The sequence below is a fragment of the Leucopleurus acutus genome (assembly GCF_964270905.1).
Source record: "Leucopleurus acutus genome assembly, chromosome: 2".
Classification (NCBI taxonomy): Eukaryota; Metazoa; Chordata; class Mammalia; order Artiodactyla; family Delphinidae; genus Leucopleurus; species Leucopleurus acutus.
Genome location: NC_139143.1, coordinates 41,601,795 through 41,744,864, shown reverse-complemented (window position 1 = coordinate 41,744,864; position 143,070 = coordinate 41,601,795). Strand labels below are relative to the sequence as shown.

Genomic DNA, 143,070 nt, shown 5'->3' with positions numbered 1-143,070 from the left:
CAGAGTCATTGGAAAGGAGGTTGCCCTACTTCCTCATGGCACATCTTCCTGGTGAGGAAGTGTCTCCTGCAGTCTAGCTTCAATCCCTCCTGCTTCACTGGCATATCTTTTGCTCTAGTTCTTCTTTCCCTGTGTATCAGTCCTCAGCCCTGTGGTTCCAACCTCAGGCATAAATGTGTGTAGATAAGCTTTCTCACAAACATTTGGCTGAAGATGTTTCCGGGAGGTGGGGCACAGTGCATTCTCCAAACCACCCCAAAGGTATTGCTTCCCTGATGGCCTTAAAGTCAGAGAGGATACCTTGGGGGCACCTCCTTCTTTGTACTTACTCCTGAGGAGCAAGTGTGGTCAGTTGGTCAGAGACAATGTGTGCAACCATCCCGTTGAGCACACTTCAGAGGCCCATCCCACACGTGTCTCTATTTGAACAACTGCTGGCAGAGAAGGTGCTGGAATGGAGTTGCATAAGGAGCGAAATCTGGCAGGGGGAACGGTGCGGGGTAGGTGGAGGAGTGCATTCGACCAGGAAGGGAATGCGAGGAGAGAGCTTTGCCGGGTGGGGCATAGAAGACGCGTGGGGAATAAGAGAGAGCGAGAGCAGGGGACACCTTTCCTAGGGCAGTGCACCCCTGCTTCCCTCACTGCTCATGGTGAGCCCCAGAAGGACAGGTGGATCTTGGGTGACTTTGATGCCGTGGGCTCTGCGGCCCCTCCCTGTCTGTCTCACCTCCCCCCTCCCTCTTGCCGGCTGGCAACTCCTGATAGATCTCATGGGAAATTAGGAAGAACTTTGACCTTGTGGTCAAAGCCTTCCTTGAGTGGTCCTGCAGCCTGGCTAGAAGGGGTTAACTTGGGGCACCCTGGGGAAGGGCATGGATGCTGTTGTGTCTAAGGGAAGAACTCCCTCCCCCCCGAGGACAGGAGTCAGGGCACCATCTCCCTGCTCCACCTCCAGCCTCTCCCACAGGTTCCGGTGGCTCCGTCTGGTTCCCTCTGAGTGCAACTGGGAGGCGGGGACTCAGAAGCAAAGTGGAGGTAGGGGCTCTCCAGGCAGGAGGTTGGGAGAGGAGCCTGAGACTGCTGCCCAGAGTGATGTCAGATCACCGACCTCCTGGGTTATTTGGGCTCTTCCTCCTACTGCTTCCCTTTGAGCAGAAGAGAAAGGATGCCAGCTGGAATGGGAAGGGAGTTTGGGGCCTTGGGGAGTCAGGCTGAAAGGAAAGGGTGATAAGAGTCTGACCAGTTGCAGGCTGGACATGAAGTGGGGGAAGTTAAGGGCAGGAAACCTGGGGGCTAAAAAACCTGCCCTTCTCCAGGGCAGGGGCCATGGGTACTCACAGTTCACTCCATCCTGGTCTGTCTAGATTCCCAAACCTCCAAACAACCTTGACTGACAACTTTTCCTCCTGGGATACAGGCTCAGCCCCCAGTGCTCTGTGGCTGAAGGGTCCCTGGCTTTTTCCCTGTGTAGGGTCAGGACCCTCCTTCCACAGGCACTGTCTTAGCTCACCCCACTCCTCGCCTCCCAGACCTGGGAATCCCTCCTGGAGAAGGTGATGGGATTCATCTCTGGGCACTGGCTGGGGCTGCTTCCCCCACCACTGGCTATTACGTAAGCCCTACAGTGCTGGACAGAAGGATTGCCCTCTCTTTCTAGACCCCCTAAATGGTACCCCTCCCCCTTCTAGCCTAGCCCCTTTCCCCACTGGAAAGCCAAACTTCTGCAAATCCTTTCTTCCCACCGGTGAGGCTGAGGGGGAGGGATCCGAGGAGAAGATAAGGTTGGGGAGGGGGAAGGGATGTGGCTTGCCTCAGTTTCTCCTCCCTATGTCCCCGCTCCAGGACAGGGCTTTGCCCAGACTTGTGCTCCAGTCTCTCCTTGTCTCCCACAGCCTTCCCCTCTGCCGAACAGAAGCAAGACTTTGCAAAGAGGTCACCCTGCACAGGCAGACCCAGGGGGGCCTCAAGTCTGGGCAGTCAGGCTCAATTCCATCTAGGGATATCTGGGCGCAGGTCAGGGTCTGGGACTCGTCCTCATGGAGAGTCAAGCCCTGGACCAGGGGTGTGGGACAGGCCCATAGCCTCTGCCCTCTCCGGAGGCAGTTGTTGCTACCAGCCTGTGGCTTGAATTCCTGGACACACTGCTGGGGTCCAGGTTCCGGGCCAGGCGTGGCCTGCTAGGGCCCTGAAGGATGCCACCCACATAGGGCGGAGGGCATCTCCAGTCCTGGTGGCCCCTGTGGGGCTGGGGTGAGAAGTCAGACTGGCCCCTGCCAGCCAGCTGGGGTTCCTGCCCTGTCCCTGCCCCCTCCCAAGTTGCCAGGAAACTGAACGCGGAGCCCCTGCCCACAGCAGCGCCCTGGGAAGCCCCAGGACTGGAGGAGACAAAAGCGGTTGGCACCTACCTGGGCTGAAAGAAGGGTGTTGGCTGGGGTAGGTGGACGCTGCTCATAGCCCCCCGGGCCGCCCTCCTCTCCTCCCGGCTCGCCTCAGCCTCAGCTGATCCCTGCTGTCCTGGCGCGGCAGCGGCGGCAGTGGCGGTGGCGGGTGAGGGCGCGCGCGCGCGCGTGTATGTGTGTGTGTGTGCGCGCGCGCGCGCGCGCGCGCGCGCGCTGGAGCCACTGCAGCATCTCTGCATCAAGATGTGCTCCTCCCTCTCCCAGGCTCCGCTCACTGGCTGGCTCCCGACGCTCGCTCGGGGCCCTGGAGACCGCTTCCTTCTGCCCCCCTCCCACCCCCTTCCCGTCCCCACCCTCCCGGCTTTACCTCATTTGCTGTCATTTAAGGGCTAGGGAGCGAGCCAGGCGCCCGCGTCTTCCATAATGCATGGGCAGCTCAGCTCCTGGCGCTGTCTGGCCTGCCTGCCCCCACCTTCCCTGCCCAGCCCAGAACGGAAGGGCTGGAGAGGGGTGCGGTGAGGAGGCAAAAGAAAGTGGCTCCTATCCTCAAACCCTAGAGACCTATGGAGGCAAACTCCTTGTTTCCTCCAGAAATCCCCTATTAGAGGAAGGGCTGCGAATCAGAAATCCCCAGTTAGTGGCGCAAAGCAAGTGGGGTGGAGGGCTGCCTCCGTTGCCCACCTTACGTGTTTATTTTTATTGTTTCCCTTGCTTATAAAAGTAACACGGGCTCTTGGTCAAAATATCCGAACATTAGAGGAAATTTAAAAATAGATAGTGAAAGTACCTTAACAAATTTAAATCACATGCCTCCAGGTTTACTATTTTCATGTATATAATTTCATGGGTTATAAGTATTATTTTATGCAAATGGATCACACAGTACATCATGATTTGCAAAATATTTTAAAATTATATAATAGATCTCGGGCACCTTTTCACATCAGTGCTTATGGATCCAAGCCCATTTTCAATCAGCCAGCTGTGTATTGTCACGAAAAGCTCACTAGATTGGGGGTCTGAATGTCTGAAAGGTAGTCTGGGCTCTGCTAGTCACTGGCTGTGTGTTCTAGGGTAAGTGCTCCGCCCTCTCTGAGCCTCACTGGTAACCCGAAGGGGTTAAAGATGGCCAAGGCCCCTGCCAGCTCTGAGATTCTAGGTGCTCAGCCAGGTGAGTGACACATCTCTCCTGCTCTGCTCCTGTCATGTGGCAGGTGTGCCCAGGAAGGCTGGGGCCTGGAGGAGGAGGGACAAGCCATCTGTGGTGGCAGTGGGCCCCGTCAGGCTGTCACTGTTCTCTCACCCCCCGCTGGTCCACCTGCTGTCCAGCTCGCACAGACAAGACTGGTGAGTGGTCCAGATGCTAGAAACAGCTGGCAGGGCCAGGCCAGCATCAGAGTTTTCAATAAGCATACCTGTCAAGCCTGGGACATGGCTCCATGTCTTCCTGAGTGGAGGGGGTCACAGGGGCTTGGGACAGACCTGGAACCACAGAGAAGGGCCTGGAAAGGGAGAAGGAGGTGTGGTGTGGAAGAGGGTCTCTGCTGCGCAGCCTCCAAGGCCTGAATGCCTGCCCAGGTCCCATATGCTCTCCCCTCCGGTCCTTCTGCCGGCCCTCCATAGAGCTTTCCCAACTCGGGAGATAGTCTTCATTGTTCCTGATGGAGACTGTGTGAGCCACGTCTCTTGGATAACTTGGACTGCTGCTGTGCAAGTTCCTTCCAGGATGTCCTTCCTTTTTCTGCCTCTGCCCACATTGTCCTTGTCTGTCTGTCTGTCTTCCTGGGGCTGGCACGTGGACCCCGAGCTCCTGAGGTGAGCCCTGCCCTCTGACCCCGCCCAGGTCAGCCCAGGCTCTGAGGAGAGGGCTTCAGAGTTCTCTCCAACCAGAGATGGCTGCCAAGAGGGGATGGCTCAGCTGCTGCCCTGGGACTGACGGACCAGCCATTGGCTGGCTCAGGGGCCAAGGGTCTGGAAATGCACGCAAGGAGGATTGCTTTAGATTGACACTGCTGTCTTTGTGACTCTGTTTTAGGACAGCTGCTGCCCTTGTGGTGGGAGCTGGGTCCTTGGGGAGGCCACAGTTCCCGTCCCAATGACACAGGTGGCTGGGGTCTTTAAGATGCTCTCAGATCCCTCTGCAACCTGCCTGCCTTGCCCTGCCCTGCCCAGGTGGGCTCCAGCAGCCACAGTAAGTGAAAACAAGAGTGAAACTAAGTGGAGTAAAACTAAGTGAAACTAAGCCTAGGACTGGATTTGGGAAACATTTCCCAGTTTCATCTCGGATGGATCTGGGTGGTTTGGGAGGCTCCTCATTGCTGGCCTCTACGGTGCTTCTGTTTCTGACAAGAGAGTGGGCTGAGCATTTGGGGGTCCAGGCTGAGTTTTGCTTGTGGGTCCATTAGTTCGATAATGACAAAAATATTTTATAATGGTATTATTAATTATTGTGTAAATTATTAATAATAACTTGAGTGTCTCCAACGTGCCAGGAACTGTACTAAGTGCTTTACCTGAATTATCCACCCAAGGGGGTGTGTGTTGTTATTATTATGCTCACTTTACAGATGAGGCTCAGAGAGATTAAGGAACCTGCTCAAAGTAAACAAGTGGAGAAGCAGAGACTGCTGGTCTGGCTCCAGCCCCGCATCACCTGCACTTCTCAGGTGGGCAAAGCAGGGGACAGGACAGTTCACTCTTTTTTGGTGCCTGTCAGATCCCAGAATCCTCAGCACGGTTGACTGTAAGGGCCCCTCTCCTTTCTGTAGCTAATCAGTGTGTCTCCCTGTTGTCTAGAGCGGGACACCTCATCTCCAAGCTGAGTTTCCACAGATGTCCAGATGGGGCAGAGAAGGGCCACCCGAAGATGATCAGGCAGCTAATCTAATGCATCACTGGTCTGCCTGTAAGCATGTGGTGATCCCAGAGTGGGGGGTCCCAGAAGGCATCCTGAGGGCCACCCAACCCTGCCCAGACCATCTGCTCCTTCCTCCGGAGGCCCTACCAGTGGATCTCCAGTGGTCAAGGAGGGGCCTCGGGCCAGCCCCAGGGGACCAGTGGAGAGGAGCTGAGACCTTGCCAGGCCCCAGGGCCCTGAAGGTGTTGATCTCCTCCCTCCTCAGTGCCAAGCCCCACATAGCCTTTCCTGCCCCCTCCCCTCCCCCCCCCCCCCCCCCCCCCCGCCAGCCTCTTTACCTCTGGTTTCAGGCTTCAGACCTTTTCTAGAGCTCCCAGGAATGTTTATGTGTTTATGGAGCCGTGCCTCTGCCTAGAACAGTGGGGGATTCAAGAGCCACAGGATGTGGTCTGCCTTCAGTGTGCCTGTAACCTTTCTGGAAGCAGTCTGACGGTGGTAACAGGACTGTCCATCCACAGCTTTGGGGAAGAGTGACAGGCAGGTTGGGCAAAGCTCTGAAACAGGACCAGCTTGACACATAGTCCTGCTACTTCTGGGCTGCGTGGCCCTGGGCAAGCCACTTACCTCCCCAGAGCCCCAGGTTCCCCATTTGGAAAATGGGGATTAAGACACAAACCTCGCTGAGTTGGTGTGAGCTTTGAATTAAGCACATAGTAGGTGCTCAATAAACGTCACTACTTCCCTTTGGACGCTTTTAGGATTCAGCTTCCCCATCTGTAACGAGGGTGGGCACCTACGAGGCTGAGCCCTTCTCCACTTCGAGGGTTGGGTGGCTCTGGATTCACATTCAAGAGAGCTGGACTCTGCTCTGTCACTCCCAGCTGGATGACGATGGCAGGTCACTGAAGGACACTTAATCGCTCTGAGAATCCAGTTCCTCATCAGTAAAATGGAAATAATCCTATTCCTACTTAGAATAGTTGTAAGGACATGTGGATAAAACATGATTTTAAAAGCAGTTTTTGTAGGAACAAGTGCCATGCAAAATACTGGTTACAATTCCCTCCACTGCAGTCTCTGAAGGCAGAGCTTATCTCATTAATGTCTCTTCCCCCCGCCCCCGCCCCTGGCTTAACATAGTGACTGGTGCCTAGTAGAGACTCACATAACTATTTGTTGACTGGTGAATGAATGGTGGAGAATAACCGCTGTGACAGTTCAGGTGCGGGGAGAGAGGGAGCTAGGAGGTGGGTGAAGGTTTCCATCAGTGGGGGTGGGGTGGGGTGCATCTTGAATTGGGCCTGGATGGACAGAGCGGAGGTGGGGAATGCATTCCTGGCATGAGGGTGTTGGGGGCTGGAAAGAGCATGATTTGCGCAGGTCCAGGAGGAGCCAAGTTGAACTGAGCCCCCTGGGGGCTGGAAATCTCGCTACTCCATCCACATTTGCCTTCCTAATTTTGCTTGAGGGCCTGCAGGGGTCTGCGGCCTGGAGGGGCCTAATTATTCTCTTAGCTGTTTCAACCCAGGGCTTCTCGGAGCTTCTTTTCAGGCTTATAATAGACAATGCTAATGTCATTATTAATATTTAATAGTAATAGTGCTAATAATGCCCTGCATTTATGTGGTCTCTCCGAAGAGCTCAGAGAACCTGAGATCTTTTTTTATGAACAATTTGGCCAGTGTGGGAAGTGGGAGGGTGGGAGGGCAGGGGCAGCAGAGGAAGGATTGAGTCATAGGGAAACTGAAGCCCAGAAAGGTTGGGCCCAGGTCACAGAGTGGTGGAGGTGCAGCTGGGACTAGGATTGGGTGCTTGGGTTCCCTGCCTCTCCAGGACGTCTGGGTCTGAGGAGGACATGCTTGGTGGGGGAATCTTCTGGCAAAGCCAAATTGTGACCCTGGATGTGGCAGGGCTGCCGAGCAGGGGCCTCTGAGTGTTCTTGTCATAAGCCTGCCCTGGGTGGCTAATGTGCAGCCTGGGAACACGGGAGCCAGAAGGGACAGGTGAGGACACTAGGAGTCTTTGGCCAGATTCTGCAGGCCTCCCTGAGCCTCAGGCCAGGCCCCTGTTTTCTAGCATCCCCAGCCCACGTCAGGGCACAGACCCTCTCTCTACTCAGCCTTCTTTTTTTTTTTTTTAATTAATTTATTTTTATTTATTTGTTTTTGGCTGCGTTGGGTCTTCGTTGCTGTGCGCAGGCTTCTCAACGTCGTGGCTTCTCTTGTTGCAGAGCACAGGCTCTAGGCGCGCGGACTTCAGTAGTTGTGGCGCACGGGCTTAGCTGCTCCGCGGCATGTGAGATCTTCCCAGACCAGGGCTCAAACCCGTGTCCCCTGCATTGGCAGGCGGATTCTTAACCACTGCGCCACCAGGGAAGTCCTACTCAGCCTTCTTGCGCTGACGTTGTCAGGGCCAAAAACATACCCCACATATATAGTTACAAAAAAGCTAGCACACTGGAATTTCAGGGCTGCTGTGTAGCACTGTCCAGGGAACTGGATTTATATAAGAACGGTGCGTGGTGCTCCTTGAAGGAGACAGTGCAGAGCGGAGTGGACGGCAATGGGCTTTGGCATCTGACAGCTATTGATTCCAACCCCATCCACTCTGTTGATTGGCTGGTGACCTTAGGCTTCTCTAAGTCTCAGTTTCCTCGTCTGTAAAATGGAGGTGAGATTACCTGCCTCAAAGGGCTGTGTGGATCATACGAGGTGAGGTACACATGTTGGACAGCAGCGGAGGGGGCAGTGGGAATCTCAAGCTTCCGGCACCCTTGGAGGGAGTGTCCAGTGTGGGCGACGCCAGCGGTGGCATCCTGATCAGGCTGTTTCTGAGATGTGACCTGCATGTGTCTCTGCTGGCTAGCCTCCCTCAGTTTCTGCCCGTTTCTGCATTGGCTTCTGTAGCCTCCTCTGATTCTGTGATCCATCTGATAACCTTCTGGTGAATTTCCTTTTTGCTTATGATGGCCAAAGTCTGATTCTGCTTCCTGCAACCAAGAACCTGGACTGATTCTGGACTTAAAGTTCCTAGCACAGTGCCTGGAACAAGAGAAGTGCCCAGTCAGTGATAGCCAGAAGTTGTTAGAAAACTGTTGTATCCACGCACCCAGCCACATCCGTCCTTTCATCCATCCATCCGTTTAACAAGCAAATATCGAGTACCTCTTGTACCAAGCACCGTACTGAGTGCTGGGGACACTGAGGAGAATAAGACATAGTACGAACCCTTGAGCTCACAGTGTAATGGTGAGATGACACGAAAAATAATCAAAATACATTCGGGTGAGTGCTGTAATCCAGGCTTGCACAAGCCTCACCTGCCTTGGCCTAGTGAGGCTTAGGAACAGAGAAAACATTTTAATTGAGTCCTGAAGGAAGGCTCTGAGCTCACCAGATAGGTCAGCTGTATGAGGCATGCGCTGGGAGGGGCAAGGAGGGCATGGTTCCCGGCGGTAGCACCGCAGAGCAGTGAGTGAGTTTGGGGCGGGAGTTGGTCAGCATGTCTGGAGTTAAAGGAACAAGGAACAAGTGAGGCCGGAGGAGTAGGCTGCGGTCAGTCCTCGAGGAGCCTTATGAGCCCTGTAGGGGCTTTATCTGAGAACAGTGGGGGCGGTCAGAGGGGTCTGAGCCGGCAAGAGACAGGCTGAGATGTATGCTTTGGGAAGTTCACTTTGGGGTGGCAGGGAGGGTGGAAGGCCTAGAGCAGACACAGACCTGGAGGTGGGGATCCGGGCTAGTCAGGCACTGTCAGAGGAGAAGTGACAGGGACCTGGAAGGATCCTTGGGCTCAGACCTGCGTCGGCCAGCCAGAAGTCTTCACTTGGGTGCCCATGGGCCTCTCACATCTCTAGATGGGATGAACCCCCTGTCCCCACCCCCGTGATGTTCAGTTTTGTGTGTCAACTTGGCTAGGCTACAGTACCCAGTTATCTAATCAAACACTGATCTAGGTGTTGCTGAGAAGGTATTTTGTAGATGTGGTTAACATCCACCATCAGTTGACTTTAAGTAAAGAGGTTACCCTCCATAATGTGCGAGGGCTTCATCCAGTCAGTTGAAGGGCCTGAAAAGCACAACTGAGGTTTTCCTGAGGAAGAAGAGATTCTGCCCTCAAACTGCAGCATCAGCTCTTACCAGAGTTTCCAGCCTGCCAGCTTGCCTACAGAAAACAGACTTGCCAGCCCCCGCAATTATGTAAGTCAGTCCCTTGAAATAAGTCATATGTGTGTGTGTGTGTGTGTGTGTGTGCGTGTATGTGTGTATATATGTACATACACATGCACCTGTGCACACACATCTTACTTGTTTTGTTTCTTGGGAGAACCCTGGTTGATACATCCCTCTTTGCCCTGTCCACCTGCTTCTCCTCCTGGGTTCCCTGTCCCGTGAATGACACCCCCCAGACCTTCACATCCTCTGTGACTTCTCCCTCCCTCACCCTCACTCCTGTGTCTTGCCAACCACTCAGTCCTCCCACTTTGCCTCCCAAGGGCCGCTCCTATACATGTCCCGCCAACCCCCCAGCCTCCCTCCCACAGTCTTAGCTCTGACCCTCACCCGTTTTCACCTGAATTCTTACCATCTGTCCTCCCAGGGTTTCTGTTTCCAGTCTTGCCCCCTCCCATTCACCCTCCAGACTGCAGTCAGAGAGAGCTTCCTAAAATGCAAATCAGATCATGCCACTTTCCTACTAAAAATTCTTCAGCTTCTCTTGTCTCCAGGTTGATGGCAGGCTCCTTCCTGTGACACACGGGCTATTGTCATCTGGCCCCTCTTTAGCTCAGCCCTTGTCTTGCATATTCCCAGCTCATTCAAGGCATATTGACCTGCCTGCCCTTTTTGGAAGTGGCTGGACTCTCTCATTTCACTCTTTTAGTGTTGTTCCTTGTTTGAAATGGTTATCTTTCTCCCTTAGGTATACCTGGCTAAGTCCTCCTTGCTCTCAAGGATTGGCCCTGAGGTCCCACCTCCAGGAAGCCTAATCTGCCCCCACTCTCTCGGGCACTAGGTGGCCCTCTTCAGTGTCCTTGTCATCTCATAGGCAATGCTCTCACTAATCTGTATGGGGATGGGGTGTCTCACCCTGTGTCTTATACCTTTGCATCCTCATCATAGTATCTGGTGCTCAATATATATTTGTTAAATGGCTTGATTAGTGGGTCATCCATTCTACTCTGGGGTTCACGATGGGGCAGAGGAGACCATGCTGGGCCACATTTGGCTACCTCCCTCCCCAACCTGGATGTCCTGGTGTTGTGATCCCTCTGAGATGCTTGGGTCCAAGTGCTAAGTGTGTGTTTCAAAGTTTCAAATAGTTGGAAAAAAAAAGAAAAAAGTTTTGTGACATTTGACAAAAGAATATGAAATTCAAATTTCAACGTTCATAAATAAAGATTTATTGGAACACAGTCACACTTGTTCATCTGTGTATTTCTGGCCGCTTTCATGCTGCACTGGCAGTGGAATAGTTGCCACAGAGGCTATGTGGTCTGCAAAGCTGAAATTATTTACTATCTGGCCCTTAACAGAAAATGTTCACCAGTGCCTAGTTTGAGCCATCCCTTTGTCAGCTGGAGCCTGGGAATCAGAAACGTGGGGGGCGTCAGTCACTGATGTTCAGGTGTCAGTTTTCTTTCTTGCCTTAGCTCAGTGGTTCTCAACCAGGGGACATTTGGTGATGTCTGGAGATAGTTTTCATTATCACGACGGGTGTGTGTGTGTGTGGGGTGCAATGTGTGTTAGGCATCTAGGGGGTAGAGGTCAGGCATGCTGCTCAGTGGCCTATTAAGTATTGGGCAGCCACACAACTAAGAATTACCTAGCCCCAAACGTCAGCAGTGCCGAGGTGGGGAACCCTGTGCAGAAGCTCAGGACAGGGCAGGCCAGAGTCCTGGTAGGTCTTCTGGATTGAGGGCCCAGCCAGAACTTCCACTGCCCTGGAACTGAGCAGTCCAAGGACTGTGTGTATAGGGAAGGGGGCAGTGGGCAGGCCAGTTTTCTTCTTGGCCCCCTGAGTCTCCTGTACCTGTTAGGGGCCTGGGTGGGCCTCCAATGAAAGAATCGCCTCTTCCCCTATAGCCCCCAAAGGAACAGGACAGGTGCCTACCTGCTTGGGCAAGTGAACTTGGTTTCAGAAGGGGAGATAGTTATCGAGGCTGCCAGCTGAGGTCATAGGGAGGGGTGCCAGGGCCAGGGATGTAGAGGAACTGGAGGTGCTCCCAGGGGACCAGGTGATCAGGGTGTCCAAACTGGCAGAAGGAACGTGAGGCAGGGGGAGCCCCAGGGAAGGGGCTGGCACTGCTCCCACCCAACCTTCTGGAGAGTGAGAAGAACAGATGCTGTGACTGTCAGATGAGATGCTCCTGGCACTTTGGGAAATTGCAAAATTAACAAAAGGACAGTTGCTTTCAGGGAACACAAGCAGCAGCGCAGTGTGTACAGCTGGGCTGGGCTCTGGGGACTCCCTTTCCTTGGAAGGGCACAGAGCAGGGGTCCTCCTGCCTGGCTTCTGGGCTGCTTGTGGATTGGGATTAGGGAGAGGGAGGGCTGAGCCCGAGCGTCGGGCCTGGGGGCAGAACAGGGTCAGGTCAGATTCAGGGCCAGGGTACATGGAGCTTGGAGTCTGGTAAGTGGCAGGGCTGTTTGGAGGTCATCCCATCTATCCTCCTGTCTCTGGGTCCAGCCTCAGCAGACGGTGTCTTGCCGGCTGAGGATCCAAACAGAGGGGCCCTCAGCAGGAATGAGAATTCACCAGCTGTTACTTGCAAAGCCCCCAGAAGCAGCAGTCAGCGCTCTCTGGAAGCCTCATGGACAAAGAGGCATGTGCCTGAGGGTCTGCAGGGAGCCTGCACTTTCTCCTGGTAGAGAGTGGGGGCAGCAGGAGTGGCCGGAGCTGGTGTGGCCTCATCCTGGATGCTTACCTGGGACAGGGAGGGGACTGTGACTAAAACCATGTGGCTGGGAGTAACTGAGGAAGGGTCAGACTAGAGCAGGTTCACTGGGTCCAGCTTAGAGGCAGGAGGATTAGACGCTATGCTTCTAAACCTATCAAAAGAACAGGAAAAGAGAAGGACGATAAGCAATTTCCTAAGTGGGGATGGTTTGAATTGCAATGTGGAGCTAATTTAGACCCAGAGAAAACGCCTTCTTTTTTTTTTTTTTGTTCTTTTTTAAAACATTGAAGTATAGCTGATTTACAATATTGAGTCAGTTTCAGGTGTACAATGTTGTGTTAGTTTCAGGTATATATATATATACATACATACATATATTCCAGAGTATTTTCCATTATAGGTTATTATAAGATATTGAATATAGTTCCCTGCGCTATACAGTAAATCCTTGTTGTTTATCTATTTTATATATAGCAGGGTGTATCTGTTAATCCCATACTCCTGATTTTATCCCTCCCCACCCTTCCCCTTTGGTAACCATAGGTTTGTTTTCTATGTCTATGAGTTTGTTTCTGTTTTGTAAATAGCTTCATTTGTATTATTTTTTAGCTTCCACATATAAGTGATATCACGTCATATTTGTCTTTCTCTGACTTTGTGACTTCACTTAGTATGATATTCTCTAGGTCCATCCATCCCCAAAAAACTTTCTAACACTGGGATGTCAGACAAGTGACAGGGGAGCGGTGGAATCCATCTCAGGTGTCAGGGACCTGCCTGCCTGCTCCGGTGGCCAGACCTGGATAAAGGTCCCCGGACAGATGGTCCTGGGGCACAGCTTTGTCCTTGCCTGGGAGACCCTCTGCTTCCTTGTTCCTGGAGCTGCAGCAGCTGAAGTATAGACGGGAGACTGGGAGTGGGGGGTCTGGGGACTCCGAGTCTCTGGAGGCCCTGGGCATCGGCCAGGGAGCCCCCGAGAGGAGGCAGTTGCCCGTCTGTCCATCGGAGAAGTAAACTGGCCATCAACCGATGGCCAGTCATGACTGGGAGGCGAGCAGGGCCAGAGGGCAAGGGGCAGCAGACAGATGCAAGGGGTCATGCTCCTCATTTGCTGGAGTGCCATCCCTTTCCTTGTCAAAAATCTCTCCGGGGGGCCAGCCAGCTGACAGATGCGCCCCGGACGACGGGGGGCTGCCGGCCTCCTCCCCGTTGGCCAGCCGTCCCTGGCTTCTTCCCCCTTCCCTGTTTCCCTGGAGCCTGCTACATTGTTAGCTGGCACCCCAGGGGACGGACTTCAGATGCAGGGAAGCGGGTGTGTATTTTGTTCTGTGGTGGTGGGGTCTCTGAACCAAGAACCTATTTGGCTAATGAAGTCGTAATTACTCCCGGCCTCACTAATAGGATGAAAGCCAGAGGCTCCCTTAAAAGCCACTGATGGACCCGCGAGAGTGTGCCTGACAGCTCTGAAGAGGGGCTGGACAATCAGAAATGGAAAGGGGTGGATGTTGTGGGGGGACTGGGGGTAGGAGGAAAGGACTGAAGAGGCTCTGCCCTGGTCTGGGGCCTACCTGCTCCTGGGAATGAAAGTTATACCTACATATTCCTCAGTTTAGGATAAGACGAGTTTCCTGAGAATTATCATATTGTCTCTTCTGCCCCCAACTTTCCCAAACTCAGCACAGCTTCCAGCTGTCTGCTTTGGTGGGAGATAGAGGGCCAGGGGGAGTCTAGGGCAGCTGAAAATCCCAAACTATTTCTACCTGTCTTTAGAATGAGTCTATTTATGTTTGTGTGTGTGTATATATATATATATATATATATATATATATGTATATATATATTTTTTCTTTTTTTCCCCTCGAAAAACCTTCAGCCTTTTCAAATGCAGTCTGGTTGGCCATAATTTGAAATGTGAGCCTGCTTTCCCCAAGGAGGCCTCAGCTAATGTGGAAGGCAAGGGCGGGGCATTCAGGGGGGGTGTGGCAGAGCCAATTTGGATTTAGCGTTTGATGTGGGGAATCCTTGGGATGAGGGGATGGACCAGGACTCACACCAGCCCTCACATCCTGTGGGTCCAAGCCGCATGCACATAACTGAGCGGGGCTGGGGTGACTCCAAGGACCCTGCCAACTAAAGACTGCCCCAATGGCCCCTGTGCACACCCAGTCCGGCCCATATTCTCTCCCCTGCAGTTAGCCTGTGGCCTTGACTATCTCAGCCACACCAGGGCACAGCCCTGAGGAAAACTTGGGAAGGACGCCCATGTGGTTCAGGAAGAAGGACCTTTTGTTTTTTGTTTCCCATGGAGGTTGTTGCTGGGCCTTGGGAGGGAGAAGGATGGCAGATTTTAGCTCCTCTGGACCTAAGAGCTGATTGCATCAATGATGATCTTTGCCAAACTCCCCTTCCTTGGGGAGAGGCGTGTCAGTGTTGAGCAGGAAGGAGCCCTGAGTCTTATACCTGTGGCCTAGAAGAGGTGGTTTCTCCTGTGCTGAGCTTGGGCATTGGGCTCCTAAATCTCAGGGGAAATGACCCCAGGGAGGTAACTATATCCAACTGCATCTGGACCAGGGCTGTGAGAGCTCATGGAGGGGACACTGGCTGAGTTCTGTCCTGTGGTCATTCTCCCTTGGGACAAACCCAGGCCTTCCAGACATCTAGCCTCATCCTCTTTTGCCACGTGGGTTATCTGGTGGGTAGAGGGTTGTGCTGTGTCCTAACATCCAGGCTGGAGCTAGAAGGGGCAGGAGGGAGGGAGGTGAAAGATGGACAGTCCTTTCCAATAAATGAGAGTGGGTTCCTAGGCATTCAAGGGAGACAAGAGCACTTAGGGGACTCTGGGAAAATTAATTAATGGGGCTATAGAATGAACCTCTAGCTCTCAATACTCATCACTGGCCCTTACATGCAACCACTTGGAACGTGGTAAACTTGCTTTTAGGAAGACAAAAACTGCCTGCTCCCATCCCTTTCACCCCACCCTCCCCACCCCCTCACCCCCAGCCCAGTTGATGCCCCACAATCTAAACCACTAGCTGGGCAGTAAATACAGTAATGCAGACAGCTTGAATACAAGGAGGGCCTGCTTACCCTGCAGGGACCATTGGGTCCTAAAGATCAGTGGATCACCCACTGTGCATGAGGTACCACAAAGGTCATGAGTTGCTGTCGTGCCCTCCAGAGGCCTGTAGACTGGCCAGGCATAGGGGGGACAAGTTGGGCACTTATGCTGAAGGCCAAGGGGAAGGGGAGGCAGGAAGTTCAAGAGAAGCTCCTTGGAGAGAGACAGACCTGTGGGCCAAGGTACTAATGAAAGGAGGGGTTTGAGCCTGGCTGGAAGGATGGGAAGGACTTTTGAAGGAAGGAGTCAAGGTCAGGGTGAACATTCTAGAAGGCAGAAGACGGGGATTCATTCATTTATCTAAATTTAACAAATTATTATATAGTGCTTACTATGCTTCAGGCATTTTTCATATTTTAACTAATTTGACCCTTACAACAACCTAAAAGGTAGCTACAATTATAACCCCTGTTTTATAGACGAAGAAACTGAGGAAAGCAAGGTTAGGTGACTTGCCCAAGGTCACACAACTAGGACCTTACTGCCCTGTCTGCCGAGCCCTGGCTCCTTCTCGGTACTCAAGGCCGACTTTCAGAAGGATGAGCGCCTATGGCTTCCCTGCCCCTCATCACATGACCAGCAGCTGCATGGCACCCCAACCCTCTCCTGAGCTCTCCTGGGCTCTCTTGGGGTGGAGTCAGGAGCCCACATGTCCTGCTACAGCAGCGCAGAGCAGGAAGGGATAAACCGTTGCCGGGTCCTGTGAAGAGCTGGCAGGGGCTGCTCTGGCATGAAGCCTTTGAAGCACGTCGCCAGGGCTAATTCTCCACAATGATGCCCAGTCATGCCCAAGTGTGGCAGTGAAAGCTGAGGTTTCAGAGTCAGACGGACCTGACAGCTGGTTCTGGCTTTGTCACCTACCTGGGGCAAGTTATTCAGCCCTGTGGAGCCACAGTTTCCTCATGAGTGACAGGATAGAAAGCTACCTGCCTCAGACGGCTGGCGTGAGGTTAAGAGAACATTTGCATAAAGTGCGCAGCCCTCTGCTTTGCACAGCTGGCCGGCGTCAACATTATTAGTTACTCTTCTCCTAAGTCACTTAATGTAAATGCACGGTGACCCAAATACCAGCTGCTGCCCTCTTACCTCTTTGACATCTACATATAAATGGCTTAGTTGCCTGCCAATTCCATGGTCTGTGGAAGTCAAAGCCGCTCCCGTAATTTTTGCTAATTCCTGAGGTCTTGTGCTCTGACCTCTACATTCTCCTGTGGTCTCTGCTTCATCCTGCATCAATTTGGATGTAGAATTCGCCAACTTTGCTAGTTTTTATAAAACGTCTACTCACACGAAGCTAATTCATCAATTGGGTAGATTTGACTGACAATGTGGGGGCGCCAGGTAGGGCCACATCCCAGAGTGCCCAGCCTTCTCCTTGTGGCCCTCTAGTCTAGGGGTCCTCAAACTTCAGTCTGCCTCAGCATCACCTAGAGGGTTTGTCAAAACACAGATTTCAGAGTTTCTGAGATGGTAGATCAGGGCGGGGCCCGATAATCTGCATTTTAATAAATTCCCTGGTGATTCTGATGCTGCTGGTCTAGGGACCATACTTGGAAACCACCACTCTAACCTTCCTTCTGCCTGTCTCTGCGCCTCAGCTGCCTTTTGCCCTGGATTGCTGCAGAGTTCTCAAATCTCTCCCCTCTGTCATGCGGGATTCTCTTGCTGCTATCTGCAAACTCCCTACCCAGACTCATCCTGGACCCTCCATTTAATAGGATTCAGCCCTGTTAGAGGGCAACTGTGATTTTAAATATATACTAAGTAATTTTGTTTGTCTGTTTCAGAGTGAACTACTCCTCTGCCCTCCAGACACAGCTCGCCCTCTGCTGTGGTCTCTTACTTGAGCCTGAGGGGTCAGAGTTCCTGTTTGGGGTGGGTAAAATGAGTTCCTGCGGAGCCTGAGCCAGGACTGAGAGTCTGTTTGTGGACCCTGCCAGACTGTTCCCTGTCTGCACAAAGCTGTGCTTCTCTATCGTGGGGTCTGGGGCTAATCAGCAGCAAGTTCTGGGGAGGGGGGTGGGAGTGGGGGTGGGGAGCTGGGCCGCTGAGCCGCAGCTGTGGCTCCAAATTGCTCTGAGGCCCACTGCCTGGTCCGTGTTCCAGCAGGAACCAGCATCAAACAAATGGGCTCTGATGCATTAAGTGGGGAGAGGGTGGCTGAAATGGGCCCTCCCCCATCCGCATCCATCTAATACGGTGTTGAGCGGTCGAGGCTGACTTGATGAGAGGAGCCATGACGAATCCTCAGCTTCCATCCCTTTGGGGGCAGCTGGGCAAGAGCGGGTATAGCCTTCACTCTTAATAAAGACTGGAAGATGACTTGTCCCCTCCCACTGGGTCAGTTAATCCAACTGCACGCTGGAGATTAGCATTTCTAATGGGCTGGGAGGCGCAGCCTTCAGAAGACAGGGATGAGGGATGACAGATATTCTGGGGTTTCCCGGGGCTCTGAAGGGAGGCGGGCCTCTCTTTGTTTGGCCTCAGTTAAATTGAGGTCGATGTTCTTCGAATAAGGTGGTCGCTTCATCTCTCCACTTCTGTCCCCTTGAGAGGGGGATCCTGCTCTAAAAATGGGCCAGTGGACCCCCCAAATGTCATATCCAAGTCCAAAATCCAAATATCCAAAGAGGCTGACACAAAAGTCTCGAATTCACCTGGCCACTTCTTTCCTTCAAAGCCACAAGCTGTCTCTGTCATACATTCATCCACTTATTCACTCATATTCTTTCATTTTGTCCTTGCTCTGTACCAGACTGGCCTGTGGATACAGAGGTGAAAAAATGGTCTCTTACACTTAGGATGGTCACAATTTAGTGAAAGAAACAGACAATAAATGTCATATGACAAGCCCCAGTGAGAGATATAAAATAGGTGTTCTGGGGGCATAGCGAGGGGATCTCAACCAGACCATGCTGGGGTGTGTGTGTGTGTGTGTGTGTGTGTGTGTGTGTGTGTGTGTGTGTGTACGTGTGTACTTGTGCGGTCATATCAGGATCAGGGAGGACTTCCTGAGACAGAGTCACCTGCACTTCCTGTTAAAGATGTGTGACCCAGCACGGAGGTCACAGCCTGCCTTCCAGGAGCCCAGAGAGATGATCTGTAAGGAAAAGGTGATTAGAGAGGTATGAGAGCCTGGAATCAGGACTTACAAGGCTTGGTTGTGAGCATCAACTCCAGGGATTATGAATTATCCAGAGGGAGGGGGGTCTGGAAGGTTGAGAGGAGAATATTCCAAGCGGACTCACCTTTGGGCCATAATTCATTTGTTGAACCCACAGTGTTGAGCCCGCTGTCCTGGACACTATCACATTGCTTTTGTTACCTGACTGTCGCCCATGACAGTCTGAATTTCCTGAGGACTGGAACTCTATCCTACTTACTTTATGTCATTAATTGGCCCAGAGTAGGTTATTAATAGGTGCTTTTTGAGCTCAGTTGAATTTCCGAAGTTGAGGAGTCTGAGAAATCATTGCATGTCAGGGGAGCTGGAAATAGCTTGAAATGGCTAGAATTTAGGGTATATGTGAGGAGTAGTAAAAAAAAAAAAAAAAAAAAAAAAATGAGGCTGCAGATGTAAGGTCTAACATGTCAAACCACGGAGTTTAGATTTTATCCTATTATAGCAAACAAGGTTATTATAGCAAACAAGGTTATTGTAGCAAACTTGAAGTTTTCCAGTAAAGGAGTGACATGATCAGATTTGTATTTTAGAAGACCCTTTTGGCTACAGTTTCAAGGGGGAGTATGCAACACAGGAGGCAAGGACACTGTCAATTCAGGATGAGGCCTTGGACTAATGGAGGGACAGTGCAAGTGGACACAAGGAGCAAATTTCTGAGACAATCTGTGAACTTGAGAATGATAAGGTCTTTCTCATATTCCAATAAGTGAATAGGGAGGTTCAGAGGTGGTGTGTGATAAACCCAACGAGTTATTCAGAAGGAGCCAGACCTGGAAATAAGGTCTTGTTTTAATCTAATGAAGCAATAACCCCTCAAGTCAACGATCTTTTCTGAAGGAAGAATAAACACAGGTGGCTGGGATAGTTACTTTGCGGTTCTTTGTCCGAGAGATTTGGGTCTACGTTTGCAGGGGGATCTTTTTGCCCTTATTTCCCATGACTGCCTACAAACCACTAGTTATCTTTCTACACAAGCAGAACCACTCTACTCCCCACACTAACCTGAGGAAAGGGAGGGGGCTTGCAGTGTCTGGGTGCATCCTCACGCTGCCTGGGTGACGGTCTTCAGCCACTCCTCAGGGGGAATGTGCACAACTACAGGCCAAGGTATCAAGAAAGGCGGCGTGGTGAAACTTGAGCGGTGTCCCTCACCAACACAGCCCTCTCTGTTTCCTTCCCTTCTCTACTCGCTTGTTGATTGAGATTCCTTTGAGTCTATTAAGAGGGGGGTTTGGTTTGTTGTAAGCAGTTTTATTCATCCTTTCAACGATATGACATGTCTGTTCTGTGTCAGGCACAAGGCAGGGCATATGCCAGTGTTCTCACATCTCAGGGCAGGCAGGGCTGCAAAGGAGGAGCGGCTAGGAGGCAGAGCTTCACCGCACATTCCTTTCCTTCTCCCAACATCCCAACACGGCACTTTTAACAGGTGGTTGTGCACAAGCACATGTCACTTGCATTGAATCAGGGGTGTCTGCATGGCTGAGCACATTCCTATACCACTCGTTCTACCTTGAAAACACTAACTGTGCCAACGAGTTTTCCAAGATAAGACCAACCTCAAGATGGGGGCTGGTATCGCAGAATTTCTGGGTATGCTGTCTGGTGCCCATGAAAAACCCCATGATTCATTTCTGTCATTAATCCCCAGACATCCCTCTTCTACTCATTGAGGAAAATGAACAAATTACATGGCCAGAGTCCATTTGAACAACTTTTATTATACGTTTAGTGTTCTCTATACAAAAGAAATCAGTTTTTTTTTTACAGTGATTCAAAAAAATTCTGAATAATTTGGCCTTTTCATTGCTCATGCAGTCGTTTATAAGTCCACATATTAGATGGTCCTCACGACCCAGAAGCCTTCCCTGCTGAAGGTCGAGCGTGACACCCTCAGATATGCATCTGTCACTGACAACGTTGGTTAATGCAAAACAACTCGCAAAAAGGAAAGAACACGATGTGAGAGGGGTTAAAACAAGGTGTGCCATGGTGAGTTAAATATTTAACCAATGGAAGAAAAGATCAGACCAATTTGTGGGTGTGTGGGTAGGTGGGAAGGGATGGAGACATTCGGAAAAGATTTCCCCACTGAAAGGAACAAACTGGAAAATGTGTGTGTTGAAGGGAGGTGAAGGGCAAGAGGTCCTCCAGGGCCCAGCATGGGTGAGGGTGGGACCAGGACAGAAGGTGGCCACGCCACAGACAACTGATGCTCAGTGCAGGAGGATGTGAGGTTGGCAAAGAGCTGGGAGCTGGGCAGAGGAACAACACTGACTGAGGATGTCGAATTTGGGAATCAGAAAGGAGAGCAGGGCAGGGTCACCTGATCTGCATCCTTTTTGAAAAAGAAACAGAGAAGTGCACAAAATTCTGGATTTCTTCTCCCAGATTTTTGTATTTATTGCTTCACTGAAGTCTTTACACGTGCTGACCTCCAGCCCAGCGAATCCCGGGGGGGAGGGAGCTTCCATGGGCCCCGCTGCCCCTCGGCACCCTGCGGCTGTCGCTCTTCCGAGGGACACAGTATGCTGGGGGCGCGATGCATTACGAAGCGAGAGACACCACCCTAGGGGATACTCTAGGCTTCATGGTGACAAACACCAATCAGCTCGTCACTCTCTTCTCCTGGCTTGGGTCTCCCCTTAACAGCACGGCTGGGTCACCACAGGCTGGCACAGACTGGCTGATCTGGGACTCAGAAAAATCCGCTGATTTCATCTGTGGAGGTGTATGGGGATGTGGGAGACGTGGAAAGAGACGTGGGAGACAGTGAACCAGCAGGCCAGATCTTAAGTAACACCACTGCTCCCAAGGCGGCAGCTGCAGTGAGATGAAAGAACACTGAACAAGGAGTCAGAAGGCCTGAGCTCAAGCCCTACCTCACCTTGATTTACTAGCTGTGTGACCTTGGGCAAGTCCCTTTACCTCCCTGGATTTTAGCTTACGATGAGTACTTTCAATCAGATCAGCTCTGTGATCCTTCTGCATGCTGAGATCTGATCCTGTCTTAAGCTAGACAGCTTTGTACCTATTTCACTTCCATCCTTATCATTACAAAACATCCATTTAATACTAATGTACTGCTAGAGGGGCACTGGTTTTGGGTGTGGCTTGAGATATTGGGTGGTGGGGTCTGGTGGCTTCCCTGGACAGCTGTCCTCCTTTCCCTCTGTTCCTTCTCAGAACCCGTTCTTAGTAGGGGAGGGAAGGAAAGGGCACTGCCCTGGCTTGGGCTGGGCAGGCTGGGGACAGCCACAAGGTTGGCTTGAACTCCCATGGGGTGGCCCCTGCCTGGTTTCAAGGAGGGGCTGCCCAGGATTTGGGCTCTGCCCGGGGCACTGAGTGTCCTCCTGACATTTCAAGCTCTTTGTTTTGTTCGTTTGACTCCTCTGATTTTCTATTTTAATCAGGGATCTCCCTATATGCTACTCTTAAGCCACCATGTAAAGATCAACTAGGATCCACAGCGTGATTTCTTTCCAGTGGACCTAGCAGGGTGGAACGAACTACAACACGGGCTTGTGTGTGTGTGTGGCAGGGGCTGGTGCAGTGGTGACCGAGGTATCACGGGCGGGGAGTGTGCTCTGTGCCCTCCCTCTGAGAAGTGATTCCTGACACCTGCCCCACCAGCTGAGAGCCCAGGAAGCCTCGCCTTTTCAGCGTGTTAGTGGAGCAGCCTTGCAAAGCCTGAGGCAAGAGTGTGTGACATCCCCACGGCTCTCGTCACACGGGCTGTTTGGGATGCTCTGTGACTTGGCTCTGATACGGCAAAGAGCCCCAGGAGCCTTAAAAAGCTGCTGCCTGTGCTGTTCCTGGGGAAAATTCGCTCTCCTTCAGATCAGACTGTCTCTCTTGGTTTTGCCGCCAAGAATTGCCCAAGTGGGGCCCAGCGTGGGCAGCCTCCTTCCCCTGCCCTGAGTTGTGCACGGCACCCCACACAGCCCTTCACATTTCATCTCCAGCGGGCCTGGCTATGGACTCATCCTCTTCAAGACAAGGTCGTAATCTGGATTGCTCCCCCGAAAGTGCCGCCCTGCAAAGGCGCCTGCCACTAGGTCTGCCGTGAGTGTGCGGTGTGGCTGCCGGCTGTGTGCAGGGAGGCAGTCCAGCAGCTGGAAAAGCCACAGATATCTGTGGGTCTGTTCCCACCCCTTTTCCAGGGCTAACTGCGTGCACGGAGACCATGAAAGCACTGTCTGGGCCCAGGTAGCGTTCCCCTTGCAGGGTGATTAGTACTGGCACCAGCAGCCTCTCGGACCTTGGGACTGAGACCTTGGGACCTGCCAGGAAGGGGGTAGACCAAATGCCTCTGACTCCTCAGGGCGAAGGCAACGGACGAGGGAAGTGGCTACTTTTCAGCTGAAACTCAACCATCTCCCCAAAAGCAAGGTAAGGAAAGAAGGGTCCCATTCACAACGACCCAGGCAAGGTGAGAGGCAGCTGTCCCCCGGCCCTGCAGTGGTGCTCTCCCCAGACACTGGCCTCCCCGCTCCTTTAGCTGGGCCCATGCCCCCACATGGGGACAGGTTTTCAAAGGAGGGACTGACTAGGGGAGACAGAGGCACCGAAATACAGACAAGTTCAGCAACTTGGCCCAAGGGGCAGAGAAGAGAGGCTCAGGCAGCAGGACTGCCCCTGTCTTGACCAGTCTTCAGGACCAAGTTCCCGCTCCAAAGCTCTTCCCTTTGAGCCTGGAGCCACTGGCGGCTTAAGCACTCAGTGCCAACCAATGCCAACCAATGCCACTCTGTCCCAAGACTCAGTTCCACGACTGTCAGCCCTTCCCCCATCATCAGTTGTGTGGAGGACTTTCCTGAGGCAGAGGGACGGGTGTGACATCTTACGGTCCATCCTGCCCAAAGAGCTTACTTCCGGTGCAATGAGTTTACTAGCGCGTCCTGTGCAGTATGGAATGAGGGCCTGACAGACTGACTGCTCTGCTCAGATCCAGAGTGTTTTCTGGAAAGGCCGGTCCTTTAATTCAGCTCACAGGCACACTTCCCTGACATTCCCTAGGCTACAGGAATGCCCAGCAGTACCCAGGCAGGTGGAGGAGGAAAGGCAGGGGAGGGGACCCCTGAGCTGGCTCCCTAGTCCCCTACTATTCGCCCTGTCCCCCATCATCACGAGAGAGCTTCCCCCCAGGCTTCCGGGCAGCACACCTGGCTACGGCTTGGACCAAAGGACAGTTACTCGCTCAGGTTCAGACAACATAACTGGCTCAGCTCTGGGCTACATTTTCTCACCTGCAGACAGAGTAGGTGTGCCTATGGGCTTGACCTTCAACTGACTGATTATTAAGTGATGCAAGCATTGCTAATACCTTTGCGGCTTAAACATGTGGCAAACGATGCTTTAATAAGGTCTCTGAAGGACACAGCCTTGCTCCTGCCCAGGTCGCCTGGCAAGAAGCTGGAGGCTCCAATCAGAGGCTGTGTCTGTGGCAGGTGGTCCACTCCTGGGGGTCAGCTTCACCCTCCTGAAACCGACTTTAGCTGCAGCAACAGCTGAAGGGTTACTCTTAGGCTCTAGATCTCTCTCTTTCTCTCTCTGAGGCTAGGTACCTTTGGTTTCAAAATGGAATAGGTAGGGAGCGTGAAGGCAGTGCCTTGGGTCTCAGAGAACTGCAGGTCTGCGAGTGTCTCCATCTGGGGCAACGGGCTGCGGGGCACACTTTGAGTGGCTGCTTCTGGTTCTGCTGTGATGCTTGCATAGGCCGCCCCATTCTCCTTGAGACTGACGTCACTGGAGGCTTCAAGGCTTGCAGGGAGGGGCTGGGAACCTGGGAACTGCAGGGACAGGTCAGAGCTGCATAAGGCATACGAAGAGCACTCCCAGGCCAGGCTTTACAGCACTGTTGGTGGGGGGTGGGGGGTCTCCTGATAGGTAAATACCCTAAGGAAAGGACACACCGGCTCAGTCTTGGGGGCAGCAGGGCCCCATCCACATGCCATAAAACACCAGTTTCAACATCGTACAGGAGCTGCTATCTGCTAGAGACGAAAGGGGGAGCAGTGCTTTCCACCCCCAAGCACACCAGCACAGCCTTCACATCGCAGGGGTCCATCTCCTGGAGGGCAGCAGCACAGACCCTGACCAGGTGGGAGGCACCCTCTACTCTGGATGCAGTGGGTGTGGTCCTCTCTCCCACATCCTGAGTTTCACTGATGGGGAGGCAGGAAGTCCAAACCTAGCCCTTTCCTTCTCTCTCGAGGTGGGCACAGCTCCCTAGGGACAGACGCCTGGTTTTCCTCTGCTTGAGGTACACAGTCACTGGAGCTGAAGTCCTTCCCGCTCCTGTTCCTTAAACTCCTTCAGTCATTGCAGCTTTCGTCTCAGACACTCCAGAGGCAGGGGCAGGGTAAGAGCCAGGAGCAAGAGGTAAGCCCACCTCCCAACTGCACCAGAGCAAGGCAAGGAGGCCTGCTTACCCTCTCCCTGCCAAAAATACTGTCATTTTCCAGAAAGGAGCCAAGCCCAGCTCAGCAACTGACAAGGCTGAGGTGGGTGGGTTGGGGGCCAGGGGAGGCATCTGGCGAGAAAGGCATCCTTCGGAAATACGTTGGCCCAGCTGCGGTTTGAATACTATAGCTTTTCTGTATGTTCGTTTACGGATCAATCCTTTTTTTGCCTATCTCTGAAGTTTCCTGGGGGAGAATCCACCTATTCTTTCTTTTTTTCCAGGGACATTTCTTCAAAAGGAAAAGAAAATGGAGATGTTGGGTCTGGAGGAGAAGACCCACAAAGCAAAAATAAAGACAATGAGTAAGTACCGTAACCAACAGAAACTGGTGAGTGTGTGTGTTGAGGTCAAGGGCAGGCAGTGTGGGTAGAGGCTGGGGGTGGCTGTGAGGCTGAGCAAGGGACCTGGGCTCCCTCCAGCTGAGCTTAGCCATGGCTCCAGCTCGCCCACCGGTGGCACCCCGGGGGGGTCATCGGGAGGGGGCTTGCGGTTGGCTGGGTGGTCACTGGTCCTCACAGCTTGGCAGACTCCCATGTTGTACCCTCGTCCCTGAAGGTGGTGGCGGCTTCGTGGTAGGTCTGCAGTGGCTCGTCTCCCCCTCTCCTCTCCTTCTACTTGCAAGGTAGTGGCTGTGCCTGGGGGGCTCTGTTAGGCCAGAGAATAGATGGCGTTGACAGGAGATGTGGCCTCTGAGCTTTCGTTGCCCTCTGTCTCTTCCTTGTCCTTTTTGACTGTGTACTGGCCGATGAAGGAGCCGTCCTCATTGAACTGTCCCTCGCCGCCCTCGCCGTAGTCTACCAGGCTGTCGTCACTCTCCTGCTGCTTGATGGTACCATCCAGGGACGTCTGGCTGCCCTGCAAGGGCTTGTTGTCCTCGTCACTGGATGGAGAGACGACAGAGAGTCAGGGCTGGCCCGCCCAGCGCAGCCCAAACCCAGGCCGGGCGGAGGAAGGCCTCCAGCCTCTTGCCAGGCACGCGTACCACACAGCTCAGAGAGGACGGGACCTCAGGGATGGCCCAGACCAGCCCTCACTCCCCTCCCCGTCCGGCCAGTTCTGCAGAAGGGAAGCTGAGGCCTAGAGAGGACAGCATCGTCTCCCAGGCGAGGGGCAAGCTGGTGCGGAGCTGGGATGGACCCACACTCCTGGACGCCGGGTCTGGGGTCCTCTCTGGGAAGCTGGGTCGCTCTCCGGGATGGAAGCAGACAGAGGACGCCACCCCATGGTGAGGCAGAGCCAGCCGCTTGTAGACCAGGGGGACAGGAAGGGTCAAAGAAGGGGAGTCAAGGACTTGGAGTTCTGGTCCCATGTGTGTCACTGTGTGGTTCTGCAGCCTTGGGAAAGCCCTTCCTTCTTACTGGGCCTTAGTTCCTCCATCAAGAGGGTTCAACTAGCTTTGACTCTCTGTGATCTGTGACTGGCTCTGGAAAGACTCTGCTCTTGACAAAAAGCAAGGGTCTGGGCCTTAAAGGGACAAACCTCTCCCTGCCTTTCCCCTTCTTTGTCTTGGTGGTGTTCCTCTCAGTTCTGGTTTATCCACAAACAGATGCTGTTGTTTCAGGGCTAGCAAGTGATGGAGGGAGGAGGGAGGGACATGCAAATGAGATAGGAGGGGCCAGCAACTTGAGACAAAACCAGCAAGGCTCAGAGGATCCAGCTTAGCCCCCCTCTGAGGCCCCAGGTCCTGCCCTTAAGCTCCTCTCATGCAAGGAGAGCTGGTAGTTAAAGTGGCATCTACCCACTGGGGTGCCTGCTGTGCCCCCAGGAAGTGAGATACCCCGAGTGGGCCGGCATCTGCTCAGGCACCACATCCCTTCCCCTGGCTCTTCTAGGCTCAGAGGCGGGGACCAGGTGCTGCTGGCTGCACTTCAGAGGAGACGAGGTCCCGGCAGGGGGCAGCCGGACCAGCAGTGGGCATCTGGGTCCCGGCAGGCAGGACCACAGCGGTCCCAGGCAGTCTGAGCAGACACCCCCCACCCCCACTCCCCTGCCCCAGGCCACACTTAGCCCTTCCCGGGCTTGTGGCAAACCACCGGCTGAGTTGCCGTTAGAGTGGGCCGTGAGTTCTCACTTCTAACCGCAGTGCTGGTCAAAGACAGCTGTCGGGGGAGGGCCGGGAGCCAGAGGACCTAGGCGTCAGGAGATGGAAGGCTATTAGCCCACTGCCCCCATGAGCTGAGTGAATGCAGCCCGTTACCCTGCTTAACTGTGTTCTCTGACGGCAGTGCTGTGGGAGAGGCAGCTGAGTGAGGGAAGTGGGTGTCTGCGGTTATGCTGTATTTGTTCAGGGGGTGGAATTCACGTTTTGAGAACCAGCAGATTCTAATGACCAGGCTCCTTACCCTACTTGCCAGTGTTTTTCACAGGCACCCTCTCCCCAGCGCCCTCCATTCCCCCTGCAAGGGAGTGACAATTGTGTCTATGTGGTTCTCGGGAACTCCAGGCCCCCAAGCTAAATGCAATCACTGAACAGGGTGGCCCAGTGGGGGTGGGAGGGGTCCTTAGTGTGTCAGGTTCTTGTGGGGAAAGAGGATCTAGGTCTGGAAAGAACAGACCTCTCCTAAGGGAAGCCTGAAAGAAACCCAATGACTGTGGCCCCCTGGTCCAGCCACCTGTTAGCCTACCTTCCAGGAGACCTTCGAGGACCAGGTGGACAGACAAGGGAGAGAGAAGCAGAGAGAGGCACACCAGAGAGGTGCTCGGGCAGCGAGGCCCCAGACGAGCAGGGTGAGCCCGACCCCCAGCCTGTCCCGCCCAGAAACTTGGTTTTTCCTCTAATGTATTAATTTCTCCCCTTTCCCAGTTTCGGACTCTTGGACTCATCCAAGTGGGGGCTCTAGGATGGATGCCGCAGGCCTCCCCAGAGCCGAAGCCAAGGGGTGTGTATGTGCGTGCGCGTGTGTGTGCGTGGTGTGGAAGCCCGTGCGTGCGTGCACCAGTACATGTGTCTCCAGCCTCAGTGTCGGTGGGTCAGGGGGTTGGGGTGGTGAGGCAGGTGTTTTCGCCCAACAGCTTTGGTGTCTGGTGGAGGAGAGGTACCTGAGGAAGTGGCTTCTCATAGCGCAGGTTACCTGGCCCTGTATTTGAGGAGGTCCTCACCCTTCCTCACGCTGCATTGAGGGCCTGGGGAGAGAAGGCCCAGGGCCTTTGGAACTGATGGCCAGAGGATAGCTCCTGGCCCATGGGGAAGCTGGGCCCCACCAAGGGTGCTGAGGACAGCCTGGGGAGGGGTCTCTCGTGCTTGTTCTCTGGGAGGCTCCTGAGGATGCATGAACTGGATGGATAGACAGCGTCTATAAGCCGCCAGACGGGCTCCTGTGTGGGCAGAGGCTCTGCCGCCCATTGATCTGATCCTGTTTGAGAGGCTGCAGATGGGCAGAGTGGCGGCGGCCCAAGATAGGATAAGGAGAGGTCAGAGGAGGATGGGGTGACCTGGCCCCAGAGAGTGACTTGGTGGGGGTGGGGAAGGAGGGCTCCAATCAGAACATTTCCTCCCTTTGCACTTGGCCTGGGAACGAGACCTCCATGACTCACCCTGCACCATTCCTTTACTCAAAGCATACTTGCCAATAAAATGGACAGATTACAACTTTTGTTAAGCCAGATACAAAGGCCCGCCCAGATCTGAGAGGGAGCATGGGCATAGGACAGTGGCAGTAGCTGGACGCCGGTAGCTGGACGTTGGGCCCCTGGGCTCTCCAGTTCTGCACGAGCTCACTGAGTGGAGAGCACAGGAATCTTCCAGGTTACTTCCCAGCCTGGGCCTTGGTCTTCTCATTTGGGACACAGGCACTGGACCAAATGCCTCTCCAAGGCCTATTCCAAGCTGCAGCCCAGAGAAGTCATTCTAGTTCCTGAGGAAAAGTTCTAGAACACCTCCCCACGCCCCCTTCATCCCTCACCTAGTTGAGTTTTAAAGACATTACAACTTCCCCAGGTCATCATCTTCGGAGTGAAGGTGGGGTGTAGGCAGAGAGCAAGCTGAGAGCAGAGCTCATTTCACAGCAAGGGGGGCCTGGGTGCGCTTTCAGAGCAAGAAGGTGGAAACACACATACAAAGATGCAATAAATCGGAGTCGTGCAGCTGAACGAATGAAATGCTGTTCATCGAATGAGTGTAAGTGTGTTGGGCAGTGCGCGCCATCCCCGGGGTATGGGGGGTGCTGTCACAGAGGCGGAGGTGACAGCCTGATGGGAGAGGACATCCGTGCAGTAGCGTCTCAGCCCAGCTGAGCAGCTCTGAGGGAAGGGGGCTGCCTCAGGGGGGGTGAGGAGAACCCACCTGACAAGGGGTGCTCTGTGTGAACAGGAGTCAAGGAGATCGCGCACCTGTAATCAAAGGAGCCATCCTCTTCTTTGGGGTCCTCAGGGCCAAGGGGAACATCCTTCTTTTCTCGCACTTGGTCAGTAAGGGAAGCAAAGACACAGACGTCATGATTGAGCGTGCTTGAGCTCTGCGGGGCCCCAAAGTACAGCCAAAAAAGCCGCCTCTGGGTTCCGTGACTCTCCCTCTTAACAAGGCCCCATCCATGCCCCCCTTGTTCTTGCCTCCCACGGTTGCTCGGGTGCCAAGTGAATTCTGCTTCCTCCTCCCCGCCACTGGGGCTTTTCTTACATCCCCACTGACAACTGAAATCTCCCCCTACCCGGCTCCCCACCACCGCTCTGTGAGGTCTTCTCCAAACACCAAATGGATGCGATCCTTGGCACCTTTCTTTTTTTCTTTTTTCTTTTGGCTGCGGCACTCGTCATACTAGATCTTAGTTCCCTGACCAGGGATCGAACCCATGCCCCCTGCAGTGGAAGCGCCGAGTCCTAACCACTGGACCGCCAGGGAATTCTTCGGCACCTTTCTTAATCTGGTTCCCTGTTATAATTATGTGTGCACATTTATTTTGCCTGTAACAGAATGCCAGTTCTTTTCTCGAGGGTGGGGACTGTGTTTCTTCAACGCTCCTAAGAGAGTGCCCTGGGCAGACAGGACACGCCACACACACCTCTGGAATGGAAGGTGCTCTCTTAACTGTGACCTCACTTGTTTGTGCGACTCCCTCTTCCCACACCTCCTCTGTGATGTGTCAGCGTCCCTCCCAGGCCCTGTCTTGTGCTGTGATCCTCCTACTATGCCAGCGGCACTGTCCTTGAGGGAGGGGTCACCTCTCCTTCTAGTATCCTTAGCACCCACCACAGAGCCTGGCACACAGCAGACACTGAGGTGAGTGACTTCGTTTCTTCCTGAGGTACGAGGCAGGATAATCACCCCTATTTTAGGGGAGGGAAGCTGAGGCCTTGAAGATGTCACGTAACTAATTAGCAACTAAAGTTTAAGGTGGAGACTGGAGCCCTGGCCTCAAGGCTCCTGGTTCACTCATCTTCCTAATGGATGGGGGGCTTCCCTTGGAGCTGGAGGAAAGGAGATTAGCTGTAAGAAGAACTTTCTGGAACGGGCAGAGGAAGGCTGAGTTTATCTGATCAGTTCTCAGGTGCATCAGTTCCACCTGGAATAGAGGGTAAGCTCAGAAAGGCTGCCCTTCTCCTAACTCTGCCTTTCTGTCTTACAGAAGAAAACCAGCCCCAACACAGCACAACAAAGTGAAAGAAAACATCATTCACCAATAAAGAAGTATAATTTCCTGCCCTCCCTGACTTGAAGGAGAGGCATAACTCTTTAGAATCCTAGGGTCTGAGGGCACACGGGCCAGGGGAAGAAAATAAAACAGAATCTCCTCTCTCTTTGAGTTGAGTTATAGGGGATCGTGGAGGAGGATGTGTTCACAGAGATGCGCAGAAGCTGGCACTTGGGGAGCATGGGGTGTGTCTGGCGATGGCTTTGGGGGCAGGGAGCAATTTCATTGTGCAATCCAGCTGGATTTTCACTCTCAGGGTCATCCATTATCCTGTCTCCTGTCACCCTACCCACTCCATCACAGACAGATGGCTTTCTCATCCCTGTTTGAAAAACAGTCAATATTTCCAGAAACAAAAAAGCCAGAGGTCCTTGTCCTTGACCTTGGTTTGTCTGGGCTGGAGGATCTTCAGGCCACAGAAGAGAAATACTGCTCTGGGACTCAAGAAAAGCTCAAAGCCCTTTAAGGACTGGGGGTCCCTCTCAGTGCAACCCACCCCTCAGCCTCTGCCAGCTCCTCATGTAGGAGCATCTGACCCTCTATTGGTATATCTGATTTCAACCCAGCCATGCTGAGAGCCCAGCTCTGCGGCCTCTCTCATGCATGTGCTTCTTCCATCCAGACCTCTCTTCACTCCGGCCTCTCTCTTACAGTTCCAGAAAATGCATCTCTCCTTCCCACTTCACTGGGACATAGGATCCTAATGAGATTCAGGCTGAAAAAAGCCAATTACTGAGCAGATGGGTGGTGAGTCAAGGGGAGGGAAGGTCATTCTTAATGGGAGCCAGGGTTCTTTCCATCTCCTCTCTGGCTGCCTGGACTGTTCCATCCCCCCACCTCAGGCGAACTTAATTAACTCAAGTGCTTTCTGGCAACTCTGAGATGCACAGAACAGGCAAGAGGACTGTACGTCCAAGCTTGGCAAGGACTGTGCTCCCTGAGAGGGCGGAGCCTCCTGGAGCTGGCAGGGGACCTGGTGACTCACAGGAAAGCCCGCTGGCCCTGTCCCCCAAGCCCACTCCTCTGACACCTCTTACCTGGGTACTTGCCGCCTCGACTCCTCTTGATGAAACAGACGATGAGCAGGGTCAGCACCAGGAGGGCGACGGCACACATGAGTCCAATGAACCAGCCCTGGGTGGCGATGTCCGCCTGGTTGTTGGTGTAGGCTGGCGGGGGAGGGCCAGAAGCAAACACGTGGTGAATGATTCACGTGGGAGAAGGTGAGGAGGGGAGGGAAGAACTTCAGTTATTTCATGTCCAGGTTGCTCCTGCAGCCTAACGGTACCACCCAGCAGCTCTCTGGCCCAAACTACCCTACCCTACTACAGGGACAAAGAGAAAATAATGTAAAAGTCAAGGTCAAAAGGTCAGAAAAGAGGCACAGGACGGGGTACAGGAAGCAGAATAAGCAGCAGGAGGCTGAACAGGCCCTTTAGGAAGGGAAGTTTCCTAAGCATGAGGCGTGGCATTCTTGCAAAGCCGAAGGCTGGGCACAGCCTGGCGGGGAATGAGGGAAGGCCAGGGGTTGACTATGATTTCCCACGAATGAGCCACAGGGGTGAGCCGGCACGCTACCCGTCAGGGAACAAGGTCAGCAGTCACATGGCAAAACCCCTGGAAGAACGAACGCCTTCGCAGGCCTGCACAGGCACAGAGCGGCGGCCTGTCCCACCAGTACGGCCCTGAAGCCAATCGGCCTTCCCGGCAGTGGGTCGCAGGTGGGGTACAGTTCCAGGATGCCCCGTGCTTCCCTGTGTCTCCCCAGCTGCACTGTGGGCTCCCTGACAGCAAAGACAGCCCCTGTGTGGGTAGCCCAGACGGGCCGGTGGCGAGGTTAGGGCCAGGGCTGTGCATTCAGCACACCCCATGCTGCCTCTCCCAGACCACTTCCGTACGTGGAGACCCCTGTGACAGCGGGTCCCTCGCTGTCCCTGCCTGGACATGTGGAGACCTGTCTCAAAGTGGGCAGACACCTTCATGATGCGAGGGGCAGATGGGCGGGCCTGGAGACCAGAAGCAGATCTGATGGTGTCCTGGAGGACCAATGGCTAAGGTTAGAGATCAGAAGGGGTGGGGTGGGTAGGAGTCACTTGCCCTCTTCCTTTCTATGGACTGGAGAACAAAAGAAGCAGCCTTCCACGGAAACCACGACGTGGAGGACAGGAAGGATCACAGGGGCAGAACAGACCCTGGGTAACCCTGGGGCCAGCAGAGCGAGCGGAGTGGCCTCTGGGAGAGCCAGACAACATCGGGAGTGCTGAGAGCCACGCAGCCAGAACCGAAGCTCAGGGCCTCCTCGGGGGAGAAGCACAGGCACAGAGGATGGACCCTGGGCCCGTGCCGTACTCTAGGGTCTGCATCACACACCATTTTGTGGGGCACGTATCTGGGTGCAGTCTACCCTTTGCTCTTCTTGGGCAGAGAAACTGTCTTTACAGCGTTCTCAGCATCTAGCCAAGGGTACTGCACCAAGATGGGTCTCAATAAACAATGAAGACTGATGAACAAGACCTTCCACGCTCTCTGTGCTCTGGCTGCCCAGGCAGCCCAGGATGGAAAGCAGCTGAGTCCCATGGGAACATGGCTGTGACTACCCTGATCCAGGTACGCTGTGGGGCAAATCCCATCCCTGCTTCCACTCCCACTTCCGAAGGCCATTTCCTGCACAGGGTCAGAGAGGTCTTCCTAAACCCCATGCAGGATCAGATCACTTCCTCGCTTCAACCTCCAATGCTTCTCATTACTGTTAGGAAAAACCGTCCATTCCTTATCCTGATCTGCTGGGCTCCATCACTCCCATCTCCCACCACCCTGGACACTCCAGCCACACTGGCCACTCCCACTCCTGCCCCAGGGCCTTTCCATCTGCTGCTCTTTTTTTCAGATGGCTGCCTCAGCAAATGTCATCTCTTCGGAAAGGCCTTCCTGGAACTTCCCAGCTAAGGCAAAAGCCCTCTCCCCCACCCAGCCACTCTCTATCCGAGGGCTCGAATTTGTCCTCTTCATAGCACTTATAACCATTTGCTATCTTACTAACAGTTTATACCCATAAGCACTTCCTATGGGCTGGCACGACTCCAAGTGCTTTCCCACGATTATCTAATTTAATCCTCACAACAACCCCATAAGGTGGATTTTTACTATTACCCCTATTTCACAGGTGGGGAAACTGAGGCACTGAGGTTAGTGATTTGCTTAGGGGCCCAGAGCTGATAAGTGGTAGAGCTGAGCTGTGACCCCTGGCCGTCACAGCTCGAGTCTGTGCTCTTCACTACTCCGCTCTCATCTCACCACGCAGAAGTAAGCTCCTTGAAGGAGGGACTGTCAGGGTTACTGTCATCCCCCCAGTGCTGGGACACAGCCTGGAACATAGAGGCACTTGATCTGCTTCCTGACTTCCTTCCCTTCGCTCAGTCCACTCATCCTCTTGGCCTGATGGGGTCTCTGCTTCCCTCAAACTCCACGATGCCCTCCCTTCTGCATCAGTCGCCTGCTGTGGGTCCCCTTGGCAGTTATGGCATCTTTTTGTGCTTGCTTTGAGCTTTGCTGGAGGAAGATGAAGACCCAGGCCCCTCACAGATTCACTAAGTCATACTTCAACTGGACCTTCTCTGCAGCCTGACCACCCTTCCACTCCTTTCTCACTGCCCCTCCCAACTGCTCCCCCTCCCCCTCTCGCTGCCCCTATGTGACCCTCTCTCTGAGTCAGTGTCTCGGTGTCGAGCTCACCTGCCCCACTCTGGAGACCACTGAAACCTCACAGCCTCCACGACTGTCCCTTCCTTCTGTGTCCAATGCCTCACCTCCTTGGTGGCTCAATCCTGTAAGGATCTCTGAAAACGCTAGCATTTTCAATTTCTTCCTCTGTGCTATCTCCTCCCTTCTGCTGTTAAGCACGTTGAAGCTCCTTGTATCTTAAAACAAAAAACCCTTGAGGAACCTGGCAGACTTTTTGGCTCTAGTGCATGCACTGTCCTCTTATAGGTAAACTCTTTGATCTTCCATCATCTCCAGTTCCTGCCAACTCCTTTCTCTGCCCCCAAGACGCTAACCTCGAGCCCCTCTGTACTCAGCGCTCATCCACCATCACTGAGGGCATCTTTCCCAGACTTACCTCGACACCCTTGACTCTTACTCTCACCTGCCCTCCAGTCCTGCCCTTCCAACTGGTGATCCTTTTTTCATCTCTCATTGTCCTTCCAGCCTGTCCTACACTGTAAGCCCAGGGCTTGCTCCTGACATCTCCTTGGAAGGTCCCTCTGCCCCCATGCTTCTGCCAGTGGCTTCACGACTCACCTCTAAGGGCTATCATTTTACTCCTTCCAAAATGTCTCTCATATTCACGTCACTGCACCATTCTAAAGGAGTCCCCTCACCCCAGTGTCCATCAGATCCCAAGGATACAATGACACATCATGTTATCATGTTCCCAGAACACTTCCATCACGCCAGGTGCTCTGGTCTTCCCCTCCCTGCATCCTTCCCATCCTGCCCCAGGGAGCCTGGACTGCCACCCTTCTTGCCCTCCACCTTTCCACATTGTACCCCCTCCTTCCTGAATCTCCCATTCCTCCAGCTCACACCAATCTCTGAACCCCCACTTCACCCCTATTTACTCTGCACAATGTAACATTTAATTGCTCTGTTTCCTGCGTTCTGATGTCCAATGATACTATTAAGGCTTGAGAAAAGGGGATTCCTTGGGCCCCCTCGTACTTAGCATGATGTTGGTCACCTAACAAGCAGTCATTGACTACTTATTGATTAATGACCAATTTAATCCTAATATGCTATGGTTAACCTGGGGTGTCTCTTGCAATTTTTCCTGATACCAGCTGGAGGGTCACATGGATATTGGCTTGACCACGTGCCACCTGGGCACTGGGATGAAGGAGCCACTTCAACTTGTGTGTGGATGGTGGTCACCACCTTTTGCAGAGAAGTTGGTCTGAATGTCTGCAGCGACCTGTTTGCTCCACCATCTTGCTGATAGCCGTCTCCCACGAGACTCCTTTCTCTTGGGAGAGAAAGTCACAATACCAGGGAAAGTGGCCATATGGGCAAATTAGAAATTAAATGTAGCTTTCCATTCCTGACAGCACCACGTAAAGTTCAAATGTTACCTTCAGTCCTCACTGAAAAGATCAAAGAAATTTCTGTGAAGTTTGGACACAGAAGGCTGTTCAAAACCAAGTAGATTTTCTAACTATGTTTGGTGATAGATGTCAACTAAACCTATAGTGATAATCATTTTGCAGTATATACATAGATCAAATCATTATGTTGTACGCCTAAAACTAATCAGTGTCAATGATACACAAAAACAAACAGAGAGACCAAAAACCCAGTGGGACCTGGGGTAAGGTGGGCTCAACCAGACCCCATCAAAATGACTCAGTTTCTCAAGAACCAAAAGAAATTTAGGACATGATCTCACTCACAATGTGACCCCACACACAGACTCTGAGAGGAATGAGGCGTTTTTGCATGGCAGTTACATTTGTCTGCTAACACCACTCTTAATCGATCCGTTCAACATGTTTCCAGATTCCTAACGGACACAGTAATAGCAACATCCCAAGACCAGGGTATATTTACACTCACCACCTTTGCTGTAGCTAACGGAAGCCAGAACAGCAGCCGTCCACTGGGGACACACAGGTCCTAATAACTCTTACTCTGGCCTAGAGGCCATATTTTGTGTGCCTTCCACACCGCACCCTACAATCCTGCTCAGAAACGGGCAATTCACCTGCAAGGCAGACAGCTCCCATAACTCCAAACTCTAATCAGGAGGAAATTGGTTTGGCCATTGGAGAGAGGCCAGTCACTCAAAGTCAGCAAAAAAATTATATTTCAGAAATAGGGCAGATGAACAAGTATGACAGGGATGGGCTTTTTTGTTTGTTTGGTTTTTTTGCAGTACGCGGGCCTCTCACTGTTGTGGCCTCTCCCGCTGCGGAGCACAGGCTCCGGACACGCAGGCTCAGTGGCCATGGCTCACGGGCCCAGCCGCTACGTGGCATGTGGGATCTTCCCAGACTGGGGCACAAACCCGTGTCCCCTGCATCGGCAGGCCGACTCTCAACCACTGTGCCACCAGGGAAGCCCCTGGGCTTCTTCAAATGCAGTTTAGCTTGGCTGCTCTCACTTAAGCATCATTTTACACCTTTCCATCTTCACCTCGCTCCATCCTGGGTTTCTCCCAAACACAGCAGAAAGAGGCCAAATACAAGTAGGTCCCCTAATGTCCCTCCTCCCGGAGTCCCTGAGGTCTAAGGCAGTTTGCTGTCTGTCTCGCTGGCCCCCGTCAGCCCCCCATCCCACCTGCCCCAGGATGTAAGAGCTGGCAGGCCTCCTGGAGTCCAGGGTTATGTGTTTGTGGTCCCTCGGGTCTCTTTGGCTTCAAAAGCTTCAAGAATTGGTGATTAACTTCCCATGTGAGATCTTTCTGGTGAGACTCAGGGAGCTTGTTAGCATTCCTTGTGGTTTTCTTCCATTTCCTTCCTGAATCACTGTAGCATGTTTGAGTCTACAGACTACAGTGATGGCCTGTGGTTGCCCTGGGCCCAGAGATGCTCACTTACGTTGATGAGACACAGGGACCTGGGACATTGTGTGAACTTGACTCTGGAGTCCAGCCACCCCTTTGTGTGTTTTCAAAGGATCTGAACACACACTCACAGACACACATGAACTTCAGAAAGTGGAAATATTTTCCTTCTCTATGTAGTTTGCACATAGTCATTTCCAGCCAGCCAGGGAGGTAAGTGAGCTGTATGTACTCAGGGCGAGGGTCATACCTGCCCTCTCCAGCTTGCACTGGGAGGAACTGGGGAAACATGCAAGTGCTGAAGGCCTCAATCACTCTGAAAGCAAGTTATGGGATCAGTTTCCCCATAGCAACCACAGGAAAAGAGAGATGAACACCTGAGTCAATATTCAGAAGTGTATTACCAATCATTATTATTAGTTTTCTGTAGTGCATGTTTCATATCTCAAAGCAGATTGGGACATACCCCAGGGCAGGGGCTGGTCCTTTTTGCTCTGGCTCTTCCTCCCCAACCCTCATCCACAGTCCCAGGGCTCAGCTCTGGGAGAAGTCGAAGTCTGAAAGCAGGCTGAGCTGGCTTTTGCTGCAATCCCTAGGATGGAACGCTAGCCTCAAATCTCATCTTTGCTTTCTGCCCCTGTGCTGGACTCAAGTTTGTAATGAGCAAAATCAAATGCACGCACTGGTGAGCAACAGCTTGGGACCTCGACTGGGTCAGACAGAATCCAGCCACCAGCTCTGCTTGGTCAACTGTCCAGTCCCCTGGCCTGGCTCCCAGGATGACCTGGCTGCTCACGGACATCCTGCCTGAGTTGGCCACGTTAGCCTCAAGCAGGCAGCCGGACTCTCAGACTCCCCGAGTCTTGATGGCATGGGCATGCACAGGACAGGCAGAGACACAGGGAGGAGGCCGGGACACCCAGACCGGGAGGCACCAGGCTAGCAGGGGTGGAGTGAGGCCCTCATACACATGGGCAGTGACTCTCAAGATGCAAGCTACCAAGATCAGCCTCGTCAAGCCAGGCGCAGGGACAGTAATACGTACTTAAGTCCACATTCAGAAGTTCATATAAATCGTTGTATTTTTTCCTTTATCCTGTGTCTAGTAACCTGCATCTGATTAGGATGTGCCTTGAGGCAGGGACTGGTGCTTCCCGCTCTCAGTCTCTTTCCCCACACTCATCCTTACCCCAGGGCTCAGCAAACTGGCCACTTGGCTAGCTTGCCTGGATGATTTTAAAGAGACACACAGACAGAGAAGCAAGTGTCCTCACGGTCTCCAGACTGCCAGCCACCCTGATCAACAGAGAGATTTCTGAACCTTGTACCTTTTACTGAGCCCCAGTTGGTACAAGTGAAGAAGCTTCTCCATCCACAGCCCTGATAGATCCAGAGCTCTTTTAGGATTAGAAAGCTTCTTCCCCTCCCCAGAACGACCAAAGGTCAACTACATTTAAGCCACGACAAACTTGGGGCAAAATTAAACCAAAACAACTTGTGTAACACACTTTCGAATTTTTAAACAACAGATGACAGTGGCAAGGCAGTGACATACATGCTGATCCTTGGTTTGGTTCCTGGGAGGATTTGGGGGTCAAGACCCTTGGATGGCCTATCCCCTAACCCCACGTGCGAGAAGCAAGCCCCTGTGCCTCCGGGACACACTGCCCCCAGACCTACACGCGGGGACCATGTCTGCATATACACCAAGCCCTGGTGGCTCAAGCACAGTGGAGGCCAGGTGGTCTCCCCTGCCCTCATTCTACAACGCCTCCGTTCCCCCCTGCCATCCCACTCATCCCCACAGGGTCAGAAGCATGGCTTCCTATCTACTGGCATGCACTTTTGGCTCGTTTTGTCTTCTGGGGAGCTGCAGACTGACACATAAGAAGAGCCGAGCCACGTCATGCAAGGTGAGGAAATGGGAGGATGAGTCTTCTTTCCGAGGAGAAGAGACAAGCAGGAAGCTGACAATGAGAACAACATGCCCCATGCTTGTAGGGGACGGCCAGGCCAGGCCAGATCCCCTCTCACCTGTACTGGTCATAAAGGTGATGACGGTACTGCTGATGCCCTCGTTGTCCCGGGAATAAACTCGCAACGTGTATGTCATACCGGGATAGAGGTCTGTCAGCTGTATGGGCTGGGCCTGGGCCTTAACAGGGACAGTTTTTTTCGTATGGTTGCCTGGGGAACAGAAACCTCAGTCAGCCTAAGGCTGGGCATGATGAGCTGGAGAGGCAGTGCTTAGGCTCCTGGGCACCTGTCAAAGGTAGAAGCATGGAGGATGGGGGAAGGGGCCAGGCTGTCTTGCAGACCTGGAGGTCACCGGGCAGCTCCACCAGCTTTCTCACATGCTGACTCTCCTACACGATGGCCCTGCAGCCTAGGACACTGTTCCCTCTCCTAAAGTTTTCTGTCCTCACCCCAGTCTTAAGCACTTAGCACATCATGACCTGCTTCCTTAAGCTCTCAGGGTGTCAGCCAGCGCTCCGTTACCCTGGAGAGGGTCAGAGAGCCAGTCAGCATCCCTCACGGTAACCGGAGGTGAGACGGCCTCTGCTTCTCAGCTCTCACTCCTGGTTTCCCCTCTCATTTCGCACTGTGCGGTGAATTCACACATCAGGAGAAGCGAGTGCCTGGGTGTCTGAAAAAGTGCGGACCAAACTAGGAATTCTGTATTCTGTGGATGTGAATCTCTCTCCAACCGCAGAGAACTAAGAGTTGGCTTTGTTCTCCCTCAAAGAGCTTTGGGTGGATTTCCAGCACAAGCCAAATAGGCCAGCGTGGTGGGTCTGAGCCCCCAGGAACAGGGGCCTTCACTCCGAGAAGGCAGATAGCCTGACCACACTTCACAGCCTCACACATCTCGACGTTTGCTCCCCAGTTCCAGTAAAGAATGAACAGCTCAGGTCAAGCCACCAGCTGAGACGAGTGACCCTGGACGGTGTCTCTGACCTGTGAGCAGCTAGTGTCCCTCTGTGAGCAAAGCACAGTTGAACCCCAAGTCTGGACTGGCCTAGCCTGTCTCGGGGACACAGCTGAGAATCTGGATCCTGAATTAAGGAGATCCAAGCAAAGGTGAGATCCGGCTCATCTGGGGGCCACCAGGACCGTCATCCTGGGCAGGAAATGGACGAAGGGCCCCTCACCCAGGCCGCCCCCACCGCAAGGCACCCCTGGACCTTCACTAACGGCCGCAGAAACCCCTTCCTCCTCCTCGAGTCTGCTCTTCCAACCTCGCTGCTGCCTGAGCACATGTCGACTTCATTAAGCCACAACGAAGCGGCTGGAAGGCCTCCCTGAGCCTGGGGGAGCGCATGGGATCTTTTTAATGGCATCTCCGCCACCCGCACAGAATGCTTACTGTCGATGTACTCAACCACAAAGTCAGTTCCGGGCCCGAAATTGTGCTTCCAGGTGATGTTGGCCCATTTACTGTTGGGGAGCACTGTGACGTTCCAGATGGATTGCTCATCGGGGGCTGGTAGGGGGGTTAGAAGAGGAGTTAGTGGTGAGGAGGGAGGCAGCACTGTAGACACACACACACACACACACGCGCGGGCAGCTAGGAAAGGGTAGAGTAGGAAGTGGCTGTGCACAGGGCCCGACAGAGCTCCAAGCTGCAGCCTTGGTAGCCAGGCTAGGTATGAGCAAGTACAGTCAGGAGGACCCGTATGTGAGGGAGAGCCGGAAACTGTCCACATAGGTGGGAGTAGGAATGAAAGAGTGGGTTTGATCCAGGCCATTGGAGGCTCTAACCTGGGTTTATTCCCTCTTTAGGTCCCTTGTCGTGGATGTGAACAGTGCAGCGAAAGGGGCCAGTGAGAAGCGCCATTAGCTAGGATGCAGACGGGGCGGGAGAGGTGTGCCAGCCTCTTTCCCCTCAACTATAGACATTCTACAGGAAGGAGAGAGGGTATCTTGAAAAGCCACTCGAGAGTCATGTTGAGATTTGCAGAAAGGACAGGACCAAACAGGGGAAAGCCTTAATGGGATCCTGAAACGGGAAGTGGAGAATGGCAACCTACAAGGGTGACTCTGGTCTGAGGAGCCCCTGGGGTCATTCTTGGTCAACAAGATGCTGAATTATTGAAAAATGGCCTCAGATTCTCTAAGGGGACTTGGGGCCTAAAACCCCAGGGCCCCAAGCAGAGACAGTACGAATCCTTCCTCTCCCTTTCATGGGCTAGAGGGGACCAGAGAAGATAACTCCTTCTTGACACCCAACGTTCAGTGGTCCAGATACCAGAAGAATCCTGCTCTGTTGCCTTCTCAGCACTGTATCTTTGAGGCCTGATCTCTATGTAACACAGAAGACATTAATTATCTAGTTCCTATGAGCTGGGAGCTACTTTATCAAAGCCATCGCCCTGTCTGAAACTACAGCCTGTGGACAGGAGAATGGCACTAATCTTCAAACGTAATCATTTTTCAAGCATCCCAGCGGTCTGATTACCCCATTTCCCAGCAAAGATTTAATAGCGGAATACTAGCACGAAGGCTTATATTTCAAAGACTTTACAAGTGTGGCTCCTCTATAGTTTATTAGCATGCAAGGGGGCACTGTCACCGACTCACCTGTCAAAAATAAATGAATAGAGTACATTGGTGATGCATTTATTCATTATCTATTTGACATGTGACTGAGTCTGCAGGGCTGGGGAAGTGATAAAAGATCTCCTGGTCTCCACTTCAAAGAAGCACCTTCTCTACTACAACCTTGTCAGTTGTCAGTCGCCCCAGGTGAATATGATTCATTTTAGAAAGAGATTCCATTGATGGCATGAGGCATTCTCCGTGGGGAGGGCAGAAGGCAGCCTTCTTTACTGATCTGCCAAAGGTTTCCGCTGTACTGGCTGCTTTAACTCAGCCCAAATCCCAGCTCCTTAGAAACTCATGGCTCTTTCTAGTGGGAATGAATTATGATCAGTTATGATTTGGGGACTTGAGATTTTTCCTCCTCAGCCCTGGGCCCTGGAAATAGCCAAAGAATTTGCGTTTAGACAGTCTGACCACCAATACAACCCTGGCCCAAATCTGACTGTCTTAAAGGTAATGGAGATTGGGGCACTATTAGATAAGGTCAAGCAATGGGAAACCAAAATGATTTAGAGGTGGGAGCTGGAAGAAGGCACTGGCATCTAGAGAGACCAAGATGACGATCACTAAAGAACGGAAAAGCTCAAAGAAAGGCGCCGAGAAGGAAAGCTATCAATTACTATAAAAACAAGAGGAAGAAGTGAGGGGAAGCAGGGATTGTCCTGTCAGCTCCTGGGATGTGAGACTTAAGGCGTATCCCTTGAAATCTGAAAAAGACAAGTTAAGGACAAAGAAAAAGTCCCATTTCACCACCCAAAAGAGTCAACTTAGGAAACATTTTGTCCTAAGTTGTAAGACAAGATAAAGATGAACTTTCATTTTGAAAATCCTGGACAACAGAGCCACTCTGCTGCGTTGAGGGAGATGAGAATGTTGAGGGGAGCCCCCGAGCTCTAAGGATAAGGTCAGAGTGTGGCCGGGCCCCGCAGCATCTCAGGCTCAGCTAGCAGTTGGCATGTGAGAGTCCAGAGGCTACTCCTCTGTGACAGCGAGGCCAATCCTTCCAGAACGAGCAAGACCCACTCCCTGTCTTCATTCTTGGTACACCTCTTCTGTGAACTCGGAGCATTAAAGTGGGGCACGGAGGCCCACCTGAATGCAAAAGAAGCCTCACTGTGGCCCCAAAGAACACCCGTCAGTCACCAAACTGCCAATGGCAGCTTCTCATAGCCTAGCAGGTTTCTCTCAGCCAACTCTTCCCTACAGAGCACACTGTTTAAATTCTCGTTATTGCAGCTTTAAGGCAAATCAGTGTTTTCAAGGTCTGAGGAGCATAATGTCAGCTACGTATCACGTGTCTCCCCTTACGGCTCACACAACTCCATGTACTTGGATTGAAGATACTCGCACATGCATTAAGCCTCTATCCTCATTCAAGTGCTGAGAGAAGAGGGGTGGGGTGGGTGACAGCGAGGCCTCGGAAGGCGAAGGGACTTGCCCAGGAAACAGAGGGGGCCTACAGTTCTACGGCTGCTGGAGGAGGGTTCCGGGTGCTTCCTGCCAGCCCTGCCGGCTGCACCGTGCTTTACAGCTGGCCCGTGGCTCCACAAGCTAGAGGCCCTCCCCTCCGTGGTAATAAGAGTGTTTGATGTCAGTTCTTAGAAGTACTGCTGGATTCCCGAGGGGGTCTCCTCATGCTGGAAGAACAGAGCTTCCTGGCCTGGCTGCGCGATGCAAGAACAGCACACTCTCTGGGCTCAGTAGGCCAGCCCTGGGATCGATTCCTATTTACCACGGGCCCCTAGAAAGGCTGCGATTTTCCCTCCGTGTGTATATCTGGGGGTGTGGGGAATATGAGTGGGGAGAGCCACAGAGCACTCTGTGGCATTACAGGACTCCTTGGTAATGCCATTTCCTGCAAGCTCTGACTAGAAAAGTCTGTAAGTGCGCCTTTTGGGGAGAGGTGCAAGGGAGGCACAGGGTTCTGGGGACAGAACCTGGCATGGCTGGCCACTCCCCACTCCTCAGCCCTCTGCTGCACGCCTGGGGCATCATGGCGGAGACAGGAAGCCTTCTCAGGCTGGTTGGCCAGTGTCAGGCCCTTTCCCTCCCCACTCGCCGCCTTCTGGAGTGCTCAGCCCTAAGCTGCTCCCTCAGCATGTGGCTGGAGGCAGCCCTACAGTCTGGGGCCTGGGGGCCCTCTGTTAAAGAACAGGGACCCGAGGTTAGGACAGGGGCTCTGAGCAGTGGAGGCCACCATAGGGGTGGGTGCTCTGTGCCTCTAGGCCACCAGAGAATCTAATCTCCTGTGCTTTCAAAGCAGAAACAAAGGGAGGTGTTGACCAGCACCATCTCAGACCCCACCCCCACCCCCCACCCCCCATCTGAGGAAGCCTGTGGTTGGAGGGACAGGAGCACGGATGATGGGCAGTACCGGATTCTTGAATCTCAGTCCTGGTGGTGGTGGGAGGACTCTCCGTGGTGGTGGCGGCGGCAGTGGTTGTAGTAGTTGTGGCGACGGTGGTGGTGGCGACGGTGGAGGGTGCGACAGTTGGGATGGTGGGGACTGTTGTGGCTTCGGTGGTGGCAGCAGTGGCATCAGTACTGCCCACCGTGCCCGTCACACCCACCGTGGTCGGGGGCGACGTGGGAGGAGCTAAGGGGGAAATGTAAAACAGCCAAGTCTGGTCGGTGTGGCCGTCCCCAGCCTGGACACACGGCCCCACGTGCAAGGCAGGCAGCCCCAGAAGAGACGGAGCTTAGGGACCAGAAGCCTCACCGAGCAGGATGGACTGGGTCAGACGGGTCGCCGTGAAAGAGAACAGGACCATGGCGAGGAAAGAGAATGAAGCCTGTGTGTTTCATTTTCTTCTCATGGTCTGTGTGGCTCAGAGCGCCAGCATGCACACAGCCAAGGGCGGTGATGAAGACGGGACACACACCAGATCACTCAGACCCCAGGGATGACATGGAGTCCCAGGTCAAGCAGCACCCAGCACAGGCCAAGCAGCGCCACGTGGGTCCAGGCCTGGAACCCCGGCCTCGGAGGTGGGCAGGCTGCGGGGCCCTGCCCTGCAGGAGCACCGGGAAGCCTGCCATTCCCACCCATTCACGCCAAAATCACCCCCTCTCCTGCCTGCTTGAGCTCTACCACCACCCAAACCCAGTGACAGAGAGAGAGAACGATCCCCACTCTGTGGGCAAGACTTGCACCTTGGTTCGTCTTTCCTACCTCCACCGCCAGCCCCTCCCCAGGCTCTCAGCTCTTGTTCATTCCCTGGCCTCTCCTCCCTTCTTCTCTGTCCAGCGACGGTCCCAGATTACCCCATCCACCCTGACTTGTAGTAACTGCCTTTCTCTCTAGGGCATCTGGGGTCTGGGCACCGGAAGCCCTTTCCCTTTGATTAGAATGTGGGAAAAGGGCACTGATGGACTCACAGTGTGGCCTGCGCTCAGTAGCACCATCTTCCCAGCCCACAGTAGAGTAGAAATCCCCAAAAGAGCATAAATGCAAAAGAGCATAAATCTTCAGAGAAGTTCAAATCTGCACTACCTCTTACTTCCTCATCTCCCATCCAAAGATGGGAGATGTCAGCCCTAAGGGGCTAAGTCTATCATGACAACATTTCCATAGACCGTCTTTCCTTCTACAGAAGGGTTGTGGACACTAACAAAGGGCTGGCCTATTACTCTTTAGTTCCAGTATTGCTAAAGCTTAGGGTATGAGAAGAATGATGGGCAAATCAGAGAGAGACAGAGCTGCCTCTCCTCCTTGCCCACTATCTCCTGTGATCTGACCACAGTCTACTTTCTAGTGTCACTGCTGACGGGGCAGAAGGCAGTGATGTTAAGACATAAGTAGGTAACTCTAACTTTCAAGGAAGAGTGATATCCTACCTTATCCCAAATCTGCAGAAGATCAGGAAAATACTATCCCCGCTCTCCAGAAGGGAGCCAAGGCAGCGAGGGAACCAGAGAGAAAATTGCCAGAAAGCCTTTCTCAAGAAAGAATCAAGAGATCCTAAGTCTTCTCAACAAGGGAAGCCCTTTCATTCCCCCGGGGACTCCAATATTACAAGTCCTCCATAGAGAAGAAGGGACTGTTCCCGGGATCCCAGTCGCTTCCCTATTTGTAAGATCAGAGGCGTTATTGGGCCTGAGGGTGCTGACCACAGAAGTCCCACTGGGCAGCTGACTGTGCCCCATGCATTCCAGAGATTCCTGGGCAAGGTGAAGGCAGACTGCGCTATATTCCCCAAAGCCCAGTCAACTGGCAGACATCAAGAAGGGGTGCGGGGAGGGGAACGTGCGGTGGGAAAAACTCTCCCTCTCACAGTGAGTATTCAAGGATGTATTTCAGTCCAAGGTGGCCCCAGGCCTGGAATGCAAGCTCAGCGCTGTAAGAGCTCAGCCTGCGGGAATTCGCCTATCCCACCCACCAAGACACACACACACACACACACACACACACACACACACACACACACACACATAAGGGCCTGAGAGATCACAAGGCAAAGGTGAGCTCCCTCTCAGGCCTGATGCCTGGCAGCTCCCGTGGCCACGGAACACACACGGGCCTTTCCTGCTGTTCTGAGCTGCCGGAAGGAACCCTGAGAAGCTCTTTTGTCCATCTGGATAGGACTGCTCTGCTCTGGCTCCTTATCAATAGTGTATTTTCTAATAATTTCTGGCAACTGCAATGTTCACAAGGTTCCCCTTTGCTATGACTATTTAAAAGGCGTCATCAAAAAACTGAAAATGCCTTTAAAGTTAAATCATCCCACTCTGTGCAGTGCAGAGACGTGGGCTTCCCTTCTTATGTGCACAGTGGTGCTGCATTTCCCGGCCCCCGGAAGCTATTCACACTCTCATGTGGGCCCTGGTCCTCATACAAGCAGGTACACACACTCATGCTCACACACGGCCTACAGCCAGGCCCACATGCTTCCCCGGGCGCTCCAGCGAGCAGCCCTAGAAACAGAGATGCTGAGAGAGGCTAGGCTAGAGCGAGTTTCTTCCTGGGCCCTGCTGGGCAGAGACAAGAATGAGCAATGACTGAGGATGCTTCCACACTCTCCCCCCCTCCCTCTGCCAAGTGTGACAGGAGGAAGGGTTTCCTTTGATGATGGCTACCTAGATGCTTAGCCTTCAGCTCAGCAGCAACAATCAGGTATTAGCGAGAGGGGACCAGAAGGGGGTGGGAGGAAAGGAGGTGCTTCCCAGGCGTCCTCCCAGAGGGTCCCCGGCACTGGAGGCACAGCGGAGAAGACACCTTCTGGGCTGGCTGAGGTCCCAGCTGGTAAATCAGCATCCTCTCTGGCCTACTCATTAGCTGTGTCTATTGTCCCAGGGTTGGACAGGGCCAGAGAGACTGGGAGGGCAGAGGTAAGAAGGCAAGGCTCTGAGGGAAGGGACAGAAAGGTCAGGTGAGTGAGTTGTTATAGGTGGGAGGGGAGGGCAGGTTTTCCATGGGAAACTGTCCAGCGCTCAGGTCTAAGGGGATTCAGATGATTTCAACCCCTGGGGCGGGGTGGGGGTAGCAGACAAACGGGGAATAAGGACCAGAAGCGGGGCTTACAGTCAGAGTGGCCCACAGGCTGGACAGACTCGTTGCTGGGCTAGGGGGTCATCTTCAGCCACAGCAGGAACTATGGGCTGGAGAACCACCCTGGTCACTGCCCAGTGGAGACCACCAGCCTGGCGACCGAGTAATGGGGCGCCACAGTGGGCCTGGAGCTGGAAGCGCAGGACCCCTACCTGAAGGCAGTGTCAACCTAATGGCTTACCTAATGCACACTGGAAGGCACCCCAGCTACGGCCAAGGGTTTTCCACCAGAGTTTAGGGCAACACCACGCAGGAGATGGAGAAAATTAAGACAACACGTCTCTTATTCATTTTTCGTTGCCCAGAACCTGCCCTGGAGCTGCCCACGAAACACTGGCAGATCTGAGCCAAGTCAAAGACAAGGACAGCAGTTTCCAGACATTCCAAGGTGGAGGGTTCAGTCCAAACATGTCCACCTGGTGCACGGACCACCCTGGCCAAATCACAGATGGCCAGGACAGATGGGCAGCAACCCTAAGAGACTGCAGATAGGGGTGCATGACAGGGATTACCTTTACCGGCTGAGATAGGAACAGATCAGTCTGCAGGGGAGAATGCCCATGTTTGGAGAAGATGAGAGGGAAGGGAGCAGCGGGCTGGACTCCAGGCCCGCGTCACCAGTATAGAACCTGAGCGCCATCACCTCGCACCTGCAGACTGTGCAGGAGGTTCTTATGCATTTAAGGCTGGGAACGGCTGATGTTACCAGCACAGCTCATTTACCAAGATGCGCGTTGTGCCTCTACCACCATGTCACATGGAAGCTGGAGCCTAGGAAACACATCTGGCCGATGGACAGAGGCCCTGGCAGCCTCTGCACACCAGGGTGAGCTTGGATCTTTCCTAAGCGAGAAGTAGGAAGTGGGGTGTTTGGAATTAATTACATCCATCCCCCTCATACCTGCCACACACGAGAGGGGCAGCACAGACTGGCACGGATGCCCACTGAGCAAAGCATACTCCCCGCGACCAGATCCACTTGCTTTGGGTCCTAGGTGCCAGAATGGGGAAGGTGGACTGCAAGCTGCTTGACCAAAGAGCGTCTAGGTGATTCATGTGGTACCCTCCCTGCATCTCCCCTTCCATCTCCACTAAGTCGCTTCGGCTGCCCTGAGCACCTGCTATAATAGTCCCAGGGGAAACCCTTATGCAAACCTGAATCAGAAAGTTAGGGCCACTCCCAGACTGCAAGGATGGCTTTCTCCCGGTCTCCAGGCCCAGGACACCTCTCTGCCTCACATCCCAGCAGAGGTGGGGAGGCACTGGCCCCTGCAGGCCTGGGTTATTTGGGGGCGGGGGGGATGGAGAGGACTGGGGGTGGGAAGGATGATGGCAGCGCACCACCCAGATCTGACTGGCGGAGCAAACGCAAACAAAGGAAGCAGGGTGCGCAACAGAAACAGAATCAACCTAAAATAGCGGGGCGGGGGGCGGTAAATGAGTGAAGGTGGAGGGGAACCAAACCGGGTAGGTGGCGTCCTCTTCCTAAGCCAACCCTCCAGTTCCTCACCTGGCTCTCGGCTCTCCCTGCTGCCTAGAGCCTGAGAAGGCTCTGGCAAACCCTTGCCCTATAGCCTTGGTTCTGCCTCAAAGGAGGGCAGCGGAAGGCACCCTGAGGCCCCTGCCTAGTTCCTCCAGCTTGAGGACCGGCCTTCGGTGGTGATGTTCCTCAAACCCATAACATGAGGACTTGAGACAAGGACCTTGGCTAGCAGGTCATCTCCTGCTCCAGCCTTGCCTGCCCAACTCCTCACTGTGCGTCCACCTCCCAGACCCCAAGAGTGGAGACTGTTCTTAACACCCAAGACTCTGAGAAGCTGGGTTTCTGAGGGGTGAGCGGGCCATCAGTGCATGGTGTCCACTGAGACTCCAGGTCCTGGGGCACCCGGCCCCGTCCTGGGACATGCAGACTCGTTCTCACTGACTAGAAGCCATGGTGGGTGGCAGAGCTGGTGCCAGGCCCCATGCAGCATGCAAGGCCAGCATGCACAGCGTGCTCCCCCACAGGCCACCCTTTCAGGGGATGGCAGCCTGACCAGGAGACAGGAGCCGGCTGCCCCCACTCCTTCTAGGGCGCAGCTGGCCACCCAAAGGCTGTGGACCCTTTCTCTGTGCTCTGAGATGTCAAGCCTGGGCAAGGCCCCAGGTGGCTCAGGGGAAGTAATCACTCAGCTTCAGAGAAAGCTGCGGCTCCAGAGAACAGGTCTGCAGCCTATGCCTGTGGGGCCCCTTCTAAGCCAACCTCCTTCTCTAGCGAAGGGAGGAGAACGTGTTTGATCTCCTCTGGTCCCATCCTCCACATACATCCTCCTGGAGAGTCTGGCTTCCCAACCACTGAAAGGGTGAGTCCGGAGCATGCTTTCACCCCAAGCCTCTCCCTCCTTCTCCGCTCTGGCTGGGCTGGACTCCACCTGAATCGCCCCATGCCATGCCCATTACCTCCGCTGCTGGTACGGTACCTGCGGTTGGAGCAGCTTCAGAACACAGCGCCCAAGATAGCCAGAGAGGGAGAGGGCGAAAGAACGAGAGGGAAGAGAAAACAGCACAGGTGAAACCACAAGACAAGCAATCACAGGACAGAGAAGGTTCTAGCTCAAATCTGACCCAGACGGTGTGGCCAAGTGCTGGTCACGGCCCTGAGGATGCCACCTGGTGTTCGGGGATCATGTTCAACTCCACTGGGGTCTGGCACGTTCCTACGGAAAACTTTCCTGGGTCTTGGAAACCTTTCTAATATACTCGTTTCTGCCTCTACCCAAGGACAGCTAAGAGGTGGCAGCAGGAACAGTCCACCTCGAGTGCTGTATTCCCAGGTCTTTCTCGAAGGGTGTGTCCTTTCCTAGCTGGGCTGGGGTGAAGGAGTCTGGGTAACCCTCAGTGACGCCAGGAACTGAAGGCATAAGGTACAGGTGGTTTAGGAGGACATCAACGCCTGTCAAGAGGACGGTTCCTTCATCCCCAGGGGCAGGCGCTGAACAGTGCTGGGGTGGGGGGGCGGTGAGAGGGAGCGCATTTGGCTGAACGCTCCCCACACCAGCTCAGCCTCGGAAGGCTGGGGCGTGTGATGGGCTGGAGCCCGGAGCCACTGTCCTGCTGTCCTGCTGCCCCGTTGTATTATATGAAGGAAGAAACTCAGCTGGGGACTGAGAGCCCTAAAAGGAATTCCTGAATTTGCCGCAAGCCCCTAGGTTGAGAAGAAAGTCTCTCTTTGTTCTCCTGTCCCCTGGAGTTGAAGATCCTTCCCTGGGGTGGTCACTGGGGCCGGCAACGGGGCTTTGTTTATCTGATGTTCTGTAATGGGGGGGAGACGGGGAGGGAGAAGAGGCTCTCTTTATGTATCTCCTTACAGAATTAAGTAATCAAGGAAGTGCATCATCCCTGGCCTGGACTTTGGTAACAGGCATATATTAACCACTTACCCAAAGTCCTCCAGCCCTAATAAATTGCCCAAGTCCCCAGGAGACTGGAAGGGTACACTAGGAGGGGAGCTTACTGTGTAGCTCACTCCTGGTTTACAAGAGCAGAGAGGTAGAGACAAAGCACTGTCAGCCTTTCTCTACATTCTGCCTGCCCCCTCTCCTCTCTGCTTCAGTGCTGGCCTACTGGCCAGGGAAGTGGGGCCTGGGGAGGGATGCAGGGCTGCTTATGAAGCTGCCCTGGGAGCCTGGGGTAAGGCAGCAGAGGCAGCAGGGCCTGGAAGCACCGCTCCTCTCCTGGGTTGGGGGTACCGGTGCTCAGGAGGTCCAATCAGGCCAGGGTCAGGCCACCGGACCTCAGCCTTCTGGGGAAAGCACTAGACAGGATAACCTGTTGTCAGCTTCAAGGATTCCTAATCACATCACCCCTTCTTCGAAGTCTTCCCTTGTAGAATCAACCCCCCTCCCCTGCACAGCCACTGCACTTCTGCCATCTAGACATACACAGCTCATGGTGAATTACAATTAGATATTCCTGTGGATGTCCCTCCTTCTAGACTGTGTGAGTTTATTAGCTTTACAGCCCTTGTTTTGGGTACAGCGTCTGGCACCTCACGTTGTGGGTGCTCAAGAAATGGCCTTTGAAGAGACCATGGTACCTCTGGAGAGGCAGAGCCTCCACCCGCTGTCATAGGGGATCCGCCAATATCGAGGCTTCTAGTGGCTCGCCTGCCCGAGAGGTTCCTGGAAGCCAGAACGTGTGCAGATGGGACTGGAGCCCCCTCTAGTGGAGTTCTCAGGCAGATGCAGCTCTGGGGCGGGGTGCGACGCTGCTAGATGCCAGAACCCAGGAGAGGAACTCACGTGCTCTCTGTGGAGCTGGTTTGGCAAATGGCTGTTTCCAAACCCCCTTTCCTCTTCTCAGCCTGACAACTCCCTCAATTCAGGCGGCAAGGAGGGACTACAGGGACTACACCTCCTGCTCTACTCATGATCCCGGCAATTAGCTTCAGTCACAGCTGTTCCCCTCTCTTCTCGGCGCCACGCATCCTCGAGAGAAGGGGCACCCCCAGATCCCTCACGGGGCGGTCTCCATTGTCCTGTTGCCTCCCTCACTAGGCGAGCACCTTCACTGCTCTTTGGAGTTCCTGAGCACATTTACTTATAGCATGCTTTCTCTCATCCCCTCAACTCAGCTACGATTCACACTCTCTTCCCTATTCCCCCACCAGAAGGAAAGATCACAGATGTTAAGTAGCTGAGTAAGCTAAGGCCAGGTCGGGATCCAGGTCTGACTGCATCAGTAAGAAGATGTGTTTTCCAGATACATCGCCGGTACCTACCTCTCAGCACACAGGGTGGCTCCCTCCTCTGGAGGGCTCGAGGGCCTGCAGCCTCTCCGTCCCAGGAGGCCGGGGAGGCCAGAGGCGGAGTGAGTGTTTCTCTAGGCATCTGAATTCCCCGGGACCATTCGCCCCGAGGCTGCCGCAGTGCACCTACCTTCATTCGGGGGTGCTGGTGACTCCTCTGTGACTGCTTCCCCAGAGCCCACCTGCGTCCTGGCACTGAGGGAAAAGCGGTAGCGCGACACGGGGTCTGCTCTTTGCATCGTGAACTTGGTCTGATTGGGAGAGAAGTTTTCCACTATCTGCTTTCCTACTTTGGTTCCATTAACTGGGGAGAGACAGGTAAGTGGAATTGAACTTTAGCAACATTGACCATGATGGGTTATATGATCTGCAGCTGGAAGGACGAAGCCTTCCCGACTCTGCTGGGAAGGGAACCCGTGGAACCTGCCCGTGATCTTAAGGACTCAGGAGAGGGAGGTGATTCAAAGGCCGAGGGCTGTGCAAGAACTCCTTTCCGGCTCTTTGATGACGCACCAGGGTAACACTTTTCCACTGATCTCATTATCGCCAGCTCAGTGCAAAGTTATGCGGCTGATTCGGAAAGATTCAATTTTTAATCCTCGAGCCTTTTCAACAAGAACAGAACTTGAAGTTCCTTTTTTCCTTTCAAACAGAACTAGGGCAAAACCACTAGAGCTTTTCATTGTTAATGCCTCCTTTGTAAAAGGCCTCCTTTGTCAAATACCTCAAAGGGGGAAGGTCAGGTCCAGAGATGGATTCAGGACCACGCACACAGTTGGCTATTAAAATCCTCAACAGCACAGTACCTGTCCTTTGAGCTTCACATTGAGGCACATCATCACCCACTTTAGGAGACTTAAAGTTTTTCAAATGAATGACACTCCTGTCCCTGCCTGGTGATGCTGAACTCTTTAGGTGAGGTCGTCCAGACCCAGGCTCCTGACTGAGCCACTCCCAGTTCCATGGCAGCTCTACATACAGCTGCCTTACCATAAATGGCACCTTATTAAGGTGTCCCCTGGATTCCTATGCACGTACTATCCGCCCCATCGGATGGAAGGTCCATCAGGTAAGGAAACTTCTCTCCTAGACTTGTAGGTGTTAGAGACTCTAAGATTCCTGAGGGCAGGGGTTGAATCCCTCATCAAACCGGAAGTCCCCTGTCTCACCGGGCCGACTGGAAGCTCCCTGCAGGAGGAGGTGTGTCAGAAGAGCAGGGATTGGGTCTCACTTGCCTCCGCTAACCCTACAGGAAACTTTTTCCCTGGCCCCTCTATCCCTCCACAACGACCTCTGTACCCACAGGCTTTCTACCTTGATTCCTTAGGAAAAGTGTTGAGAATGGGGTTTCTGATTCTCAGGTTATCCAAGAGAAAGAAGGGCAGAACGTACAGGCCACGTATTTGAGAGTGTATCCAGTCAGGATCCCATTGGGGTGTTCTGGATGATCCCATTCCAGGTTGATTGTCTCCAGGTTGGGCTGCCGGACTCGGAAACGCCTGGGGGCACTGGGTACTTGGGGAAGGAGGAGAGAGTGGGGGAGATGGGGGAGAGAAGAGGGGCGGGCAAGATGAAGAAAACACAAAAAACAAAGCACAAGTATGAAGGCATTGACCTCTGGGCAACCCCCGTGCTGGATCACTGTTAAGGCAGAACCCAGAGAACTACGAGGTGGCCAGCGCCCATCGCCCCATCCAGGACGGCGTTTCCCCAGATCTAGGACAAGCACGGCTCGGACTCGGTTTACGTGGGGAAGAAGTCAGTCAAGTTCTCCTTTAGCAACTATCCTGGATTCAACAAATGTTAGGCTCTGATCCTGCAAAGAAACCTCCAAGGTGGGCAGTCATTCCCAGGCAGGGAACCGGTTTTAGCCGTTTGGTAATAGAGGCTGCAGTTCCCAATCCTCAGAAAGGATTCTCACCGCTGGGCCCAAGCGTCAGGCCCTGGCCTCTGGGCTGAGAATGCTGGGTTCAGGGGAGAAGAGAGGGAAACCCACGATGGAACATGTGGATGGTGCCAAGAGCATGAGCAATGGGGCGGGGCTGGTGATGAGAACCAGACGAGGAGGGGAGACAGGAGTAAAGAAACAAGAGGGGAGAACAGAGGAGAGGACAAAGGAGGAAGAGAAGAAGAATGGGGAAAATAATAGTTAAGAAGGGAGAAAGGAGAAACAGGAGAGGGCAAAGCCACTGCCCAGCTGGTTCAAGAGGGCTGGCAGGAACAGGAGATGCGCCGGGACCTCGGCAGGTGTCTGCCTCCCAGGACCGGGCCACCCACTGCGGGGCAGTCTCTTGACTACAGTGGTGTAACAAGAGTGAAGGTCCTCGGGTACGGCAAACCAACCAGGTGCCTCTTGGGGTCAAGGTGCCTGAGCTCCCTCAGGAGGTGGCGGGCAGGCAGCCCCGGCTCCCGCAGTGCCCTCGGGAGTCCGTGTGCACATCCCGTCTGGAATCATGTCAGCAGCCAGCACAGTCTCGTCTTGACGTACAATCTCCCGTCAGGGCGGCCGCCTTGGTGACGGTGCTCCATGAGCACGGCCGGAGCTGCTCAGCTCGCAGGTCATCCCTCCTTGAGGTCAGGCAGAGGTCAATTTGTGTGGTCCAGGCCGAGCCACGCTGGAGCCGCTCAGGGCCACCTGGCCGCGCCACCCTCGTCCTGCCCTACCCAGGGAGCTGCGGCCGGACCTACCTCCTTCCGGGGTGGTGAACTCCTTGGTCTCACTGCGAGGCCCATCGCCTCGCCCATTGACCACAGCCATCTCCAGCTTGTAGTTACTGTAGGGGAAGAGGCGGGACACCACGCCACGGAGGCGGTCGCCGGGGAAGCCGGCTTGCTGCCTCTTCTGAGACACCCACAGGTTCTTCAACAAGCTGCTCTCCCTCCAGTAGTAGGCCTTCAGGACAGAGGCAGGCCGGTAAGGGTTCGGCCAGGCAGGGCCAGGTTAGTTGTTAGTGGTGGTGCTCGTGGTGACCGGTGTTCCCTTTGCTGGCCACAGGCTCCAAATCCCCAACGACCTCGTCCGGCCCACAGAGGGCTGGGGGTGTCCTGACAGTCCCCATACATTAGCCACTAGTGAGTGGGGACTGATGTCAAACAAAATGAGAGTTTTTGGTTTCAATCATTTTCTGAGCCATGTCGCCTCTCTGGGGAACAGGCAAGTCAGCCCAACTTACAGCTGAGCGGCTCCGTCTTGAGACTTCTTTCCAAGCTGGGAATAGGTTGCTCAGGGAGTCTGTGCCAGAACCACAAATTTGAGCCAAGGGTCCAGGCACGGAAAGCTCTTTTCTGTGCTCAAAGACCGCATCACCTTGAGTTAGATTTAGTATGGTTTAGATTGGCAGCGGGCAGGAGTTGAAAAGCAGCAGGTTACCCCCGGAAGTCTGAATATAAGAAAGGGTTGATTTAATCCACTGAAGTCAAATGGTTCCTTTTAATACTGTTTAAAGACCTTTAGGATAGTGACACGTCCAAGCCAATGGGAGACCGGGCTGTGGGGTGGCAAGAGCTCGGATGGGATGGGACGGCCTGTGCAAGGCGGTAGTGTCACAGGTACAGTCGAGAGAGTCTGAGACACGGGGTCTGATGAGCAGTGGAGGAGAAGCCCCAGGTCAGCTGTCACACGAGCATCACCCGGGGCCCCCAAGGGCAAGGTAAGGAGGAAGTCCAGACTTAAGAGGGGGACCCAAAGGGAGCTTTAGCCAAAAAAATCTCTAGGCAAGTAGGTTAAGGGTGCAAGTTGGGGAAGAGCTCATTTAAGCATATATATCACCTTGCCTTCCTTCCCCTACCTACCAAATCCATTTCCCGAGAAGAGACTGACTCCCTCTGTGTGCCCCCAACTGTCCATCAGCCAACTCTCGATGACCCCTAAGCCTGTGTTACCCCGGGGCTACAGCCTCCCCAGGAAGTTTTAAAAAGAGCTACTCACCAGGGAGAGCCTTGCACACCCTGGGTTTTCTCTCCCTTCCCTTTCAAAGAGAGAGACGTCAGGGATGGAAGAGGTGGCCAGGGGAAGCCAAGGGCCTCAATAATCGGAGTTGGCTGTGACAACAGGGAAGGGTTTGTACCCTTCTAGTGGCTCTTCCGGTTAGTTGGGGCTTCATGAAATCAGACTGGGTGAGGCAAGCAGCCCAGCGGGGGCCGTTAGGAGAGGGGAGGGGTGTAGCTCAGCGGTGCCCCAACACTGCTTCTGAAGATACATGTGTGTCCACACACATGTATTACAAGCATAATGTGCTATGTACGGTCAACCCAAACCTGACATCCTTCACATGATTTTCTGCTGAGCAGAATCTCTCAGCATACCCGGTGCAGGATACATCTGGGTGTATATATATTTTTTTCTGGGTATATTTTTGAACAGCTAACCCTAGACATCATCTTCTTGAACCAACTCTGGCTCCAACAGCTATCCCAAGGGACCCCTTCCACATATCTTATGGCCCGCATCTGCTACCCCCTTGCCCTGGTTAGCGAGCCGGGTGGTTAGACAGGGCTTGGGGCTGGCTTCCTCACTCGGTACTCTCTGAGCTGGCCCTGGACCGTGTCGGAGTAGACGCGGTTCCACTGAAGGCTGATGGCTGTGCTGTTCAGGACTCGGATTTTAACATCAGTGGGTGCAGCCCTGGGATCTGCAATGTGTTGGGACAGAGAGCTGGTTATGCAGGCGGGGCTGGGCCCCCGACTCCGGAGTCCCCTCCGACTTGTTCTCTGCTGGCCTGCGCCTCCAGCCCACTCTGGACACTGGGTACTCCCTGAGGGCAGGGGCCATGCCTCCTCCACCAGCCTGGACTTGAAAGAGTGTGGGGAGGCTCAGGACAAAAGGGCGGCAGCACAGGTGGAGGGCTCTGCCTACACGTTTAGAGGGCAATTATGTGCAACCGTCACACAGAGTCTCTGTTTGCCCCTCCATCCCACTGGCCACCCTTCCCCACCCTGCTTTGGGTCCCGGGAGGCTTGTGCTCTCTGGACCGTGTCAGCGGGGCTCCCCTGTTCTCAGGCTTCCAGATGGGTCTGCCCAACAGGAGGTAGCACCAGGAGCTCCCAGGGCAGGAGAGGGAAGATGGTATCTACCCCCCTGGCTGCCTGTTTGCGGGGAGGCAGGGTGACAGTAGTGCACTCTTCTACACAAGGGCAGCCCTCGCTGGCCATGGTGACTCGCCCGCCGCCAGCCCCTCAGGGCCGGAGCGGTATAACAGCCTCCTGCTGCTGCTGGCGCTCCAGCTGGCTTGCTGTACCTTGCTGCTGTCCCTCTTAACCCTGTCCTCACATTAGAAATAGTCCCCTTTGAGTGGCATTTATTTTCTGCCAGGGCCCTGCAGGAAACGTTACCTACAGACTAAAGACACCCTAACCAAGTTCAGGAGAAGATCCTGATCCTGTGCCTACTTGCAAAGGGAGGGCCACTCCTCTCTCCCCCATAACTGGTTCTCACCCCCGTTTTCTCTACTCTGCTGCAAAAGCAGGTGTGCCCCATCCTCTCTAAAGCATCTGCCGCAGGGGTACACGGATGCGATGGAAGCTGTGAGGTGGTCCGTGAAGTCCATGGCTAGATGCTGCCTTTTCCATACTTACCCTCCAGTAGTCCCTACCGTCTTCTGTCCGGAAGTGTCTGCCACCGTGCAGATGAGGCGTGGGACAGACGGAGGGCCTGCTGATCCCGTCTACTTATCTCCCAAATGGGTCCAATGCATAATCACTTCCAGGGAAGCGCCCAACCCTCACTTACTCCCATCTCACCGTTATGAACCCCACTGGCCCTACTCCTGACCCCAGCATTGGCCCTTGTGACTCTGCTCCTCCCCAAGACTCTCTCCTCCCTTCCCTCTGGTCACCTCATCCACCTACATGATTTCTTCTTGGATCAGACCCAAACACACCAGGACATGGATTGCCCTGACCAGGAGGGGCGTCACCGACGCTGTTGCTTTGCTCAAAAGCCTACAGGATTGATGTGCTGGGGGCAGAGAGGCTACCACCATCTGGAAAGCCAGGCACATACTTCTACATATATGCCCAGAATTGTGTTGATTTACTCAGTAACGGCCTCCAAAGAACTTCTCTTTTCATGTTCAATTCCACGGGCTCAGAGCGACAGTGGGAATGTTGCAGTGCCTGGTCTGGAGGGTTCCAGTCTGGGGCTCCGTGGACCTTGCTTCCTCAAGGATTCCCCTGGGGAGCCTAGGGAGGAGTCTGGCCTGTGGCCCTGCTTGCAGTGGAGGTGCCTAATTATGGCCCGGTGGGACGGATGGTCCGTGGTGCTAGCAAGCCCTGGCAGTAAGGTAGATCAGAAGGCCTGGGTTCTATTTTCAAGCCTGACATTTGCTATTGTGCAATATTGGCAGGGGTTTCCCTTGCAGGGCCTCAGTTTTCATGTCGATAAAGTGAGAGTATTGGACTAGGTGATGACGTTCAAGAATACTAACTAGTGTTCGGATGATACCATCTCTGCTCCCGGCATTACCTGGGGCCTGTCTGCTCTAGGTCACTGTAGGGGATTTCTCTTCCCTGGGAACTGGCTGTCCTCCCAGGATGCTCTCGGAAGACCCCCGACCCACCCTGAGGTTCCTGGTCTGGGAGGGTGGCCTGTGCAGCCCAGCTGTCAGGGTCCTGGGTGGGGACAGGGGAGGGTACTCACAATCTTCTCCGGAGTAACCGATGACAGTGTCTGGTTCAGGGCCCTTCCCAAAGTCATTTTCTGCCTGGACTCGGATCTCATAGGGCACGTAGACAGGGGTCTGCCCCACCACATAGCGGGAGCCCCACACAGTGACATTGTTCCAGGTCTCTCGGGTCTCTCTCCGCCGCCACTTGACGATGTAGCGCAGGTTGGGGCCAAAGGCGGAGGTGGCGTTCATCGGCTGAGCAGGGAGAGAGACGGCAGGAGTGGAGAGGGTGCAGGCGAGGAGCCCAGGCCACCCACGGCTCGCACTCTTTCTGTGCCAGGCACCCTGCCCCAAAGTGCCCAACAGCGGCCAGCCCCCTGGCAGAGCTGGGGAGACCGTGGCCCCCACTCTGAGTCCCCCCAGAGCCTGGAGTCCTGTGAAGCCAGCAGCGTGCAGATTCTCCACCCAAGCCCTAGTCCCTCTGATTCCACAGCCAGCCCGCCTGGCAGGTGCACAGGGAGCGAAAGCTTTATTGTCGACAGGACTCTTTCCTGTGATGCAGCAACCAGAAAACAAAATATGGACAGTGACATAATGTCTCCAAAGTCAGAAAGGGGGGGAGTTTGGTTCAGCCACAGCACGCGTGCTGCCAATGAACGCAAAATTCCAGATTTCAGTCCTACTTAATCCTTGCGTGTCTGCCCTGTCCTTCCCAAAAGGCTGGAGCTGGGAGTGAGCATAACTCTTGTTTTTGTTCCCTAAGGGCCTGGTCCAGGAAGCAGTCCCCCGGGAGCCTGGAATACAGAGCCGTAGACCAAGAACCGACCCTTGCAAGGTCCTGCAAGACGAGTTCCGGTGTCTTAAGTCTGGGCTCTGCCCAGTTGCCAAGGCTGCTGTGATACCAGGCTCTCCGAAGACGGGGATGGTCGTGATTCCAAACTCTGTTATCTCCCTGTTTCCATTACTCACGTCAATAGCACAAAAATGTTAATATTTCAGTGGCTGAATTTGCATCTCTTAGACTTGGAAGGGGTTTGGAAAAAAGTCATTTTGAGGCCACATATCCCAGTTTTGGTTTGGAAAATGTGGGTCAGTGAGCCGAGATGAAGATGAGCTTTTTCAATCCTGGCCCGGAGGACATCTTTTGAGTCACCTTGTCCATCCTGGACTTACAGATGGCTGGCACTGGAGGACCACTCAGAGGCTGGTCTCTCCCCACTCCCAGCAATCTCCAGTGATGGGCCCCCAGAACACACCAAAGCGAGGTACTGGTGTTTGGGCTAAATCTTTCCTACAGACTAATCTAAATTTCTCCCTCTTCTGAAGAAGCCCATTGATCTTGCAGGACCCTGTCTGATTTTGCCAGACTGACAGTCTCTGTTCCTTGGTCATCTCTGCTCCTGTCTCCCGTTTTAAATGTTGCTCTTAGACGTTCTCCTGTTTGGTTTCTGGATGCTCAATGCAGAGACGAGTAGCCCCCGCACCAGCCAGGTAGTCTGAGCCACCCCGCGGCCTTGGAGTCACAGGGGTGTAAAGGGCGAGGGCTCCCAGGCTGCGAGGCAAGCAAGCCCATCGTGGATGGGCTGCGAGGGGCTCTTACCGTCCACGTGATCTCCATGTTGTTCTTTCTGGTCCCCTCTCCCTTCACATCAGAGGGGTTGGACTCAGGGGCTGGAATCCAAATGGATGCAAAGTTCAAGTCCAGTCTGTGCATTACCAGGGCACAGTAAGCAGCCTCTCTCCCGCAGCCTGACTGGTCCCTTCTACACTCTGTCTTTTCTCAGCGTCTCTCAACACACTCTGTCCCATAAGCAGCTGAACTCGCTCTGCCACTTTCTCATATGGCTGATGTGCCTTCCTAGCTAAGATTTAAACCCCCCAAAGCAGGGATAATTTCTTTTGAATTTTAATCCCTTACAAGACAGCGTTTATCATAAGGCTTTCCACACTTTAGATGCTCAGTACAGCCAACTCAATGTGGCTTATCCCCTGTGTGGATTAGCCACTAAGCATGTTTAATGCCAGACTGGTTTACCCTGGCATTCAACATTTTTGGGGAGCGTCTCCACCCTCAATGAACCAGCATGATTTTAGAAATCTAAACATTTCATTACCCAAGTGTGTTAAGAAACCTGGTGCAACCCCAGATTATATATTTCTACTGCAAATCTTTGCCATAGATCTTCCCTTTGAAGCAGAGCATCAAGAATTATTCATAATATTAGTAATAATAAAAATGACAGTTAACTTTTATTGTGTGCTTGCTATATGCACATCACGGTAAGTACCCGAATCCCATTTTCGAACGTAATCCTCACAACAGCCCCATGACGGAGATGGTGTTATTATTCTCTGTTTCACAGATGAGGAAGCTGAGCCTTGGAGAGGTTAAGTAACTTGCCCAGATTCATGTGGCTGGGGACCGGGGGAACTCAGTCTGAACTTGGGGTACCTGGCTTCAGCACCTCCCGTTAGCCCTCAAGTACTCACGTGCTCCACTGGTTCGGTAGCGCTCGGACGGGAGGCTGGGATGGCTGCTGCCCACCTCATTGATGGCAATGACCCGGAACTGGTAGTTGACATAGGGGGACAGCTGGAGGATGGCTGAGTTGACACTTCCTGGGAACTTGGAATGGTCATGCCAGACCCCTGGCTGGAACTGGTCCTCTTCAAACTGGACAACGTAGTCTGAGGGGGCAAAGGAAGACAGAGCTGTTTGGGGAGCTGAGTTAGTGAGTTCTTTCTCAAGACCGCTCCTTCATGGTTTCCATTAGTCTTTATAATCTCCCTTGGGTAGACAAAGGCACTGGTATTCTTCCCAAAACCCAGAAAGGGAAACCAAGGCCTCCACGCGTTCTGTCAACAGGCCAGGACACACGTCAAGGGAGGCCGAAGTGGGACCAGAAACCAGGGCCAGGCCTCCGGCTTCCGGGCTGCCGTCCCCCTTTTCTGGACAGTAGTGCAGGGCCTCGGCTGACCTGTGATGGGGCTGTTGTTATCATCCCCCGGAATCCAGGTCAGTCTCACGCTCCTCTCGGCCAGGTCGGTGAGCTCCAGGTCCCGGGGTCGGTCTGGCCGTCCTGGCAGCAGAGGGAGAAGACACCACGCAGGCCTCCCGAGTTAGAGCCGGCCCGTCCCTGTGCTGGCCTCAGCCCTGAACACTGTCCCACGGACAGGACTCTGGCTGGCTGAGGTCACCACTGCAGGAACCAACCCCAGCCTGTGCCGGAGGGTCAGCACAGGGACCGCCCCCTTCCCTCAGGGTTCAAGGAAGAACGAAGAGAGAACCCTGAATTCCACCACGCCCCCCAAAATATCAAGGAATGCAGGGCACAGGGAGCTGGGGCCAACCCACCCCATCGCTGTGGATGTTCTCGGAGTGCAAGCATTTGGGAAATGCTGCCCTTCGCATTAGACCCATGTTCACAACCTTTAGGGAAACTGGTGAAGAAGTCTGGGATTTTGTCTCATTTTCTCATAATTAACTTGTGCTCAGTGTGCCGAGGCTCTGAGGGGGCAGGAGCCCGGGGGGTGTTTGGAGAGCTGAGCAGGGCAGACCATTTAAGGGAACAGAGGGGACAAAGACGGAGGACCAGGCCAGGGAGGAGACAGGGACTCAGTCTAGAAGTTTCAGTGATGGACAGCAGGACAGAGGCCCTAACAAGGGTGGGGGCAGCACCTCTTTGGGGCTCCAGTCTCACTGGATTTCCTAAGTGTGTGTGCGTGCCCTCCCGGCCTGGGGATAAAGGCATCTGGCCACTGACTGCTGAGGGTGGGCGTGATTTTTTTTCCTATCCTGGCTCCTTGAGCCAGCTATTTCCACCTTTTGGCTGGTTACTGGAGGGATCTGGAAGGTGAGTCACTGGAGCCCACATTCATGTGTGTTGCACACGAATGTGTGCGGATTGGAAATGGGTGTATAGTAGATGTGAAAGGCTGCAAAAAAGATGGGCCTACAGATAACTCAAAGCAAGTGGGCTTCCTGACTGAATACACTCAGAGGCTAAGCTGGGGGAAGAGAACAGGCCACCCCCAGGGAGTGGTGGGCGTGGCCAGAGGTAAGGGACTGGGGACGCGGAGCGACAGCCGGACTTTGGAGCTCAGTCTGTGAAAGGAGCAGGAAGCTGGGAGTCGGGCTGTGATGGGCTAAGGTAGGTGACGTGGGCCTCTCCAGAGGAGTCAGATTTGGCAGGGAGCGGGGCAGGCCGCCCCTTGCCTGTACACAGCACTCCTGTCCGGCAGTGCTTTCCTCCTCCTGGACTCCTCCCTCCCAGACACCTCGAGTGCTTGGCGACGGTCCCCGGGATTAGTATGAATTACCTTTGGGCAGGGCAGCCAAACGGTTAGTTGGAGTGGCCTGATCAGCTGCAAAGGTAAGATGGGTTATCCAGGTTAGCAGGTTATGTGGGGATAAAGGTGTTCTCGAAGGGTGGGAATAGGTAGCCAAGGCCTGAACAGCTGCCCCCGCGCAGCGTCACCCCTCCCCCACTTCCATGGAGAGGGCCCCACCCTCACAAAGGCCTGCCTGTGCTCCCTCCACAGCCGGGGGCAGACACCCTGGGTCCTTCCTGTCCCAATGCTACGACTGTGCCTGGGCCCACTGTTCCCTGCGACCATGCAGGGACACTGCTGAGGGACAGGAGTGCACTGAGAGTTATGGCAGTAGGGGGCCCAGAGACAGCAGAGATGAGGAGGTGATTTGCTTCCCCGGAGGGGAGAGGCTACGTCCCCAGGTCTGGGATGGCTTAGTATTTACAGTCTGGCCTGGACACGAGGGCAGGCCAAGACAGGATCACCCGAAATGCACAGCACCCTGTGAAGTCCCATCAGGAAAGGGGTGCAGAGAGGAAGGCTAGCAGAGGGTGCTGGAAGGACAAACACAAAGTTCAGTCTTGCTTCAAGGATGGATTGTTTTAATTGACTTAGCGGTTTAGAGTTAGCTGTAAAGTTGGTAAAAATGATCCCAATGAGAACCCCCCGTCCATTTCCCTCTCTCCTTCAGGCACCCTTCAGGTGAGGATTTGGGCAAGTTAATGGTTCCATTCAGGAGGTAAGGCGTCCAGCACAGCTTGTTCGGAAAGGAGCAGCTTCCTAACCCTTAAACCAGAAGGCAGGAGGATCACCAGGCCTGGCAGGAGGATCACCAGGCCTGGCTGGCTCACTGACCACGGGCTCTGCCCTCGGAACCGTCCTCCGCTTCTCTGGCCTCGGGAAATAGGGGGTGGGGATCAGCGCCAGTGTGGGCAGTGGCAGTTACCTAGCACGGTCAGGTAGGCCTTGGCCAGGTCTTGGTCCAGCTCGGTGCTGGCAACGCATGTGTAGCTACCCTGGTCCCGCTCGGCCACACCAAAGATGGTCAGGGAGTCCTCTTCCTTCTTCATCCTGCAAAGGTATCGGGGAGGGGTTGGGAGGAAGGTGAGGAGGGTGACAGTGAAGGGGGCAGGCAGCAGGAATGCTGGGCACTGCCCGGCTGCTTTCTCCCTGAAGTGGGGACGGTGGGTCAGAAGGGAGGAGGCGGTGCTGTAGTCTGGGCTGGGCCGCCACAGCCCCTCCTAGGGGACGTGAGGCTCCACCTCAGTGCTTCGAGAGAGGCAGGGTCTTCATGTCACCTTGAGCACTTATGGTGCTTGCGGGAGGGGACAGGAAAGTGGGTGGAGCCAAAGCGGCCCTGGCCCATATTCACTGTCCTCAGTTCCCACACTGGGTCTGCTCTCTGTGCCTTTCCTGTGCTGTGCTCCCCTCCCGAATTAGGGCACAGTTAGGCCCACGCGCAAAAGGCAGGTCTTCTCGTACTTCCAGCTCTGTCTTCAGCCCAGATTGACGCCCAGGCTCAGCCCAGGTGCCCCGGGCTCCTCTGTACTGTCTCCCACAGAGGGAGGAGGGCACCAAAGAGCAGGGCTGACTGTGAGCATGGCTGAGGTCCAGAATGCCTGCACCCCCCCACAGGCTACGCCCCTGCAGAAAACCAGATCATCGCTGGAAACAACTGGTACCGATGCTCAACCTGCCCCGAGACGGACGGAGTCCTGAAGGGAGGCTCGGATCAGCCGTTCTTAACCCTAGCTGCACGTTACAAACACCTGGGGGGACTTTTAAACACTATCTATGCCTGGGCCCTCCCTCAGCTCCAATTAAATCCGAATCTGGGATGATGGATGGGTGGGGCAGGCCTGGGCCTGGTAAGCGGTACCAGGTGCATTAAGGGCGGAGAGCCCCATTAACCACAAGGGTTAGAGTCTGCTCGGCCAACCGTGCCCTCTGCTGGAGAACAGGAGCACTGCAGGCAGGGCTGAGAGGATGGGGAGGGTGTCCTGGCTGTGAAAAGGAGAAAGGGAAAGGATCAATATAAAGGGAGGAGGACAAGAGAAGAAGTGAGGGAGGGAGGAGGAGGAGAGAGAAGCAGAGCCCTGACGGGGGAGGGGGGAAGCTGCAGTGGGAGGGGGGTCTCGCCTGATGTGGAGGGAGTCGCTGAGGCTGTCACGCCCTCCTCAGCAGTTCCCCAGTGACACACATGACACAGGTTCCCTGCGTTCTTCAATGCATCCCCAAGAGCAAGGGAAAAGAAAACGCCCCAGAGGAGCAGCAGGAAGGAAGGAGGGAGGAGCAGAAACCTGTTCCCGACGTAGAGGGGCTCGTCGTCCTTCAGCCAGTACACCGTGAGCTTCAGGGAGGGGTCGTGCTTCACGCGACACTCCAGCTGCACCGTGGTGCCCCTTTTGGCGACCTGGTCCTCAGGCATGCGGTAGATCCTGGTGGGGTCTGTGGGGAAGCCCCCGGAGCTCGTCTCTGCCACCCCACCCCACACAGTGTGACATGCATGACATCCAGGTTAGATGGACCACGGAAGTGGCAGAAATAGGATTCGGTTACATGAATGGTAGGGGACGCCTGGTATGGGGGGATCCCAAACAGTAGCCAATCCCCAACTCCTTTCTCTCCGGCTCAGGAACATAGGACGTATTTTCTGGGGTGGTAGTGGGGAGCTGGTGTGGGTAACAGGCGTCCCTGCCTACGTCTGTTTGGACCAGGCTGGTAATGACTCAGTGCTCGCAACACCAGGCCAGCCAGAGGCCCTGGCCAAGAAACTTCCATGGAGAGGACACACGGACCTGGAGGGAGGTCCCACTAGGTATTAAACATTAGGTGTGGCACATTTTCAAAGTGAGTGACACACATGGATAACCTTGAGGAGATGGCTTCCTTGCCCTCCCCACCCCTCCCTCTAGCTAGCAACTCTCTGCTTTACCTTTGACCTCCAGGCGGACCTGGTTCTCAGCTTTGCCCAGGATGTTGGTGGCAACACAGGTGTAGATGCCTTGGTCCTCTTTGCGGATCATCTTGATTTCCAGACTGCCGTTCTCGTAGACATGGTAGTTGCCACCATCCAGGTTGCTTCCTTGCCCATTCTTAAACCTCACAACAGAGCGGCACGACACACAGCATACTGAGAAAGGACCAGCCCGGGGGGCGGGAGGAGCCCCGAGCCTTGTGGGTCTTGCCTCCGACCACTGGGTGGCCTTGGCAAGTCTCTGGGCCTCGGTTTCTTTCTTTGCACAATAAGAGGGTTGACCCAGCTGATCTGCCAACTCCTCCCGGCTTCAACCCTTTAAGGCTCCCAGGACTTGCTGAATACCTCTCATGGGCCAGATGGAATGAGAAAGGCGAGACAGAGGACCCCGTGGGGGAGGCCTGGTCTCCTGGAACTTACCATCGGAGTGTGGGGATGGGAGACCCAAAGAACGGGCAGTCCAGCCGCGTCCGGTTGTACAGGATCACCCTGATGAGCTGGTTCCGGGGTGACAGCATCCGAGGCGGCACGTCTGCAATTCCCAGAGAACTGACCTTGGGTGGGGAGTCTTCCTCTTCCTCTTTGTGGACCAGTCTTATCTCTCTGCTCCTTCTCCTCACAGCAGCTTTCTCAGCACCAGCGTACCTTCCCCCATCAACCTCCCACCTTTAAGAAGCCTCTGAGGATTAGGTGAGGAAGGAGGAAGCTTATCCATTTGTCCTTCACCTACCCTACATCCAGTCCAGCTTTTGCAAAGGGTTCCCCCCAGTTTTCCAGCAGCTTCTATACCTGCCCCTCCACAGCCCCAAGGCTTCTCCTCGCTGCACCTGCCCACTGCCCTCTCCCTGCTCTGGGAATGCCACAAACATATTCAGGACTATTTCCCACCGAGACCATGGAGAACCCAGGGAGAGTCAACATGGACACACCAAGGAGACAAGACGGTCCCTCCTCTCATCAGGGGAGGAAGGGGACTGAGACTGACTTTTCGCATGGAATGAACTCTGTCTGCACACCCAGCTCTATGGATTTTAAGTCCTCCACCCTCCCCGCAAATGTCATTCTGGGTCTCCGTGCTTTCCCCATCCTGCCGCCCTCATACCCCACCAGCCTGACCAATCACTGGAGGAGAAAGTGTGCCCATGAGGGGAGCAAGGTCCAGGCAGGCGAGCGGAGGGAGGGGTGCACTCACCCAGCACGCTGACGAAGGCGTTGGCCAGCAGGTAGCCGTGCTCGTTGGAGGTGTTGCACTGGTACACGGCCCTGCTGCTGATCTGGGTGTCCCGGAAGATGATGGTGTCCCCGGCCACCTCACGGTTTGGGTTGGGTGGTGCCGCTACAGTCAGAAAAGACACTCCTTGTGAGAAAGGGGGAGGGCAGGGCGAAGGGCACTTGGGACTCTGGCCAGGACTCCCTGGTAGGACTGGGGCGCTGTGGAGGCAGTAGCACTGGGCCAGCTCAGACCCAGCTTCCAGCCCACCACTGCCTAGCTGTGTGGCCTGGGTCCATCACTGAGCCCACTAGAGTTTATTTCTCAATCCGTCCAATGGGAATAGGAATCCCCGTCAAACCTACACAGCAGCTGGGCAGCTGTGGTTGACAGCGTAGGCTTTGGAAACAGGAGGGGTGTGAATTCTAACCACACTACCTGCCGGCACTCTTCAATGGCTCTGCACTTCAGTCTCCTTGTCAACTGAATGGGGATAACATATCACCTTGTGGGGCTCTTGTGAGGATGACCGGAGATTCTCTGCATGCCATTAGCAGAGTGCTCAGCACATACGGATCATTATCGTTGTTATTATTTTAATTCAATGTGCATATACTCAAATGTGTTTTGAAAAGGATAAAGCAATATCCAACTAGACGGGACCTACCACCTTCCCATCCTCTGAGCAGAGCACTCTGCAGACATTCACAAAGTTAAACCCGGAAGTCGATGTCTGCTGAAGGCTGAATGAGTCCCTGCGTTTGCCAAAGCTACCTGATCTTCCCAAGACGAGTGCACACTGAGAAGACAATCCCTGCTGCAGTTCTGCTGGTACCACTGGCTGGGGATGCAGAGAGCAGAGGCTGGGGAGTGGCCGTGGGGTCTCACTCCTGTCCCTGTTATCCCTCCAAGACCCGGGGCAAATCAATAACTCCTCTGGGCCTCATTTCCTTCACCTGTCAAATGCGGACGCATTACTCCCATCTTTCCCCTACTCTGAGGAAGGTTAAGATAAGAGAATGATAATGAGATAATGAGCTGTACAAATAAAAGTTTTTTAGAAGTGTAAAGAATCCCTACTTTTCTCATCTTTCACCACCAGAAGGTGCCTTTCCTCTGTAAGATTTCGGGACTGAGCCAGATGACTTGGTTTGCGTGATCTAGGAACTCATCCAGGATCACTCAGACCTACCACAGAAGTCGGCAGAGAGGAACACAGGGTCTGGCCCCGTGGGCTCCACCCCACAGATAGCAAGTCTGAGGCCGGAACTAGGGAATCAGCAGGTGAACAAAGCCGAGGTCAGCATCCTTATCATCTTTCCAGAGTCTCCACTCAGCAAAAAAGCGCAAAGGAAGCCTATGCCAGCAACTTTAAGTCTCCTTGCCCGGCAATTCCCACAGACCAGCTTTCCTCCCGGTCACTCCCTTGAGTGACGGGGGACCTTTCCCTGGGCCAAGGCTCAGCTGTAAATCCTGAACTTTGCATTTATTTAATGGTGCTGTGAAGTTTAGAGCCTTTGTTTGCTTTGTCCCCACACTGCTACCAGGACAGGGAGAAAGGCAGAGGGCAGGCCGTGTCCGTATGTCGCTCGTATCCAGAGGCAGGATATTTCCTGGGATAACTAGGTGCTCAGTACTAGACAGGGTAGACATATTGCACTGTCACAGCAGCCCACAGCTTCCCCACTCGCCAGCCATGTGACCTCGGGCAACTCCCTGCACCATCAGAGCCTCATTTCCTCATCTTTAATGTCTGAGGTTAAAGAGATAAGGGGAATGCACACTGCCTGGCACACAATAAATGTCTAGGAAGGTGCGTTCTCCTCTACCTGTCTCCCTGCCTCGCCACCTGTTTCTATCAGCTGTTGCTTGTGAGTTAGGCTCTGAGGTCTTGCCATCTATTTTTTGCCCCATCAGGTTGATAACACTGTTTGCATTTCCTCTGACCCCTTAGAGAAAGTAAGGACAGGACACTTAAAAAGTAAATGCAACTGGAGTGAAAATGATGTGAAAAGTTGACCTCTGGCTGGAAGGATCCCTGGAGTCACCCACTCCGGTATCTGGGTAGGACTAAATCTTCCTGACGTCTGTGCGCACTCAGTAACTGCACTGTGCACCTCTGCTCTCATAGGGAAGTTTCCCCTCATTTCTGACCGTATCTTTCATGTTGTCGCGTAACCCTGCCTCTTATTTTGCCCTCGGCAGAGAGAGGGACTTGGGTAAACGATGGAAATGAGTTACCGAGCTCTCCTCTACCTCCTGAGCCCCAGCCGTCACTCAGAGCCTACACTCTCAGGAGATACAGGCTGAGGTCCCTAGCCCTTGAACTGGGCTCTGGAGTTGTAAAGGGCAGAAGGCAGAAATTTATGAAAAAAGTCCAGGGAGCAGAAATCCCCTAAACATGGGAACATAACCACAGGCCTTCTGTTCTCTCTCACACACAAATGAGGCAGGTTTCCTGCCTCCTGAGATGTCCGAAGAGATGGGCTACTCCCTCACTTCTGCTGCAACAGGCTGGCCCGCAGGGATGGTGAGCTGCATCCTCTGGCAGGAGACAGAGCAGAGGCAGGTGGGAGAACAGTGCGTTACTCACATTGCAAAGGTTCCCCATTCACCATCCACTGGACGGTGGGCTTGGGGTTCCCGTTGGCTCGACACACCAGTCTCCCGTCCTCGCCAGGAGCCAGGATAAGGTTCTTGGGTTCGTCCAGCCAGTAGGGAGCAGCTGGAAGACAAGGACAGGCATAGGCAGGGGTGTCAGATGACAGGAGCAGCCAGAAGGAACCAGTGGGCCCCCTCTAGGAAGGCAGGAGCCCCCGAGTGCCAGCCCCAGGCCCCCGCCACCTGCCCAGGGCTCATCCCGATAGGGTGAGAGTCTAGGCTGCCTTTGGTCAGCTTGGCACTACAGATGCTGACTGATTTATTTCAAGTTCACAGAACAAGAGTTCTAAACTGGGGCTCCCTGAAGAGCTGTTAACAAACATGGGTGCCAGGGCCCATCGTCGACCTACTAATCGGAATCCTCAGGGGACGACCGGGCGGCCAATGCGTTGAGAGCCCCCCAGGCACTCGTGGTGTGCACCCAAGGGCTTGAGCCAGGGAGGGTGGCCAAGTAGCAGGGCCCGGCCCTGTGGATTCCTGCGGTTGTTGCTGCAGGATCAGACCATTTAGGAAAGGCCTGATATTCATTCTTTTAGACACTAAGCTTCGGTTAGAGCAGACGCTCTTAGCCGGCCACCCCTTCCAATTTTCTGGAAATTTCTGTGAACATGTGGATATGGACTTTTTTGAGAAGAGGGTCCTTGGGATCAGAGTCCCAAAGATCTTGAAACCCCAATAAGGGTTAAGAGCCCCTGGTTCGAGCGTGGTGTTGAAACCAAGGTCACAAGTCAACCTGAGCATGTACTAGAAAGTTCTTGGGCTGTGGTTTCAGACCTCGTCACCCCAGTCATCCATTCAGCCCACCACTCAGACTGAGAAGTGACTAGTGCACCCCGCCCCCACAACCCGTGGCTGGGACCCCCACAGAGGCATGTGCTCCGTTGCCTACAACAGCTCAGGTGGCCCATCTATGCTTTGTGGGGAGGGAAGTGATTTTTTGAAAAATAATTTGGGCCATGATGACTCCCCATTTTTAAAAGAGAACCACACACAAGTATACAGACAGCACAGGCCTAAGACAACACGCCGTGAACAGGACTGCGAAACGAAAGACAGAAAGGTTCTGGGTGATCCAGATAGGCCACAGGAGAGAGCGCACCTGCTGAGGGAGCCCCGGGCACAAAGAGGAGTTGGGCAATGGTCAGGGCAGATTCCCTCCCTTAACACCTCCCTCTTTCCCCCGCCCTTTTAACACACACACACACACACACACACACACACACACACACACACACACACACACACCCTGGGGGTGACACCATTCCTGCAGGACACTATTGCCACTAATCAGCGTGTTGGACGTTTTCCCCACTCACCCTGCCCCCCAACCACCCTGAGAGGTTAGGGTGGCCACGGAGCGCAGGGCAAAATCATCGTAATGAGAAATACACACAACGTACCCTTTACTCTCACCGAGATCGTGTGCCGGATGCTGCCCATCTTGTTGGAGGCCAGGCAGAAATACTCCCCGGAGTCTTCCTCGGACACGTTGGTGATGCGCAGGGCCTTGTTAAAGTTCTCAAACTTGGCTTTGTCAGACGGGAGGTCCCCACCTTTCTTGTACCATGCGATGTCTGGTGTTGGGCTAAGAGGGACCAGGCGAGAAACAGGGACTTATCATGAAATGTGGCTCTGCTATTATTGTACGGAGCCCGGGACACCCAGGTATCCTTCAAGTGTACTCGGGCCCAGGAGGATGCATGTCCTCTGAGAGCTGATGCCTCCTATGCAGATGGGATGCTCAGCCGCAGGGCGCCTGAGGGACTTATCTAAGGTCACAAGACGGTCTAACACACATACAGGAAGCCTAGCCACCTCCTTTCCTCATTATCTAAAAAAGAGAGGCGGCCAGTGGGATAGAGGTGACTATGATTTGCATCGTCCTCGCTAGGAGCTGTTCGCCTCGCTTTTTGCACTGCCACAACGCCCGCCCCCCCAAAATGTGGCAAGAACAGAGCATGCACAAACCCCCAGCCCAGCCTCCTGGAGGGTGACCAGAAGTCGGGGTGCAAACTGTACGTACACCCCGGAGGCGATGCACTCCAGCAGGAGGTCCATGCCACGCAGCACCATCTGACTGCTTGCAGTGCCCTGGGGATACATGAAGCTGGGTGTTCTTTCTGCAACTCCTCGGGCTGAAACAGGAGGGAACAAGCTCTCGTGAGCTTATTGCCCAGAGGGCTGACCCAGCTAGGCCAGAGCTGTCGGGCTAGAGAGAAAGGTTATCATGCCCTCCTGCTTACCCCCTTACCCTCAGAGGCACCAAGCCCCAGACCCTCCCCGCTGAGGCCACCCCAAGGGCCGGGGCATCATTAAGAGAGGTGTGTTAGGAAGCGCAGGGCTCCTCGGCCCCACCAGCACATGTGTGTGAGCAGCTCTACTTTCTGACAGGATCTGCCAAGAGGAGCCCAGCTTCCCTCCCAGTTCAGTAAGCCTCTCTGGCCCTGGAACGGGGGAGGAGTTGCCTGAGCAGCGAGTAGTCTACTCCCCGAGCATCTCGTGTTGGGATCCAGAGGCCAGCACGGCGGCCTCCAGGGAGGCCATCTCAGCAGCAGTGGAAGAAAGAGAAGGAACATCTTGGGGCCGCAGGATAACCTGCTCTTTGGGACCCTGGAGACAAGGAGCTGGGATGAAGCCACAGAGACTCAGATGAACAGTCAGAGATGCAGGGAGTATTATTAATGGTTTAGCAAAGACATGGAGAGATTTAATGAACAGAGATGACAGGAAATCACTTTGGGGCCAAGACCATTCTGCTTCTTCACTAATGACTCTGGAAGGGGGTTGGGGAGGAGGGTGTTAATTGGATGTGAGAGACTGGGGGAGGGGTGAGAGGCAAGGGGCAGCCAAGATGGAAGAGGCGATCTGCAATTCAACGAGGCTGGAGCAGCCACGGGGTCTGGAATCAATGACATGCACACAGCTTTTGGAAGCCAGATGGCTCACAGAGAGCGACGCTGTCAGGGTGGCTATTTCCCTGTGGAAGGGGTCATGCAAGTCTGGGGTCACCCCAGCGCAGTGGACCCCACCTTACCTCAGCCTCACCTCTCCCTCAGAGCACAGTTCTATGGAAGCGGATAAGATGGGACGGAGAAGAACAAGGATTTTGCAACCAGGAACCACAAAGCAAAGGGAAACTGGAGCAGTCACCCTTGCTCAAAAGGTGTATGACTGCAAACAAGAAGAGTTAAAAATATAAATATAAGCTGGGCCTACCCATGGGTTTCATGGGTCTTCAACTCAGCTGGAGAGGTGAGAGCTGGAGGGGAGGCAGGGCTGCCAGGAGCTGGGAGCCCTCAGACATGCCTGGAGCGAGAGCGAGGCATTCTTCCCGGCAGGAGTCAGGTATTGTTACTGGGTGCCGGCAGAATGAGGCCAGAGTGGCAGGGGGATCTGTGTCTGTGACGTTGCTGGACTTATTGAGCTAGCTAATCTAATGGCTGGCTGGAACAGTGGGGCTCCTGTCCTAGGGGTGCCCAGCTTCTCTCCATCAGCCATCAGGGGAGTGCGTTTCGTAGAGTTGGCATCTCTTTTATCCTTTTGTCAAGGGGAAGAACTGATGAAACGTGGAGGTAGTTAGGCTACTGGCACAATACGTGGCACATATCGAGTGTTCAGTAAGTGTTTGTGGGATGAATAAATTCAAGAGGAGAAGAGAATAAAAAAGGCAACAATTTACCCCATGTTATCTCTCTCTCTGTAGATATGCTCATCTGTCCCACCAGCACACACATATACAACAGTGGCCACTGAAGGGGTTAAGCCATTATGTGGTTAATTGGTTACCATCTATAACTCTTATAGCATCCAGCTCTCAGTACCGAAGAAGCCTGATACCAAAGCAGCAGCTTCCTCCCACCCATCATCCCGGAATCACCCACACGGTCAGACAACACAAGGTCAGGGGCACATGAGGAGAAGATTTGATGGCAGGAGGCTCTGGTCCCGGTTTGGTGAATCTGGGAGAGCTGCGAACCGTGGGGTTACGTGGAAGCTCAGTCGGCATACTCCTTCCACATGGGAACAAAACCTGCAGAAACCAATCTGTGACCCTGTGGACATTTAAGTCACACCATAGCGTGCAGCCCTGCAAGTACACACGACCAGCAAAGCATTAAGTACAGGAAAGGGGGAAATGAACACCGAGGGCTGCTGTGGCTGCCTTGACACACTGCAGCTGTGACTATAAAAAGGTTACAGCGATCCTTCATTTGTAGGATGTGGGCTAGCAGCCACAGAGTTGTTCCAAAGGAGGAGAAGCTACTGGGAAATGAGCCAAAGTTCAAAACTACAGGGAAGAACATCCTAAAGCAGAGGTAATAATCAGGCCGCCACTTGGCCGTTTACTATGGGCCGAGCGCTGGGGCTGGGCCCCATCTCCATCACCATCATCACGTTCGATCCTCTCGGCAAACTTGGGGGGTATTACTCCCATTTTCCACAGAGAAACTGAGGCTCAGTGGAGTCAACAGACTTGCCGAGGTCACAAGCCAGTTAGATTTTGGACTGTGGACCGTCTGGTGTCAAAGCTTGTGTTCTAGCATCTGTTCTATATCGCCTCTCTCTTTAAAGATGGATACCCTACTTGTTCCTACTTCTGACAGTCAGCTTTGGGAAGAGTTTTTTACTCAAACCAAAGAAAACCAAAATTCAAGGGCCAAAGACGTAACGGAGAAAGATATTTTTGTCTTAATGAGCTGCTCTGGTGAAACTCTTCCGTGATGCTTTTCTCAAATATTGTTCTTACCATCTCAGCTGAGATTCTATCTCTCCTCAATAGCTATTAAATCAAGTCAGGCCCAAACTGGAAAAACAGAAGCTGGGCTGGACATTAAGAGGCTCCAAAGACATCTCAGCTGGATTGTTAAAGCCACAGAAAGCTTGAAGAGGAGGCAGGGTGACACATGGTATCATTAAGGGATGAGAAAGCTGGACCCAAAGGGGAGATTGTGAAAAAAATGTGGTCTTACATGAAAGGGATTTGCAGGAAAATTTACAAAGGATAATCCAGCTGGTGGTTTTGGGAGCCACTGCTCCCAAGGGAGGGTAGCTCATTTCTTTCCCTGGAGACGTAGACCCAGAAGGAGGGTCGGAGACAAAGGCGACTGATTACTCTAGAGACTCTATATGGTGGAAGATGACAGAGTCTTTTAGGGCTTCATAGGATCCCGCCACCTTCTCAGAGGTGGGGATCCCAGCCTCTCCAGCTTGATGACGCTTCCCTGACTCTCCCATATCTTCAGGGCTGGACCTGATATCTGAGCATCTCAGAACCCAGATGCTAAAGCTCACGTCTGTGAGGATTGGGGAAGAGCTTCCCATGCAGGCCCATCTGACCTCTAGGCCAAGGGCAGTCCATCCTCTCCTGCCTCTCACAAGATGTGGTACAAGAGCAGGCTCATCAGTTTCCAGGGAAATCTGGTCAGCAGGGGGACGTCAGCAGACGCCTCTGCCTCAACCACCTTGGCTTTAAAGAGCCCATGAAAAATGCCTCAACTGTGTCCTGCAAAAGCACGGGTCAAAATGGCTGAAAACCCGAGTTGCTCCCCCTCTGTCAAGTACTGTGTGTCAGCAGAAGAGAGTTCAATGAATCAGATGTATCTGAAATCCACAAACAGCTTTTAGGGGCGGCTGGATCCTACCTTTCGCAACTTGTGATTCTCAGAACTGAGAACTCATGGGCCTGGATCCCTGGCATCTCACCACCCCTCTGGCTCTAGAAACGGCTGACAAAACAACCCCAGAAGACAAGAAAAACTCTTTGTCTAGTAAATTTGATACCTTCTACTGCCAAGGAAATCTCTTCCATAAATCTAACCCAAATCCCTCATGCTGTAGTTGGAGCTTTTTCTTATCCAGTTCTCAGCATAGCTGAGAATCTGAAAAGCTTTCTGGAAAGCTAGTCTGCCCTAAAATTTCTCCCTCCGTAGTACTTTCTTCCCATAATTGTGCCTGCCTCTCTCCCCTAAGCTTCTCTTCAAGTTCTCCACGTCCCTCTTAATTTTAGAGGCAAAGAACAACTGTACTTGATATAGTCAACACTAAGCCTTTAACACCAATAATGGTAACATTTATTAATCATTGCTGTGTCTGACACCACACTAGGAACATAAGCACATTATCCTGTTTAAGCTTCACAACAAGCCTACGGGGCAGGTAATACACCCATTTTGCAGATGAGGAGATTAAAGGTCTGACACACTAAATGACTTGCCCAAGGTCACTCAATGGTATGTCCTGGAGGCTGAGTTTAATTCAAGGCAGTCTGCCTCACAGCACACATCCTTATCTTCCTTTCTCCTTTCCTGGATGAATCCAAAGTGGCAAGTTACAATTTTCAGACCAGCTTCCCCCTGCTACTTAGCAGGTCAGGGGGCATCTGGCATATGTTCAGAGGATACCAAACCACTATAGAGATCACTAGGACAAAGTATAGCCATGGGCTGGCCCTACTGTTACAAAAGAGGCATACTTCAAAGCCAAGTTCAGAGGTGTACTGGGTACTGTTCATCATACCGTGTCTCTCTGTCCAGCTCCCTGAACTCAGGAAGGACCTTATCTTCTTTCCTTTCTTTTCACTTTCTGTTTCTTTCTAGAAGCATTCGAGTTAGCTGTCCTTTGTTCAACATGTACCTCACTTTGACTTTATACCCTTTCCAGCTGGGGTCATACTTGGTCAGCCCCACTCTACCTTGGATTGAGGAGATGAGGTCCATCTTCTTCTGAGCTCTTGTGAGTTTTGCTTGGTTTCATAGCCCTGGATGGTTCTTATAACTCCTACTTATTCACTTACAATAATATCTACCACTGGTCACAAACTGGTTTAAATGGCTGGAATCGCTTAAACTTACAAAATTGATAAAACAACTCTGTATGCATGTCCCCCTCAGTGGCTTGTCTTATATAAAGCAAGGAGCTTGGACCAGATAGCCTCTAAGAGACCTTCTGGCTTTGATAGACTCCAGCTTTAAGAATACTTCCATAACAGATTACCCGGAGTCCAATTGAGAAAAAGGCACATTCCACACCAATGCTCTGGGGCTCTTGACACAATGGTGGTTGGCCCCATTATTTTGAAAACAAACAATGCCCCAAATCCAACAAAGGTCCCCTGCTTCCTCGGGCAGTAAATCTCTTTGGCAGGATCTCAATGTGGCTCTGGTTGCCCGGTGCCAAGTTAAAGCCTTTGCCACTCTCGCTGGCTCTCACTCCCTCTTCCCACCCCCGAGTCCAGACACCGATCATTGTTTATATTAGCACATCACAATACAGACACTTCCTATCTATTTGAGCCCACAATGACCCCCCTGGGGACCTGCAGCCTCAGCTTCCGAGGCATAACTGATGATGGGAGCCAGCTGCCTCTCCAGAGCCAGCAAATGAGGATTCCTCTGGCTGCTCAAGGAAAACAAGACATTCTTGAGCCATGGTTGGGGGTAGCTCAGGTGTGGAAACAGCCAATTACTCTACTAATCAGCTTGAGCAACCAGTTGTGTGATGAGTTAGAAATAGGCCTCATGGAAATTATTCCATGACTTGCAAATGTGTGGGTGGACGGGCACTGGATTTGCATGCACTCCTACAGCAGGGAAGAGACCCAGGTGATAGATTGCAGTGGATGGTCCAACTTCTTTTATACTTACCTTGAAAGAGAACTCAGAGCTAGACTCTTCCTCCTATTTCCCAGATGGATTTTAAAGGGATATGGGACCTGTGAAATGGTACCCCCAGTAACTAAGGCTAGAGGCCAGTGCAGGCAATTCACATCCAGACACTTAAGAGCTAGCTAAGCACACACTACAAAGCTTTCTGTGTTCTTTAAACCACCGATAGAGACGAGACCTCCCCTTTCCTCCTGCCTGTGGGAACTCCCTATCCTCAGGTATTCTCCATCCATCCACCACTGATTCCTAAGTTTCTACTGAACCCTCCAAGAAGCTCTTTTGAAGTCCTACCCTGGGTTGACCAACTTGTCCAGAACTCAGACTGGAGGCTGGCACATTCGAAGGGTTCGCACCTCCCCTCCCACGCTGGCCACCTTCCTCCCTGTGGGCAGCGCTCTAGAGGTGGCGACTTGGTATCCTGACCTGGCCAACTGTCAGACTCGGTACCCAGCGTGAGTTAATGGCACGGTATCAGTCAAGTTAGGCAAACTGGGGTTAGGACCGGCAAGGTTACTCCCAAGGTTACCACGGCGACTCACCACTGTACATGTCAGGGTGGTTTCTTAAGGACGAGTCATTATAGGGGTGGTCTGCAATAAACAAAAGAGGGTGAGCAAACAGGGACCACGGTGAGGTCATGGAGGCATAAACGGGAGAGAACAACATAAATGCAAAGCCACAAAACAACCAGGGAGCACCAGTGGTCTTTTGCAAAGGAAACACACAGCATATTTGGAAAGGAAATGGGCTTGGTGAAGAACAAGCAACACAAAACAGCCCCCGAAAGGGAAGAAAAGGTTAAATCCTGCAAAAGAAGGCAATAATGTTTCTTTTTTAATAAAGAAATTAGGCTTGACCTTTAATTGCTTGGTCCTACTATGTTTTCAAACAAATGAGATAAGAATTAGTGGTATCCCGCAGCAATTGGAACAACTCTTTCCCACCAAAATCCTCAGTTCCCAGGACTCTGGATCAGGCCAGCTCCTGGGGTCGCTGAAGAGAAAGGAGTGTTAGTGAGCCCTGGGGCAAGAGCAAAACCCTACCTGAGCAGAAGTTAACTTGCAAGGGGTGGGAGGTAAATGAGGGGACAAGACAGAGAGAAACAGATCGTCGACAGAGTGGGACAGAGAGACCCTTGGCATTGTCCAGCAATCATGCGCTGACCAGCAACAAACACCCCCCAGCCTGTCCAGGTGGGCACCGCCCTGGTCTCCGAGATGTGTCTATTGGCAGAAAGGCCTCCTTCTGAGGAGGTGAGGAGTGGTCCAGGGAGGTGGGGACGGCCAGGCTGAGGTTCAGATTTTAGGATTAGAAAGGCAGCCTGGGACAGGGGAGAGAGTGTGAGCTGTGAGTTCTACACTTAGAAGAGGGAAAGGCCTGCTGACGAAGACAGAGGTTCAGAGCTCTCTAGACTAGCTTGGGATGAAGCCATTCCTTAAGGAACAACATCAGTGGGCTCCAATGTTACGTAATTAAAACCTTTGGGCATTTCATCCTCAGTGAAAAAGGCATTCTGGAATAGGGCACCATCATGCCTACATCCTTAAGTAGATTTTCATTCTCCTATCACTGTCCCCTTCCAGCTACTGGGTTCAAGTTTTGACAGTACCAACAGGGGGTGGGGAGTGGAACAGCCGACTGGAAGCCAAGCAGACGGCCCTGAGAAGCCTGGACTGAGCCCAGCTGCCTGAGGGGGGAGAGGTGCTGCCAGAACATTTGCATATTTGAAGACAGATCAAATCCTGTTACCACTCATGCCAGGGAGGCAAGGCGAGCTCTTTTCTGGGACCCGCATTGCGCTGCATCGCAAATTTGCTTAACACCTGCTAGAAGGAGCTTCATTATTCAGAACCATCCTTTAAAATGGAGCGAGTTGTAAAAGACCTAGCCTGCGTTTGGGAAGCTGGCTTGGGTTTATCTGGAGCTAAAGGTGGGAACTGATCTGCAGTGGAAAGAAGGGGCAGGGTGGCAAAGGGGTGGGAGGGGCAGCAACTGGCCTTGGGTGGTGCCGTTCCCCTCCTGGGGAGGACAGGGCACACACAGGTGAAAGGGCCCTTGCTTCCTGCTCCCAGTGCCACCAGGTGAAACGGAAGTGACCAAGCTCAGGATTGACCTCTTGGTGTGCGGATTCTGGAGCACATCTGAGAGATTTAGGGAGACTTTCTGACTCCTTTAAGAAGGTCCCTGAGACGACAGACATTAGAAGGAAGCAGGATTGGCGCTCCACCGTCCGCCTCAGGGCCATCCCTCCTCCCTCACCACGGCTGCCTTTTGTCCCCAGGAGGCGCCCGGTGCCTGTGTGGTGTGGACAAAGTGGGACAGGCATCTCTTTGTTACTCCGACTTCACTGTTTGTCTTTGACTGCATCCCAAAACAAAATTTTAAAATGACTTTATATTGCCCAGTATTTGGTATTAGATCCCTTTCTCGTCTTCCTTTAATGCAGGTAATAAAAACTGGGCTGTGATGAGATGTATTTCTTCCCCAATGGGCAGACTGTGAAAGAAAACCCTGGTGAGAACAGTCTTTGAAGCTGTCCCAACTTGTCTGTTTTGTCTCCCACCCCCAGACCTGGTTCTGAAGGTACAAGAAAAAGCTTGTGTCCTTTCCAGGCAGGAAAGCAGAGAGAGCACAACTGAGTTATTTTAAGCAACTGTGCCCAATTCTGGGCTGGCTCGGATGCCCAGAACTTGCTCCCAGCCAAAGCTGCCCTTGGGAGAACTCCAGGAAGCCGACAGGGTTCTGTTCCCATCACCCAGGGGGTTTCTCAGCATTTGGGGGAAAGCGATTTCAGTGGAGTAGGGGACCTAGAAATGAAGCAGAAACAAACATCCCTTACCTCCTCTGGTAGGGAAAAGGATGTTTCTGGAAAGTTCAACTTGTAAATGTTGTTGAAATCTCCAGCTGCTTAATTCCACAGAGGAAGGCTCTTCCCCACCTCTATCTCCCTGCTTCTACCCCGTGTTAACAGTGAGGGCCTCTGCTCAGGACCGCAGATGGTCACCTGACTCAGTCCCCAAACAGCAGGCAGACTTCAAGGTGATGGCACTGAAGGCTATCCAGGGAGCACCTTGCTCTTCATACTCCTGTCTCTCCCACTGCCCAAGGCTGCCTGCTCTGTCCTGGCTCCGGAGGCCCCTCTGAGGTCCTGGGCAGACCACACTGTCCTCCCCAGCTCAGCCAGCTGGCAGGCGATCGCCCCTGCACTGAGGCGACACCTCAGACAACCCAACTTTCTTTGCAGGGGTCCTCTCTGGGCCTGGGTCCGGAATAAGAAAACCAGGGAACAGGTAGCAAGTGGATCGGAGCTGGGCGACCCTGCCAGGAACAAGGGGGCTTGTCCCTGGGTTGCTGGCCATCGTGTTGGCTACCAGAGCACGGGCAACTCAGAGCAGTGTGTGGGGAGCTGTACAGGCAGGAGAGGGAGAATTAGAGGAGGGTGAAACGGGGTTCAAAGAGAGAAAGATGAGAGGGGAAAAGAAGAGAGAAAGAAAGAGGGAGGCGAAACAGTGAAGAAGGAAGTGAAAAAGAAAAGGGAAGACATGAAGAGAAAGGAAGAAAGAAAAGGACCACAACAGGAGAAGGGGAACGGAAGGGACGCTGCTTCTTGTGGGTCCCCCTCCGTGCTGCGGTGGAGACGGAGCGTGGGGCAGGGCTGACTCTCAGCACCAGGGGTTCCCATCACTAGCAGGAACTGGTGGGGAGAGAAGAGCCCACCTGTCCTGACCGAGGGGTGAGCTCACCCGCGCCTCTCCCCCACCGCCTGCGCCCACCCAGGAGGCGTCATCAACCACCCACCCACTTCCGGGGGGCGCTCCGGGAAGCCAGGGCTCAGCCTCTTTCCTTCGACCTGTGGAAACTGCCCGTGCCCACGTGGGGCCCTCTGCCTGGCCTCCCCCATGACCGCCTCTGCCCCTGGCATTGAAAACAACACTCAGAGCTGGGTCAGACAGACGAAGGTCTATGGGGGGCTTTTCTACAGAAGGCAAGTTACAAATCCATGGTATAAACCAACACAGCCACTTTCAATGTCCTGAGCAGGCTGAGGACTTTGCAGCCAAAGCTCCAGGCCGGCTGGCACCTGGCAAAAAAAGTGTCTCTCTGACCTGTCTTCTTTCTCTCCTGGTGGAGGGTCACAATGCTAAAATGGGTCAGGAAATGCTGATTCACTCTGATACCAGCCAAACAGAATCAGGGAATAAAACTGAAAACAAATAAAACTAAAAGATAAACCTGCAACTTTTAAACACAGAGACTCCACATGGTCCAGCATATACTTATTACAGAATCAAACACAATTCATTTTGCTGTACTCACTAATGTGGATATTCCATACTGTTGCTTTATTCTAGAAATAAAGATAACCAAACAAAGACTAGAAATAATCAAGCTGGCTGCATGAGAGCGATGGTGGATGACCACTTACAGTAGTGCTTCTCAAATTGTGGTGTGTCCCTAAACACCTGGAGAACTAATGAAGACCAAAGAGGCCCCAGACTGCCAGGCAGGAGAGGGCTAGGCTTAGGTACGGGTGCCAAGTTTGCCAGGTGATTCCTTTTTTTTTTTTTAATTATTTATTTATTTATGGCTGTGTTGGGTCTTCGTTTCTGTGCGAGGGCTTTCTCTAGTTGCGGCAAGCGGGGGCCACTCTTAATCGCGGTGCGCGGGTCTCTCACTATCGCGACCTCTGTTGTTGCGGAACACAGGCTCCAGACGCGCAGGCTCAGTAATTGTGGCTCATGGGCCCAGTTGCTCCGCGGCATGTGGGATCTTCCCAGACCAGGGCTCGAACCCGTGTCCCCTGCGTTGGCAGGCAGATTCTCAACCACTGCGCCACCAGGGAAGCCCGCCAGGTGATTCTGATTCCACCAAAATTTGAGAAGCGCTGGTGTGGAGTAGGACCAAGTTTAACTCAAGGCTCCAGAATCAAGAGATGTGGCTGAACAGCAGCTAAAGTCACTCAGGCACAATGAGCTGCAAGGATTTCTAGGTCAAGATTGGGGACAAGGCTCTTCCCAGACCCAGGTGCCAGGGGCCGCTTGGGCTCAGCGGGCTGCTGTCCCCAGCCCCCAGCTCCCAGCCCCGGGCAGGGGCCTGCACTTACTGGTAAGGACTTTGAGGTTGAATGGGTTCTTCTGCTGGATGGTGTGGGTGAAGTGGAAGCGGGCATTGCAGCTGTAGTCCGTCTGCATGTCCTGCAGCATCACATTAGAGAAATACAGGTCTCCGTTATGGCCCTGGGAGACACGCTTGTCTTGGGTGATGGGCTCCATGGCTATAAGGAAGCAGAGGTATAGTGGGAGGTTAGCAGTAACGATAACAGTAATAAAAATCATCATAGTTCTGGTAATTCAGCACCTACAGAGGGCCAGGTGGGGGCTGGGAGCTTGACATTATTTGATTTAATCCTTTCAACTCTGAGGCAGGGCTTATTCCCATTTTAAGGATAAGAAAGCAGAGGATTTAACACGATCTGGGTCGCAAAAGCAGTGAGAGGGGAGTAGGATTTCGATTCAGACCTGCCTGCCCACCATGCTCAGGCTCTGTGACCATGCTTTTCTATCTCCTATTCATGCCACAAAAGATCTGACTGGCTCCGAGGCCAGAGGGAGGAAACACAATCCTTCAGATGCTCCCCAAACTGGGAGTCAAGTTCACCTGTTTTATTTTTTAAACGTCTACTCATCCCCAAGAAAGAAAAAGCACCACCAATTATAATTGTAAGAGGTATACCAATCAATGATGCATACCAACAATTTCAGGACACCTTCCAATTTTAGAGATGTTAAAATATGAAAATGTGTGCTTTTTAGAATTAATGACATCATAGGAGTGGCTGAGAATGCTGACAACATAATCTACTTTCTTTCAAGCACTGCATCTGTAAACTCAAATGATCAGGTTTCTAGGCTGTTAGGTTTAAAAATATATACTTAATAAGGCTGACTGCTCACAGGTATCTCATTCTCATCCCTGACGATTGTTTCTCAAGTCACCATTTCTTTTTTTTTTTCTCTTGAAAAGTGGTTCTATTTTATTTGTTTATTTATTTTACAATGTTGTGCTACTTTCAGGTATACAGCAAAGTGATTCAGTTTATTTATATATAGATATATATAATACTTTGTCAGATTCTTTTGCCATTATAGGTTATTATAAGGTATTGAATATAGTTCCCTGTGCTATACAGTAGGACCTTGTTGTTTATCAAGTCACCATTTCTTAAAGCATTTCTTAAAGGTTAATGATGCCAACTTTCCAATGATGGGCTGGTGAGCTTTTCAATTCATTTATCAAAGATTTACTGTAGGCGTCAGGCACTGTGCTAGGCACTGCTGAAAGACAGAGAGATAAGAAAGACAGTTCCGGGCTTCCCTGGTGGCGCAGTGGTTGAGAGTCCGCCTGCCGATGCAGGGAACACGGGTTCGTGCCCCGATCCGGGAAGATCCCACGTGCCGTGGAGCGGCTGGGCCCGTGAGCCATGGTCGCTGAGCCTGCGCGTCCGGAGCCTGTGCTCCGCAACGGTAGAGGCCACAACAGTGAGAGGCCCGCGTACCAAAAAAAAAAAAAAAAGAAAGACAGTTCCTACCCTCAAAGCACCTTCGGTCTAGTAGAAGAGACAGCAGATAAATGCAATGCAGTGTGGTGCGTGGGAAGCCCCAGATGAGAAGGGGATGAGCTGAGAGAAGGAGCACCCAGTCCATTCTGGGGCTTGAGCTGACACTTGAAGGCTGCATGACATTTACCAGGCAGAAGGGAAAGGACCTAAGTGGTTTCTAAGCAGCAGGAACAGTGTGTGCTAATGTTAAGAATCCACAGCCTGAGCAGGGGAGTGGGGGTGGGGAGAGGCAGGGGGTAGGGGAAGGGCTGGAGAGTCAGAGGGGACCACGTCAGGAGCTGTGTGCCAGGGAAAGGGGTCTGGACTTTATGGGAAGTGATGAGGAGGCAATGAAGGACTCTGAGCATGAATGAATCAGTGTTACATTTTTAGAAAGACAGGGGAGGCCAGGTACAGATGATTACTCTAACCCAGGGAAAAGCTGACGGTGGCCTGTGCTGGGTAGATGCTAGAGAGGATGGAAAGAGGAGGGCCATGAGATTTGCTCAGGAGGTAGCATGGACACAACTTGGTGTGATGGCGGGGGATGAGAGGAGAGTCTGAACTGTTAGCTAACAAACCAACCCTCCTGCCTGTCGCCCACATATACTCAGGGTGATGAGGCAAGGCAGGGACAATGATTGAGCACAAAGCCATCCTCACCTCGCAAAACAATTGAAAGCAGCCTCTTTCGGAAGCAGGCTAATAAGAATTCAGAGATGGGGACTTCCCTGGTGGTCCAGTGGCTAGGACTCCACACTCCCAGTGCAGGGGACCCAGGTTCGATCCCTGGTCAAGAAACTAGAGCCCACATGCCGCAACTAAGAGTTCACATGCTGCAAGGAAGATCCCGCACGTGGCAAAGAAGATCCCACGTGCTGCAACTAAGACCCGGCGCAGCCAAATAAATAAAATAAATATTAAAAAAAAAATTCAGGGATGGAGAGAATGATGGGTGACAGGGAGGAATATCTATAGATTGATGAAAGGATGGATAGATAGGGAAGGAGGAGGGGAAGGAGGGGATGGGAGGTATTCAGGAAGGGAGGGAGGGAGGAAGGAAGCCAGGGTGATGCTCAGATAGATAGCAGTCTTCTATCCATCTTCATAATGCCCTCTCCCTTTATTTGACTGAAAACACAGGAATAAACATCGGTCCAGAGCAGTTAAGTGAGCCTCTGTCCAAAACTGAGCCAGGACAAGCTCTGAATGATGTACTCTGTCCCCGACTCCAAACATCCTGTCTCCCCATCACTCCTTTATCAGAAGTTTCATTCCTGAATCCCGCTTCTGTCCTACAAGAAGAGTGAATCGGAGTAAATCCAGATGCACCAAAGACTGAAAGAGGAGGCTTGGTTTCAACCTGCCTTCAATTGGCCGACTGAAAACCAGATTCTCCTCCGTCCCATTCCTTTTGCTCTTCCTCTTTTTAATCCTCACAAATATTACTGAGCACTTATTGTGTGTCTGGCCCTGTTCTAAGCACTTTGGATGTATTAACTCATTTATCCTTACAATAATTCTATTAGATAAGTACGATTACCAGCCCTATTTTTTCCAGAGGAGGAAACTGAGGCCCAGAGATGTTAAGCAGCTTGTTCAAGATCACACAGCTAATAGCAGCCAGGCTAAAGAGTGAGCCCTAGCAACCTCTCTCTGCAAAGCCGGGGTCCTCTGCCACATGGCCACCTTATATCTGCTTCTCACAAGTCAAGGGCGTCTAGCCTTGGGAAGACCCCTCCCCATTTAACACTCCCTAAGATTAAAAGAGAAATAAAACACCAGGCCCCCAAGACTTACAGCTGCTCATCCAGAAGATGACTGGGGACGGAAGTCCAGGTGGGGGGTTGCACTGGAGCGTCAAGGGAGCACCTTCTTGAACGACGACAGGGTCTAGGTTTTCCTTGGGCCACAGAGGAGATTCTAGGGAGAAACAGACAAAGGAGGATCCGATGAGCGTGGTGGCTGGGCTGGGGCAAGGAGCAGGGTTAGAGGCTGGCACGCAAGGAGGGCAAAGAGAGGAGGAAATGGGAGAACAAGGGAGGCATGAGAGAGGAACGGGGCCTGTGAGTCCAAGCGAGGCGCAGCCCTGGAGAGGCGGGAGAGGCCTATTTCATCTGGCTGGATGCACATCCTTAAAGCCTCTTCTCCTTCCCCGCCCTGCGCCCGGAGTGGCCAGTGAAGTTGTTCATGACCGTTTTGGAAACTTCTTTTCCAAGGAATCTTTTTGAGTTGGGGGAGGTGAACCCCTGCTCAGAGGCAGAAAAGCAAGCAGGACACGTGGGGCACCAAGGTACCTGCAGGACAAGGGTGGGGCAACCCTTCTGGAATGACCCTCCATGCCCTGCCCTCCACTGACCCAGGGCATCCTGGGCCTGCCCCATGCACTCACTGGACACCTGCAGGCGGATCCTATTGGACAGGGCCGTGCCAAACTTGTTGCGGGCAAAGCACTGGTATTCCCCCTCATACTCCTCTGGCCGCCCGCCACTGCGGAAGTCGATCACCAGGGTACCAGACCTCCTCCTCATCGACACCCGGGGGTCCTTGGCGATGTTGAAGAACCTACTGTTGCGAGTCCAGTGGAAGCTGTGGACAATGAAGGGGGTGGGTTGGAGGGGGGTGGGCAGGGACAGCGAAGAGTAGCAGGGTGGGCTCCAGGCTCTGAGCTCCAGGTCAGAATCTCAGGGCCCTAGACTCTGACTCAGGCCCATAACTGTTCCTCCAGACCAATGGGTCCCAGGCCTGGCTGAGTAGCAGGACCTGCTGGAATGCCTGATAAAATGCCAGGACCCGGGTCCCACCCAGGTGAACCCCTGGGGCAGGTCCCTGACATTAGTAGTTTTACCCAACCCAGGCTGGGAGTCATGGCTCTAAGTGATAGATACCAAGTAGCCCCTGGGGGCTGTGCTCTTTAGAGGAGTAGGCAGCAATTTTGATTTTTTAAATCCAGAGTCAGCTGAGACTTCCACCCCCAAGCATTCCCAACCTCCGACTAGGAATGCAAACCCAAATTCCTATTTCCCCTGACCGGAACACATCAGCGAGAGCCAGCCCTGTTCCTCCTGTGCCTTTTACTTGATAATCGAAATGGCCCGGGTTACCTATGACGCTGCGCAGTGGATGCAGACTATAAAACGGTGGCTGTACATTTCGGGAGGAGCAATTTTGAAAGAAAGGGCAGCCTTAATAAAACTGAGCCCCGGGGTGGAGAGACCAGAACATCCCTCTGCTTCTCCTGGGGGGACGTGTGTCTGCAGCTGCCCAGGACTTAAGTAAAAGAAGCAGGAGCCATAGCGGCTGTTCAGTGTCTCAGAGTCATTGTTCCTGCGAAGGACCGTGGAAGAAAGACCAAACCTCAGAAGCAAGGTCACCAGGGCCCTGCCTGACTTTTCAGGGTGACTCCTGCTTCTCCCGTCATGGGCAAGAGAGGCCCTGCTTGCTCCCGGGCTCACAGCTCTGGGCCAGACCATCTCAGGCACACCCGGGGAGGGAGGCAGAAGCAAGATGCCACACACCTGAGGCAGGCTCCACTCGCCTCATTTCTCCTGCTGACAGACACACTCTACATGGGGGCCTGTCACGTCTGGGTCCGAATCCAGCATGAGGCTCCTGAAAGCTCCGGCCTGTGGATGCTGTTTTGAAGGTGGTGGACGCGTCGTGCATCCTTACCACCAACGCTTATCACTTGGTAGAAACGAACCTGGCCTGGGCAGTCAGAGGCCTGGGATCAGGTACTTCACATCTCTGTGCCTCCACTTTACTGCCTCTTCACCAGGACACGAGTCCTTCCCCAAACGGCAGTGAGGTGTTTGAACAGACAGTGTGAGGAACATCTAACACAGAGCCTGGCCCAGCAGGCTTGCAACTCATGTCTGCTGACACCTCATGTGATCCTGATGTGCACATAAATAAGTAGAGATGAGCTCAGAATGAAAGACTCAAGTTAGCTTGAAGAGGAACTTCCTATAAGCTAAGCATGGGGTGGATGCTGGGAACATAGGCAGTGGGAAGAATGTTTGACTCAAAGTCGGAAAACTGAATACCTAGTCCTGGCTTTTTGGTGTGAACTTAAGCCAGTTGAGTTTTCTGGCCCCCAGTGTCCTCATCAGCTAAATTTCCTGGCTATCCAAATTGTACCTTCTACCTTGTGGGTGCCTAATGGACTTTTTTGAATGGATACAGTTAATTTCTCAGCTGCTTCAACTATCATCAGACCCAGGGGGAAGGGGACGGTTTAAATGCCCTCTTCGCAGGCCCCTTTCCCTCCAGCCAACTTGGATTTACCTGCCAGTACACTCACCTGGGGGCAGGGTTCCCTTTTGCTTCGCACTCAATCAAGATGTTATCACGGGGATCCACGATGTGCTCCTTCACTGACTGCTTGGTGATAGTTGGGGGCTGGGACACTGCAACAGCACACACAGTGGGCAGTCAGGGCTGCAGGGACCTGCCCTTGGGGAACGGCTGAAATTAAGAGCTTCAGGAGCCACACAGACAAGCAGGCAAGCAGGGGGTGAACAGCGCCCCATTCTAGAGACCCAGCTCCTTAAACGGGGCTGCAGGAAAGGGGGTGTGTGTCAAGGACTAAGCATAAGAAGAATCCCTTTAAGATCTCATAATATCTTTGTGAGAAACTGAAGGCCAGGCTTTTGTTTTACTCATTCTTGTACTCCAGTGCTTAGTACCATGCCTAGCGTACAACAGTTCTTGACAAATGTTTGTTGAATGAATAAAGGAGCCAAAAGCTGCTCGATTTCCAGAAACTAGCGGCCATTTCCAGAACCTTCTGAGCCCTGGAGGATCAACAGTTGGCCAAACTGTGGTGAGGCTGGAGCTGAAAGATGCTTCAGTCCCCAGAAGCCCTCCCAGGGACTTACTTGTCTGCAGCTAAAGAGCCAGCTCCTCTCATTCCCAGTCCCGGACTCCAAAGTTTTCCAGGGATCTCCGCCCTGGCCTTTTCCCGCCCCTCCTTGCTGCCCTCCTAACTCCCGGAGGCACAAGTGCAGACAGGCACCCAGGGGACTTACGCTCATTCTGAATGCTTGCTGTTAGTTCCCGATGGGTTAGCATTGTGAGGGGGGGAGAAAAGAAGACAACGGTTATCGGTTTTCTGTGGTCGGACACGACTGATCGCCCAGGTGGCCTCACACCCCAGCATACAGGGAGAGGGCGAGGCAGGCCTGGGGAGGGCAGCGTGCGGGCTGTCTCCTCCCAGCTGCGGAACTCCGTGAATAGCCAAACAGGGGTGGGGACAGACCCGCAAGTGCTTCACGGAGAAGGTGATGCCTCCCCCAGGAGACCAGACTGTGCAGTTGAGCAGAATGACCACCTTCTGACCAAATGATGACGTCTCCAGGGATGTCTCCCATCAGGAGTGGCAATGTTGCTCAGAAGAGGCTGGGGCCCGAAGATGCAGCCTGTCATCTCCAGATGCCCCCGAGAAAAGCGGGTTCCTTAGCCAAGGGTGCAAGGGTGAGGCTGGGGGCACCAGGGAAGGAGTGGATCTGAACCACCGCTACAGGGGGAAGCCCGAGGGCCCAGCCAGGTCCACAGGCCTCACTCCTCCCTCTACACCTTCTTCTCTTTTACACCTGAAAGCACCTTCTCTCCTCATGGTCTCCTCCTTTGCCATCCTTTGGAAAACTCGAGGGACGGATGAATTATCGTCGTTTGCTCATGGCAGAAGTACATTGTTCTAGGGAAACTGCTTCTGAAAAACTCTGGGGATGAAGCAGAGCCCACCACCCCTTTCTGTGCTTTTTACAAAGAGGGTAAAGAGGCAGGTGGCACAAATTTTCCCCAGCGCTCACCTGAGATGTGCACGTGCTCATGTACAGGTGTGCGCATGTTTGGGGTTTGGGCTTCTCACACTTGGAGAAGCATGAGAATCACTTTGCAGGGGGGTCTGGTTAAAATGCAGGTTCTGACTCAGTAGGTCTGGGCGGGGTCTGAGCTTCTGCCTTTTTGACAAGCAGCCAGGTGATGCCGGTGCTGGTGGTCTGTGGACCACACTTTGAATAGCAAGGTTTCAGAGGTTTTAGAGGGTATACTCTTGGGGGGGGGAGAAGGGCTTGGTTAAAATTTGTCTGCAGAAAAGAGAACATGTGTTGCTATAACTTTTTCCCTTACAATTATACAATATATGTATCACATGATTATATTACTGTATGCCATTCTTATTTCATGCTGGTGGGGATGTCAGACACTGCCGGTGTTGTGAGCTGACCTTTTCCGAGTGATCGTTTCCTGGGGGAAGGCTGAGCACGGTGACCTCAGAGCTTTCTGACTTGACCGCAGTGAGCTATGCAAGGGGAGTTTAGGGGCTCAGAGAGGGGGCGGCCTGGAGAAGGCAGAGTTAAGACGGGACTAAGAGATGCAACAGGAGCCACAGGAGAGAGAAGGGAGACAGAGAGGGGAGACGGAGGGTAGATGAGGGCCCTGCTACACATGCTATCAGGAAGTGAAAGTGTTGAGAGTAAGGCTTATGGAGAGGTTCAAAACAATTCTTTCACTGGGCCAGGGTTGTGTGGCCTGTTCGGGCACTGAAGAGAAATTTTATCTGCTTTACCATGTGCCTGGGGCAGCCCTGGCAGGAAACAAAAAGGAAAAGAGAAGTTCAGGGGAACAGCAGAAATCTGTGGTTTCTGAACACAGGCTCTGTGGAGCGCCCCACTGCAGCATCTTCACCCTCTATGATTTCCCTGCCACGGCCCAAGAAAGGTAATTCTGGAAAATCAGTGGGGCTGGGCAGGGAGGGGGAGCTGGGGGTAAGGGACCATTGTCCGGAGCAGCAGGGCTGACACCTGACCTACTCCTCTGACAACCAGCCCAGACCCCTGGGTTCTTCAACTCAAGACCCAGTCGACGTCTCTTGGGTCCTCCTATCCATTTGAGGACTCTGGCCTCACCCTGGATGGAAAGCCTGACAAAGGATCTGCTTTGCCCACATGGGCTTCCAGCCTCTTTTATATAAAGGCCAGTTCAATGGAAACAGCCCTAGACGTTGCCCAGGGAATCTCAGGTTCTTGGAAGGGAAGTCACTCAGTTAAGGTCACATAGGAAGTTTGCTGCAGAATAGGAATGAGAATCAGCTCTCCCACTGCTGGTCGAGAGCTCTTTTTGCAAATCCATCCTTGGCCGGAGAGATGAGCTAGTCTGGTAGGGTCTTGGCACTCTGTTCTCCTCGACACTTTGGACAGAGCTTGGGGGAGGGGAGACGCTCAGGATGCTGTCCCCAGCCCCACACTGAAGTCAGGCCGGGGGCCTCCTGAGAAACTACTTGCCTAAAGAGGTAATGACATCTGCAGCCACCATGGTGCTACCAAGGGGTTTATTACAGGGACACAATCAACCCAGAGGACATGCCGCCACAGGGTGAAGACAGAGAGGACAGCCTGCCTAGGGACAAAGGCGACCCATCTAGTCCCGGGAACGCCCCTGCCCCCCGTGTCACACCACTTGCCCTCTCTCCTTCTATGGAAGTTGCTGGATGATGATGTCAAGTGGAGAATGAATTTGCTCTTTTGACTTCCAAGGGGGAGGAAAAGTCTTCCAATGGTCTCTGCAGGGGGTGAGGCAGATGCCTGCCCAGTCTGCAAGGTTTCTTTATTCATGAACCACTTTTCTTTCCCTGGCTCTGATATCTACCACCAAAGCAGTCATCCCTTGGAGAATGGAGTGTGTGTGTATGTGTGTGTGCTTTGCTGAGGTGTCCTGCAGCCTCACTGCCCGGGATGACAGTGAGGAGGAAGTGTTTCTCCTACCCCAGGGCCCTCCTCTGTGGGTTCCTAGGAGAAAAATGCTGAGTTCTTTGATGTGGGGAGGGAGACGGAGGGGCAAGCTGCCAGCAGACTCACTTTTCTGGCAAAATCACTCCGGTGGACGGGGCAACCCTTTGCTTTTTCCAAAGGTCATGCTGTTCTGCTTGGGGTGGTGAGAGTTGGGGTACATGTGACTCAGCTGGCAGAGCAGTGGGAACGGGAGGCCGAGTGTTCAATGAAGGATTGTGCCTCGGCCCGGGGGTCCGTTCCAGGAAGCCTGCTGCACCCAAGCTCCCCAGGGCAGAAGCAGCGCCCTGGTCCTTAAGGCACAGACGATGCCCTCGCAAAGGGGAAGCGAGTGGAGGGCACGCCGGGCCGGGGAGCCTCTGGCCTGAGCCCCTCAGTCCCTTCCAGCCAACACACAGAGAAAGTTACGAGTGCCTGATCTGAGGTGGTTCCCGTTGGCTAACGTGAGCAATGCTGCATGAACATGGGGGTGCAGATACCTCTCCTGCCTTTTGCAACAACATGGATGGACCCTGAGGTCATTATGCTAAGTGAAAATAAGTCAGAGAAAGACAAATACTGTGTGTTCTCACTTATATGTAGAATCTAAAAAAGTCAAACTGAAAGAAATAGGGAGTAGGATGGTGGTTGCCAGGGGCCGGGGGTGGGGAAGTAGGGGGATGCTGGCCAAGGGGCACAAACTTTCAGCTACAAGACGGATAAGTTCTGAGGATCTCATGTACAGCGTGGCAACGATAATTAACTGTACTGTACTATATACTTGTAAATTGTTATGAGAGACCTTCAAAGTTATCACCACACACACAAAAAGGTAACTATGTGAGGAGACGGATGTGTTAATTCACCCTATTCTGGTGACCATTTCCTACTGTATGTGCTCAAATCATCGAGTTGTACACCTTAAATTGACATATATGTCAATAATATCTCAATAAAGCTGGGGGTGGAGGGGAGAAAGCCCGATCTTTCCCCAGCCCATTCCACTGGGGCTCAGCCCAGGGCGAGATGGAAGGATGGGCTCAGATAATCTGGGGGGCGTCTATCCTGGGCCCAGGGGGAGGGAAAATCCTGGCTGAAGAGGACTTCTTCCCATGGCAACTGGGTATTCTCTGAAGGGCTTGCCTCACTCTTGCCTTGCATTCAGCTTTTGTAGACTCAGTCTGGAGACGTCGCCACGGCCACTGTGCCTGCAGCAACCAGGGAGGCACAAGTATGTATGAGGCAGGCTCCAGTGGCAGCGGCAGGAGTGCACAGCCCAGGGCACTGGGAGTGGCTTTGCAGAAGGACTCACCTCTTCATTCAGAGGAACACTGGCCCCACCACTATGAGCAGGAGAAAACAGCTTTGTTTCTCTGCTCCTCAGATTTCTAACCTGTCAGCTAAGGATAATACCTACTTCATGGATTCGCTGTGACAATCATGGGAGATGATGCCTGGGAAGCTCTTAGCTCTCTATTAAGCACACAGCAGCTGCTACTCCAGGGAGAATAATGGGGGCTCCAAGAGGAGCTAAAAGGGGGCAGATTACCAGAGGTAGGGGTGCGGTATGTTGTGCCAGACTGGGGATCCAAGAGGCCTGGGTTCTTTCCATGAGTCCATCACCCGTTTGCTGTGTGACCTTGAGCAAGTAGGGACCTGAGTTCCCGTGAACACATGGGAAGGGGTCCTGCAGACCCTCCTCAGGGTCCTGGCAGCTCTCTGGCCCACAGGTGGTGCTCTGGAGAGACTGACTGCAGCGGGGCGGGGGGGGGGGGGGTGGTCCTGCCCGGGGCACGGCTGAGCTTTAGGACTCCAGATTCCTAACACAGACATCAAAGCCATCTGTTTACAGGTTCACCTTGCAGCAACCCCTCACCCACCAGCCCCGGGGATCAAAGTGGCAGGTGAGTGAGTGAGGAGAAGCGGCAGAAGAGAAATGAGCCTTCACCACTTCCTTCATAACGCAATTTCCCCTGCAGCCCCTCTCCTCTCCAAGGACGAGGCCTTATCATGCTTCTTATTAGACTATCTGCCTGGGACTGTTAATGAGAAACTATCCTTGAGCCAGCAGTGCAGATGGTCTCCATGGGAACAGTCCCCTTTACAACTCCCCTCTCCCTCCCTCCCTAAGTGCGTGCGTGCGAGTGCACACACACACACATGTACACAAGTACACACATACACACGTTGGGGCCATAGGGAGGGCAGTAGGGACCTTGTCCATCTTGCTCAGGGTCCAACTTAGAGTTTCTCCTGGCCTCCTCTGTCCAGAAGCACCCACTCCTCTGAGCAACTATTACTGGTGAAGTCAGGGGTGGGGAGCAGAGATATCTGCAACTCTTCTCCAAGCTGTGCTAATTCCAGGCCCCAGGGGCTGGTTTTGGAGAGCTCAGTGGGGACTTCTTGGAGGCTATATCACTCTCTCACCCCTCCCCAAACACCTGTCACCTGGAGAGAGCCCAAGTCAATGCTGGCATCACGTGGGCCCCATCTATTCCTAGAAGCAGGGAACAGGGGACAGAGGCGGTATGTCTACCTCATAGCACTGGGATGCCAAGACTTTCTGGCAGAAGTGTCAGAATTGTGGCAAAGGTGGTTCACATCTAAATGCAGAGCCAAGGAGCATGGCTGCCAGTCAATGGGCCATTTACGAATGCAACACCAGATACGGTTGCTGGAGACATGGCTATTAGATCAGCATTTTAAGCTTTACTTTATGATCCTGATGGCCGAATAATTCCCCCACCATGGTAAACAGATGCCATGGATTTTACTTTTCAACTTTACCATGGGAAAGTTGAAAAGAAACAGAAGGAATCCATGCCTGGTTCTCCCACGGTGACATTATAATGGGGCTCTATTTTAATGTCTCATTTAGCCACAGTCTTTTGCAAAAGTAATCTCCTTCTCAACCCTCCCAGGCCATCTGTCCTCCTCATCACTTCAGCCAAGAGGACCTGGACATATGAGAAAGGCAAATAGGAGCTGTCCACCACGCTCGGCCTCTGGAAACTCCACTTCGATAGGTAAGTCAAGATGACGGAGGGCCGAGGGAGGGGTGTGGAGGGAAGAACTCCCCAGTGACACTAGACTTCCAAACTCTGCCGTCTCTGGTCCCACTCAGCAGGCTCCAGGGAGCCATCCTCGCAGCCATGGCCCTGAGAGACGGCACTGCGACTCAAGGTCTCAGCTCCCCAGCTATGAGGCCACCTGCATCGATTCTTCAGAGGGAAACCCAGCTCTGAATCCAGAAGCCACTGCTTCCCCATCCCCAAACTTCTTTGAATGGTCTTCACTCTCCCCTGACCTTCCCTACCCTCCAATTCCTCTGCCACAAATCAGGAGAATAAAAGAGGACAGCGCAGGACTCACGATCCATGGGAATCTCGATGGCCCCGCTGAGGCTGAGCAGGCAGAAGAGGAAGGCTGTGTGGACCCAGGGCGGTGGCTGCTGCCTGGCCATCCTGAGCACTGGGCCTCGCTCCCTGCTCCCTGGCCCACAGCCTCCAGCCGCTGTAACTGGGCCTCCCGGACAGAGCTCAGCTGTGGAAAGAAATGTGATGACAGGTGAGTTTTTCTTGAACTCTTGGTTTGCTCCAGCAATCCTACAGGGCCTCGAGGACTCAAGGGTCCCCTTGGTTATAGACTTATGTTCTAATACAGCGTTTCTTAACCTTGCACTATTGACTTTGGGGACCCAGTGATTCTCTGTGTGGGGATTGTAGCACGTTGAGCAGCATTCCTGGCCTCTACCCACTAGATGCCAGTAGAGCTCACTCCTGCCTCCAATCAAAAAACGTCTCTAGACATTGACAACTGTCCCCTGGAGGGCAAAACCACCCCCTGTGGAGAACCAGTATTCTAGAAGGAAGGACAACTCAGCATAGAACAGTCATGAAAACAAACACTGGCTCCTACGTCCAGCACCTAGAAGGTGTCTTGCACTGAGCCAGCAGGAAATGCACCAATCTCACAGCCTCTATGAACCACATGTGATGAGTGGACCCGAGGCCGAGTGTGTCTGGGGTAGCAGCACAGAGACAAGATCACAGTGCTGTCCTTTGACCCAGAGAGAGGGGGAGGGGAGTGCACTGTGGGCCGGAAGTTTGGTAAGTGAAAACTTGGTTGCCCCAAAGACTTTTTGTAAATGAATGATTTCTGCAAATACTTTGTGCAGCTAAATATTTGGCGGTGGTCCCTGATGTTGTCCCTTAAGAGATAAAGGCAGTGCTGAGATGAGGGCCCAGGACAGGAGGCTCCAGGAAGGTTGGTAGAATAAGCAACATTTATGACAGCACGATGTTCACATCCTCAAGCACCAGACGTCATTCCAGGGCTTACAGGGGTAAGGGTTAAAAATGGCTGTCCAAGGAGCCTGGAACAGGTCCTTGAGAGACAAACCCTTTTCCCCTTGTCCTGAGAGAGAAGAACAAGCATGGCCTAAGCTGAGGCTCAGATACTGAGCTATAAAACTGCCCGAGGCTCGGAAACACCGAGTTGTAAAAACTGGTCCATTTTGCTGTTCTACCTACCATGGGGCCAAAGAAAGCAAAGAGGACAGTGGGAGGCAGTTTCCCCGCAATTCCTCCAGCTTTGCTGGACCAACAGCCATCTAGCAAATGGACACATTGTTTAAAACAATTTGGCAGCAAAACGAAGCCTCTATCACCTGTACAACCCCACCGTCTCGCAGCTTTCCAGACTGAGGGTGTAAGGCATGCCCTGTGCCGGGATGTGAGCAAACTAGAGGATGCTGATTCAGATTTCAGCAATTTCTTTCCTGGAAGCTGGGCCCAATACCAGCCTCCAACCTCATGTGTATTTCTGGACTCCATCTGCTGGTCTCCTTTCCCATTGCTTCCTCCTTGGTTTTGGGCACCACTGTTTCACGCCAATTACTGCAACAGCTTCCTAAGTGGTCTCTCCCCACGTCTACTCTTGCCTCTCTGGTTCATTCTCCATCCACAACCAGAGTGCTTACTCCTCAAATGCAAGTATAAATATGCCACTCCCCTAGTCAAACTCACTAGCTCACTGCTGCTCCAAAGTTGAAGCTGAAGCCCGTGAAATGGCTCAGGAGCCCTGCATGATGCAGCCCCGTCCGCAAGGTCATTTCTTATCACCATCCCCTCGTGTTCTGTGTTCCGGCCACCATGGGTCTTCTACCAGGTCTTTCAGTGCATAATGCTCTGTTGTGCTGACTTCTGCACAGGTTAACTTCTGTCTAGAACACTCTTTGCACCTGCCTTCTCTCATTAGGCTATGCTAAGTATGACTTATGTGCCCCCTTGTCTGCGCTCCTGAACACCACTCATGACCCCCTATTATAGCACTGTCACTTTGTATTCTAAAAGTACTCTAAAAGTCACTAGTCTGTACCCCCTATAGAAAGGAAGGTACTGTAAGGGAAGGTGCCTCGTCTTGTGATTCCTGGAATACAGCATAGTGCCTAAAACACAGCAGGCACTCAAAATCATGTGATGGTTTTGGATGAATGAAATGAGCAAATAAAATAATAAACCACTTGGATCACATGTTTTAAACCTGTTTCCCCACAAAACCACCAGGCGGCGCAGGAGAACACAGGCTTTGGACCTGGGCAGCAAACTGCGAAGGCTTCCAATCAGTGGAGGACAAAATTCCCTCCCTACACAGGCACTGCTCTCTGGCCAGGGAACCATCCAGCTGTAAGAGAGTTAAGAAAGTAGAAAATGTCCCAAGGGGGGGACTGTCTGGCTGGAAGGCATCACAGCAGGTCTTTGGTTCTTTCTCCTAAGATGATCCTCACACTGTCTCAAAAAGAGTCTGCGAATGCCTCTCCGTGGCTCCTGCATTTCCAAAGACTAGACTCAGGTTATCCAACTGAAACCTTAGTGCTGAGGGAACCGGCACCGGGGGGAGGTTCAGCTTTCCTTCCAGGAGGACAGTGGGGATGGCTCCAGTCTTGGCTCCATGACCGCCATGTTTTGTTCAGGAGCTGCCAAGTGGTAGGAAGTGATGGGAAAGAGAAGGATATCTTATTCTGGGAATCTTGATGGAAACGGGAAGCCAGAAGCTATTCATTAACTAGATACACACTGGCAAGAAGAAAGTCCAATTATTTGGGGCGTCTTTAACTCACAATTTAAAAACATAGCAGGAAAAGAACAGAGAAATAATCACGTTTAGCTGTTTGACAATCCTCTCTCTCTCTTCTCCTGGAATCCAATTTTTCCAATAAAATCTTTAAAAAGGAAGATAATTTAAAGAGCATGTAGCTTTATGCAATCCCCTTACTTCTCAGATGAGGAAACAAGAGTGGAGAAAGGGGAAGTGATGTGCTCAGGGTCACTGTGCAGGTTAGTGGCAAAGCTAGGAAAAGAACCCAGGTCTCCTGATTCCTAGCTCAGGGTTTTTCCATCCTATTTCCCTGTCTCTCAATATGCATGACAGGTCCTAAGCAAAGTTGCAACTTAAAAACAGAAATGTATAGTTTGGCACTACCTCAAAAAATTAAGCAAAGAATTACCATATGAGCCTGTATTTCTGCTCTTAGGTATATGTCCTAAAGAATTAAAAACAGGGACTCAAACAAGTACATGTACACACATGTTCATAGCAGCACCATTCACAATAGCTGAGAGGTGGAAGGAGCCCAAATGTCCATCAAAGAATAAATGAATAAACAAATTGCAGGTTATCGCTGGGAGAGGAGAAGCAGACCATCCAGCCGGGGGCGGGGCTTGGGGGTGGAGTTGTCAGGGCTCTTCAAGGGAAATGCTATCTAACTGTGGAGCATCCCGTGGAGGAATAAGGAAAATCCCATATCCTTGAGCGGACAGATAGAGGCTGCAGAAGAGGGGGTGGTGATGACTGTCTTGGAAAGTCGGAAGAGGGCGTGGAATTTTTCTGTTTAGCTCCACGGGGACAAAAGAAGGATCAAATGGGAGGAAGTTCCAGAGAGGCAGATGCTTCTCTGAGATGCAAGGAAGAATGATCCACAGCCATCGTACAAAACCAATCATGAAAATGAGACACACCACCCACACACACTACCACTATGATGTACCTGAAGGATCCTTTTATATCGAATCAAACAGGTAAGAGGTGAACTGTAAGGCTACAAAATACATTGAAGGGGGGCCTATTGCACGGGGAGTGAGGAAAAGAACAAAAATAAATAAAACCAAAAGACAAATCTTGTGTGGACTGGTGGTGTACTATGAACTAGAGAATATGATTAATTCAATTCTTGTGTATCTGAGATGCCCGCACCCCAATCCACTGTGTGAAAAGAAAAGCCAAAAAAAAAAAAAAAAAAACAGAAGAAAGAAAAGAAAAAAGAGAATGGAGTCACCTGAATATGAAGTGTTCTGCATGTGATGTGCTGAGCTCACTGCTTTTCATAAAGAATCCACATGGCATCTGGTCAGGTGTGTCCCTGACAACGTGCCCCCACAGGAGGGAAACTGGATGCTTCTCAGGATTACCTGGGTACTCTTTATTTTATTTTTTTTTTTTGCGGTACGCGGGCCTCTCACTGCTGTGGCCTTTCCCGTTGCAGAGCACAGGCTCCGGACGCGCAAGCTCAGCAGCCATGGCTCACGGGCCCAGCCGCTACGTGGCATGTGGGATCTTCCCGGACCGGGGCATGAACCTGCGTCCCCTGCATCGGCAGGCGGACTCTCAACCACTGCGCCACCAGGGAAGCCCCCCTGGGTACTCTTTAAATACACAAATCCTTGGATGCTCAAACTTCTAGGTAGGGTGTCAAATCAAGCCTGCAGATTAAAACTTTTTTTAAAATTTGAATGCCCTTAGAACCTCTGTTATCTTACATGGGGGTGCTTCACACACTTAGGCCTTCTTGAACTCAAGGACTTTAAATTTGCAAGCCCTGTGGGAGATTTGAATTCAAAATATCTAAGATGGGGCCCAGGAAAGCGCACGTGAGTTGAGTGATGATCAGCCACTGGGGGGGACAGCAGACATGACAGCCTCTCTCGGGTGAGTTCAAGAGCATTGGCCACGCAGCAAAACCACCTGGGTTTGAAGCCGCTCCCCACTTACAAGGCGGGGATCACGGGCAAGTACTGAAACTTTGGAGCTTTGTATTTCTCATCTGAAAAATGCATATAATAGAAGCACCTATCCCAGAGGGCTGCCACTGTGACCTGATACCCCAAATCCTATATAAAGCACTTAACAAAGCATGGGGGCACAAGCTCAAGAAATGTTAGCTAGTGCTATCCATCGGGCTTTGAACTACCTCCAGGACACTACCAGCAATTGCTCCAAGGAGCAATACTACTTATCCAACCGCAATCAGGGTGCTTTTCTATTTTTCCCTTCTTCTGGGTCCTGGTTTGCTTTCTTTCCCCAGATTGGGGGGCCCCTGGTGTTGATTCCACAAGCTGTCCCTGGCAGATGGACGAGAGGCCCACAGATCCCACAGGCTGTCGCCGTCAGGAGCTCCCCGCATTCCCGCAGCCCCATTCTGAGAAAGCTGTGGTGTTCACAACACATCTGAAGTGATGGGGAGAAAAGACAGGCTGCGCGGAGACACGCCTCAGTCGGCAGCGCCACGGTCCCTGCAGCAGAACCCGCCTTGCACTTTTGGCCAGCAGTCAGCCGGCCATTCGTTCACTTACCAGACCTGGTGGCAGGCGCCAGTCTAGAGAATATACAGGGACAAGAGCTGAGGTTTCTCTACTCTTGCAGAGCCTACGTCTCAGTGGGGAAGACAGGAAATAAACGTTGAACAGCAACAACAACAACAAAATCAGGCAGCAGTAAGTGCAAAGAAGGAAATACAATCTGACCTGCACACAACGTTTACAGTAGCCTTTTCCATAATTGCCAAATTTGGAAGCACCCAAGTTGTCCTTCAGTAGGTAAATAGATAAATAAACTGGTCCATCCAGACAATGGAATATTTTTTTAGCACTAAAAGGGAATGAGCTATCAAGCCTTGAAAAGACATGGAAGAAACTTAAATGCCTATTAGTAAGTGAAAGAAGCCAATCTGAAAAAGCGACCTACTGTATGATTCTAACTATGGAACATTCTGGAAAAGGCAAAACTATGGAGACAATAAAAAGATCAGGGGTTGGAGGGAAGGAGGGATGAATAGGTGGAGCACAGAGGATTTTTAGGGCAATGAAACTACTCTGTGTGATACTCTAATGGTATCATTATAATTTGTCAAAACTCATAGAATGTACAATACCAGGAGTAAACCCTATTGTAAACTATGGACTTTGGGTGATAAAGATGTGTCAATGTAGGTCCATCAGTTGTAACAAGTGTACCACTCTGGTGGGAATGGTGATGACACAGGGGTGGCTGTGCATGTGTGGGGGCAGGAGGCATATGGGAAATCTCTGTACCCTCTGCTCAATTTTGCTGTGAATCTAAAAGTGCTCTAAAAAATAAAGTCTATTAAAAAAAAGAAAAAAGAAACTACAGTGATGGTGATGTGATAAAAGAAAGTGAATGGTCAAGGAAGGCCTCTGTGAAAATGTGACATTTGACCAAGATATAAACGGCAATAAGGAGCCAACCTTGTAAAGATGGGTCAGAAAAACATTCCAGGCAGATAGAACTGCCTGTGCAAAGGCCCAGTGGCAGGAAGCAGATGGGGACATGCAAGAAACTGAAAGAAGCCGGTGTGACTGGAGCTTGGAGGGTACGTGGGGAACAGAACAAGTCATAGTCGGAGAGGGAGACAAGAGTATACTCCCAGAGGGCTGAAGGCCAAAGTAAGGAATTAAAATATATTCTAAGCATGTCAGGAAACTATTGTAGGGTTCTAAGTGGTGAATCGACCTGATAAGATTTGTTTGTAAAGACCGCTCTGCTGTGTGGAGGGTGGAATGTAGATCGACAACACTGGAAGCAGGGAGACCTTGTAGGAGGCGCTGTATCCTCTGGGGCAAGGCCAGCCCCTCAGCTTCCAAACCCAGAAACTTCATCACACAAAGTTTTATTCCCGGTGGTGAGGGCAGAGCTGAAAAATTCTGCAAAAATCTTTTAGTGCTGGGTGTTTACGATGGGTCCAGAGAAGCTGCGTGGCTTCTCTGGAAGTGCCTCAGGCCCTCTCTGAGGGGGAGAGTGGGTGGCTAGCTGCTTCACAGTCCTTGTTTTACATTGGGCTTTTGCATAAGGTTTCGTTTCAAGAAAGGATTCTGTTAGTAAAACAAAGAACTGAAAACCCCTGTGCAACAGCCTAACTTCCCAAATGCAGAAACCCTGCGCCCAGTGGCAAAAACATGTGAGTGCAACAGCCAGGTGCAGGCGTGAGGAACAGCACACCAGGCTGGGGCCGCAGCACTGCACTGGAAACCGTCTGGCTTCCCGTGGCTAGCATCTCCTCACTGAGGCCTGGGGTGCCTTCTCGGGACAGCCTCACAATCCCTGACACCCCTGGTCAACCTGTGTCCATCCCCACCCCAGCTGCTTCTGTCCTTTATGTCTCTCTTAAAATAAAACGTGCTTCGAAAGCCCTCCCTGATCAGGCCCTTGCATACCTGCCCAGTCTCATCCGCCGCTCCTCCACTCATCCCGTTATACTGAATTATTCCTAGTTCCATGAATAGTCCTCGCTCGCTCATCTACCCACTGAGAGAGGACCGCACAGACGACGGCCACACCATCTACGACAGCAGGAGCCTGGCCCACAGCCTCTGCAGCCGACAGCCCAGAGTGGTCAGGACTCGGGCAGTGACTACAGGCTTTCAGATATTTTTTTACCAGTATTTCCAACTCAAGACCAACCAGGGAAAGACAAATATGCTTCTCAGACCAAACACATGGGATGCCTGCTTCTACTTAGCCCGCCTCCAGGTGCCCATGTCAGTCTGAGCATACAGGAAGTCTTCCCTTTCTTTCACTAAAAACCTGTCCTCTCCCCTCTCTGCCTTTAAGTCTCTGCCAAAGCAAGTGATGGTGGCTGACTCCCTTGCTATAGCTCACTCCAAATAGCCTCTGCTTGTTCTCATTTGGGTGGCATTTATTTTCACACTAACTTTACATAAATTACTCTCTTTTCCTAGTCTGCCTTTTCTGCTCTTTCACTCAACTTTCTGTTATCTTTCAGGCTCAGCGCAGGTGACACCACCTCTGGGAAGCCTTCCTTGGTTTCCCTGGAACACCCTATCCCACCAAGGCTGGATGCAGTCCTCATCCTCCTTGCTCTCAGAGAATTCTGGGATAGACTCGCTGTAATGAGTGCTAGGTCTTGGTGTAGATTGTTGTCTCCCCAGTGAACTCCTTGAGGCTGTCAAGCACACAGAGAACCTAGTGGGCATTTACTGGATGTTTATCCAGCATCCTTGCTCTCCTCCTCCTATCCACTGTACCTGTGTCCATCAGCTAGCACTGCCATTACAAAATACCACAGACTGGAAATTCACTGTCTCACAGTTTTGGAAGCTGGCAGTCCAAGATCAAGGTGCCGGCAGGGTTGGTTTCTCCTAAGGTCTCTCTCCTTGGCTTCCAAATGGCTGCCTTCTTGCAGTGTCTTCACACGGCCTTTCCTCTGTGCAAATGCACCTCCGGTGTTTCTTCCTCTTCTTATAAGGACACCAACGTTATTGGATTAGGGCGCATCATAATGACATCATTTAACCTTAATTGCTTATTTAAAGGCCCAGTCTCCAAATAGAGTCACATTGTGGGTAGACCTTCAACATATGAATTTTGCGGGGGACACGATTCTGTCCATAATAGTACCCACATTTTTCTTCAGCAAATTTATCTCTGCCTCTTTCTCAGAATGATCCTACCCCAATTCCAGGGCTGGCTTGTGACTAATATAAGAAAATTAGCATTCCCTACCCCTCACCACTATGGTTGGTTTAGGAAAGGATACTTCATCCAGCCGGAGGCAGTGTGCTTCACGTAGACTTCTGCTAAAAGCTCTGAGAAAGACAAGTTTCCCCCTTTCTTCTGAAAGAGATCCAGTGAGGAACCCCGCTAAGGGGAGAGGATGGAGCTTCAGGGAGTGGGAGTAGGGGGGTCTCCAAGCATAATGTGAGGATACTCCAACACTGCAGAAGGCAGAGAGAAGACACAGGAAGACCTGATCCTTCCCGTCACTGAGTCACTGATGGAGCATTTCCTGAAGCAAGCCCTACTTGGGGATTTTAAATTACTTGTGTGTTTATATTAAAAATTCTCTTGAATTTTTTAGGCCAGCTGGAGTTGAGTTTTCTATCACTTGGAAAGGACAGTGCTGTCAGAGTCAGAAATGCCCCTAGTATGTTGGTTGAACACATAAGCTTCCCATGACCTCCACTTTCTGTATTAAAAAAGCATTCCTCCCTCCACCTACCTGCCTGCTTCTGCCTGGACCCGGCCCCAACCCTCTGCTCTCAATTGCTTGGCTAGTGGGAAGCTGCTGCATTGCACAGGGAGATCAGCTCGATGCTTGTGACGACCTAGAGGGGTGGGATAGGGAAGATGGGAAGGAGGCTCAAGAGGGAGGGGATATGGGAATACATGTATACATATAGCTGATTCACTTTGTTGTACAGCAGAAACTAACACAACAATGTAAAGCAATTATATTCCAATAAATATATTAAAAAAAAAAAGAAAGAAAGAAAACTCAGGGCATTTCCATCTCCTGAGGCCCTTAAAATGTAGCCAAAGTGTGTACTGTGCTGGAAACGAAGGAGATAAAGCACCCCCCCCCCCGGAAACCCTCCCATGCTAATGGGGTGTGTGAAGAGGGACACAGGAGGGTGTCGTATCAGTGCTTTTTCCCCCCATCTTAAAATAAATAAATAAATTGGGGAAAAAAAACCCAAAACTATCTGCTCTCTCCTGAATTTCCAAACTCTTCTCAACTTGCTCCCTGCCTTAGCAGAGAAACATGTTCATGAGTTTCTCTCATAACGAAACCGTAACATCATTCTCTGCATCTCACAGCCTCCCTATATGTACCTGAAGTTTTTTCTTCCATTTCTTCTCATAAAAGTTTTTTTTTTTTTCCTACAGTGGTCAATGGCTTCTGTCTTTACTTATTTCATTCCCATTCACTCCTTATCCAACGACATCCTGGAACTCTCCTGTCTGGACCTCCCATTGGCCTCCCGATGGCCAAAACCAGTGTTCTCAGTCTTTATCTTGCCAGACCTCTTGGAGGCACTAACACTTGTTAACCACCCCATCCATCCCTCCTAACATCCTTTCCTCCTTGGCCTCTGAAACACCACCCTGGGGTCTCATTTTTTCTCTGGGCCTTCTAACTTCCACGATGGCACTGATCACACTGCTGGATCCTCTTCTGACTGATGTCCTCAGTGTCTCCATCAGGGTCCTGACCCTCCATCTCTACTCCCTGTCTTTGTTGGTGGTACCCACCTAAGTCACCAAGCTAGACACCTGGAAGCACCCTTAAATCCCACCTCTTCTCACATCTCACACCCAGGCACCAAGGCCCTTGGACTGTCTCCTTCCTGGTGTCTCTCATTCCCCCTCCCTTCTGCATGTTCCCACCTGTTTACCTCTGATAAATATCATGTCTCATGAACCACTGCAATAACCTCCCAGTTGGTCTCCTTCCAATCCATTCTCCATGTTGCTATTACAGTGATTTTTCTAAACCGCCACCTGATCATATCAGTGCTCTGCTGCAAACCTTTCCATTTCTCCCCATCAATCTATAAGATCAAATCCAAACCCCCAAGCGTAGCATATAAGGCTCTTTGAAATCAGGTTCCTGGAGGCCTCTCCAAGCCCACCCAAACCCTAAATGCTTCCTTACTGAATGCTGTGCCATTTTCTGAGCATACCACACTGTTTACAGCCTCCATACTTCACCCGTGCCATCCCCTGTGCTTGCAAAGGCCTTCCCTCCTTGTCACGCCATTAACTCCTACTCAGTCTTCAAGACCTCACTGCTCAGACATCTTCTGCTCAGTGAAGAACTCCTTGTGCTTAGCCTGTGTCCCCCGCCCCCAAGCAGAGCTGAGAGTCCATCTCATCTCTACTGTAGCTTAAACCTGCCTCTCTGAGGCCCTTAGCACACTGGCAAAACTATGTGATTAAAGTAAGGGTTGGAGACCTTTTCTGTAAATGTCTAGACAGTAAATATTTCAGGCTTTGTAAGACAGACGGTCTCTGTCACAAGTACTGAACTTTACTATTACAGTGTGAGGGCTGCCATAGACAATAAGTGAGCGGATGGGCATGGCTATGTTCCAATAAAACTTTATTTACAAAACAGGCAGTGGGCTGGGATCGGCCTGAGGGCTGTAGGTTGCTCACCACTGGCTTATGCTTTCTCCCCTCTTTGTGGAATTCGTGAGGCTCAGACAATGCCCTGATCATTTTTGTGTCCCTAGTGTCTGGCAGGGTCCCTGGCAGGAAACATTTAATGGAAAGGAAGATCCAAGTAAAGATCTCAGTCCTGCCACTTATCTTTTGTAAATTACTTGTTTTCTAAGCCTTTTTTAAAATCTCAAAAATGGAAATAAATATTCCCGCTTTGCCTGCTGCAGAGGCTCATTGTGAGAATCACATGAATAATGCATAGGAATGTGAAGCACAGTACAGATGGAAGCTGTTTCACTGTTCAAGTGACTCCACCACACACAGACCTTTATCAGGTAAACCTAAGTCCTAGAGAGGGCCTGTGATCTGCCCATCGTGCTGTCCATCTGCTGGCCGGTCTGGGGCTTAGCCACAGGCCCCTCTCTGCCCTAAATCATCCTCCTACTCTGGGAGCTAAGCCCAGGGGTGAGGTTTCTCGACCACTTCTCCTCTCCCCGTCACTCCACCTGTCTTCTGCTAGATTCCAGATTCCACAGGTGCCCCTGGGCAGGTGTGAAAGAGACTGTGTGTGCGACAGATGAATGGCTTGATGGCCTCCAAGGCCTCCCTGAGATTTGAGGATGGTCTCTGGGTTAGCCATGGCCGCTGAGCCTGTGCGTCCAGGGCCTGTGCTCCGTAACGGGAGAGGACACAACAGGGAGAGACCCGCGTACCGCAAAAAAAAAAAAAAAAAAAAAGAATAAAGAAAGGGGAAAAGTCTGGAAGTGGTTGGGGCTCAGGGAGATCATGAGGTTGGAACCAAGTTCAGTTCAAAATGCCCAGGGTCGTGAACAAACAGCTCTGCAGGTAGTCTGAGGCTGTGCTCCCGAATTACTGCCTGGGGATACGCACACCAACAGATTAGTGCTATGAGGCCACGTGCCAGCAACTAGCTCTTAGAATAAACTAATGGAATGACTAGAATAGTACTACAAGAACCAACTAAGGAATACACTCACACATCACTGCCACAGGATATCGTGGGGGAACAGAGAGATAATAAAAGCCCGACGGAGCCAACGCAAAACTCAGCCATTCTGCATTAGATTAAAAACAAACAAACAAACACGCAGCAGGGTTTATTACTATAGGTGCCCAGAAGCAACCTGTTCAGAAATCAGAGAGAGGAGCTGAAACAAAAGAGGAAACAGAGGCACATCAAAATAAGTGAGGAAGGGCCGTGTGTGTGAGGTCTGAAAAGAGCTCGGAAGTATTCCAGACTGGGCCGGGGGGTTCCCTGTAGACAGGCAGGCAGGCCCTCTTAGCTGGAACTCAGGACTAGGATATAAGGAATTTCTCAAGTAATCTGTTCCCAGTACAAACCAAGAACAGTTGTAAATGATTTATATATAAATCTGAGTGGCTCAGGTTACTGCTATAATAATCACATTTTCCCTCACTTTCTGTCTTCTTTCTTGAAGAACAGAGAAAGAGCCAGTGTGTGTCCTCTATCACGTTTGTTTTGGCAGAAAAAACAGTCGAGGAACTGGCCTAAGAGACAATATCTACACTCTCTGTGCACCATGCAAGCCCCCGTGACCGGACTCCCGCCCCGCTCAGCCTCCTCTCCCGCAGGTCCAGCCCAGACCTCGCACCACTCCCCAGACCGGCCAGGTGCTTTCTGGACCTTTGGCCACACTCTGCATAGGCTGGAAGTGCTAACCCCTTACCTCTCTACAAGGCCCTCAGTGGCAACCTCTCCGTGATGCTGACCCTACTTTCCCACTGAAAGTGGGCTGCAATTTCCCCTGTGCTCCCCAGCATACTCTGTTCTAGGGGTCATTTCCTCCTGCCTGTGGGAATAGTTGCTCCAACATCCATCTCCTGCATCAGACTCTGAACTTATTGAGGTCAGAGTCCATGTTTTGTCTCCCTTTGTAGTGAGACAGTATGATAAATATTCGCAGGGCCAGTGAACAGCCATCTTATCAGATATTTCCTATTACTGAGAGATATGCATCCCATCAATGAATTAGTATAGTATAAACCCTTGATTAAATCACAAATGATAAAAACTGTTGTTACAGTATAAGCCTGAGTAATAAAAATAACAGCTGTGAAATCATAATAATAATATCTATTAAGCATCCCATGAAGTAGATAGATCCTGTCCCTGCTCAGCAGACACATTCATCTCCTTTTTTCCTGAAATCCTCCCCCACTCCCTCTCAGGGTTTCTGTCTGATCGCAGTCAGGCCACCCTGCTTTCTCCAAGCCACAGACAGACTCTCAGAATCTTGGGATTCAGCCGCTCCAGGCACTAACCCCAGAATGGCCATCACCTCCGTTCCCAGCCTCCCCGCGTCTCATCCTGAGCACTTCCGCTTAGCTGCCCTGGTTCTGAGGTCACCTTCAGCAGAGGGTTGCCCTGGGCACTGTGGAGGACCCTCCTCCCTGCTTCCCCTCCTACCTCGGGTCCCCTCCTCCCTTCCATCTCTCATGCCAAGGAAGGAACCATGCAACAGATGGTGACCCGAGCCCACTCACTCCCTCCACTCACAGGCATCTGAAGGCCAGAGGGGTTTCCTAGGAAACTGGAAATGCCCCCGATTAGTGATCATCAGCCTGTCCCAAAGAGACAGAGCGCCAAGCAGGGAGAAGGAAGATAGAGGGGTCTCTGGAAGAGGATGAGACAAGACGGGGAAGCCGCAGGGGGAGCTCCCTGCCTTCCTCTTGAGAAAGCCCCAGGGAAGCTTGATCTCTCACATCTCCCCTTCACCGCCCACGAAATGACCGCAGTCTCAGCATCTTTACAAAGTCTCTCTGCCCGCGCAGTCCTCCCACCTCCCCTTTATGGGGCTGTAACGGCACCAAACCCTCCCAGGCCCAAGGACTTGACAGCCTAAGAAAGCACTCACCAGCCTGCTTCTAGATCTGCCTCTCCCCGCTGCCCAGGAGGGGAGACCCCGCTTCCTCCCTGTGTGGGGTTGAACCAGTTGTCTTCTAGGATTTTCCAACAGCTAAAGACACCTTGTTATGGGATTCAAGCCCCCTCCCCCCTCCTCCCTTCTCAGGGTTGCCGGGGGGGGGGGGGGGGGGTGGTCTCCATCTGCTCGGTGGCTGTGTTTCATGCTTGGCTCCCTTGCATGGTCAGGGGGAGAGATCTGGGAGGAGTGAGGGGCTGTGTGTTTAACCATTGATATGGTTCTGCTTGGTGGCAGGGGCACCAGCAGGTCCGGCCCCTCCTCTCCCTGCCTGGGCTAAGTTCACAGAGGCCGTCAGGGTCTCAGCAGGAGTGCAGGGCGGGGGAACAGCAGTATCAGGTGGCCCTGATTCCCGCCGGGAGGGGGTGGAGGGGGACACCTGGGTTTAGGATTAAGGATTTGGCTGAAAACAGCTGTTTCCTGCTCAACACCCAGAACTAATCTATAGGTTGAAACCTGAACCACTTGGCTATTTATTAAGTTGGGGGTGAGGGAAGGAGGGGTCAGGAAAGAAGAAAGGGGGAAGGGACCTTTTCCTCGAGGTGCCCACCAGAAATATCTAGTGAATTTCTCGTGTTCACTGCAGGCTCTCTGGGGCACAAAGCACTTGCGGGGCACCTTGGTGTGCAAAAGCCACCAGGCAGCCAGGCTCCACACGAAGGCTGCGCCCACCAGGAAAGTGCCCCCCTTCTAGGGGGAAAGGCACAGGCACCTCACTGTGCGGGCAGAGCTGGGCGAGTCACTAAGTCAATAGAGCTTGGACGTAAGAGACCTGCTGCATACTTTTCATAACTGATCTGTGTGGATCTACGACAAATCTTTTAACCATCTGCTTATAGTGGACCTTTAGATTATTTTTCTTTATTTTTCCTCCATCACCACAATGCTACAATGAACACCCTTGTACATACAACCCGATATATGGAAGAAGTGGGGTTGCTGCCTTATCCTGTTTCTTTGACCCCAGGCCAACTGGAGCCTGACACATCTTAGCCTGGCATAGCAAGACAGCCCAAAGTATACAGGCAGCTGGGTCCACAGCCCAGCCCTGGACCGCACAGGCCGGCAGTTGCTGGGAACACTGGGAGGGATATCACCAGTGCTATAATCCAGCCAAGCCAGCTTTCTGAAGTTCTCTGGGGCTGTCCATTTTCTCCTCATTATTATTGCTTATTCGTTCATCCTCCAAGAGGCAGGACTGGGAAACATACATGGAATGGAAAAGACTCTCAAATGTAGTCAGTATGCTGCCTGTTAGCTGATGTGACACGCTGTGCAGCGGCTGCCTTCAATAAGGTTTGCGGATATCTGTGAATTTCCCTTATTCCGGCTCCACTCATTGCCCCTGCTCGGGGTTAACTGAGCTCTGACCAGTTTTCTTATAGAGATTAGCAGGTAAAGCAAATTGCAAAGGGAACAAAAGTTAACATGTAGGGTATGCAGACAGCCTCCACCTTGGAGACATCAGCTAAAGACACAGGAAACAACCTTCCCTCGGTGGGGGGAGAAATTCTGCCACCTCCAAGAAGGAGAAGAAGAGCCCCCACCTCTCTACAACTTAAGAACCAACTTCACACTCATCTCCCTGTTTTCTACCCTCAGGGAGGAAGTTTCACAGCAATTAGACACACATCTTCTTCACAGCTGGAGGGAGAAGAGAGAGGGCTGTGAAGCTCTCCACCCACCTCCAAGTGGGGGAGAAGACACCCGGGATAGCAGAGCCGGCTCCCCTGGGCCTGTTAGTAAAGGGAAATTGCTCTGAGGGAGGCTGGAGGGGGAAGTAAGCATAATCCTATGGACATAATCCTATGTGTCCAAGGGTACAGCCCAATATTTGGGAAGGGTAAGAAGGAGGGACCTGAGTGGGAGAGAAGGTAGAGACTGAAGGTAGAAGGCCTGAAAGGGAGGCTTGGATTTAGTATGAGAAGACCTAGGGTTCCTCAAAACATGAAACACAGAATTACCACATGACCCAGCAATCCACTCCTGGGTATATACCAAAGAGAACTAAAAATGTAGGTCCACATCAGAACTTAAACATGAATGTTCACAGTAGCATAACTGATCATAGCCAAAAAGTTGAAACAACCTAAATGTCCATCAACTGATGATGCATAAGTAAAATGTGGTATATCTATATATAAAGGAATATTATTCAGCCATAAAAAGGGAATGACATATGGACACATGCTACAACATGGATGAACCTTGAAAACATCATGCTAAGTAAAAGAAGCCAGACACAAAAGACCACATATTGTACCATTCCGTTTATACGAAATGTCTGGAATAGGCAAATCTACAGAGGTGGGAAATAGATTAGTGATTGCCTAAGGCTAGAGGAAGACCAGGGTGGGGGGTGGGAAGAGGAGTGACTGATAATGGGTATGGGTTTTTGTGGTGGAAGTGGAAGGTAATTAAAATGTTCTAAAATTAATTATGGTGATTGGTGCCCAACTCGGTGAATATATTAAAAATCAATGCATTGTACACTTTACTTTTTTTTCAAATTTATTTTTTGTTGAAGTATAGTTGATTAACGAGTTGTATACTTTATATAGGTGAATTGTATGGTATGTGAATTACATCTCAATAAAGCTGTTATTTAAAATATCAATGAGAAAAAAGAATTAATTACATAAGAACTTGGAAGATTTTGTAAGAAAACTGTGATACTTCAAAAAGGGAAATGAATGATTACATTTATAAATGCAGTTTCAAATGTTCAAAGGAATTTAACTAAGTTTATTAATGGAATCAAACAAGTGATTGTTAAAATTTATGAGATTTATGAAGAGAATTGTAAAATTTGTCAGTTGACATGAAAAGTTGAAGAAAAATTAGGTTTGGGGATTCCTAACTTTAACATATTGAATATTGATTTTTTAAAAAAGACCTAGGGCTAAGTTCCTGGATGCCACCCAGAACAAGTCACTGTTTGTCTAGTCCCTATCTCCACAGTAAACTGCAAAATGCTGTACAAAGGGAACGCTGCAGAAAGAACAGCCTGAAAGCTCAATCTCTGTCTTGACGGCTTTCCTGAAGGGTGATAGCTGTACAAACCCCTATAGCCAACTTTCTTTCAAACCCCAGCTCCTCATTCGAGTCACTGACCAATGCGTTCCCAGGCTCCCTGAGTGGGGTGTCCATTTGGAGTCGGGGCCTCTGTCCATCTGAGGAGCTACCATCTGGACCCATCTGCTCAAACGTCACTCACGTTAAGCTGCTTACTCCACCCTCTATTTGTGGGATTCCAAGCCTAGTTTCAACAGACCAGGGTTCTAAAGCCATTTGAAAACCATAGGATGAGCTCAAGCAGGAAAAATAAAAAGGGGCGGGGGGTGGGGCAAGATTATTGAAGAAGCTTGGGTTGAGGGAAAGAGAGACGACCTCCAGCCCCTTAACTGGACTGTGAGCTTCTTGAGAGTGCGGGCAGTGGCTTCTACCTTTTTCCTGTGTTCTTCATAGAAGCGAGCACCAGCTCAAGGCAGAACAGGGCTAGCTAAGAAGATGCAGACCAGGGGAAACACACCAGACATGGATTCTGAGACGCAGCTTCAAGAGTAAGTGACGTAGTATAATCCCTCTGGCGCATGGAAGGGGCATGGACTCGCAAGCCACGCACCTTTGTTTCAATCCCACCTCAGCCGTTTACCTGCTGCATGGTCTTCAGCAATTTGTTTACTCTCTCTCTTAGAGCCTCAGTTTTCTTGTCTTTGAACGGGATAATACACTTACTTATTATAAGATTATTGTGATGATTATTAACTGAGTTGATTTAATTCATTTTAAATGAATTAATGGGCTAACGTTTATGTATAGCATCTAACACAAGGCCTGGCCCAAACTAAGCATTCAAAAACCATTGGTCATTTCCCCTTCCCTACAAGTTACAGCTGGTGCAATGCTTTGCTACATGACTTTGGACAAGCTGGACTTTCGAACCTACAGATCTATTTTGTAGATGTACAAAGTACACAATGCCTGTGCTAATAACCATACGTTAGCTCTGTGGCCAAGGAGTTATTATTCACTCTTAGAGCCGACATACGGTTATCTGCACAAGTGTTGTCTACTGTGGACCAGAGAGCAGGGAGGTTCCTGCAAGATTCCAGACCAGCCAAAGCAGCTCTGTGCTGCCCTCTCTCCTGCCTTTACCCTGGCCTCCTTAACCAAAGTGCTTCAAACTCCTGGAGACCACCCTGCACGGCCCCAATCCTGCCCTTGTTCATGCCAGCTTCTTCCACCAGTGGTCCATGACCTATGACATCAACTGCACCAGACTCGAGTCAACCTCAATGGAGCCAGGTCAGTTCTTCTGAGGCTTCCATCCTGCTGCCAATATTGGTCTAGCTGCTGATATTCCAAGGATTGCACAACCCCGGTGGCATTTTTAAGATTCCTGTGTGACATGATAAGGAGGCACAGGGAGGAAAGGACTAAGACAGCAGGAGGGAGCAGCATCTGTTCTTCCTCTCTCTCCAGCCCTCTGCATTCACATCCAACACAGACATCGGTCTGGATCCAACTGCCATCCTGGCAGGCTTCTACAGGCTGGAGGAGATGTGAAAATACAGGCGCGTGGAGAAGAGGAGGTGGAACAGACAGGGGAAGGTTGTTTCCTGCATTATAAGATGCATTTGTCTAGAAGTCTGGTGCAAAGTGCTGGCTATTATGCTCACACCGAAGCCACCATTGGCTCCAGCGGTGTAGGGAAAAGCTTGGTGTTAATGCCCCGAGTGAGCGCATACACCTGCTTGTAGAAAGCCCTCCCTTTGCTATAGTCTATAATCCTCCCATTAGAAACGGAAACTCACAGGGTGACATGCTGTCTCAAACCCAACAGCCCAGCCTCCAGTAAAAAGGTGGGTTTAGTAGGGCAGCAAGGAAGGCTGAGAGGGGTGTAGAAGCGACTGCATCACCTCAGCAGAAACGAGGTAGATAGCACACGCGATTGAGGGGAATAGCTTTCACTGCTGCCAGCTGTGGCTCCACACCTAGCCCTGCAGATCTCAGCACCCAGGAGAAGGTGGCTAAGCATGGATGCTGCCTCAGGGGCCTGGAATTGGTCCTGGGGCAGGGAGTGCGGAGGCAAAACGGTTCCTAATGCAGTTCCACGGCCCTTCCCCAATCATCCCACAGTGGTGTGTCCTGAGCCCACGCTGGCCACAGCAGCCTGTTGTAATGTTTCTGGAGAGAGAAGGCCCAGCTTCTTACCAACAGGCAGAGGGGCTGAGGAGTGTGAGTGCCATTAACCAAATGACTCCATTTGAGAAACTGAAGGCCTGGGGGAGCTGGGTGGTTCTTCTGCCTTGCATCAGAGGGCAGGTGTCTGCTCTGAGTGCCTGGCGAGGCCCAGGGGCTGAAGCACTGGGGCAGGGGAGACACCGGATGGGAGAGATTGGTCTGTGTGGGAAGGTGCCTCACACTGGGGCTGCAGGAGGAGGGGGGAGGGAGGAGACCTGTGCTGGGGAGCAGATGCCTGGGGCCGCTCCAGATGGCAGTGGCCCAGAACAAAAGGAGAAGAGCCAGAGGGAAGGAGGACAGAGAAACAGAGGTCTTGCTCCTCTGAGGCTTCCCAAGTGGAGGGACAAAATCAGATTCTTACCTGGAACCTGGCCGGAGGCTTGCTCAGAAACATCTATGCAGCCCCAAACCACCCTGAAAAAAGCCTGCAACCCCAAGCCCAAATGGCCAACCGTGTGGGTCCCAGAGCTGGAGAACTGCTGGGATTCGAATTCAGGTGCTGCCGCTTTCTCAGCTGTGGTGCTCTGAGCATGTTCCTCCACCTTTCTGTATTTCCGTCACCAGTAAAATGTGGGTAACAATGGGCCCTATTTCATAGGGTTACTGTGAGGAGGATTAAATGGAAAATGCACAGCGTTGGCGGCTGGGGAGTCCTCCAGTGCTGATTCTGGCAAGGATGGCTGTTACCACCTCTAAAGAACCGGCTCAGACCCCCGCAGAGCTTAGTGGTCCTCACGTGGCCATATGTGTGCACTCTTTTCTTCTTCTGTTAAAAGTTTCCCTGTATGTCTTAAGGTCCTCTGATCCTTTGACTTCCTGAAGGTGTGGGTGCCTCAGACTGGAGGAGGCAGTGTGGTGTCCCAGCAAGAAAAACGGCCCACAATTCAGGACATCTGAGTTCTTTCTTTTTTAAAAAAATTTATTTATTTTATTTATTTTTGGCTGCGTTGGGTCTTTGTTGCTGTGCGCAGGCTTTCTCTAGTTGCGGCGAGCAGGGGCTACTCTTCGTTGCGGTGCGCGGCTTCTCATTGCAGTGGCTTCTCTTGTTGCAGAGCATGGGCTCTAGGCACACGGGCTTCAGTAGTTGTAGCACATAGGCTCAGTAGTTGTGGCTCGTGGGCTCTGGAGCACAGGCTCAGTAGTTGTGGTGCACGGGCTTAGTTGCTCCGCGGCATGTGGGATCTTCCCGGACCAGGGCTTGAACCCGAGTCTTCTGCATTGGCAGGCGGATTCTTAACCACTGCGCCACCAGGGAAGCCCCAGGACATCTGAGTTCTAATATGAGTTCTGTTGCTGTCCGTTTTGTGGACGTTGGAGAAGTAACTTCTTGAGCCTCATTGTATTCATCAATCAAATGCGAATGATGACGCCAGCCTTGCCCACGTCACAGAATTGTCGTGAAAGTCAAATGACACAACTAATGTAAATGAATGCACTGTAGAACTATAGTGAACCAATATTAGGTTCCGATTTTCGGGCTCGTGGATTAGACTGGAAGTGTCCAGAGGTGCAAAGCCTGGATAGGTTTGCTCTGCACCAGGCAGGATGCAGCAGGGTGTGACTCTGGCTGCCACTCAGATGTGCTGCTGGGTAGTGACACTGCTATCATCAGAGAAGGCCGGGGGGCTCCCAGGTTCCTTAGGCAGGGATCTGGTTAGGCAACCCAGAGTGTGTGTGCCCAGGGAGGAGTGTGGAGGGGCCTTAGGAGGGGGAGCAGAGATAGAAAGTAGGGTGGGTTCATGAAAAAGTGCCAAGAGAGGGGCCACAGTGACCACAAAGCTGGACGAACCCCTGATTCTGGCACAAACCTGGGGATCTGTTCCCATGCTGTTTTACATATATTTACAGGCCCATTATAATAACCTGTACACTATTTTTGCAGAGTCCTCCAAATACAAACCAAAAGAATGGTGCCCCACCCCCTGCCCCACTACTGCCAGTATGTTAAAGTTCAATACTTAGTAACAGGTGAAAAAGTCCTGTGGTTAGACGGATTTCCCTGGTGGTCCCCGAAACCTGACACTGTTCTAAGGCAAGTCGTAGACCTAAGAGAACCCACACAGAAACTACCTTCATAAAACAAGTATATCTGAGCCGCTGTTGATATGACAAATAATTTCATTTACTGAATACCTAGTATAAGCCAGGCACAGTGCAGGGTTCTTTATATGTTTAATCTTTACAAGACGTTCATTATTATCCCTACTGTATAAACCTAGAGTGGTTTGAAACTTTCCTACAGTCACAAAGCAAGGACAGCCAGAATCCACGTCATCAGCGTATTCTGTTCCTACCTTTCAACTCCCTCCCTGCCTGCATCCTCCCAGCCTAAATCTCCAACTCTTTCTGGGAGAACAGAAACCATCTGAAAAGGGAGTTGGAGCAATGAGGCTGAGATGCCCACACTCAAGAACAGGGAAACCTTTCTCTGTTCGGGCCTCCAGGTCAGACTCCGCCAGCCCAGAAGCCTCCAGGCTGCTAGCATGTGATTCAATGCCAATTACTCCTTGGTTAAATTTGTAGCCCTTATTGCTTGCATGTACTCCCCTGCCATCCCTGCCTTGAGACTAAGACAGGAGTTGCTGGGAGCAGCAGGAAATTTTACCCCAGAATGGAACAATGCAGACCCTGGACACAGGGTGTGGCTTCAGTGATGTCAGCTTCAGCTGTTTACGGTGCCCTGGACAGCTGTCCATCTGCCAGGGCCCACTGCTCCGCCCAGAGGAGGGGTTCTCAGACCGCCCCCCATATGCTGGGGCTGTCACTCAGGAGGCTCCCAGGTTGTGGAGACCAGGCTAAGGGGGAGTGAGGGTCACAAACACAGCTGTTTCCCAATTTTTCAATTGAACAGTCAGGACAATGGCAGGGCTAATGCCGGCTCACTGCATCTGCTGGAGAAAAAGGAACAAATGCTTCCCCAAAGTCAGCCTCTGGCCTAGGAGAGCCTTGAGGTCTGGCTCTGTGGCCAACTCTGGGGAGAAGGAAGGAGATGTCCCCTCAGAAAATTCCGGGGCCTGAAACGTCTCTCATCAAAGAGAAGGGGCAGGAGGTGAGAATTTCTTCCCACCCTACCCCTGAGACACGGGGCCCAGGCCCAGGCCCAAGCCCCACTCACCGTCTCTGCCTCATTCAGCCTCCTTCCTGTAACACCAGAGGGGGCTCCCTTCCAGTCTGCAGCGGGAAGGAACACTCCAGCGTTCCAAATTGCACATAAGTCAATCAACCTGTCACAAAGCAAGCACAAAGAAGAACCCCAGGGTCACTTTAGGAGAGGAAAAGAAAAGCCTTTGTGCTTTGCAGCTTGTTCATTCACTGGGAAATTACATCGTTGTCCACACCCATTTGGGCAGTTTTACATAGCATAACAGCATCTTTGTTCACAAAAATTTAAAGCACTCTGCAAGAAATGGGACCGATTCTGCAAGGTGCCTAAGCATGCTGGACTTTGGGAAGCGGGGATCATCTCTCTCTTCATAAGATCATTATTGTGGCCTGACATCATAATCGAATTGCTGAATCCCTAGTCACCTGAAGGAGTTAAGCCACTCCTCAAAGAAACTCTCCTACACCCAAGGGAGAATTTACCCATAATTATCTCATTAATTTTTTTACTTAGGAGAACTATTATGTTTTTCTTCCCCATCTACAGATAATCAAACCAAGTTCACCATAAATAAATTACCCATTAAAAGGAGATCTAATTTTAGTGTTAGGAGACATGGGTTTTAGGTCCTAGCTTGTTTTATCATTTTGCATAGATCACGTCCCTACATGTGACTCATTTTCTTCATCTGTTAAATGGGGAGAAGGTACAGGACAGTGGGTCAGACCACTAGACTATGAGGTGGCATTTCAAGAGTTCAAGTCCCAGGTCTGGTCCTTTGCGGCAATCATTTAGCCTTTCTCACTACAGATAACATATCTCACTTAATCATTTGCTTTAACATTAAAACGTGTCTGCAGAAAATGGTCACATCTACCTTTGTAGAGGGGAATGCGGCAATATCTATCAAAATAAGTATGCATTTACTCTTTGTCCCCGTAGCCTCAGTTCTAGGAATCTTTTTGAAATATATCTTATATGATGCCCAAGTTCTGACCTACAGGATTATCATCAAGTGAAAAGAAACACGACAGGAAAAAGTGTGCTTAATATGCTACCATTTATTTAAGAAAGGGAGAATGAATGCAAAGATATATATGTATTTGCTTATATTCTGCAAAGACAATAAAAGGATAAAGCATAAAATAAAATTTAAAGGACTTACAGGGAGGGGGAGGAATGAGGTGGAGGGAACAGGGATATTGAATATACCTTGTTTTGTGGATTTGCTTTGGAACATGTAAATATTTGACATAATTATAAGGAATAATATTTTTGAAAGAAATCCCTAAAATGAAAGTGTAGCAAATGAGTCTGTATGTCCAGCTGGTTGGCATAACTACACATAGAGAAATTAAAACACAGTAATTTGACTCTATATCCTTGGAGGGATATATCCTAAGAATAAAAAGAACTGCCTCATTCCCCCCACCCCAAAATCCTAAACTGTTTTCAATAATCATATTATTGAAGAAGTTATGGTATTATTATTGTTGTTGTTATTCTGAGACTTTTGTATGTGTATTGTGGGATAAACCAAATGAGTAATAATATTTATATTACTGAAAAACAAGGGTTTCTTATTGCAAGAAGATACAAATGTAAGCTCGATGAGATCAGGTTAAAATTTTGTAGTCCTGATTGTGAACTGAGAGTATCAGGATGAACTCCATATGTTTTATGTTACATCCATCCATACACACACACACACACACACACACACACACACACACACACACACACACACACAATACCTAGCAAGGCCTAGAAACAAGGATCATCCTGGAAGGAATGAGTACCCCCTAGCAATCAGATTATGAACTCTATATACCATCCCCCACAAAGAAATCAGGCTTCCTTGGAGAAGGGTCTGAAGCAGCAAATATATAAGATGAGCCTAGAGCATCTTGTTACACCATAAAAGCAAACAAAGCGTCAAAGATTACTAGAGTTGGGGGGACCTTCAAGATGGCAGAGGAGTAAGATGTGGAGATCACCTTCCTGCCCACAAATACATCAAAAATACACCTCCATGTGGAACAACTCCTACAGAACACCTACTGACCTCAGACTTCCCAAAAGATGCCTGAGGGTGACCTATACACAGAGGTGGGGCGCAAACCAAAGCTGAACCCTGGGGACTGTGCGAACAAAGAAAAGAAAGGGAAATTCCTCTGTGCAGCCTCAGGAGCAGCGGATTAAACCCCACAATCAACTTGATGTACCCTGCATCTGTGGAGTACCTGAAGAGACAATGAATGTTCCCAAAATTGAGGCGGTGGACTTTGGGAGCAACTGTAGACTTGGAGTTTGCTGTCTGCGACTGATTCGTTTCTGATGTTTATGTTTACCTTAGTTTAGTTTTTAGCGCTTGTTATCATTGGTGGATTTGTTTATTGGTTTGGTTGCTCTTTTCTTTTAAAACTATTATTATTATTTTATGTTAATAATTTTTCTTTTTAATTTTTTTTCTTCTGAGCTGTGTGGCTGACAGGCTCTTGGTGCTCAGCCTGGTGTCAGGCCTGAGCCTTTGAGGTAGGAAAGCCGAGTTCATGACACTGGACCACCAGAGACCTCCCGGCCCCACGTAATATCAATCAGCGAAAGCTCTCCCAGAGATCTCTGTCTCAATGCTAAGACCCAGTTCCACCCAATGGCTAGCAAGCTCCAGGGCTGGATGCCCCATGCCAAACAACTAGTAAGACAGGAACACAACTCCACCCATTAGCAGATAGGCTGCCTAAAATCATAAGAAGTTCACAGACACCCCAAAACACACCACCAGACGTGGCCCTGCCCACCAGAGAGACAAGATCCAGCCCCACCCACCAGAACATAGGCACAAGTCCCCTCTACCAGGAAGCCTATACAAGGCACTGAACCACCCTCACCCACTGGGGGCAGATACCAAAAACAATGGGAACTACGAACCTGCAGCCTGCAAAAAGGAGACCTCAAACACAGTAAGTTAAACAAAATGAGAAGACAGAGAAATACGCAGCAGATGAAGGAGCAAGGTAAAAACCCACCAGACCAAACAAATGAAGAGGAAACAGGCAGTCTACCTGAAAAAGAATTCAGAGTAATGATAGTAAAGATGATCCAAAAACTTGGAAATAGAATGGAGAAAATACAAGAAACGTTTAACAAGGACCTAGAAGAATAAAGAGCAAACAAACAACGATGAACAACACAATAAATGAAATTAAAAATTCTCTAGAAGGAATCAGTAGCAGAATAACTGAGGCAGAAGAATGGATAAGTGACCTGGAAGATAAAATAGTGGAAATAACTACTGCAGAGCAGAATAAAGAAAAAAGAATGTAAAGAATTGAGGACAGTCTCAGGGACCTCTGGGACAACATTAAATACACCAACATTCGAATTATAGGGGTCCCAGAAGAAGAAGAAGAAAAAAAGAGACTGAGAAAATATTTGAAGAGATTATAGTTGAAAACTTCCCAAACATGGGAAAGGAAATAGTCAATCAAGTCCACGAAGTGCAGAGAGTCCCATACAGGATAAATCCAAGGAGAAACATGGCAAGACACATATTAATCAAACTATCAAAAATTAAATGCAAAGAGAAAATATTAAAAGCAGCAAGGGAAAAGCAACAAATAACAAACAAGGGAATCCCCGTAAGGTTAACAGCTGATCTTTCAGCAGAAACTCTGCAAGCCAGAAGGTAGTGGCAGGACATATTTAAAGTGATGAAAGGGAAAACCTACAACCAAGATTACTCTACCCAGCAAGGATCTCATTCAGTTTTGATGGAGAAGTTAAAACCTTTAAGACAAGCAAAAGTTAAGAGAGTTCAGCACCACCAAACCAGCTTTACAACAAATGCTAAAGAAACTTATCTAGGCAGGAAACACAGGAGGAGGAAAAGACCTACAAAAACAAACCCAAAACAATTAAGAAAATGGTAATAGGAACATACATATTGATAATTACCTTAAATGTAAATGGATTAAATGCTCCAACGAAAAGACATAGACTGGCTGAATGGATACAAAAACAAGACCCATATATATGCTGTCTACAAGAGACCCATTTCAGACTTAGGGACACATACAGACTGAAAGTGAGGGGATGGAAAAAGATATTCCTTGCAAATAGGAATCAAAAGAAAGCTGGAGTAGCAATTCTTATATCAGACAAAATAGACTTTAAAATAAAGACTATTATAAGAGATAAAGAAGGACACTACATAGTGATCAAGGGATCAATCCAAGAAGAAGACATAACAATTGTAAATATTTATGCACCCAACATAGGAGCACCTCAATACATAAGGCAAATGCTAACAGCCATAAAAGGGGGGACTCAACAGTAACACAATAATAGTGGGGGACTTTAACACCCCACTTTCACCAATGGACAGATCATCCAAAATGAAAATAAATAAGGAAACACAAGCTTTAAATGATACATTAGACAAGATGGACTTAATTGATATTCATAGGACATTCCATCCAAAAACAACAGAATATACTTTCCTTTCAAGTGCTCATGGAACATTCTCCAGAATAGATCATATCTTGGGTCATAAATCAAGCCTTGGTAAATTTAAGAAAATTGAAATCATATCAAGTATCTTTTCCGACCACAACACTATGAGACTAGATATTAATTACAGGGAAAAAAACTGTAAAAAATACAAACACATGGATGCTAAACAATACACTACTAAATAACCAAGAGATCACTGAAGAAATCAGAGGAAATCAAAAAATATCTAGAAACAAATGACAATGAAAACATGATGACCCAAAACCTATGGGATGCAGCAAAAGCAGTTCTAAGAGGGAAGTTTATAGCAATACAATCCTACCTCGAGAAACAAGAAACATCTCAAGTAAACAACCTAACCTTACACCTAAAGCAATTAGAGAAAGAAGAATAACAACAACAACAAAAAAAAAACCCTCAAAGTTAGCAGAAGGAAAGAAATCATAAAGATCAGGTCAGAAATAAATGAAAAAGAAATGAAGGAAAAGATAGCAAAGATCAATAAAACTAAAAGCTGGTTCTTTGAGAAGATAAACAAAATTGATAAACCATTAGCCAAACTCATCAGGAAAAGAAGGGAGAAGACTCAAATCAACAGAATTAGAAATGAAAAAGGAGAAGTAATAGCTTACACTGCAGAAACGAAAAGGATCATGAGAGATTACTGCAAGCAACTATATGCCAATAAAATGGACAACCTGGAAGAAATGGACGAATTCGAAGCACAACCTTCCGAGACTTAACCAGGAAGAAACAGAAAATATAAACAGATCAATCACAAGCACTGAAATTGAAACTGTGATTAAAAATCTTCCAACAGACAAATACCATATGCTAACACATATATATGGAATTTAAGGGAAAAAAATGTCATGAAGAACCTAGGGGTAAGACAGGAATAAAGACACAGACCTACTGGAGAACGGACTTGAGGATATGGGGAGGGGGAAGGGTGAGCTGTGACAAAGCAAGAGAGAGGCATGGACATATATACACTACCAAACGTAAGGTAGATAGCTAGTGGGAAGCAGCCGCATAGCACAGGGAGATCAGCTCAGTGCTTTGTGACCGCCTGGAGGGGTGGAACAGGGAGGATGGGAGGGAGGGAGACGCAAGAGTGAAGAGATATGGGAACATATGTATATGTATAACTGATTCACTTTGTTATAAAGCAGAAACTAACACACCATTGTAAAGCAATTATACCCCAATAAAGATGTTAAAAAAAAAAAATCTTCCAACAAACAAAAGCCCAGGACCAGATGCCTTCACAGGCGAATTCTATCAAATACTTAGAGAAGACCTAACACCTATCCTTCTCGAACTCTTCCAAAATATAGCAGAGGGAGGAACACTCCCAAACTCGTTTTACAAGGCCACCATCACCCTGATACCAAAACCAGACAAAGATGTCACAAAAAAAGAAAACTACAGGCCAATATCACTGATGAACATAGATGCGAAAATCCTCAACAAAATATTAGCAAACAGAATTCAACAGCACATTAAAAGGATCATACACCACGATCAAGTGGGGTTTATCCCAGGAATGCAAGGATTGTTCAATATACGCAAATCAATCAATGTGATTAAACCATATTAACAAACTGAAGGATAAAAACCATATGATCATCTCAGTAGATTCAAAAAAAGCTTTCAACAAAATTCAACACCCATTTATGATAAAAATTCTCCAGAAGGTAGGCACTGAGGGAACCTACCTCAACATAATAAAGGCCACATATGACAAACCCACAGCCAACACTGTTCTCAATGGTGAAAAACCGAAACCATCTCCTCTAAGATCAGGAACAAGCAAGGTTGCCCACTCTCACCACTATTATTTAACATAGTTTTGGAAGTTTTAGCCACAGAAATCAGAGAAGAAAAAGAAATAAAAGGAATCCAAATCAGAAAAGAAGTAAAACTGTCACTGTTTGTAGATGACATGATACTATACATAGAGAATCCTAAAGATGCTACCAGAAAACTACTAGAGTTCATCAACGAATTGGGTAAAGTAGCAGGATACAAAATTAATGCACAGAAATCTCTTGCATTCCTATACACTAACGATGAAAAATCTGAAAGAAAAATTAAGGAAACACTCCTATTTTCCATCACAACAAAAAGAATAAAATACCTAGGGATAAACCTACCCAAGGAGACAAAAGACCTGTATGTAGAAAACTGTAAGACACTGATGAAAGAAATTAAAGACAATACAAACAGATGGAGAGATATACCACGTTCTTGGATTGGAAGAATCAACATTGTGAAAATCATTATACTACACAAAGCAACATACAGATTCATTGCAACCCCTATCAAATTACCAATGGCATTCTTCACAGAACTAGAACAAAAAATTTCACAATTTGTATGGAAACACAAAAGACCCCGAATAGCCAAAGCAATCTTGAGAAAGAAAAACAGAGCTGGAGGAATCAGGCTCCCTGACTTCAGACTAGGGGAACCTAGGGACAGGAGAGGAATAAAGACGTAGACGTAGAGAATGGACTTGAGGACACGGGGAGGCGGAAGGGTAATCTGGGACGTAGTGAGAGAGTAGCACTGACATATATACACTACCAAATGTAAATTAGATAGCTAGTGGGAAGCAGCTGCATAGCACAGGGAGATCAGCTTGGTGCTTTGTGACCACCTAGAGGGGTGGGATAGGTAGGGTGGGAGGGAGACGTAAGAGGGAGGGGATATGGGGATATATGTATACATATAGCTAATTCACTTTGTTACACAGCAGAAAGTAACACAACATTGTAAAGCAACTATACTCCAATAAAGATGTTAAAAAAAAGATTACTAGAGTTATGCCAAAAGGACTTGGAAGCTACCCAGCATAAGGTGTCCCTGGTCAAGTTGAGCATTAAAAAGTATCATGACTACAATAGGTTGAAACATAACAAATGTGTTTAAACATTTAAATCTTATAAATCGCTAATAATATTCTTTAAAAGCCCAAATAACCTGTGAGTCACCTTTTAGGGATGTTAGGAATACACTTTATTATTTTAAAATCTGGTCAACAAAGCAAAAGAGGGAGGAGTGGGTAGAGGTATCGCTGAGACAAGACTGGCCTTGTACTGATCATTGTTGAAGACAGTGATAGATACATCAGGTTCATTACATTATTCTCTCTTCTTTGTAACACATTTTCAAAATAAAAATAAACTTTAAATGATAGAACAGGTTGAGAAATGAGAAATCTTAGAATGTCTTGAAACTCTTTAGAACCAGAGTCATTTAATCCTAACAACAACCCTATATGGTGACCAAGGATATAGGTATTATTATCCCCACTTTACCCTGGAGGAAATAAGTGTAAAGAATCCTTTGAGTCAGGATTCAAGCCTACATGTTCTTAGCCCAAAGGCTCACTATTTCAGAGGTGCCTCTTTAATATTCTCATCTTTTATATCTGCATTAATAAAACCTTCCTTGCCTATATGAGGTTAATGGGGGGCTGCAATGAGAAACGTACTTGGAAAACAAATCTTTGTATAAATATTTTGTTGTCATTTGAAAATTGGGGATCAGATATGCCCTATGCGGTTGCTGTGAGGATCCACGGAGAACTGTGATTTGAAGATAGATAGACAGATATCAAGAGAGAGAAACAGAAAACTCTCAAAGATGAGTGAGGTTGTCATTACCCTGATACCTCTATCATCACTCACAGGACTTCAGGGTTAAATGAGAAGTGCGGCTTCAAACGCAGGGTCTAGACTCTCCAGCTGACCCAGGGATAGGAAGGTTCCAGGAGGGACACCTGATGCTCTGGGGACGATCAGGGATCAAGAAAGACACCTGATACCCTGCAAGCTGCAAGAAGAGCAGCTCTGAGGCCCAGCTGGGTGGGGACCATGGCCAGGTTGCTGGGCATCTCATGTTCATTCTCAGATTGTCCTTCCCTCTGCCACAGAAGAAAAGTGGGTCTGGGGACTCTAAGACTTTTTCACCTTGGAATTCCATGATTCTATAAATGCTTATTTCTGAAGAAGTACAAAGTCAAACTTGTCCTGAGTCCTGGTTCATGTGCTGCCTCCCTCTGGACATTTAGTCTGAGCTCAGGGAACAAGAACTCTCTCTGTCTCTGTCTCTTGCTTGAGGTTCTTACTTAAACATTTAAAAAATTACTTTATTTGTTTTTTGAATAGGTAACCCCTTCACATGATATGAAACTCAACAGATACAAGAGTGTATAGTAGAAGTAGAGTATATATAAGTAAATTTCCCTCCCAATCTTGTCCTGCAGCTTCCTAGTCCCACTAAGCCCCTCTCCCCCACCAGCCACTCTTACCAGTCTCTGTGTATCCTTCCAGAGACGTCCATGCATACATAGATACATTTTAAAAATTATAGCATACTATACAAATTTTCACCTAACTTGCCTTTTTCTGTTAATATCTTAGATGCCTTTCTATATTAGTTCATATGAAACTGCCTTATTACTTTTAGCAGCTGTATAGTATTCCATTGTATGAACATATAATAATTTACTCAACCCTCTACTGATAGACATTTAGGATGTTTGTAATCCCTGGATGTAGAAAATTGCTGCAATACATATCTTTGGATAAATATGATTTCTCTCATTTGCAAGATTATTTTTAGGATAAATTCTTGGATGCAGAATTCTTAGGTCAAAGGGAATGTGGCTAAATTGTTCTCCATGAAAGTTTTCACAACTTAAACTCCCACCAGCAATTTATAAAAGTTCCTGTTTTCCTTCTCCAACATGCTGTTGCTATTATTATTTTTTAATTTTAACCATCTGATGCACAGAAATTGGTGTCCCTTTGTGGTTCTCTTATTATAGTGAGGTTGAGCACTTTTCTTTTCTTTGAATTATTGTATTCTTTGCCCAGTTCTCTACTGGGTAGTTGGTTTATTCTTATCCGTTTGAAGGAACTCTTTATTTTTTAGGAAAATTACCCATTTATTTATAAGAGTAGCTGCAAACTGTCCATATCATTATTTTTATCCTGACTTTATTTATGGTGTTTTTGCCATGCAAAAAAAAGTTTTTTCATAGTTATAGATCTTTTGTCATTGTTTTTGTCATACTTAGGCCTCTTCTTTCAAGAATATTTTTAAGTATTCCCATGTTTTCTTTAGCATTTCTATAGTTTAATATTTATGTTTCAATCTTCTATTCATCTGAAAATTACTTTGAAATCATAGGAGGGAGGACTATAACTTTATAAATATATAAGATGGCTTTCCCAACACCATGTACTGAAGAATTCACATTTTACCCTTTGGTTTGAAATACCTTTTTTGTTTTCATATATTAAACCCCCTTATGTGTTTGGGTCTATTCCTGTATCTTCTCTTCCACTCATCTATTTATCTCTTCATACGCAGGCACCATACACTTTTAATTACTGTAGTTTATTTGATTTGATATTTAAGAATTTTCCTGTTTATTTATTTATTTATTTATTTTTTTTGCGGTACGCGGGCCTCTCACCACTGTGGCCTCTCCCGCTGCGGAGCACAGGCTCCGGACGCACAGGCTCAGCGGCCATGGCTCACAGGACCAGCCGCTCCGCGGCATGTGAGATCTTCCCGGACCGGGGCACGAACTCGTGTCCCCTGCATTGGCAGGCGGACTCTCAACCACTGTGCCACCAGGGAAGCCCTTCCTGTTTATTTTTGCTTTTGTTTTTTCACATGAACTACAAAATCAGATTCTCTAGGTTTGTCTTTTAATCAGATGGTATTTTATAAAAATCATATTAAAATTACAAATTAACTTAGAGAGAACTGACATATTTATGTTGTTGAATCTACTTAAGAATGTGACATACCTTAAATTTGTTTAAATTTTCTTTGGGGCTTTTCAACTACATTTTAAAGTTTTCTCATATAGATTATATACATTCTTGTTATATTTATTACTATGCATTTGATCTTTCATTAAGCTATTTTAAAGAACTGTTTTAAGGACTTCCCTGGTGGTGCAGTGGTTAAGAATCCGCCTGCCAATGCAGGGGACACAGGTTCGATCCCTGGTCCGGGAAGATACCACATGCCATGAAGCAACTAAGCCCGTGTGCCACAACTACTGAGCCCATGCTCTAGAGCCTGCGAACCACAACCACTGAGCCCGTGTGCCACAACTACTGAAGCCCATGTGCCTAGAGCCCGTGCTCTGCAACAAGAAAAGCCACCGCAATGAGAAGCCCGTGCACCACAATGAAGAGTAGCCCCCACTCGCTGCAGCTAGAGAAAGCCTGCACACAGCAATGAAGACCCAACGCAGCCAAAAAATAAATAAATAAAATTTTAAAAAAAGAATTGTTTTATATTAATTTTGAATTCCACTATTTTGAATTTTATTTTCTAAATAATTCATCATTCAAAGGGAAAGCTTCAAGGGAAATTTAAAAAATACATTGAACTGAAGGAAAATTAAAATACAATATATCCAAATCTGTGGGACACAGCTAAAGCAGTGCTGAAGGGAAATTTATAGCACTAAATACATACATTAAAAAACAAGGAAAAGTTTCGAATCAGTAATATAAGGTCCCACTTCAAGAAAGTAGAAAAAGAGGAGCGAAATAAACCCAGAGCAAGAAGAATGAAAGAAATAAAAAGCAGAAATTAATGAAATAGAAAACAAAAACAATAGAAAAAAATCAATGAAATAAACTGGTTCTTTGAAAAGGTTAATATGATTGACAAACCTCTAGCAAAACTGAAGAAGAAAAAAAAGAGAGATGACACAGTTGCCAACATCAGGAATGAAAAAAGCGAATGTCATTACAGATCCTGCAGACATCAAAAGAATACTAAGAAAATACTATGAACAATTCCACACCCATAAATTAAAAAACGTAGTTGAAATGGAACAATTCCTTGAAAAACACAAACTACCACAGTCCTCAGTAGGTACTAGGTAATTTGAATAGGTTTATAATCATTAAAGAAATTGAACTCATAATTTAAAAATTCCCCAAAGAGAAATCTCCAGGCCCAGATTCTTTCACTAGAGAATTTTAACAAACTCTTAAAGATAATCAACACCAATTCTATAAAATCTCTTCCAAACTATAGAAGAGGAGAGGACACTTCCGAATTCATTTGATGTAGCCAGTGTTATCCTGATACCAAAATCAAATGAAGACAGTATAAGAAAGAAAGAAAGAAAGAAAGAGAGAGAGAGGGAGAGAGAGAGAGAGAGAGAGAGAAAGAGAGAGAGAAAGAGAGACAGAGAGAAAGGAAGGAAGGAAAGAAGGAAGGAAGGAAGAAAGAGGAAGGAAGGAAGGAAGGAAAAAAAATTAGCAGATCAATAATACCCCTCATGAATATAGATACAAAAATCCCTAACAAAATATTAGCAAATAGAATTCAGCAATATATAAAAAGAATTATAAACCATGACCAAGTAGGGTTCATTCCAGGGATGTAAGGCTGGTTTAATATTGTAAAATCAGTCAATGTAATTTACCATATTAACAAGTTAAAGAAGAAAAACACATGACCATATCAATCAATGAAGAAAAAGCATTTGACAAAATTCAACACCCAGTCATGATAAAGAAAACAAGTCTCAGAAACATAGGAAGTGAGAGAAAACTCCTCAACTTGATTTTTAAAAATCTACAAAAACCCACAGCTAACATTATACTTAATGGTGAAGAACTGAATGTTTTCTCCCCTAAAACTGGAGACAAGGCAAGGATATCTACTTTCACCACTCTTATTCAACAAAGTGCTGGACATTTTAGCCATTGGACTAAGACAAGAAAAGGAAATAAAGGGCATACAAGTGAGAATGGAAGAAATAAAACTGTTTCTATGTACTGATAACCTGATGGTCTATGTAAAAAATCCCAAGGAAACTACAAAAAATTGTCTTAGAACTGGAGCCATCAAAGTCTCAGGATACAAGGTAAACATACAAAAATCAATTGTATTTCTGTATATAAGCAATGAACCCATGAAAAAATTTAAAATACCACTTACAGCCCCTCAAAAAAATAAATAAGTATAAAATGAACAAAACATGTACAGGACTTGTATGCTGAAAACTACTGATGAAGTAAATCAAAGATCTAAATAAATGGAGAGACATATCATGTTCATGGATTGGAAGACTCAATGCAGTAAACATGCAAATTCTCCCCAAATTGATACATTGGTTTAAAGCAACCTTTATGAAAATCCCAAGATTTTTAGTAGATATAGACAGATTATTCTAAAATTTATATGGAAATACAAAAGAACTAGAATAGCTAAAATAATTTTGAAAAAGAAGAAAAATGGGAAAAATCAGGCTACCCAAGTGAAAGACTCATTATATAGCTACAGTAGTCAAAACTATGTGGTATTGGTGGAGGAATAGACACATAGTTCAATGGAACAGAATTGAAAACACAGAAATAGCCCAACACAAATATGCTCAACTGATTTTTGACAAAGAGGCCAGAGCAATGGAGGAAGATAGCCTTTTCAATAAATGGTGCTGGAGGAATTGGACATCCATAGGATCCACAGGCTAAAAAAAAAAATTCTTAACCCAAGTCCTTATATAAAAATGGGCTCCAAACGGATGGTGGAGTTAAAATGTAAAACTATAAGACTTGTAGAATAAATACAAGAGAAAATCTAGGCAAACTGTTCTTAGATTTGATGCCAAAAGCAAGATCCATAGAAGCAAAAATTGATAAACTGGACTTCAAAATTCAAAACTTTGCTTTTCAGGAGATGAGAGTGGGAGAAACCACGCATATGACAAAGAACTAGCTCTCTGTCATAGAATATAACTAGAATATAAAATAAAGAACCTAAAAACTCAGCAGTAAAGATGCAAACAAGCCAATTAGGACATGGCCAAAGTCATGGTAAAGACACTTCACTGAAGTAGATATTCAGATGGCAAATAAGCACTTGAAAAGATATTAAACGTCATTAACCATTAGGGGAATGCAAATTAAAACCACAATAAAAAGAAAAACCCAGTGAGATATGACTACACATCTAACAGAATGACTAAAATAAAAAATAGTGACAACAGCAAATGCTGACAAGAGGTGGAAAAACTAGATCACTCATCCATTGCTGGTGGAAATGTAAATGGTACAGAGTTCAGCAGTTTCTCAAAAACAAAAATTAAACATGTAACTATCATGTAACCCAGCAAATGCACTTCTGGGCATTTATCCCAGAGAAATAAAGACTTATGTTCACACCAAAACCTGTACAAGAATGTTTATAGTGGCTTTATTCATAATAGCCCCCAACTGGAAACAACCCAGGCATCCTTTAATGGCTGAATGGTTAAACAAACAGCAGTATGCCCACATCATGGGACACTACCCAGCAATAAAAAGGAAAGAACATACATTATTGAAACATACATTAACTTAGATAAATCTCCAGAGAATTATACTGAGTGAAAAAAGTCAACCCAAAAGGTTAAAGTGTGTAATTCCATTTATATAACATTCTGGAAATGACAAAATTATAGAAATGCAGAACAGCTTTGTGGTTGCCACGGGTTAAGGAAGGGGGGTGGTGATGGGAGGAGGTGGGTATGGCTATAAAAGGTCAACAAGAGGTATCTTTGTAGTGATGGAAGTGTTTTTTATCTTGACAGTATATCGTCAATATCCTAGTTTTGCAAGTTATTACTACTGGTGGTACCCGGGCAAACTGTATAAGGGATCTCTCTGTATTATTTGCTGTAACTGCATATGAATCTATAATTGTCTCAAATTTTAAAAATTAATTAAAAATAGTTTTCAGTTGATTCCTTTTGAATTCCATGTAAATAATTATATCATCTGTAAATAATGATAATATCTCCTCATTTCCAATTTTTATACCTCATTTCTTTCTTTTGGCAGATTCAACTTAATGTTAGGCATAGGAAAACAAATTAGGAAAGAAAAATCTGCTATCCTATAAAGTAATACAAACTGGATGGAAATAATTTTTTAACATATTCTCATTACAGGCTAGCACAGATTACAGAATTTTGACAGTATTTCTAAAACCTAGATGTATTTAAAAGCTATTGCTCCTGAGAACAAATTGCCCAACACTAAGAGCATCACGAGTGTTCAAAAATGACATTTCCAAGAAGGGAGATTCGTTAGCCTTCCTTGATAACTTGCTTCACTAAGTGGGTCTCAGATTCCAAATGAGCAAAAAAAATCCCACTAAAATCCGACACTGTTATTTCAGTACAGCTGGACCTGCATTCTGAAGCCATCAGCAAGAGGAAAAAGAGGTTCTCTAAATGCAAGAAAGATGGGCATTCACTCTGGAAAGTTCAAGACAGATGTGAGCACTCTCACTCACAGTTTCAGCAAAGTTAGACCAAACAGAACAGTAAACGATGTGGAGAAACAGTATCTTCAAAATGTGCCCAGGGTATAGGGGTAGAGGATCAAGAGGTACAAACCATTACGTATAAAATAAGCTACAAGGATATGTTGTACAACACAGGGAATATAGCCAATATTTTACAATAACTATAAATGGAGTATAACTTTTAAAAATTGTGAACCACTATATTGTACACCTCTAACTTATACAATATTGTACATCAGTTATGCTTCAATTAAAAAATGTGCCCAGAGTGATTGCTGGTGATAGTGGGGAGGCCAGCATCAAGTGGGCCCCTGCAGCTCTGCCTGCTGCATAGTAAGGGGAGGAACAACCAGGAGAGGCTAGAGGGGCCTGCATGGCCACTGGAAAGACACTGCTAAGAGAACAAAATGACAAGCCACAGACTGAGAGAGAATGTTTGCAAAACATAAATCTGATAAAGGGCTGGTTGCAGAATATACAATGAATTCTCAACTGAATAATAAGAAAACAAACAACCCAATAAAAAATAAGCAAAAGATCTAAACAGATCTTCACCAAAGAAGATATATTTGGCAAATAAGCACTCAAAAAGATGTTCAACACCCTTAGTCATTAGGGAAGTGCAACTTAAAACCACAATGAGATACCATGAGATACCATTATATACCTGTTAGAATAATTGCTCAAAAAACCCCAAAACTAAAAACCTTGCAATACCATGTGCTGGTAAGGATGTGAACTGAAACTTGCATACATTGCTGGTGGGAATAAAAAAATAGTACATCTACTTTAGAAAACAGTTTGGCAGAATCTTAGAAAGTGAAACATACAGTTACTATATAACCCAGTAATCCCACTCCTAGGTATTCACGCAAGAGAAATGAATATATATTTCTACACAAAAACCTACATGTGAATACTTATAGCAAGTTTATTCATAATTGCCAAAAACTAGAAATAAGCCAAATATCTGTCAACAGGCGAGTGGATACATAAACTGTGGTACATAATACTATGGAATACTACTTACCAATAAAAAGAAATGATCTACTAATACATGCAGCAAATCAGAGGCATCCCCAGTGCATTGTTAAGTAAAAGAAGCCAGTCTCAAAAGACTACATACTGTATGATTTCATTTCTATGACATTTTAGGAAATGCATACTCTAGGGACATAATAAAGATCAGTGGTTACCAGAAGCTGGGATTGGGGGGGAGAAGATTAACCAAAAAGGGGTACATGAGAACTTTATGGAATGATGGAAATGCTCTGTATTTTGATTACAGTGGTGGTTACATAATTGTATGTGTTTGTAATATTCATAGGACTGTACACCTAACAAAAGTGAATTTTATTCTATCTAAGTTATACCTCAATAGACCCGACTTGAGGAAAAAAACCTCTTAAGGTATGGGAAAAGACAAATTAAAACCTAGGAGGAGCTATTGGATATACACATCTGACAAAGGATTACTATCAAGAATATATAAATAAGTTCCATAAGTAAATAAGAGGATAAACAATCCAATAGAAAGATGGCTAATAAACACACTGATGATTGGGAAATGCAAATCAAGACCATAATGAGATACCAATTTACACTCACTCGATTTGCAAAAATTACTAAATCTGATGATATCAAGTGCTGAAAGAGGAACAAAAAATAACAGTGTTGGTGAGGATGTGGAGAAGCTGGAACCCTCCTACATTGCTGGTGGGAATGTAAGATGGTGCAGCCTTTATGGAAAACAGCATGGTGGTTCCTCAAAAAATTAAAAACAGAATTATCATATGATCTGGCGATTCCACTTTTGGGTACATATAAAAAAGAATTGAAAGCAAGGTCTCAAAGAAATATCTGCACATCCATGTTCACAGCAGCATTATTTAAGATAGCCAAAATGTGGAAGCAACCCAAGCGTTCATCAACAGATGAATGGATTAACAAAATGTGGTATAAACATACAATGGAATATTATTCAGCCTTAAAAAAGAAGGGGATTCTAACATGTGCTACAACATGGATAAACTTTGAGGATACGATGTAAATTGAAATGAGTCAGTCACAAAAGGACAAATACTGTATGATTCCACTTATATGAGGTATCTAGAGTAGTCAGATTTCATAGAAACATAAGTAGAATGGTGGTTGCCAGGGAGAGGAGGGATGGGGAGCTGTTCTTTAATGGGTACAGGCTTTCAGTTTTGCAAGATGAAAAGAGTTCTGAAGACTAGTTGTACAACAACGTGAATGTACTTAACACTACAGAGCTGCACACTTAAAAATGGTTTAAATGGTAAATTTTATGTCATGTATATCTTACTACAATTAAAAAAGAAAGATAAGGATTACTTCTGGTAGTGGGGGAGGTGGAGAGAACAGCTGAATGGGTGTAGTGGGACCATAAGATTAGATATTTGCTATTCTCAAAGTCCTACTTTTTGCAGTAGGTGGTAGATTTGCAGGTACTTACAATATTACTATAGATAAGTAGGTACAAAGATAGCCAATTAGGAAGGAAAGCAGGTAGCAAGGAAGGAAGGTAAGAAGGAAGGAAGAGGGGAAGGAGGGAGAGAAGGAATAAAAGAGAGAAGAAAAACAGCAGGGCATGCATGGACCAATGATGAGAATGAATCATGAACCAAGGATTATAATTAATCCAATGCTGTGTACCTGAGGTTCTCCCCCACAAAAGTCTGTTCCAGTGGGTCAAAGGAATCCTGGATTACCTAAAATGAAAGGATCTCAGAAATCTCTGATTGAATTCCATCATTCAATGTGATGAGAAAAGTGATGCAGAAATAGATGAGAAATATGAATAATGCTCAGAGATGTTCAATGATCTCTCTGTCACACAGCTCTACATTCTAATCCTTTCTCAACCATGTTTGTTAAAACAGGAAGCAGCAATGAGGGCAAATTAAGAACAGACATCCATTCTTACACTAACCATCACTTTTAATCCTTACAACATTCCTATAAGGAAGGCATTATTATCCTGATTTTACACATTAGAAATCTGAAGCCTAGTGATGTTTAAAAAAAAAAAAAAAAAAAACTTGCCTAGGGTTTCTCAGCTGGTGAGTGGCAGAGCCAACACTCAAACCCAGGTTGGTGGGTGTCTCCAGAGCCCACACTTCTTTGATGCCACGTGGAAGCCTAGTTCACAGCAATAAAGCAACATTCCAACTGCTACTTTGTGAATGGCCCTGGACTTCTTTTAAAAGTTCTCTTTGTGATTATATCAGAAAATTGTCATTATGCCCAAGGGGGAAAAGGGTATAACTACCCTTGGTTTATATATTCCATATGTCTTGGTTTTAAAATACACCATGAATGAAAGACAAATTGTAATGGTAACATGACCTTGCCAGAGAAATGTTTTGATTTATAGAAAACTCTTCTTAAAGAAGATAAAGTAGGTATGTCATAGCAATTGGACCCCTAGTTCTGTGACTAGAACCTAGGAAGAAATGCTCCAGTGAAAGATAGGCTCCTGCTTCAGATGGAAGAGACTTGGAAAAGATCACAAACTGGTAGACAGGAGGGGGTGAGGGCAGCACTCTACAAAGGCTGAGCCATCATCAGGGATGTGGGAAACACCCTGAGTCCTTGACTCCCAACTGGGCCTCAATGACATGCTTCACAGAACAAGCTAACAAGTGAAAATGGGAATCTGACTCTATCAAATTACCCATGACATTTTTCACAGAACCAGAACAAATAATCCAAAAATTTATATGAAATCATAAAAGACCCAGAATTACCAAAGCAATCCTGAGGAACAAAAACAAAGCAGAAGATATAACTCTCCAAACTTCAGACAATACTACAAAGCTACAGTAATCAAAAGTGTGGTATGGGAACAAAACCAGACATGCGGATCAATGGAACAGAATATAGAGAGCCCAGAATCAAATCCACACACCTATGGTCAATTAATTTTCGACAAAGGAGGTAAGAATATAAAATGGGAAAAAAAACAGTCTCTTCAGCAAGTGTGCTGGGAAAGTTGGAGAGCCGCACGTAAATCAATGAAGTTAGAACACACCCTCACACCATGCACAAAAATAAACTCAAAATGGCTTAAAGACTTAAATATAAGACATGACACCATAAACTCCTAGAAGAGAGCATAGGCAAAACATTCTCTGACATAAATTGTACCAATGTTATCTTAGGTCAGTCTCCCAAGGCAATAGAAATAAAAACAAACAAAAACAAGTGGGACCTAGTCAAACTTACAAGCTTTTGCATAGCAAAGGAAACCATAAAAAAACCTAAAAGACAACCTATAGAATGGGAGAAAATAGTTGCAAATGAGGCGACTGACAAGGGCTTAATGTCCAAAATATAGAAACAGCTCATACAACTCAACAACAAAAAAAACTAACAACCCAATAGAAAAATGGGCAGAAGACCTAAACAGACATTTCTCCAAAGAAGACAGACAGATGGCCTGTAGGCCCATGAAAAGATGCTCAACATCACTAATTATTAGAGAAATGCAAATCAAAACTATAATGAGGTATCACCTCACACCAGTCAGAATGGCCATCATTAAAAAGTCTACAAATAACAAATGCTGGAGAGGGTGTGAAGAAAAGGGAACCCTCCTGCAGTGTTGGTGGGAGTGTTAAGTTGGTGCAGCCACTACGCAAAACAGTATGGAGGATCCTTAAAAAACCAAAAATATGATCCAGCAATGTCAATCCTGGGCATATACCTGGACAAAACTATAATTCAAAAAGATATGCACCCCTATGTTCATAGCAGCACTATTCACAACAGCCAAAACATGGAAACAACCTAAATGCCCATCGACAGACAAATGGCTAAAGAAGATGTGGTTCATATATATAATGGAATATTACTCAGCCATAAAAAGAACAGAATAATGTCATTTGCAGCAACATGAATGCAACTGGAGATTATCATACTAAGTAAAGTAAGCCAGAAAGAGAAAGACAAATACCATATCATATCATTTATGTGTGGAATCTAAAATAGGGCACAAATGAACCTATCTACAAAACAGAAACAGACTCACAAGGAGATCAGACTTGTGGTTGCCGGGGTTGGGTGGGGGGAAGGGAGAGGGATGGACTGGGAATTTGGGGCTGGTAGATGCAAACTATTACATTTAGAATGGATAAACAACAAGGTCCTACTGTAGAGCACAGGGAACTATATCCAATCTCCTGGGATAAACCATAATGGAAAAGAATATTAAAAAAAGAATGTATATATGTGTAAAATTGAGTCACTTTGCTGTGCAGCAGAGATTGACACAACATTGTAAATCAACTATACCTCAATAAAAAAAAAGAAAATGGGGATCTGACATTGTTCATGAGAGGCATTAATATCACACTTGTCCCAGCCATGTGCCCATGGGGAGAGGACTCGCAAACCAAGATTACCTGCTACTTAGGACCAAAGGGGAGGAGCATGAGACACAAGGCAACTGAAACCACTTCTATTCCCACTTTTTTTTGCTTGTAGATGCAACCAAGTAAATCTTTAAAAAAAAAAAAACTGGTAATATATACATAACATAAAATTTACCATTCTAACCACTTTGTGTACGGTTCAGTGGCATTAAGTACATTCACCTTGTGGTGCAACCATCATTACCATCCATCCTAAGAACTTCTTCATCTTCCCAGACTGACACTCTGTACCCATTAAACAATATATCCCCATATTCCCCTCTCCACTTAGCACCTCCAAATAAATCATTTTAAAGTACTTGCGATAGAGTATTGAGTTTAGTCAAAACATGTGGGTGGTGGGACTTCCCTGGTGGCGCAGTGGCTGGGAGTCTGCCTGCCGATGCAGGGGACACGGGTTCATGCCCCTGTCCGGTAAGATCCCACATGCCGCGGAGCGGCTAGGCCCGTGAGCCATGGCCGCTGAGCCTGCGCGTCCGGAGCCTGTGCTCCGCAATGGGAGAGGCCACAACAGTGAGAGGCCCGCATACCGCAAAAAACAAACAAACAAAACAAAACAAAACCATGTGGGTGGGCTAGGGAATCAACTAGTCAAATTAGCTGTGAAGTCACTGAAGCAAAGACAGAACCCCAGTCCTCCAAGACTTTATCAACACAATGGGAGGATGATATTCTCAATTCCTGTACTTGGTTGGCTAATCCCACAACGCTTCACCTACTCTGTGTCCCCACGTGTGCAGCTGCTCGTGGCTGAGGAAATACATACCTCGATGCTGCCTGGCTTCATTTTAATTCATGCTTTTGCGTCTCAAGTGGGCCTTTAATGGCATGGGACAATCGAATGCATCTCCCCCTCATCTGCCCTCCCAGATGGCAGTTCATACCTTCCCCTCTCTTCTTAACCCCCAACCTCTCCTTCCCCACTCTTGTTTCCTTTGTTTTAATTTTTATTATGAAGTATAGTGAGTGAATCTCCACATGCACACCAGCCAACATTGACAATTGCTGACCCAAGGCCAATCACATGTTATCTAACACACACACACACACACACACACACACACACACACACACACACACACACTTCTCCACTGGATTATTTTGAAGCAAACCCCTGTTACTGTATAATTTCATCTATAAATAGTGATTTTTTGGCATCTATCTCTAAAAGATGACCCTTTTACAAAACATAACCTTAGTAACATCACGCCTCCAAAATTATCAATAACTTTTATTATCAAATATCCATTCAATGTCTGAATTTCCGGCTCACAAATGTCCATTTTTTTACTGGTTGTTTGAATCAGAATCCAAATAAGGTCCACACGTCAGCTGATAATTATGTCTCTTTGAGTCTGTAAATTTCATCTCTTTATTCCCCTTACACTTTATTTGTTTTTAAAGAAACTGGAGTTGCATCTCTTTTTTTCCCCTTACCTTTTATTTGTTTTAAACTGGGATTCCCCCACCATTTCTTGGCTGATGGCCACGTTTATTCTTTGACAGAAAATAGGAGCAAAGAACTTCCACAGGTGCCGCCGCTCCATTTGCCCACCTACCTCTGTCTTGTATGTTTCACCTTCTCTCCCATATCTGTGGATGACCCATCTGTGCTCTGGGCCTCATCCCCTGTTGCCCACTCAGCAGCAGTGCTCCAGCAATTCTTCTCTTCCTCCTGCCTCATCATTACTGGATCTTTCCCACCAGCTTACAATGCTGTGATTTATCCCAACCCACGGACTAGCCTTCCCTTGCCCACACTCTTGCCTCTGGCTATGGCCCTAGTTCTCTTCCCTTTACAGGACAAATCCTTACAGACCTGCCCACGCTTACGTCCTCCAATTTCTCTTCTCCAAACTTCATTTAAACCCGTACCAGTCAAGATTCCCCCCCGACAATTGAACCCAAACTGTTCTTATCAAGGTCACCTCAGTAGTGTAAGTCCAGGGGTAAATAAACTCCTAGCTCTCATCTTTCTTGCTCGTAACACAAGAGATCACTTGTCCTCCTGGAGCACTTCCTTCACTTGACATCTGGAGCAGCACAATCTCCTGATTTTCCTCCTTCCTTATTGCTGGTCTTTCTCCATCTCATCTGCTGGACCCTCCTCTTCCTCCCAACTTCTAGTGCTGGATGGAGTGCCCCAGGCTCAGTCTTAGGAGGTCTTCTCTACATGGGCCCTCTGCCTTGTGATCCCATCTAGTCTCACAGCATTAAACACCACCTGTATGCTCAAAACTCCCAGTTTTACATCTCTAGCCCAGACGTCTCCACCAAACTTTGGACCCACGTATCTAACTGCCGACGTGGCACCTCTGATTGTATTTCTAACAAGTGTCTCAGAGTCTGAAACTCAGCTCCTGATCTCACCTTCCTCCTCCGACTCCACCGGCACAGTGGAGTCCCATTTCATTTAATGACAACTCTTCCAGGTGTTCATGACAAACCCTCGAGTCATCTCTGACTCCGCTCTCTCCCTCTCACCCTGCCCCTGAGCATCAGCAAATCCTGTCACCTCTTCCTGGAAAAGGAATCTGCTCTCTCCTCGCTTCCTCTGCTGCTCTTCTCCTGGTCCACACCACCATTCTCGTCTACTACCTTATTTCTCTCCCTCTGATCTTTGCTTCCATGTTCCCTTCTCAGTAAGGAATTCCTGGTCACTGCGTCTAAAATTACAAACCATCTTGCCCCAACAACCCTCTCTGTCCTCCTTACCTGCTTTATTTTATAACTTCTTAGCACTTATTGCTTCCTAATGTACCACATATTTTTACTTATTTTAGTTTGGTTATTACCTGTCTTTCCCTATTAAAATGTAAGTTCCTTGAAATACAGGGATTTTATCTATTTACCATTATATTTCTGACATCTAGAACAGTGTCCAGCCCATAGAAGGTGGTCAAAAATATTTGTTGAATAAATAAATACATTTATACATGTAGCTATAGTAAAAAGTATCTCCTCCACACAGGCTTCCTGGAGTCCTCTGAACCTCCCCAGCACTTAGTCTGAAATGCAGCAGTTAGTATTATGTATTTACTGCCACGACCCTTAGTCATTTCTCCCTCTAGACTGGGTTCTCTGAGCCTGAGACCTGGTTTCCCACTTATCCTTTCTCCCCCTCAGCCCTACATAGTACTGGTCATGAATTAGCTGTTCCTGCCGCTCAGGCTCTCAAACCACAATAAATATTGTGTGGACTCAATATTTATTTTGGCTAATATTAATCTCTTACATTTTAATAAACTTTTTGTTTTCACATATGATCTTTTTTTTCAATATTATCACCACCACAACCATGTGAGGAGGAAAGGGAAGGGTATCTATCTCCCCTTCAAAAAATAACACTGGTTATTAAGCGATTTAAAATTGTCCAAGTATTTCAGCATATTCACTATATTGACCCTCATTAACCTCCCAGTATGGTAGACATTACTGTCATAATTTCCATCTTACAGGTAAGAAAACTGAAGCTCAAGTGATTTTTAAAAATCCTTTATCTGGGGACTTCCCTGGTGGTCCAGTGGTAAAGGATCTGCCTTCCAATGCAGGAGACGCGAGTTTGATCCCTGGGCAGGGAACTAAGATCCCACATGCCGCAGGGCAACTAAGCCCGTGAGCCACAACTACTGAGCTCGCGCGCCTCAACTAGAGAACCCACGTGTCGCAAACTACAGATCCTGTGCGTCACAACTAGAGAGAAGCCCGAGCGCTGCAATGAAGAGACTTCATGCCGTAAAGAAAGATCCTGCGTGCCTCAATGAAGACCCCGTGTGCTGCAACTAAGAACCGACGCAGCCAAAAAAATAAGGAAAATTTTAAAAATCCTTTATCTGTGGGAAAGTGGATTTGCCTTACCCAAGGTCATACAGTTAGAAGCAGGAGAGCCAGGAATTGAACCTGGGTCTCATGATTTCACATCATGTGGTCTTTCCTGTCCACCATGCTTCCTTAGTTTAATATTGATGGGAAAACAGTGGTCCTGGTAGCAGAGAAAAGGAATGGAGGAGAATTTGCTCAAGGTGACATGTAAGTCATTTGTGGGACAAAAGCAAGAGCTTCCTGATTAATCCAACATCGCCTTCAGCAGACCTCGAGTTCTCTTTCTCTCTTGCCTGACATCAGCAGTCATGGTCTCCAGGGGAGGTGATAGGGAGGAAGGGCGGGGAGACAGAAGGATTCCATTTTTGCCAAGGATGGCCAGACAAATACAACGCATGTTAGACAGTGCTCTAGAGGCACAGCTGTCCTCCAGAGGCGGGAACTGGCCCAACCTGTGCCACCAGCCTCACCTGCGCAGCAGAGTGTGAGCTGTGAGCCAAGCTGGGGTTCGGATGAGGGGAGCAGAGAGACAGCCTGGGTGTTGCCAGCTATCTGTCTCTGTTCAGGAGCTTCTCCTTCCCTCCTGCCAGGGCCATAAGGAGGCACCTGAAACAAGCCCTGGGCAGAGGAGACCAGCTCAACCAAGACGGGCACAATCTCTGACATGACTGACTTCACTGGCTTCCCATTTTACAGATGTGATGAGCACTTGCTGCTTTTGCAGCTTGCCAGGAAAAGGCAAGAAGAAGTGAAGGTTTCAAAGTCCTCTGGTGGCAGTGTGGAGTCAGAAAGGCTGTGACTTTTTCTTATGGCTTTGGTAACTTTGATCATTGTGCTCTTATTTATTCTCCTACGTCTGTGCTTTCTATCTCTCCCATCAGCCTGGGGGCTCCCTGGGGCTGGTCTGTCACTCCCCTTCAGGGTGACTTCATGAACACAGGAGCTGTGCCTCTCCCATCACATTGGGAGCTGTCCGAAGGCAGGGGCTGTGCCTCTCCCATTAGACTGGAAGCTACCCAAATTAAAGGTCATATCTCCCAATAGCTTTAGAATCCCCTGAACCCCAGGGCTCCCATCTCCTCTATTAACGTCCCCCAACACCAAGGACAGGGGCCTGTATTCTCTCCTCCCCTGCAATCTGACCTCTCAGAAATCCATGAACCACACAGGACCCAGTCAGGCTCCTGGGAGGAGATCAGGCACTCAGCTCGTCCTGCGATGCCCAAATCTCACATATCTGGACTGAGATGCAGAGCACACCGGCTGCACTTGGTCTCTCCGTTCCCTCCCTGCCCCTCCCTCCTGGCTTCTGGCCCCATGAGCCATGCTGCCCACCCTGTGAGCAGAGAGAAAGGAAGGGCTCTCTCAGCCTAGCAGCACAACCCTAGTTTAATCACAGAGTGCTTTGCCCTCACAATTAGTCGTTTCATGCTTCCTCTTACAGTTTAATGATAGGAAAAAGAAAAAGGTTCTTCCTGAGGAAGAAGTCTACTTCATTTTTTCAGATAACAAGGGTTAG

At 50.0% G+C, this 143,070-nt stretch overlaps 1 protein-coding gene across 3 annotated transcripts; it reads right to left on the bottom strand.

Moving 5' to 3' along the window:
• Positions 1-25,257: 25,257 nt before the first annotated feature.
• Positions 25,258-117,529, bottom strand: NFASC (neurofascin). Of its 3 annotated transcripts, XM_082833743.1 has the most exons (30): positions 117,421-117,529; positions 95,209-95,379; positions 88,371-88,476; positions 86,460-86,656; positions 85,868-85,990; positions 82,574-82,744; positions 78,009-78,059; positions 71,829-71,940; positions 71,206-71,390; positions 69,738-69,869; positions 67,127-67,270; positions 66,355-66,466; positions 65,893-66,059; positions 65,258-65,405; positions 63,904-64,028; positions 62,967-63,011; positions 61,625-61,726; positions 61,137-61,334; positions 60,247-60,317; positions 58,679-58,901; positions 56,557-56,672; positions 54,730-54,934; positions 53,434-53,556; positions 52,172-52,345; positions 44,082-44,303; positions 40,473-40,637; positions 39,140-39,292; positions 31,587-31,718; positions 29,252-29,321; positions 25,258-25,802 (listed from the first exon to the last, which is right to left on the bottom strand). In XM_082833743.1, the coding sequence occupies exons 2-30, from the start codon at positions 95,297-95,299 to the stop codon at positions 25,571-25,573; spliced, it is 4,095 nt and encodes a 1,364-aa protein (XP_082689869.1). In that variant the 5' UTR covers positions 95,300-95,379; positions 117,421-117,529; the 3' UTR covers positions 25,258-25,570. The 3 variants fall into 3 exon arrangements, with proteins under 3 accessions (XP_082689869.1, XP_082689870.1, XP_082689871.1); XM_082833744.1 differs by lacking the exons at positions 39,140-39,292; positions 40,473-40,637; positions 44,082-44,303; ... (2 more) ...; positions 78,009-78,059; positions 117,421-117,529 and having other exon boundaries at positions 95,209-95,352; XM_082833745.1 differs by lacking the exons at positions 39,140-39,292; positions 40,473-40,637; positions 44,082-44,303; ... (3 more) ...; positions 78,009-78,059; positions 117,421-117,529 and having other exon boundaries at positions 95,209-95,352.
• Between the last annotated feature and the right edge of the window lie 25,541 nt (positions 117,530-143,070).

What these genes read in the sequence shown, in the direction of transcription:
- NFASC (XM_082833743.1), bottom strand. Translation starts at nt 95,299, where the DNA reads ATGGCCAGGCAGCAGCCACCGCCCTGGGTCCACACAGCCTTCCTCTTC. An exon ending in GGTCCGCCTGGAGGTCAAAG is followed by an intron (nt 65,406 to 65,892) that starts GTAAAGCAGAGA and finishes GCTTCCCCACAG; the next exon opens with ACCCCACCAGGATCTACCGC. An exon ending in GTTCACCACCCCGGAAGGAG is followed by an intron (nt 53,557 to 54,729) that starts GTAGGTCCGGCC and finishes TCCTTCCCCAAG; the next exon opens with TACCCAGTGCCCCCAGGCGT.